Genomic DNA, 144,179 nt, shown 5'->3' with positions numbered 1-144,179 from the left:
GTTAGAAAATAGAGTAGTTAATATATCAGTGGATAGATTAAAACCAGCATTTTTATTAAGTGATCAATCAGATACGGTGGATGGAAACTATGATGCCAACGTTAGCAATAAAATAATTATTCAGGATAAAAAGGAAAGTAAAGAGAGCGATATTGTGATGAATCAAAAAATTACTAGTAGAGGTCGTGTGGTTAAATTGCCAGTAAGATTTAATTGTTAATAATAAAAAAAATTTTTTATTCCGCTTTCCTAAAAGTTTCAATTAGTCTAAGAATAGTAATTTTATAAAGCAGATTAGATTAAGTTATTGCATTAATTTTATTTTTTATGAAATTAGATTAAAATGTAATTAGTAATATAAGTCAAGTAATGTATAATTATTCATGTAGCCGACTGTACTTATAGTATTAAAATATTGATACAGTATTATATATTTAAATGTACTTTGTAATATTTTAATGACGAAGACTGAATTGTTGTAACAACATAAATGATAAAGCTGATGCTTAGTTAAAGGTAATATGGAATTTTCAAACTAGCAAAAGCAAATATCCTAGTTACAAATTCTGTATTGCAAAAATTGGTATTTTTCGGTATCATACAAATTAGTTGTTTAAAGTTTATAATTTTTTAATTATTCATAATGAGTCAATATAATACTAAGGAACAAGTAAATGTCGCCTCAAACAATCGCCAAAAACCTCAAACAAAGAAAATATGAACAAAATGCAAGTGACACTGGTTATTGTTGCGTGTTAATGGGAACTCTGGTTGGATTAATTATTGTGAAATATTGCCATCAGAGGACAAAGAAGTGGCTAAATAAGCAAGTCGTTGGTGCGGTGACTAAGATTACGTCCGTATCACAGACGGTCTTTCGACAGCCACTGGCAGCCAGCCGAGTGCAATTTGACGCCTTAAATTCAGAGTAATGCTATTATGTGTTGCGTTGTATTCAATGGTCATTGTGTTAACATTACATACCAATAGTTACTCATGTTAAAATTGTGAATGATAGAACATTTGTATGCCATTTAATAAAAAAAATTTTTGTAAGTAAAAATTTGGGGGGTGTAGTGTAGGGACACAATGTAAGTGTGACTGTTATGTGTCAGCGATTTTGTATGAGAGCGACGAATGAATGGCGTGTGGTCAGTTACTGCGCACTGGTCCTCACGCGTATACGTATTGTTTAGTTATTGAAAATTAATTCATTAATAAAAGTTAAATTTAATTATATAGAACAATTTATTATTGAAGATCAGTGGCTCCCAGTAGATTAGGACCCTCACACTATAACAAAATAGGCACTCAAGAATATTTTAAATTAAACAAATTATTTAATTTTTACATATTTAGTAGGAGCCTATAATTGGTGACCCCGATTTTCCTAGTGTTTCATTTTAAAAAAATAGTGTGAGAGTTGTTAAGTGTCTACTGGAATAGATATAAGTGCATAGTGTTATTTGCGATAAATAGAGACACTAGTGATAAACAGTTGACAATTTAGTGAAGAGTTTTGGACTAATTAATAATGAACAAGGACTTAAGTGCTGGAGCCCCGCTACAAGGATCGTCAAAAATGGCACAAGGTACGTCTAATACGGATTTAGCTGCTATCGCTCTTCAAGCCCGATTACCGGATTTTTGGGCTGAAATGCCACGTTTATGGTTCGCGCAGATTGAGAGTATCCTTTTGCCTCAAAAGCAAAGTGATGGAGCCAATTTTGATGTAGTGGTAGCAAAGTTGAATCGAGATGCATTGCAACAAGTTAGTGATATTGTATTGTCGCCACCTGAAACTAATAAATTTAAGGCCATTAAAGAACGTTTATTACAAGTTTATGAAGAAAGTGCGGAACGTCAATTTCAAAAATTAGTTGGCGAGATGGAATTGGGAATGCAAAAACCTTCTCAATTATTGCGGCGTATGCGTGAATTAGGACAAAAAGCGCAAGTTTCCGACCATACATTGCATAATTTATGGATTGCTCGTCTGCCATCATCCGTGAGAGCTGTACTCACAGTAAGTCAGGATCAAACATTGGATAATTTAGCGAAGATTGCTGACAAGATAATGGAAAGTGTACGCAGTTCTGATATCGCAGAAATCAACAATACATCTTCAGGGAGTACCCAGTTTCCTGTTAATGATCTTTTGACTCAGATGCATAAATTACACCTGGAAGTAGCATCCTTGCGTGAAGAGGTGAGTCAACATCGCCGATCATCATATCGAGGACGACAAAATTTTAGAAACAGATCGAGGTCAAAGTCCAGGACTCCTAATGATCCTAATTGGTTATGCAAATGGCATTATCGTTTTAGGAATAGAGCGAGGAAATGTGAGCAACCCTGTGCATGGAAAACTCCAACGGAAAAAAATACGGAAAACTAATGGAGGTGCAATCGACGGCGGGAAATATTGTACCTACGAATAATCACCGCCTATGTGTTTATGACAGGGAAAATGGACTTAAATTTTTAGTGGATACTGGTGCGAATATTTCTGTTATTCCGGCAACCTGTAAACAAAAACGTGAAACATGTACGGACTATAAGTTATTTGCGGCTAATAATAGTGAAATTAAGACATTTGGTATAAAACACTTGACATTAAATTTAAATCTTCGACGCCCTTATCATTGGACTTTTGTAATTGCTGATGTTAATCAGGCAATATTAGGTGCCGATTTTTTGACTCATCATAACTTGATTGTCGATTTAAATGCAAAGAAGTTAATTGATAAGGAAACTAGGTTACTAACGTTTGGCAACATAGTTAACAATAATACACCATCAATAGGGACTGTAAATGGTGATCATCCATTCCTAGAATTATTAAATGAATTTCCGGAAATTACTAAACCGATTTCTTTTAATAATCTAGATAGTAAATGTACTAAAAATAATGTTTTCCACTATATAGAGACTACAGGGAAGCCTATTCATGCTCGTGCGAGACCATTGCCGCCCGACAGGTATCATAAGGTGAAAGAAGAATTTAAATTAATGCAGGAACTAGGTATATGCAGACCGTCGAAAAGTGAATGGGCCAGTCCTCTGCATGTTGTGGCAAAGAAGAATGGAGAAATTCGCCCAGTGGGAGACTACCGACGTCTTAATGCGATCACGAAGCCAGATCGCTACCCCGTTCCTCGTCTGCACGACTTCACATATATGTTAGCAGGTAAGAAATATTTTTCAAAAATTGATATTAATAAAGCATATTTTTTTATAAAGGTAGCTCCACAGGATATTGAGAAAACTGCAATTATCACGCCTATAGGTTTGTTTGAATTTTTAAGATTGCCTTTTGGTTTACGTAATGGTAGTCAAACTTTTCAAAGATTTATGTGTAATAATGTATTAAAAGATTTAGATTTTGTATTTGCATTTATTGATGACGTCATGATTTCAAGTTTTACTAAAGAAGACCATGAAAACCATTTACGTCAAGTATTTCAGCGTTTTACGGATTTTGGTATAACTATAAATTTAAATAAATGTGAATTTGGCAAACAGGTAATTGAGTTCTTAGGATATGAAGTTTCCACAGATGGCATTAAACCACTTGAAAATAAGGTTAAGGCCATACTGGAATATCCGAAACCGGAAACAGTTGAACAATTACGACGATTTTTAGGAATGGTAAATTTTTATAGAGCCAATATACCAAACGCTACAAAATATCAATCGATTTTGAACGAATTTTTAAAAAACTCTAAGAAAAAAGATAAAACAAAAATTAATTGGTCAGATAAATCAGTTCAGGCATTTGAACAATGTAAATTAAGCCTTAAAGAAGCTGTAATGTTGTCTCATCCAGTACCAAATGTACCATTGTCAATTATGTCAGACGCGTCGGATAAATTTGCGGGTGCGGTATTGCAGCAATTGGTAAATGGCAAGTGGTTACCGTTAGGATATTTTTCTAAGAAGTTTACTACAGCTCAACAAAAATATTCTACATACGATAGAGAACTGACGGCTATTTACATGGCTATAAAACATTTTAGATATCAATTTGAAGGTAGGGAATTAATAATATTTACAGATCATAAGCCATTAACATTTGCATTTAATAAAGGCGAAACTAGTTGCGAAACACCAAAGCGTACTAGGCAATTATTATTTATTAGTGAATTCACAACGGATATTAGATATATCGAAGGCAAGAATAACAATATAGCGGATGCCTTATCGCGTGTTGAAACAATACACAATCCTACTTATATTGATTACGCGGAGTTAGCCGTAACTCAGAAATGTGATATGGAATTAAAACAATTGTTGAATGAACAAAGTGATAACATTTCTTTGAAAAAAATGTTTATTCCAAGTTGTCAACAAGAAATCTATTGTGAAACTTCATCCAACAGTTGTAGACCATATTTACCACAAAAATTCAGAAAAGTAGCTTTTGAATCAATTCATAATATAAGTCATCCAGGAATAAGGTCGACAAGGAAATTAGTGTAGCAAAGATTTTTTTGGCCGGGATTGAATAAAGATGTAGGTATATGGGCCAAGACATGTATTGACTGTCAAAAATCAAAAATAAATAGGCACACTAAATCTGAATTTCAACAATTTCCTATTACTGAGCGTTTGCAACATGTACATATCGACATCGTAGGAAGTTTAAGTCCTTGTCAGCATGGACATAAGTATGTTATTACCATGATAGATCGTTTTACACGTTGGCCAGAAGCAGTTCCAGTTTCTGAAATAACAGCAGAAATAGTTGCAAAAGTTTTTTATGAAACGTGGATATGTCGATTTGGTACATTTTATAAGTTAACTACGGACCAAGGTAGACAATTTGAGAGTAATTTATTTTGTGAATTGTTAAAATTAATGGGTATTAAACGATCTCGTAGTAGTCCTTACCATCCTCAATGTAATGGGATGATAGAACGTTGGCATAGAAGTATGAAACAGTCATTAATGGCACGTCTTAGTGAAAATAAATCATGGTGTAATGAATTACCTACAGTTCTTTTAGGATTACGTTCAGTATGTAGAAGCGATAATGGCGTGAGTCCCGCAGAATATATGTATGGTCAAGCAATTCGTTTACCTGGTGATTTTTATGATATCACAGATAAACGAATTAGTGATGAGAATACGTTTTTACAACAATTAAGAGATAATATTAGGAATTTGAAACCAGTTTCGAGACAGTTAAGAGACTCACGTACATTATTTGTTCATGAAGAATTAAATACCTGTAATTATGTTTTTATTAGAAATGACGCGGTACGAAAGCCATTGGTTCAACCGTATGATGGTCCTTACCGGGTCATTGATAGAAAAGGTAAGGTATTTACAGTCCAGTTAGAAAATAGAGTAGTTAATATATCAGTGGATAGATTAAAACCAGCATTTTTATTAAGTGATCAATCAGATACGGTGGATGGAAACTATGATGCCAACGTTAGCAATAAAATAATTATTCAGGATAAAAAGGAAAGTAAAGAGAGCGATATTGTGATGAATCAAAAAATTACTAGTAGAGGTCGTGTGGTTAAATTGCCAGTAAGATTTAATTGTTAATAATAAAAAAAATTTTTTATTCCGCTTTCCTAAAAGTTTCAATTAGTCTAAGAATAGTAATTTTATAAAGCAGATTAGATTAAGTTATTGCATTAATTTTATTTTTTATGAAATTAGATTAAAATGTAATTAGTAATATAAGTCAAGTAATGTATAATTATTCATGTAGCCGACTGTACTTATAGTATTAAAATATTGATACAGTATTATATATTTAAATGTACTTTGTAATATTTTAATGACGAAGACTGAATTGTTGTAACAACATAAATGATAAAGCTGATGCTTAGTTAAAGGTAATATGGAATTTTCAAACTAGCAAAAGCAAATATCCTAGTTACAAATTCTGTATTGCAAAAATTGGTATTTTTCGGTATCATACAAATTAGTTGTTTAAAGTTTATAATTTTTTAATTATTCATAATGAGTCAATATAATACTAAGGAACAAGTAAATGTCGCCTCAAACAATCGCCAAAAACCTCAAACAAAGAAAATATGAACAAAATGCAAGTGACACTGGTTATTGTTGCGTGTTAATGGGAACTCTGGTTGGATTAATTATTGTGAAATATTGCCATCAGAGGACAAAGAAGTGGCTAAATAAGCAAGTCGTTGGTGCGGTGACTAAGATTACGTCCGTATCACAGACGGTCTTTCGACAGCCACTGGCAGCCAGCCGAGTGCAATTTGACGCCTTAAATTCAGAGTAATGCTATTATGTGTTGCGTTGTATTCAATGGTCATTGTGTTAACATTACATACCAATAGTTACTCATGTTAAAATTGTGAATGATAGAACATTTGTATGCCATTTAATAAAAAAAATTTTTGTAAGTAAAAATTTGGGGGGTGTAGTGTAGGGACACAATGTAAGTGTGACTGTTATGTGTCAGCGATTTTGTATGAGAGCGACGAATGAATGGCGTGTGGTCAGTTACTGCGCACTGGTCCTCACGCGTATACGTATTGTTTAGTTATTGAAAATTAATTCATTAATAAAAGTTAAATTTAATTATATAGAACAATTTATTATTGAAGATCAGTGGCGGTGCTCCCAGTAGATTAGGACCCTCACACTATAACAAAATAGGCACTCAAGAATATTTTAAATTAAACAAATTATTTAATTTTTACATATTTAGTAGGAGCCTATAGAAGGGTTAACGGTCGAATTGACAAGGTATGCCGGCAAAAATGCGCAAGTAGCGTATTTGGGCACAGATTCAAATCCTACCTCGGCCATGTAAAAATGACTCATCATGAGTTAAGTACATTAGTTTGAGCGCCAACTGATGCTCTTACGGCGAGGGATAACATCGTGAGTAAACCTGTACAGTGAAGTATCTAAATGTGTAAACATTATCCAATGTGAGTTAGATTCCCCTGCAAAGGTTGCGAAGATCAGATGGAAGTCGCTAACTGACTCACCCAGTCCATGGGCAAGGCCAAAACCTGGGTTCATCACCAGAGCGGTGAGGATGTAACCAGGACTAACCCGGCCAAGAGGAAAAATACTACACTTCTTTCAAAACCGTACCTTAATCATGACCTATTATGCGGGTGTTATACACATAATACCAGTAAATTACGACGCCACCTATTATTCTATACGCGTCCGTGGCATGATGGAGTCTTATTTGGCTAATCCAGCTCCCGACGCTATACACGCGCGACGCCGTATTTATCGCGCGAGAAACTATCGTGTCCTGTTGCATGTCATAGAAGCACATACATATGATCACGTCTTTATCCCCAACGGGAAAATAAAGCCAACTATCTTGAATAGATTGAAAAGCCACGTTCAGCTGTATGGCTTAGTGATGGAATTAGCGATCCAAATAGTAACAGGTTGGTAGCACATCGCCTAAAAGGTGAATCTTAAGTTAATAATTAGCCTATCCCTTAGTCGCCTTTTTCTACATCCATGGGAAAGAGACGCAGTATTCCTATCCGTGCAGAGAACCAGACATATACAAACATACATTTGATCACGTCTTTATCGCTTACACGGTAGACAGAGTCAACAGTCTTGAAAAGTCTGAAAGAACCGCACGACACTGGCACAAGCTAGTCTTAAATAAAGGGGCACATTTTTTGCTCTGAATGTAAAAAAATAAGACAAATGTAATTTCTTTCTTCCCACACAAAACATAACGGGATTAAGGAACGCTAGAGTATTCCAGCTTTATTGTAATTCGTGCCATGTCACAGAAATAATTTCATGAATTCCTAAGCCTTGAAAAAGTCTCAAATGCGTTGACTGTAAATATATTAACTTATTTATGTACACACAGAAAACATCGAGAATGATAAACACAAGAAACAAAATTACAAATCTCTTGGCGTGTACTCCACTCACACAACTATATATAGAGATATACATAAACAAATACATAAAATAAAATATTATAAAATTCATACGTAAATACCAAGTAATTACATAAAAGATATACCCATTTAGATAGGCTTGGAGAGGTAATGGTTTTTAATTATTTTTATTTAAATTGGGACAGTGATTAAGAGTCACGTATCTCGGGTGACAATGAGTTCCACAATCTAACAAAAATCGTGACGTGTGGTTCCCTGCACCAAAAAAAATAATAAGACCACTCCATCTCTTTCGTAAAAGGCGACTGAGGGATAGGCTTACAAACTTGGGATTCTTTTTAGGCGATGGGCTAACAACCTGACACTATTTGAATCTCAATTCTATTATTAAGCCAAAAAGCTGAACGTGGCCTTTCAGTCTTTTCAAGACTGTTGGCTTTGTCTACCCCTCAAGGGATATGGACGTGACCATACATATGTATGTATGAAAAGTTCCTAAATTATTGCCAAAAATAACATTGCAAAGTGTAATGATGATATTAAAATTTTATGCGTAGCCAAACCAACCTAACATTGGGAAGGAAATTCTAACGATTCTTTCTGTTCCCTAATAGAGCTATGAAGGCTTAATGTTTTCCTAAAGTGTCGCTTTTACGTTTTAATGGGAGTATTAAGCGTTCAACGACGATTTCTGATAATTGAATCGTATATATTTGACCTATTATCAGGTTAATGATTCTTGCTGTGTGGTTTCCGGCACCAGTACAAAAAAAAAATAGAACCACTCCATCTCTTTCCCATGGATGTCGTAAAAGGCGACTAAGGGATATGCTTACAAACTTGGGATTCTTTTTTAGGCGATGGACTAGCAAACTGTCACTATTTGAATCTCAATTCTATCGTTAAGCTAAATAGCTGAGCGTGGTCATTCAGTCTTTTTCAAGACTGTTGGCTCTGTCTACGCTGCAAGGGAGATAGACATGACCATATGTATGTATGTATGCACATTGATAACGCTTTTCATGTAATCTCTTTTTCAGGACACCTAGTTATGTATAAGTATTCAAGTGTGCATACATCTTAACAAACCTATATTTATTCTTTTATCGTGCGCGCGAATCGAATTGTTCCGCGTTTTAAGCAATAATTTAAGAACGTGACTTTGGTACAGTGAAACGTGTTTTTGAAGTATTTTTCAATAGAAAATACCTACAAAGTTTTACTTATTTTTTTAACAAAACATGTTTAGGAATATTCTTAGAATAACGATGTTTTTCTTTAACACTGAATAATATAATACAATATCTAAATGACTTAATATTACAAACTGAAACTACTTACTAATAAAAAAGATGTCAAACTAATATTAAATCAAGTCAAGAAGGCTGGCAGCATACATACATACATATAATCACGTCTATATCCCTTGCGGGGTAGACAGAGCCAACAATAAAAAAAAACTGATAAACCACGTTCAGCTGTATGGCTTAATGATAGAATTGAGATTCAAATGGTGACAGGTTGCTAGCCTGTAGTAGGTATGTGGTTGTATCTTAGGGAATAATTCATATAAAAAAATCCTAATGGGTCACGAGGAAAACGTGATAATTTCTAGCCTTCCGGTCAGAGGATACCTCAATCAGCTTTTACGACAATTGTCGGAATTGATGAAGATTTGCCGGCAGATAGGCCTCACGAGTCCGAGAGTTTAACTTAATTTTTATTTCCTTTTTTTGTGCGTTTAATTTGTTATTTTATAAATACCTACATATGGTCACGTCTTTACCCTTGTAGGGTAGACAAAGTCAACAGTCTTGAAAATACTAAAAGGCCACGTTCGGCTGTTTGGCTTAATGATAAAGTGACAGGTTGCTAGCCTGTCGCCTAAAAAAAGAATCCCGAGATTATAAACCTTTCCCTTAGTCGCCTTTTACGACATCCGTGGGAAAGAGATGGAGTGGTCCTATTCTTTTTTGTACTGGTGCCGGGAACCACACGGCATCAGATGTAAACTAGTATATAAAACATTTACTCATTCGTATTTCATGAGATTTAAACAAATGCAGTGGATTTTTTGGACACATTATGGATATTCTCATGTCCAAATTCTAAGAAAGTGTTACGTAAATCGATCAACATTTTTGGTTTCCACTTATAAAGATTTTCTTTCCTACGTTATTTAAGAACTAAGTGTATAGCGTGTCTTTTTTATTTTTGATGGTGTTTTGCTTGTTTATTTATATATATAAATATATTTACATACATACATACATAAAATCACGCCTCCTTCCCATAAATTATAATAAATTCCATCATTTACATATATACATTATATTTACAATGTATTTATCACGAACACGTTTCTATTCTAAGTTTGGACTGTTGTGAAGTTGACGTTGTTGAAGAAAATGCTGCAGTGCAGTTTGTTACAGCTTCTTCTGCACTGACGCTTTGGAAGCGGCAGTAAACTTAGTTTTAAGTAATTTATTTGACGTCAACCAATGTTGTGAAACCAAAAGATATGACAATTATTAAGCGATGTGAAGTATCTTATAATAATAAATAAAAAAATAATAATTATAATTTGAATATAAATCTAATTATCTTAATGAAATAAATACTGACAAAAGATGCAGTGACAGACCAAAAACTTTCAGCAATCAGTCTCCTTAATTTAATTAATTGATATCCATCAAGTCAAAGGCATGAAATCTTAAAAACATTTACATTTGCACTTAAGTGTGACCTGAGGGAGGTTTAAACAAATGAATCAATTATCATAATCAAAACATTAAATCGACCAGCCTTAATACTTGTTTTCATTACAGAAAGCACTTATTATAATATTCGCGAAGGCTGGCGTTTGACTTACAACTGAATTTGTTGAGCGGTCTATATGCATACATACATATAATCACGTCTATATCCCTTACGGTGTAGACAGAGCAAACAGCCTTGAAAAGACAGATAGGCCACGTTCATCTGTTTGGCTTAATGATAGAATTGAGATTCAAATAATGACAGGTTGCTAGCCCATCGCCTAAATGGAGAATCCCAAGTTTATAGGCCTATACCTTAGTCGCCTTTTACGACATCCATGGGAAATGAGACGGAGTAGTCCTTTTCTTTTTTTCTATTAGTAGCCACACGTAAAAATTCGCTTAAAATTCGCTATCAACAAAACCGATGCCTAAAGGCGAGAATAAATGACAGTAGCTTTAACTGAGAGGGGGGCTATTTGCAAATCCACCGTTCGTTAGCCGTCGCAAACGATCGCCTTCTAAATTCGTGCGGTGCCAGAATAGGCCCACTTTGTTTGCTTAGCGGTACATTAACATGATTTTTCGTGGAGTTTGTTGGGTAATTCACAAAAATTTGTTGTTATAGATTTTAACAGCTGAACGTGGCCTATCGTTATTTTCAACACTGTTGGCTTTGTCTTCCCCACAAGGATATAGACGTGACGTAAATGTTTGTGTATATATGAGCCACGACGTACTCTTTTAATCATCAACCGTTGATTTCAATGTTATTAGGAAACATAGAAAATAATACACAGGTCAACAAAACTTGACTCGGCCAATTCGTATGACATGCTATTATTATATTCTCGTCCCAAATTAAATATTTCCGTGTCCGAATTTCCTGAAATATCTAAGAAACTGGCACAATCCTATTCAAATTTATAAAGAAATATTATTCGAGACCCGAATTTCAGTCGTAAATAAATATTAAAACAAACGAAACACTCATTCAATGTTCCAATTTGATTTCGCATGAAAAAATCTGTCCATTCAAAGACAAATACAAGGAAAATCTTTATTGAGTTACAGAAAAAAATTGTGTCTTTACGACACGATTTCATCTGAATTACGCCATGTTTAATCATAATAAACATAAAAGTTACAAAGCCTTCTTGGACCGTTTTCTATAATTGAATGACAGCGGTCACATTATTTATGTAAGCGTTAAAACATAGTATATATAATATTTTTAATGCTATTTAAATTTTTTTTATATACGAGACAAAATACATAGATTGAGTTAGCCTCGAAGTAAATTCGAGACTTGTATTACGAGATACTGTATAACTCAACAATACTATATTTTGTAATTAATACTTATATAAATAAACATTCAAGACCCAGACCAATCAGAAAAAGAACTTTTACAGCGAACGAAGTCGCGGACTAAAGCTAGTTTAACTTGAAAATCTTACATTCGTCAGAATGAGTACAAAAAACCGTAATCTACCTTCACTCCGCGTAACAGCAGTTTATTATGTATCGTTACGACCGCCATTGTGGTGTGGAAAGGGCCTTACAAGGGTCACCTCCCTTTTGACCCACGGGTCCTGTCCATTCCTGTATATAACAAACATACTAATAAAGCCTCTTTTCAGGTAGGGTAGGCAGAGAAAACATCTTGCTTGCGGATGCTATGTCTATAGAATAAAACAATCGTGAATGTGTGAGAGCCGTGTGGTTCCCGGCATCAATAGAAAAGAAATAATAGGACCACTCCATCGCTTTCCCATGGATGTGGTAAGACACGAACCAATTATTTTTTCTACTGGTACCGGGAACCACACGGCACAAACATCTCATAACACAAGTCTCGAACTCGAAGTATACAGGTTAACTCAGTCTGTGTAATTTGTCCCGTATATAAATATATTTATTTATTATATCAATGTTGGCAATAAAACTATAAGTATAATTCCTAGTAACTTCCACAGATTTCCTATAATAGATAACATAACTTCAAAATTGCCTCCAGCCGTAAAGGACTTAGTAATCAAAGACAAATGAACGCTTTTAGAGACACTGAGCTGTTATAATAGAGTGCGCATCGTCTAGAGTACATACATACATGTACATACATACATATGGTCACGTCTATATCCCTTGTGGGGTAGACAGAGCCAACAGTCTTGAAAAGACTGATAGGCCACGCTCAGCTATTTGGTGTAATGATAGAATTGAGATTCAAATAGTGACAGGATGCTAGCCCATCGCCTAAAAAAAGAAGAGTGGTCGTATTAATTCCTTGAGTATTATAGAATTACTGACCTACATTTAATAAAGTCCACCTACAAACACACACAACAAATTTAGCGCCACCTACAACAAGTAACGAATTTAGCGAAACCTACTTATATAAGTACAGGTTTTTCGCAAATCCCACGGGAACTTCAGCTTTTACCGAGATGAAAGTGTGCCCTTATATCCTTCTACAGACTCTTAAGTAAATATATTATTCGCAAAATTTCAAGAAGATTAGTTTAATAGATAACGCGTGAAGAGAAAATAAAAAGAATTAAATAGATATATAGATAAAACTCTTTTTTATTGCACCATAAGAGTAAAACATTTAAAATAGCACAAAACAGATAGAGATGGTACAAAGGCGGACTTATCGCTTATGCAATCTCTTCCAGTCAACCTTTGAAAGGAAACCAATCAGGAGATTTATTTTCGCAATTATGATATTAGTTGGGACAATACTGCCGCGCAATTTAAGAACGCAGTAAGTACCACTTACTGCGTTTATGGTTGTCCTATATGTAGGAGATGCTGACATTGCGATCTACAAGAATCAAAGACCCGTTTTCTTCTATCTCGTTTAGAAACGGAAATACGTTATAACATAAATGCAGTAATGAGCAGATTTTAATTTCACTTTCATAATATAACTGCAGTAAAAACACTTACTTATTTAGTATTATGTAGAAACATTTCATAATGGTATTAGCAACACAACAATAGTGCAGTATTTACCAATAACGTCATTTTTTATATGTTGCCATGGTAAAAGCAAATGACTTTCACATAATATTCATGCAGCAACTACAATTATACTGCGTTTATCGAAAAGCTCGTCGGAATTGTTTTTAGGATTAACAAGTCATGAACGCGGCAACTGACAATTACGGCATTTATTGTACGTTCATGTATTTGTTTATCACTAGAACGATATTTAGTTTAATGTCTTAAGATCACTTACTGCATTAATGCTTCAGCAATATACGTCTACTATTAAGTGAAAAGGGCCGTTCGCGCAAGTTACGGTTTAGGACCAAGAGACTCGTTAAGACAACTCTTTAAGAAAAAAACCTACAGACAGTAGCGTCCCAGTACATTTTTGATCTTATAATGTATGTTAGGAAAAATACCTCTTTTTTTCAAAAAGTTAGTGCCACAAGTGATAGAAATTTACGTAATAAACATAAATTAGTCATGCCGTTTCATAGGCTTAGCAAAGTCAGTAAATAATTTATGGGGAACTAACTGTATACGATTTTATAATAGGTTGCCGGAGTCTGTTCTTGATATGCCCAACCGAAAATTCAAAGAGTATGTAAAGAAAGTACTTTGTGAGAAGGCTTATTATAGGACTGATGATTACCTTAATGATAAAAACATCTGGCTTGAGCTTGGCACAGGAACCTCGTAATTAATTGTAGTTTGATTTGAACTTAAATGAAAATTCAGTACACTCTGTACATAAATCTTTTTAAAATTGGCAATCCATAATATATATATATATATATTATATATATTATATATATATTTTCTTTTTTCAATATTAAATCTCATAAATATATAAATCTGAACAATGTATTCTCTCGTCCACATTCTATTCTAAGTTTAATTAATATTGTGAAGTTGACGTTGTTGAAGAAAATGCTGCAGTGCAGTTTGTTACCGCTTCTTCTGCACTGACGCCTTGGAAGCGGCAGTAAACTTAGTTTTTAAGTAATTTATTTGACGTCAACCAATGTTGTTAAACCATACGTTTTGACAATTATTAAGCGATATATAGTATCCTATAGTAATGAATAAAAATTTTGAATTTGAATTGAATTTGAAATAATGCATCGAAAACAAAATGCTCAAAATGTTAAATCATCTCTCTCAAGTACATAAAAAAAAATTACTTATATGAGATTTAATAGATTAAATTAAATATAGATTTATTTTTTTCAATATGATTAGTAATTGTTAAATAAAACTTATAATGAAACATTTACATTATTATTCAAACTTTTGAACCTCAGAGGTTATTATTTCGTACTTATCGAATTATTAATTTTATTTATTAAGCAAATGGACATGTTCCAGGAAGGTTTTTAATTTATTTTATAAGTTTTTGAACTGATTGTTACCTTACGAATCTCAAAATGGGTGCCATTTTATACTTAATTATTAGTTATAATTTTATTCTGTTAAGCAAGTGGAGATATTTTTTTGATGACCAAGAAGGTTTTTTATTTATTTTATAAGTTTTTGAACTGATTGTTACCTTACGAACCTCGAAATGGGTGCCATTTTATACTTTATTATTAGTTATAATTTTATTATGTTACGCAAACGGAGATATCTTTTTGATGACCAAGAAGATCTTTAATTCATTTTATTTTTTATTTTGGTATAATTCAAAATGAAAGCGTTACTGACTTAAGATAAATGCAATGTAAATGCAATATTACTGCGCTATATAATCTGTGATAAGTCATTTCCTTTCATGTTTTTTATTATCATAAATGCAGTATATTATAAAGTTACGGCGCATATATTGTGTTGCAAAATGTAAAATAACATTAATTCACGTAACCTATGTGCTGTAAATAAAAGAATTTTAGCATAAATGCCGTAAGGATCAATTTTACTGCATTCATGAAAATAATGTCTTATGAAAAAATTAATTAAGCCATAACATAAACAGTTTTAATTAAATTTTATGCACTATATAATAATTTAAACACCAAACGCCACTATCAAGATAATCTTCGAGTTATGCTCTTTAAGTCAGTATAGTTATTTTTAAAAAATTTTGCATAACAAAATTTAGGTAGCCTAAAATAAGTTTCAAACTTTGACCGCGTTTTTCTCGAAACTGTTCTCGTGTTCTTTACTGCGTTCTTAAATTGCGCGGCAGAATATGAGTAAAACTTTTTGATGTTTACGTTATTAACTTAAAGTAATTTTGTATAATGGGATGCGGGACATTTGATAACTGTTGTCAATTTTATTTTTAAGAATGGTTTATATTACACGATGGGTAATGCGCGCTTTTAAGGCAAAACAATTCTATACTCTCTCTTTGGACAGAAACTTGTTATCAGCTTTACCAGAAATGATTTCCAATCTTAAGGGTTTTAGTTAATTAGTTTGTGTAATCTATCGAAATGGAATAATTCATCTTTTTTTTAGACAATCGTCAATTTTCATCTAAAAACTATTACAGAAACTGTTTTTTACTTAAAATAAAAGGTGTTTCATAAGGTCACGGAGGTCTGACGAGGTCACAGCAAGCAAGAGGCAGCCGTTAACAAACGACCATTTGCCGTTTATTTGAATCATCAAAAAGGTACCATTATCTCCTTTCTTTTTACTTCTGTAAAATGTGCCTACATATATAAAATTTCATGTCGAAAAAGAAAAACTACGTAAAATACACTTAACAGTAAAGATGAATAATTAATATGTTTGTTTGAGTGAATGAGTATGAGTTTGACGGCCTCTGTGGCGCAGCGGTAGTACGCACTGTCTGTGACACCGGAGGTCCCGGGTTCAAATCCCGGCCAGGGCATGAGGAGAAAAGAACTTTATCTGATTGGCCTGGGTCTTGGATATTTATCTATATAAGTATTTATTATAAAATATAGTATCGTTGAATTAGTATCTCGTAACACAAGTCTCGAACTTACTTCGAGGCTAACTCAATCTGTGTAATTTGTCCCGTATATATGAAGACCAAATAAAAAAAATAAGACCGAATGAGAATAAACTCTCATATCTCCCATTTTTAAGATTTTTACAAAAATATAAATAGAAATATGTACACCACCGCCAACACCGCCCTTAATACATCACACGTAAGACTCAAAACTGTTTGGCAAAAATTGCAGTTAAGATAACTACTCCATTTATTTTAAACCCAAGGGGCTAATACCGCGTGATGCGAGTTGGTATATGGCCTCTGCCAGCGATTTTATTTTCAATAGTCGGTGTAATGTACAGACATACATACATATGATCACGTCTGTACTTATCCTTTGCGGGGTAGACAGAGCCAACAGTCTTCAAAAGACTGAAAGGCCATGTTCATCAGCTTGGCTTAATGAGAGAATTGAGATTCAAATAGTGACGAGTTGCTAGCCCATCGCCTAAAAGAAGAATCTCAGTTAAAAAGCCTATCTCTTAGTCGCCTTTTACGACATCCATGCGAATGAGACGGAGTGGTCCTATCCTTTTTGTTTTATTGGTGTCGGGAACCACACGGCACTGAAAGTGAAATGTATTTTGTAAAAATGTCAATGCCAAGCGCGAGTTGGATTCGCGCAAGAAGGGTAATATAAATATTCACACGGGGTAGACAGAGCCACATTAGTAATCATAGATTACGCTGTTGAAGATTGAATTGAAAGAGTTAAATAGATATTCCTTTTCTTAGGTATCGAGTATTATCTACACGATATTTTAATACATATTTTTGTCATTCAAAACCACTGGAGATCAAACTTGGAACCATTAGATCAACATTAACATAACTCGTTAAAAAAATTATTTACATTTGTATCCTTAACGGGATAGACAAATCCAATAGTAAAATACTTGGGATTGTAATTGAAATACAGTAATGTGTGAGTTACTAACTCAATTCCAAGTTTTCGAAGCTTTCTCTTGACCGACTTTTACGATTAACGCGGGATGAAAACCATCTGACTTACACATATGATAAAATTAACTTTTTTTAAATCAAATGCGCAGATAGCTCAAATAGCATTTAATCAAAATTAACGATAACGCACCTGAAAGGTAATTAATTAATCGGGGAATAAAATTAATTAATCTGTTTGTGAAAATGGAACGACAGAGTGTTTTTGATTGGATAATAAACAGGTTTTTAAATCATTACCTACACGATTAACTGTTTTAAAAAAGTAACTGTTCTACATACATACATACATAAATCACACCTCTTTGCCGGATGAGTAGGTAGAGACCACATCTTTTCACTTGCAACGATCCCTGCACACTTCTTTCGCTTCATCCACATTCATAACTCTCTTCGTGCAAGCTCGTCGGTTTCGGGTACTCTTGACCAGACCTTTTGCTAGAACATCTCCGATTTGATCAAGTTACGTTCGTCTAGGTCTTCCCACTCCAACAGTCCCGTTCACATTTCTTATTGTTTTAATCATCGGGATTCTACTTTAAGGCAACCTGTCACAACTGAACGTGGTCTTTCAGTCTTTTCGAGACTCTCGGCTCTGTCTACCTCGTAAGGGATAAACACGTGACATTATATGAAAACATTTTTAAACATTCGTGTGGAGAGAACACGAATAAAAAGAATATTAAACGGTTCACGAATGAAGTGTAAATGAATTGACATTTTAACGGCGTAGGATTATAATTGATCAAATTAATGCAGTAGCGAGTACCGATCACCCGTTTAACTATAGCGAAATTACAAAATATTCGTTTATTGAATGAATGAATAACTCTTTATTGCGAAATAAAACATTTAAATACACTCATTTGGAGCGCGAAAATCCGGCTTATGATAACTATACATACGTTTAGTTACATATACATAGACGACCCGTCTTTTCGAGATAGCTCTATCTACCCCGTAATAGATAAAGACGTGATTCATATTCTACTAAGTGGGTACAATTGGTTGGGTTATGAGTTATGACTATAATTTTATACATACATATGTATGCTATCAACTCTAAGTAGAAATTAGCAATATAGCTAAACGTAGCCTTCCCGCCTTTTCGAGATTGTTGACTCTGTCTACCACGTAAGGGATAAAGACGTGATTCATATTCCACTAAGCGGGTACAATTTGTCTTAAAATTAGGTATACAGCTTATGGTTATCATTTTATTTATAGAATAGAATAGATTTATTTTCAAAATTGGATACAAGGTATCACTTATTGACGTCACATCACTTAAATCTAATTATAACTACTACTGCTTCCGAAGCGCATGTGTAGAAGAAGCGGCGGAACAAACTACACTGCAGCATTTACATCGGACGTCAATTCACATCGACTATCGACTCTGAATAGTTAATTCTGTAATTAATTGTACTGAATCAGTTCAAGACATTGTTTTGCAAAATGCACCGGCTGATTTGTGAGTTCAAGGCTAGTGTCAGTTGCATTGTATGCACTTGAAATTTGGCCGCGGTTCAACTTAAAAGCCTCGAGTTGGCCTTCCAGAGCAGATCTCGCCTTAGTCAGAATTTACATTTGAAATGTATCCTTTTTTAACTGACTTCAAAAAGAAGCTGGTTCTCTTTTCGACCTGTATCTGTATGTATACATACATACATATGGTCAGGTCTATATCCCTTGCAGGGTAGACAGAGCCACCAGTTATGAAAAGACTGAATGGCCACGTTCAGCTATTTGGCTTAATGATAGAATTGAGATTCAAATAGTGACAGGTTGCTAGCCCATCGCCTTAAATAGAATCCCAAATTTGTAAGCCTATTCCTAAGTCGCCTTTTACGACATCCATGGGAAGAGATGGAGTGGTCCTATTCTTTTTTGTATTCGTGCCGGGAACCACACGGCACTTGTGTATGTATAGCTGTTATTATGTGTATCTAAAACTTTGGTCTGGTCATCGTGACGCACAACGCTGCGGTATGCGTCATGATCACCAGAACAGAGCTTTAGCCAGAATTTACAGTTGTAATGTATCTTTTTTGAGCGACTTCAAAAAGAAGCTGGTTCTCCATTTGACGAAGCATATGTATGTTTCGTCATATGTATGCATACACAATGCATGTCTGGGATTAACTCGCGTTTCGCTGAACCGATTTTGATGCGGTTTTCAGAAAAGTGTTTGTTACACTTAGGAGGCTGTAGAAATTTGACCCACTTTAAAAGGATGTCGATTGGAGGCGATTCCCTTTTTACAAAAGTAATATGGTAACAGGAGGTAAGACTTGAACCCGTACTTCTTTTTCAAATAGTGACAGGTTGCTAGACTATCCCAAGTTTATAGAATTTCCTTTAGTCGCCTTTTACAACATCCATTGGAAGGAGATGGAGTGGTCCTATTCTTACTTTTTCTATTGATGCCGGGAACCACACGGCACCCGGTAACCACATTGCATACATACATATAGTCACGTCTATATCTCTTACGGGGTAGACAGAGCCAATAGTCCTGAAAAGACTGAATGGCCACGTTTAGCTGCTCGGCTTAATGATGGAATTGAGATCCAAATAGTGACAGGTTGCTAGCCCATCGCCTAAAACAAGAATCACAAGTATGTATGCCTATCCCTTGGTCGCCTCTTACGGCATCCATGGGAAAGAAATGGAGTGGTCCCATTCTTTTTTGTATTGGTGCCGGGAACCACACGGCACCCGGTAACCACATTGCAGTACTATATAATATGTATACGTATGTATGTGTAATAAAACCCTACGTTATTTTCGTAACTTTTCTCCTAAATCTCTATATATCCGTCGCTTGCTTGCTCAGTTGCCTGCCTAAGTGATTTACGGCAGGAATTTCCGAAAGATTGTCACAACCGCCTCAATATTACAAGAGGTACAGTCACAAGCACATCAACCTGCCCAAATTTGTTCCTTAGGTACATAGTCCAGCGGTCTATGAAATGGTTTTGAAAATTTCTTACAGTTAGAAGTGATTTGTGAAGTTTTTTTTTTTTGGAAACAATTGATATGACGTGCAGAGCGACGGTGGTTGAATGGATTAGGTGTCCGAAGATTAATGAACATTGCATTAGGAGTTACAGGTTTAAATCTAAAGAGTTGTTAAACAAAGATTCTCACGTACATACATATAATCACGTCTATGTTGCGGAGTAGACAGAGCCAACAGTCTTGAAAATACTGATAGGCCACGTTCAGAATAAATATATACCTAATAGAATTGAGATTCAGATAATGACAGGTTGCCAACCCATTAATTTAAACAATCCCAAGTTTACAAGCCTATCCCTTAGTCGCCTTTTACGACTTCCATGGGAAAGAGACAGAGTGGTCATATTAATTTTGTTGTATTGGTGCCGGGAACCACACGGCAAAATACATAATGTATATCTATTGTCGAAAAGCGCCCTCTCGCGGCGTATAGCTGATATCACATAATTTATTACGTCACTTTCCAAACAAACACTATCTACCTTCGGGTCGGTGATTTTTCAGAGCCCTGCCCCTACATTTTAGATGAGCATACATCTTTTGGGATTGTGGGGGTGAAATTGCCAAATCAGATTATAGATTGGACAATATTGGACATGTCGAGGAATCCATCTTTATGTCAAACTTTCTTTTATTAAAGATTTTCATCTGTAAGATAGAATTCTACTTTAATATTATAAATGCGAAAGTTTGTGAATATGTCATGATGTCAGTATGGATGATTATTAATCTTTCACGCAAAAACTACTGAACCGATTACGATGAAATTTGGTATGTAGGTAGCTAAAGGCCCAGAATAACATATAGGCTACTTTTTATCCCGGAGTTCCCGCGGGATTAGAGGGTTTCCATGCGGACGAAGTCGCGGGCGGCCTCTAGTAGCTTATATAATTTACTTTTTCCCGCGGTTTTGTTTCATCGTTTAATTGATTTTCAATAACATACGTAAACAAAATTTTTCGTTTTAAAACTGTACTTATCCTAACTGTTTATAAAATTTACATACAAAATATATAATCACGTATCCATTTCGGGGTAGACACAGCCAACAAACTCGAAAAGTCTGGAAGGCCACGTTCCAGACATTGACACATGACAGAATTGAGATTCAAATAGTAACAGATTGCTAGACCATCGTCTCAAAAAAAATTAATTGAATCTCAATTCCATCATTAAATCCATACAGCTAAACGTGACCTTTCTGTATTTTTTAACTGATGGGTCTATCTACCCTGCAACCCTCTATGTTCCTTGCGGGGTAGACAGAGCCAACAGTCTTGAAAAGACTGGATGGCCACGTTCAGCTATTTGGCTTAATGATACAATTGAGATTCAAATAGTGACAGGTCGCTAGCCCATCGCCTAGCGACCTGTCACTATTTGAATCGCCGCCGCCTAAAAAAGGATCCCAAGTTTGTAAGCCTATCCCTTAGTCGCCTTTTACGACATCCATGGGGAATTAGATAGAGTGGTCCTGTTCTTTTTTGTATTGGTGCCGGGAACCACACGGACACTTCCTACGCAAATAATAGTTACCTACAACTTAATTCCGCTAACGTTCACAAAACGGCGCGCCAACAAACAACAACGTTCCATTTCACATTTGTTTGCTGTTGAATTGAATACCAAATTGGCTTTTGTGGTTCTAACCAAGGTTTTGAACTCTATACGGAATGAATTTTTATTAAAAAAAAAGAAACATAAACAAAATTCACTCCGTATAGAGGAGTGTTTTTGTTTTTCACAATATATTTTTGTTGAAATTGAGCGGCTTTCTAGAAAAACTTGAAGTAGAAGCAAATAAAAAAATATTTCACATACTAACAAGGCTGATTAAACAATTTTCAAACGGGAGAGAGATTTTTTTTAGTTTTGATTAATGTATTTTTTTTTTTGCTAAACGTTAATAGCATTATGTAGACAAAAATAACACAGTTTTTAAATGTATGTGTAATGTAGAGGAAATCTGCACATTCAGCCATCTGAATGTTGGACTAGCTTAAGTTCTACTGCAAAGATGTATTATAAGAAGGTAAAATAGAACCCTGACTCAATCAATCCAGTGTCCATGGTCAAGGGCTCCAGGCTCCCTTCCAGAGTGGTGAAGATGTAACCGGGACTAAAGGCAGGAGGAAGAAGAGGAAAACTTATGTATTTTTATTATTTTATTAATATACTAGCTGTGCCCGCGACTTCGTCCGCGTGGAATAGTTATTTTGTGCATCATTGAAGCCCTCAAGGAGGAATAATTTTCCCCGTTTTTTTCACATTTTTCATTATTTCTTCGCTCTTAATAGTTGCAGCGTGATAATAAATAGCCTTAAGCCTTCCTCGATAAATGGTCTATTAAACACAAAAAGAATTTTTAAATTCGAACCAGTAATTCCTGAGATAAGCGCGTTCAAACAAACAAACAAATTCTTCAGCTTTATAATATTAGTATAGATTATGCAAAAAAATTGATGTACCTACGTGAGTGCGTGTTTGAGGATGCTATTCAATCACGAAAATTCTACTGGATGGATTTTGATGAAACTTACGTACACGGGAAGAATAATGCCTGGAATAGAACATAGTTTATTTTTCTTACAAAAGCAAAGTCACGGGGGCGCAGCTGTTAAAAAACAAATAAATTCTAAAGACAAAAAAAGGAAATTATAATAATGGAAAGTTAAAGTATCTCTTTGTATACAACATTAGCTGTCTTGCCCATTGGAGACATCACAAAAAAACTGTCACAGCTGGTGACCCGCGGAAAGCGACGTAGAGCTGTCCGTGTGAGAAGCAATTCGTCCTGAGGTCGACTCCGGCTGCTCCAAGCGTTTGACCTTGCAATTTGTTAATTGTCATCGCGAAACATATAGCCACTGGAAACTGAACACGCTTAAATTGAAATGGAAAGTTGTTGGGAATGAGGGGAATGCGCGGTATAAAAACAATTTCACCAGCTGCACAACCAGTAAGAATTTTAGCTTCTATAATATTGTTATGAAGCGAAAATGTATTGTGAGGGCAATGTTAAAATATTAAGGGTTTTGAAAAAATCTCTAAGTGAATCTATTTGTTTTAAGCCGTAGATAGCTCGAATTGCCCCTTTTTTTGTAAACTATAATAATACTTTTAATTCTCATGTGGCGCCATCTCGTATCGGGTAGTCAAAAAATAAATATCTAAACCACGGGAACTAAATCAATGGTGAAACGGTAAGTACTGGCGTTACTACATTGTGTGTTATTCCTGCTAATCTTGAGCGAAGCATTGTCGCCGATGCGGGGCGCGTCAAACTACCTACATAAAAAAAAACTTCTCAAAGATGTGGTGAAACGGTAAGTACAGGCGAAACTAAATCAATGAAAAAAAGAATTTCTAATAAATTGAAAATTTTGCCAGCGGCTACAATCGTGTTATTTCTTAAATTCTCTTGAGGCGCCATCTCGTATCGGGTGGGGAAAAAAATAAATATCTAAACCACGGGAACTTAATCAAAAAACAAAGCATAATGAATTAAATCAATAAAATGCTATTTTTTTAATCATCATTATAAATATGATAATTAATTATTTATAGCTTTTTATATCGATTCAAAAATGACGAAGTTCCATACAAACTTGCAGCCCCTATTTCATCCCCTTGGGATAGAATTTCAGGATAAAAAGTAGCCTATATTCTAATCCAGGTTAATAGCTATATCTGTGCCGAATTTCGTTCAAATTCGTTCGGTAGATTTTGCGTGATGCGCGTACAAACATACAGACAGACAGACGGACAGACAGACAGACAAAAATTCAAAAAAAAATTGTTTTGGCTTCTATTGACCCTAAAAAGACCCCTTATAATTTTTTTTTTAAAATATTTTCAATGTACAGACAAAGTTCAGTTACAGTTTTATTATATGTATGGATATGGATAATATTGTTATGAAGCGAAAATGTATTGTGAGGGCAATGTTAAAATATTAAGGGTTTTGAAAAAATCTCTAAGTGAATCTATTTGTTTTAAGCCGTAGATAGCTCGAATTGCCCTTTTTTTTGTAAACTATAATAATACTTTTAATTCTCATGTGGCGCCATCTCGTATCGGGTAGTCAAAAAATAAATATCTAAACCACGGGAACTAAATCAATGGTGAAACGGTAAGTACTGGCGTTACTACATTGTGTGTTATTCCTGCTAATCTTGAGCGATGCATTGTCGCCGATGCGGGGCGCGTCAAACTACCTACATAAAAAAAAACTTCTCAAAGATGTGGTGAAACGGTAAGTACAGGCGAAACTAAATCAATGAAAAAAAGAATTTCTAATAAATTGAAAATTTTGCCAGCGGCTACAATCGTGTTATTTCTTAAATTCTCTTGAGGCGCCATCTCGTATCGGGTGGGGAAAAAAATAAATATCTAAACCACGGGAACTTAATCAAAAAACAAAGCATAATGAATTAAATCAATAAAATGCTATTTTTTTAATCATCATTATAAATATGATAATTAATTATTTATAGCTTTTTATATCGATTCAAAAATGACGAAGTTCCATACAAACTTGCAGCCCCTATTTCATCCCCTTGGGATAGAATTTCAGGATAAAAAGTAGCCTATATTCTAATCCAGGTTAATAGCTATATCTGTGCCGAATTTCGTTCAAATTCGTTCGGTAGATTTTGCGTGATGCGCGTACAAACATACAGACAGACAGACGGACAGACAGACAGACAAAAATTCTAAAAAAAATTGTTTTGGCTTCTATTGACCCTAAAAAGACCCCTTATAATTTTTTTTTTTTAAATATCTTCAATGTACAGACAAAGTTCAGTTACAGTTTTATTATATGTATGGATATGTATGGATAATATTGTTATGAAGCGAAAATGTATTGTGAGGGCAATGTTAAAATATTAAGGGTTTTGAAAAAATCTCTAAGTGAATCTATTTGTTTTAAGCCGTAGATAGCTCGAATTGCCCTTTTTTTTGTAAACTATAATAATACTTTTAATTCTCATGTGGCGCCATCTCGTATCGGGTAGTCAAAAATAAATATCTAAACCACGGGAACTAAATCAATGGTGAAACGGTAAGTACTGGCGTTACTACATTGTGTGTTATTCCTGCTAACCTTGAGCGATGCATTGTCGCCGATGCGGGGCGCGTCAAACTACCTACACAAAAAAAAATCTTCTCAAAGATGTGGTGAAACGGTAAGTACTGGCGAAACTAAATCAATGAAAAAAAGAATTTCTAATAAATTGAAAATTTTGCCAGCGGCTACAATCGTGTTATTTCTTAAATTCTCTTGAGGCGCCATCTCGTATCGGGTGGGGAAAAAAATAAATATCTAAACCACGGGAACTTAATCAAAAAACAAAGCATAATGAATTAAATCAATAAAATGCTATTTTTTTAATCATCATTATAAATATGATAATTAATTATTTATAGCTTTTTATATCGATTCAAAAATGACGAAGTTCCATATAAACTTGCACCCCCTATTTCATCCCCTTGGGATAGAATTTCAGGATAAAAAGTAGCCTATATTCTAATCCAGGTTAATAGCTATATCTGTGCCGAATTTCGTTCAAATCCGTTCGGTAGATTTTGCGTGATGCGCGTACAAACATACAGACAGACAGACGGACAGACAGACAGACAAAAATTCTAAAAAAAATTGTTTTGGCTTCTATTGACCCTAAAAAGACCCCTTATAATTTTTTTTCTTAAATATCTTCAATGTACAGACAAAGTTCAGTTACAGTTTTATTATATGTATGGATTTGAGTGCTTTTGACCTCAATCAGCTTGGTGGTAAGCAAGATAAGCCCTAAGTTTGTGCACGCTAGCTCAAATAGTGCCTAAACATAACAAATAACCGCGCGGTAGACAGAGCCATCGGTCATCAAAAGACTGAAAAGCCACGCTCAGCTGTTGGGCTTTATGATAGAATTGTGATTCAAATAGTGACAGGTTGCTAGCCCATCGCCTAAAATAGGAATCCTAAGTACATAAGCCTATCCTTTAGTAGCTTTTTACGACATTCATGGGAAAAGATGGAGTGGTCCTATTCTTTTTCCTATTGGCGCCGGGAACCACACGGCACTACAAATAGTGCCTATATAAAAATTGTACCTATTAAACGATGTAATGTAATTTGCGCTTGAAAACTAATTTACAACACAATTAATGAATCGAAACCACAGTCAAATCAATGCCTTACCCTTGTCCAAGAAGATAGTCAGTAATTAATTTAAAACTATAAGGGTCAGTGGTATTCTGTAGAATGATTTGTTTTAAACAGATGGTATGCGGTTTCAAATCTGTCATGTCTTCTTAATTCAATTTTGAGTAACGCACATACATACATAAAATCACGCTTATTTCCCGGTGGGGTAGGCAGAATTACATATTTTCACTTGCCACGATCTCCGCATACTTCCTTCGCTTCATCCACATTCATAACTCCCTTCATGCAAGCTCGGCGGTTTCGGGTAATCTTGACCTGACCTTTTGCCGGGACGTCCTTAATTTGAACAAGGTACGTTCGTCTAGGTCTTCCCACCCCGACCTTTTCCTCCACACTCTCCTTGTATATCTGCTTAGTCAACCTGCTTTCATTCATCCTCTCCACATGACCGAACCATCTTAGCATATCCTTTTTTTATTCTTGTTGCTATATCTTCTTTCACATCACAACATATCACAATGTTTCTGTAACGCAATAAGGATAAAGTAGGCACTGAAGTTTAAAAAGATACATATTTTTCTAAACAATGACTAAAGGGAGTAATATAAATATTGTGTGGATTCATCATTTATTCGACTATTTATTATCTATATCATAACACGATTCGTCAACCTTTATCACAAAAAGTACTACCACAATAAAATTAGGAGTTCTTAACTTTACGGACATTGAGTAAAGGAAAAATATCTACATTATATTATTTAAAATAGTGCCGGGAAACACACGGCAATAGGACCCATCCATATCATTGCTATGGATTTCGTAAAAGGCGACTAATGGATAATCTTATAAACTTGAGATTCCTCTTGAATTGAGATTCAAATTAGTGATGCTCCAAGCTCGTGGACCCAGAAAACTACTAAGGTCAAAGGTCAGGCAATCAATGTCAAATAATGTACAATAGAAGGCACAATATCCGCTAACCATCGGAATGATTACATGCAAATTGGAGGTGGCGTGGATGTCATGACTGCCGCGGATGATGGCGCGAGTTATAAGCAATCAGCGGTTAGGTTATTGCAAGCATTTATATGGCAGTACCTGGGCGACCGAGCAACGAGCGGACGTCCATATAAAGACGTATTTATCACGTAATTACGATATATATCTCACGTAATCTATACTAATATTATAAAGCTGAAGAGTTTGTTTGTTTGTTTGAACGCGCTAATCTACTGGAACTACTGGTTCGAATTGAAAAATTTCTTTTTGTGTTTTATAGACCATTTATCGAGGAAGGCTTTAGGCTATTTATCATTACACTGCAACTATAAGGAGCGAATAAATAATGGAAAATGTGAAAAAAAAACGGGGAAATCATGCCTGATTGAAGGCTTCAATGATGCCCAAAATAACTATTCCACGCGTACGAAGGCGCGGGCACAGCTAGTTACAGTATATATTTCACGTAATAGATAAATAAATTGTACAAGACAAAGTGTAAGACTGCTTTATTCCAAATTTATAACTGGATACATACATACATATCATCACGTCTATATCCCTTGTGGAGTAGACAGAGACAAACGTCTCGAAAAGACTGACAGGCCACGTTCAACTGTTTGGCTTAATGATAGAATGAGATTCAAATAGTGACAGGTTGCTAGCCTATCGCCTAAAAGAAGGATTTCACGTTAGCCTATGCTTTATTTGCCTTATACGACCTCCGTAGGAAAGAGATGGACTGGTCCTTTTCCTTTTTGTGCCGGGAACCACACGGCAAAAAAAAGATCAATAGATATACTAACTTATTTATACAACAAACTTATAAATACGTTAATCTTGCAGCCAAGTCATCGTTCTATGACTTGTGCCAACTCTCACCAAACAGTGTGGGTACCGAAATTCACGAGTTGGTCCGGCAATTTGGGTTCCCCATCAATCATCGGAACCCAATGCGAGGGTGTTCCCGACGGGAAAATAATGACTCCGGCCAAATTAAAACACTGATTGCGGCGTTATGTTGAATTTGCATAGTTTTAATTAGATTTTGAGGCGCGGAATATAGTTAGCTATTCGCTAGCTCGCGAAGTTAGTGTGGGCAGAATTTTGATAACTGAAGTCGTACGAGTATGAAAAGCTTGGTAATAGTTTGATTACAGTTTGAACATACATACCTACATATGGTCACGTCTATATCCCTTGCGGGGTACACAGAGCGAACACTCTTAAAAAGACTGAATAGCCACGTTCAGCTATTTGGCTTAATGGCACATTATTACACGATGATGATGATCAATTACTATAACCTGGCACCAATAAAAAAATGAATAGGACCAATCCACCTCGTTGCCATGGATGTCGTAAAAGGCGACTAAAGGATAGGCTTATTAACTTGGGATTCTTCTTTTAAGCGATGTACTAGCAACCTGTCACTATTTGAATCACAATTCTATAATTTTGCTAAACAGCTGAATTGTTGGCTCTATCCTCCCCGCAATATAGACGTGATTATATATATGTATGTATGTATGTATACTTGTACAAAATAAGTACGAATTTAATATAATAATAGAAAATACGATGTAAGCATTAGGCAGACAAAATATTTAAGTGCTTTGTTATGTTGTAACGTTCCTTTTAATTTATTATCATACATACATACATAAAATCACGCCTCTTTCCCAGAGGTGTAGGCAGAGACTACCTCTTTCCACTTGCCACGATCTCTGCACACTTCCTTCGCCTCATCCACATTCATAACTCTCTTCATGCAAGCTCGGCGGTTTCGGGTACTTTTGACCTGACCCTTTACCAGGACGTCCTAAATTTGATCAAGATATGTTCGTCTTCCCACTCCGACCTTTCCCTCCACACTCTCCTTGTATATCTGCTTAGTCAACCTGCTTTCATTCATCCTCTCCACATGACCAAACCATCTGAACATACCCTTTTCTATTCCTGTAACTAGATCTAAATATAATAAACATTCAATAAAAATACATAATACTGAAAAAAAGCAAAATATTCGACTGAAAATGTGCCTAATTCTTATTTTCAGCGCCGCTTCGCGAAAATCTGAAGAGATTATTATTAAAATGATAAACGGCGCGATCAACAGAGATTAGTTTCAGCAATTTGATAGGTTCCCATTAACAGGCAAAATTAATCCCTAACGATGCTACGAATATTATTTTCTGTTAAATTTCAACATTGAATTAATATTTGCGCACAGAAATAACATTGTGATTCTAAAGGATTGAAATTGCCTCGCCCATTTTCAGCTTTTAAGCATTCAATAGTGCATCTATAGATGTATTTTAATCCTCAAAATATAAGCATTTATCTTCATTCTTTTTTTATGAAAAGTGTGCGTAAAAAGTAACAAATATACTCATAAAAATTTACTTTTGCATGTTTAAAGCATGAATTCTCACTAATCAATTAGGTTCGTCTATGATAAAACGTCTTGCGTTACTGATTGACTGACTGACAGATAACGTACAGCCGAAACACCATAATGTAAGACGCTAGAGTTTGACATAATATCATTATATATGTCACCGCAAAATAACAAGAACCTCGAGTTCATAAATTTCCTGGCAAGTTTATAATCTTTTGTAGGATTCTAACCGAGAGATCAATTGTATTTTACTTTTGATTTATTGTATTAGTTTACGTCCAAATACTATATCTAGTATATATCCTATAGTATATACTATGCTATACTATACTATATAATACATTAAACTGACATATACACATATGTATATATATATTTATAGTATAGCATAGTACTATATATATATATAGCTTAGAGAATGTAGAAAAATTTAATACCTACTTTAAAAAGTAAAAACGTACTCCTTTGAAAGTTTAAGACCACAGTATGGGATAGATTCCCGGAATACCCACAGGAACGGTAATGAAAGAGATTTTTTCATTACACGCTCAACTACTGGCCATCCAGTACTGTAAAAAGTAAATACGGAAATATATTCCCGATAGGATTCTCATGCGAGTTCAAAGCGAATGAAAAAAGACTACAAATCGGACAGTCAGTATCGATTTGCGACTCGAATAAAGAAGCAAAATGTTCCATCCGATTTCACCGAATAACTGCGATTCGGACTCTCAAAATGTAGGGCATTTTTAATTTTTTTTTTTTTTCAAATACAATTTTATTTTTTAAGCTAAAATACCGATCAAAGTTATATTTATTCATTTATTTAGAGATACCAACGGAACATTAAGATTAATTTATTGTTACATATTAAAGTTACTCGTATGAAAAGGTAAATTTTGTATAGATTCGTGCTTTTCAGGACAAGGTTAAAAGAGAAAAGAAATAATTAAAATAACATTTATTAATAAAGACATTAATACCTACTTATTAAGAAGAAACATCAAGGGAAATTACTCTGAAATTCAATTTGCAAGACAGCTATTCAGATTAGAAATAATAAGAAGAAATATTAGTCAGTATGGACGGTTGTAAGTTGTGAATATTCCAACGTCCATGTTTGGTTTCCTTCCACCCGAAGGTTGACTGGAAGAGACTGCATTAGCGACAAGTCCGCCTTTGTACCATCTCTGTCTGTTTTGTGCTGTTTTGTATGTTTTACTCTTATAGTGCAATAAAGAGTTGTAACTATCTTATAATATAACTCCAACTGGTAAAATAACCGCGTGGTTCCTTCCATCTCTTTCCCATGGATGTTGTAAAAGGCGACTAAGGGATAGGCTAACAAACTTGGGATTCTTCTTTTAGGCGATGGACTAGCAACCTGTCACTATTTGAATCTCAATTTTATCATTAAGCCAAACAGCTGAATGTGGCCTTTCAGTCTTTTCAAGATTGTTGGCTCTGTCTACCCTGCAAGGGATATAGACGTGATTACCTATATGTATGTTTGTAGAAAAAGAGACTAATCGTTTTGTACGTGGAAATTGTATACGAAAGTCCTTGGTATTTCATCTTAATTAACTTAAATTAGTACAAGAATATTGTGCCATCAGAATGATTGTCCATCTTCAGGGTGGGGGGTGGGGGGTCCCTCTCTAATAAATACGACCTTAATCTAATGAGACCTGTGCTGGCTATAGAAGAACATACTGCGGCGATGAGTAACCTGAAACATATATACTTAGGTTACTAATGTCCATCGTGGTGAAATGCCTGCGATCCCATGATGCCCTCAAAATGGCAAGACAGTGCACGGAAGGGTTTTAGTGGGTAGGCTGGTACATTAGGTGCCAGGAGTCCCACACTCTCCCGGGTGAAGACCCGGGGGGTTGTCCGTAAAAAGGATTTCCCCTTCGATAACAAAAAAAGTCAAAATGCGTGTGGTGCAAAAAGGCCCAAGTTAGAATGCTAACCCGGCCATGTACTAATGACGATTTTAGAAGTTATGTACATTAGTTTTCATTTGACGGCCTCTGTGGCGCAGCGGTAGTACGCTTGTCTGTGACACCGGAGGTCCCGGGTTCGAATCCCGGCCAAGGCATGGTGAGAAACGAACTTTTTCCGATTGGCCTGGGTTTGGGATGTTTATCTATATATGTAAGTATTTATTATTAAATATAGTATCGTTGAGTTAGTATCTCGTAACACATGTCTCGAACTCACTTCGAGGCTAACCCAATCTGTGTAATTTGTCCCGTACCTATATATTTATTTATTATTATTATAACTAATATCAGTCGAATGTCGGTGGTCGAATTGGTAAGGTGCCTGGTTAAAATGCGTGCGACGCAAAAAGGCACAGGTGCAAATCCCACCCCGGCCATGTAAGAATGACTATTATCAAAGTTGTGCACATTAGTTTTGTGGCGGCATCTTTACGCACCAAGTCACAAAAACAAAATCATGCTACTCTATCATTCAAAAACAGCGGAAAGTCTAAATCGCGCAAGCGAAGATTTCACGGATTAGAGTAAAATGTTTACATCCTCCGTCTCAATCAAGCGCTTCAAACTCTCGCGCGGGTTGGGCTAGAAATTGGACTAATACATACATATAATCACGTCTACATCCCTTTCCGAGTAGACAGGACCAGACAGAACAGTGTCGAAAAGACTGAAAGGCTACGTTCAGCTGTATATAGCTTCATGGTGGAATTGAGATTCAAATAGTGACAGATTGCTAGTCCATCGCCTACAAAATAAATCCCAAGTTTATAAGCCTGTAGTCGACTTTTACGACAACCATGCAGTAAAGCTATGAAGTGGTTCTATTCTAAAGCGCCGAAAACCATACGGCAATCTAATTCCTTTTAAATTATATTAGTAAGTGCCGTGTTGTTCCCGGCATCAACAGAAAAAAGAATACGACCACTCAATTTCTCTCCCATGGATGTCGTAAAAGGCGACTAAGGGGTAGGCTTATAAACTTGGGATTCTTCTTTTAGGCGATGGGCTAGCAACTTGTCACTATTTGAATCTCAATTCTATCTTAAAGCCAAATAGCTAAACGTGGCCTATCAGTCTTTGCAAGACCGTTGGCTCTGTCTACCTCGCAAGGGCTATAGACGTGATTATATGTATGTATGTATGTAAAAACTTACCAGTAAGAGTAACCAAGCGCTGAGAACGGCTCGAAGAAGTCCAGGGCTATGAAGGAGAAAGCCAGGTGGGTGTTTAACCCTGACGACGCCCAGTAGATCCCAAACATCATCAGCACCACGACGCCGAGGATGGCTGTGACCACGTTTGACCACAAACAACCTAGAAAGACGTTCATTTACATTTAAAAAGTAAATCCAAACTCTGCAAAGTTTGCTAAGGTCAGACGAGAGTCGTAACAATAAATAACATTTTAATTACATTAATAAAAGTGCCGTGTGGTTCCCGGCACCAATACAAAAAAGAATAAGACCCATCTCTTTCCCATGGATGTCGTACAAGGCGACTAAGGGATAAGCTTATAAAATTGCGATCCTTTTTTTAGGCGATGGGCTAGCAACCTGTCACTATTTGAATCTCAATTCCATCATTAAGCCGAGCAGCCGAACGTGGCCATTCAGTCTTTTCGGGACTGTTGGCTCTGTCTACCCAGTAAGGGATATAGACGTGACTATATGTATGTATGTATCAAGTTGAAAATGCTCCCACGGTGACGGAAGAACTGTGTGGAAACCTGTAGGGTTAAAATCATTATCCTCCTATCATTAGCTCTTATATAAATATAAATATATAAATAAATATATATGGGACAAATTACACTGTTCCGCCGCTTCTTCTACACATGCGCTTTGGAAGCGATAGTAGTTATAATTAGATTTAAGTTATGTGACGTCAATAAGTGATACCTTGTATCCAATTTTGAAAATAAATCTATTCTATTCTATTCTATTCTACTGATTGAGTTAGCCTCGAAGTAAGTTGGAAACTTGTGTTACGAGATACTAATTCAACGATACTATATTTTATAATAAATACTTATATAGATAAACATCCAAGACCCAGGGCAATCAGAAAAAGTTCTTTTCTCATCATGCCCTGGCCGGGATTCGAACCCGGGACCTCCGGTGTCACAGACAAGCGTACTACCGCTGCGCCACAGAGGCCGACTATATGAGGTGAGGAGAGAGGTGACAACCTCTCTGGAGAGAAATCCGAGGTGCCATTTGTCTACGATCCTGCATTAGGCAAGACAGGTTTTTACACGAAACCTCTCTTGAACTATATTTGAAACATATGGAAATCTAAAACGATACGTGCAAGAGACTTTGAGTAGGAGAGTGTAATGAAAAGGAGTTAAGGTCTGATTGCTAAACGGATATTTCTCAAGGACTCTTCGTTATACATACATACATAAACATCTCGTCTATTTCCTTTGCGGGGTAGACAGGGCGGGATATATAATTAAATGAGAATTTGACGAAATAATTCGTATTGAAATCGTTAGTTTTACATTAATTCATGTTTTTTAATGAAGACAATGTGCATTCGTCCACCATTTAGATTTAAGAGATCTATATTTGTTAATTGAAATCCTGCTGCAGTGTAGTTTGTTCCGCGGCTTTTCTACACATGCGCTTTGAAAGCGTTGGTAGTTACAATTAGATTAAAGTGATGTGACGTCAATAAGTAATACCTTGTACCTATACAATTTTGAAAATAAATGTATTCTATTCTATTCAAGATTTTGTTCACCCGGCAGTCCAAAAATGGGTTCAGTTGGATTCTTGGTCGCGTTGATGATGGCCAGCAGTGCTGATATGGCGGCGAAGAGAAGTTGTAGACATAGCAACATCACGACGAACAGATAGAACACGAACGATATCACCGGCGGAGTTTCAACTGTTATAAATAAGTAAATATAAGTGCCGTGTGGTTCCCAGGCATCAATAGAAAAAAGAATAGGACCATTCCATGGATGACTTAAAAGGCCACTAAGGGATAGGGATTCTTCTTTAGGCGATCGGCTAACATCCTGTCACTATTTGAATCTCAAATCTATCATTAAGCCATCAGCTGAACGAAGCCTATCAGCCTTTTTACTGTTGGCTCTGTCTACTTCGCAAGGGATAAAGGCGTGATTATATGTATGTATGTAAATAAGTAAATATATACGGGACAGATTACACAGATTGAGTCAGCCTCGAAGTAAGTTCGAGACTTGTGTTAGATACAAACCCAACGATACTATATTTTTAAATAAATATTTACCTATATATAAGACCCAGGCCGATCATCAAATCAGAGAAAGTTATATATAAGTAGAGGCCGCCCGCGACTTCGTCCGCATGGAAACCGTATCAATCCGTGACTAAACACCGGGATAAAAAGTAGCCTATATGTTATTCTGGGTCTTCAGCTACCTACATACATTTCAGCGTAATCGGTTCAGTAGTTTTTGCGTGAAAGAGTAACGAACATCCATACTGACATTCTCACAAACTTTCGCATTTATAATTTGTCCAATATATAATTATACGTTTAATGCATGATATAAAGCTACCACCTGTACCAATCTTTCTTGGAATATTTTTTTACATTTAAGGAGACAAGGTTTATCTGCCGCCCGCTGTACTTACGTGGGTTTGTGGTGTCGACTGTCGTTACAGAAATGCATGTAGGCGTTGGTCTAAAACCCTCAGCTAGTGCTTTGACCTTAAAAAATATGAGGTAAAGAAAGGACCATTGGTATAAATTAAAAGGATTGAGTTAAAACATAAATTTTTAACCTTTTAAACCTTTTGCGGCCATTACTTTTATAATAAGTAAGTAGGTAATTTATATGTAATTAAAACGCCGTGTGGTTCCCGGCACTAATAAAAAAAAGAATAAGACCACTCCTCTTTCCCATGGGTGTCGTAAAAGGCGACTATGGGATAGGCTTACAAATTTAGAATTCTTCTTTTAGGCGAAGGGCTAGCAACCTGTCACTATTTGAATCTAAATTCTATCATCAAGCCAAAAAGCTGACCGTGGCATATCAGTCTTTTCAAGACTGTTGGCTCTGTCTATCCCGCAAGGGATATAGACGTAACTATATGTTTATATGTAATTTAAAGTAAGTTATTTATTCCTTTTATAACTAGATGTGTATTATTTCTTGTAACTGTGTAAATTTCTAATCAATAAATATTACATACATTTATACTATCATTAATTCGTTATTAATTATCTAAAAAAAGATATATTAACGTATGTATGGTTGATCTACCAATTGCATTAAATAAAAATAAACCTTGTGTCGTATGGTTCCGACACTTTACAATCGAACCACTCCATATCTTTCCCAAGAATTTTGTAAAAGGCGAGCAAGGGATAACCGTGTTAACCTTGGCGTCTTCTTGGCGATGGGCTAGCAACTAGTCACTTTTTCAATCTCAATTTCATCATAAAGCTTGGCCGTTCAGTCTTTTCAAGACTGTTAGCTCTGTCTTTACCGCAAGCGATATGAACGTGTTTATATGTATGTTTGTATGTACCTCTTCTTCTCTGGCCGCTCTGTTGGTCTTGCAGCTGACAGCACAGGCATTGCTTTGTACCAAACATGTCACTGGAAACATTTTATATTAGAATTTATTGTAAAACCTACTAACAGCTTAAGCGTAGTTTGGTTTTTTTTTTTTTGGTTAATTATTTCAGTGTATCACTTCCTTAAAGTGTTGCCAACTCTAATATTGAGTAAAACTAGCGTGCGAAATGATTAAAAAGAAGAAAGAAAGAAATAAAATCTTCTTACATAATTGTAAGAAGATTATCTTATTAACTGTTAACAATATATTATTGTCTACATACATATATTCACGTCTATATGCCATGCGGGGTAGACAAAGCCATTAGTCTTAAAAAGACTGATTGGCCACGTTCAGCTGTTTGCTAGCAACCCGTCACTATTTGAATCACAATTCTATCATAAAGCCAAATAGCTGAACGTGGCCTAGCATAGACTGATAGCAGTCTTTACAAAACTGTTGGCTCTGTCTACCCCGCAAGGGATATAAACGTGATTATATATATATACATATATATGTGTATACACACATATGTATATATATATATATATGTGTGTATATGTATATAAAATATATAAATATATTCGGGAGAAATTACACAGATTGAGTTAAAAAGTTATTTTCACATCATGTCCTGCCTCATATCAATCAAATCTATTTATTGTGGAGCACAGGTAAAAAGATAATATAATTGTATAGGGTACCACTGAGCCCTGTCTTTACAGACGTACAATATTTACAAAACTAGCTGTCCCGGGAAACGTTGTTAAAAAAAAATTAAGTGTGGACAACCCTTAACACTTAGGGGTATGAAAAATAGATGTTAGCCGATTCTCAGACCTACTGAATATGCATGCAAAATTTGGTTAAAATCGGTAAAGCCGTTTCGGAGGAGTACGGAGACAAACATTGTGACACGAGAATTTTATATCCTACTACTATTATAAAGGCGAAAGTTTGTATGGATGTTTGTTACTCTTTCACGCAAAAACTACTGAACCGATTACCATGAAATTTGGTATGTAGGTAGCTGAAGACCCAGAATAACACATAGGCTACTTTTTATCCCAGAGTTCCCGCGGGATTGATAGGGTTTCCATGCGGACGAAGTCGCGGGCGGCCTCTAGTATAAGATAAAGTCAACATAAAAATTTAAATACAATTATCAAGTATCTCAGACTTACTGTACAAGGTACTGGACACAGTGGTAGCGAATACGCGGTCTTCAAACACTCCTCTGAAGAGTCCATAGCGTATAGTGCTGTCCTGGTTCTGCCCGTCCACTCGTGCGCTTGATCCTACCTGATATAAGTCTTATTAAATCCAAATCCATTCATCCACGGCCTTTGTGGCGCAGCGGTAGTACGCTTGTCTGTGACACGGGAGGTCCCGGGTTCGAATCCCGGTCAGGGCATGATGAGAAAAGTACTTTTTCTGATTGGCCTGGGTCTTTGATGTTTATCTATATAAGTATTTATTATAAAATATAGTATCGTTAAGTTAGTATCTCGTAACACAAGTCTCGAACTTACTTCGAGGCTAACTCAATCAGTGTAATTTGTCCCGTATATATTTATTTATTTATATAACTTTGAAACTATAGTCTATTATCTGCACAGAACACCGTGTGGTTTAAGAAACTAATATAAAAAATAAAAGGACCATCACATCTCTTTCCTATGGATGTCGATGATAAAAGGCGGCTGTGGGATAGGCTTATAGTCTTAGGATTCTTCTGTAGGCGATGGGCTAGCAACCTGTCACTATTTTTAAATCTCAATTCTATCATTAAGCCAGCTGGATTTGAACTGTCAGTCTTTCAAGACTGCTGGCCCTGGCTACTCCGCAAGGGATATAGACGTGATTATAAGAATGAATGAACACATTAATATAATCTGTGTTCTATGGTTATTCATTTGTCTGTCTGTAACAATTTTGTGTGCATAATAAGCTATTTTTTTCTGGAATTTCTTTTTCGAGCTCATGATCCATCCAGAGCATAAGACATCAACTATTTCTTATAGGCCTTGGATGTTTATCTATTTGCCATCGTTTAATATTAGGAGACACTACCTAACTTTGTAATAAAGTGAATTTGTGCCAGGAACCACACGGCACCAATAGAAAGGATTGGTCCTCTTTAATTAAGTGCGAGTAACTAATCAACATAATTACCACTTACCCAACTATCACTAGAAATTGATACAATAGTCAGCAACAAACATAGTACACTCAACAAAAACGCACTGAAAATGTAACCTCGCCGCGTAACCGCCATCTTGATTCCCCAATCATACTGATAGCAATTAACTACAAAAGCATTTATCAATGATAACGGATAGATTATCTATCGATAAATTTAGTCATTACATTGCTAAGATATTATTAAAGTTGAGTCACAAATAATGGTATGGAACTTCTTGAGTGTATCTTTGAAAATGACATCGGAATACACCAATTTATATTTCTTCAGGCTGATTCTTCTTCCTCCTGGCTTTTTGCCCCGGTTGCATCCTCACCACTCTAGAGAAGAGCCTGAAGCATGCCTTTGACCATGCATCTTAGACTGGGTGAGTCAGGTTTTTACACGAAGCGACTCCCATCTGACCTCCGCAACCTTTACCCAAATGTGCAGGTTTCCTCACGATACATACATACATATAGTCACGTCTATACCCCTTGTAGGGTAGACAGAGCCAACAGTATTAACAAGACTGATTGACCGCGTTCAGCTGTGTGGCTTAAGAGTTGAGATTCAAATACCGACAGGTTGCTAGCCCATCGCCTAAAAAAAGAATCCCATGTTTACAAGCATATCCCTTAGTCGCCTTTTACGACAACCATGTGAAAGAGATGGATGCCCACACGATCCCACACCGAATTTTGGGACTCCCATCATACCTATTAACTTCTGAACTAATCTTGCTGAAATTTTGCGAACATAAAATTAAGAGTCTGAAGAAAAACACATGGTACTTTTAGTCCCGGTAAAAGCCGTAGTTCACGTGGAATTTGTAAAAACCTGTACTTTTTGAATACTACTACAAATACGTACTATTATATAAGTACATGTACTTATAAAGTACTACTTAATTGAGGTTCAAATAAAACACAATCAATATTATATTAATGACTATATTTCTTCGCAGAAGCGTAGCTTTAAAATATAACTTCAATGCGTTTCATAAAATATACAATTATACAACATTCTTATAATTAAAATACCATTTTCATATTAAGTGCGTAGATTTTAGATTAATCATATTCTTAACTGAATACTCAAATATAGTACCACATAAAATAGCAAAATAATTTAAAACTATTTAAATTGGTACCTTCACCTTTCAGTCTCAGTTTCAGACAGGTTCTGTTTACCCCGTAAGCGATAAAGAGGAAGAAAGACTCAATCACCGACTTTCTAGCTCGTTGAAATTCAAAAATTATAACAGAAATTCCATATTGTAACTGAAGTTCTAGGGATATGTCGCCGTCTTGTACCGCTCAGTTTAGATAGAATTTGGTTATGATTTCATTAGTATTATGATAGCGATGTCCTGTTTAGCAGTACTTACTTACTTACTACTCTAGCTTTATATTTGAGTATTCAATGTTTACATTATTCAAGACTGTACCACATATTTGAATTCGTTTTACTTGATTCATTTCAATTCTATTAATTATTTTAATCAAATCCCATATCAACCAACTCAGCACCCAGTTTTAATAAATTGAATTCTATGTACAACAAATTATACGTTTTAAAGATAGATTCTCAAATAGGCAGATTTAATTACTATTATTTTAAAGGTTGCCAGCTCCTGCAAAAGGTACGCGCGACGCCATTTTTTTTCATCACGAAAAAAACTAAAGCTGTTTCGCTTTTTATTACGACGTGGAGCGGCATAGCGATAGTTCTTCGCACGATAAAAACGGCGTTAACTCGCTTTTACTAATAAGGTCAACTTTATGTAAATTTGTTGTAATGTGTTTTGGGGGTGTTTATATGGATAAAAACAAAAGTAGTGTCAATGGCGAATTTTTTGCTACTAGGTTACAGTACATTTGTTTTTGGCAGTATTACAATTTATATTTCAGATAACTTTTATTACTGCCTATAGAAAAATCTAGTCATACAAATTGATATCTCCGGTCTGATGCAAACGTGTATTCGTGCCTTAATTAAGCGTGTTTTATTATTTCCTCATTAACTACATTTCAAGCAACATTTAGTTAATTCATTCATAGCACAAAGAAACAATCACTTTATAGATATTCGAATGCAACTCATACCTACCCATCATGATAAATGAAACTGTTAGATTCTCTAGACCTAAGTTAGAGTCTGGGGCGCGCCTTTTTCCAGTCATTCGTAAAAAGTATCACTTTTAAACCAAAAAATTGTTACCACCTCAACTTAATAATTGATGCACGTAGTATAAGCCTTTCAGTCTTTTTTGAGACTTAAGGCTCTGTCTACCCATGAGGTCTACCCCGGATAAAGACGTGATTAAATGCACGTAGAAGACATATTTCGCAGTTGCACCTACAGAGTTAAAAAGTATAGTAACTTTTATTTAAAGCACTTGCTTTATCGTTCATACATTCTTTATCCTACCGGCGAAGCCAAGAATTATATAAATAAATTGCTCCACATATCACTACTTACTAATAAGTCTACAAATTTGTACCATCAAGTGAGGATTGCAACATATTACATTATGCTCAAACTATAAAAAGCTGCCAAATAGTGTTGTCGATCTATCGATAGTTGAGTTAAACAATATTATCGATAAGACTATCGATAGTATCGATAGAGTAGATGATTTTTGAAGTCAACAATAACTGTGAGAAAAAAGGTATAGTTTGTCAAAAAAGATTAACGAAAACTCCTGAGGTGACGTAAATAAGCTATTTTTTTAGTTTCACGCGGACGGAGCCGCGGACATACCGAAGTAGTCAATATTATTCCGAAATCTCTGAACCAAAGCCATGGTGCAATTCACACTAAGAACTCAAACACATCAACAACTCATCCAAACACTCACCACTCTCACACAACTCAACCAACCTATCCAACTGAGATCTGCTAAAACCGGAATGCTTAGCCACCACACACAACAACCTCCTATCCGCAAACGACATTCCATGTGAAACGCTCGAGTAATTACTAAAAACTCCCCAAGACACGTCTTTCTCGGCGTTTCTCAGGCCGTTTCTCAAAATGGCGGTGCACAAAGGCGATATCTTTCGTATGAACTGGTTCGAACTGGCTGAAACTAGTAAGGTTAAGACGCAGTAAGGTAGAAGGTGGGAGGATATTTTTCCACTGAGAAGATGGCATAAAGCTTCGAATATCCAACCGCTCAATACTGGCAGTTGGTCTTGGGATACCGCTGTTTCGAAGACCTGGAAAAGTAATGGTATATTAAATTTGATTGGTACAGCAGTAAAGCTTGCTTGGTCACAAGGATTTGGGCTAATTCTCGTTTAGACATGTCATGACAGAACTTTTTAGGGCTTAATCAGAGATATTTTGTAATTTTCGATAAAAATGTGCTCAGGAATGTAATTTTTATTCTATTTAATGTTAAAATTTTTATCCAAATCCGTTAAAAAAATATTTGCTTGAATGAAATGAAAATTAAATTTTCACACAGTCATATCATTACAATTAAAAAGGTTTATTAATATTACGTAATGCAAGTTTAATCAATATCTTATTGGACTATAAGTATGCGGCCAAGAATTTAACATATTTTTTAGAGCACATACACTATTTATGAAGCGTCGGTGGTGGAGTCGGTAAGGTGCAAGGTTCGAATCCCACTTCGGCTACCTAAAAAGCACAGGTTCGAATCCCACTTCGGCTATGTACCAACGACTATTTTAGAAGTTATGTACATTAGTTTGAATAATAACCGATGCTCTTACTGTGAGGGAAAACATCGTGAGGAAACCTGCACATTCAGGCAACTGGATGTGTAACCATGATCGATCCAATACGGGTTAGGTTCCCCTACAAAGGTTGGGGAGGCCAGACGGGAGTCGCTTCGTGTAAAAACCTCACTCACTCAATCCAGGGTCCGTGGTCAAAGGCATACCCCGGGCTCCTCTCCAGAGTGGTCACGATGCAACCAGGACTTATAGCCAGGAAGAAGAAGAGGAAGGAAACCCTATTTATTAAGCCAAAAGTTAAAAGAAAAATCAGAGATAAAATACCAACCTGATGCACAATCTCCGCGTTGAGGACCGCCCCCTCCCCCACTCTCTCTCTCTCTCCCCCCACCCCATATTTCACTCTCTCCGCCATCTTGCAACTCTCCACAAACTCTATCACGACTCTGCTCAACGTGGCAGCGGGCGGCAGAGTTTCCTTCAAGAAGTATTTCATAGCGGCCGCCAGTATTCTCTTACTCTCCCCTTCTCTTGTCTGTCTGAGAGCTTTGTATAAGAGAGTCAGACGCTCCATAGAACTCATCAACACGTCGGGATCCATGTTTGATACGTCCGTGGTGAGTTTTGGGCTTAGGAGTTTGTTGTCGGCTGAAAAATATGAACAAATCTTTATTCAAACTTGTTTGACGGCCTCTGTGGCGCAGCGGTATTACGCTTGTCTGTGACACCGGGGGTCTCGGGTTCAAATCCCGGCCAGGGCATGATGAGAAAAGAACTTTTTCTGATTGGCCTGGGTCTTGGATGTTTATCTATATAAGTATTTATTGTAAAATATAGTATCGTTAAGTTAGTACCTCGTAACACAAGTCTCGAACTTACTTCGAGGCTAACTCAATCAGTGTAATTTGTCCGGTATATATTTATTTATTTTATTTATTTATTCAAACTTGTTAGAATTTAGTTTATAAATGTAAGCGACCTTATTACTCTTTTTGAGGGGAATACAATTGTAAATTTATTTTTAACAAATAAAGAACAAGAAGCTATTTAAAAAAGGTACCTAAAAACTTATTTTAGAAATTATTTATTTTATTTTTTGTGTAAAAAAAAAACATTGCAACTTGGTTAAAACTCTTTATCTAAATACCTCGAGAAATGGATATCTAGGACCTACAGAAATTAATGGAGGCATGTGTTCAATTCGTTTATATCATTGTGTAAATTCATGTCAAACTAAACTCACTTCGAGTAAAACTGTTAATAGAAGTAAGAAAAAAAACCCATTTTCAATATTATTATGAGTATAATAGTATATACCTGAAAACAGATGTACCATCAATATTTGTACCGCATGCCTCTCTGAATACTTCTTCATATTCTCCAATAACTTCTCCATTATTGAATTCTTCAATTCTTTTGGTAACACTTGCTGACGTATCGTCATTGTTATACCCTGTAATACAATTTTAAATTACTAGAGGCCGCCCGCGACTTCGTCCGCGTGGAATCAATCACGCGGGAACTCCAGGATAAAATAGCCTATAGCGCGATATGAATGATATGGGAACAGGAAATGGGTATTAGTTTGAGTGCTAACCGATGCATTTACGGGGCGGGAAAACATGTGGCAAAAATATTAATAACTAGAGGCCGCCCGCAACTTCGTCCGCTTAGAAACCCCATCAATCCCGCGGGAACTCTGGGATAAAAAGTAGCCTATATGTTATTCTGGGTCGTCAGCTATCCACATACCAAATTTCATCGTAATCAGTTCAGTGGCATTTACAGAGAAGAATTAACCTCCATACATATATACTTACAACATACATACATATAGTCACGTCTATATCTCTTGCCGGGTAGATAAAGCCAACAGTCTTGAAAAATCTGATAGGCCACGTTCAGCTGTTTTGCTTAGTGATGGAATTGAGATTCAAATAGAGGCAGGTTACCAGCCCATCGCCTCAAAGAAGTTTATAAACCTATCCATAGAAGTTTATAATGCTTGTCGAAAAATAAAATTAATTGTAATAACCTGAAATCTTCATAAATCACTGAAAATATGATCGATTTATATAGCGGCATATGTGGCCTTTCAGACATTCCTAAGCTGTAGGCCCCGTCTACCTCGTAAGGGATAAAGACGTGATACAGTTTTTTTATATGGTTTTTGCAAAAGTTTTCTCCGTTTTTCAATAGGAATTTAATTCAAATGTATATTGATAAAAAAGTTTTGATGCTCTTCATAGCTGATGCATTCTATAGCATTATAAATGGCATTCACGATTTTGAAAAAAACGAATAGCTTACCTTAGCGACCAAATCCGCGCAGTAATGTTTAGGCTTTGACAGTAGAAAGTCGACTGCCTTATTTATAAACTCTGGGTGACCTAATTCTATCAATGTGAATAAAACAGTCCAGTACAGACTTTGTTCGTATAGGGATATCCTGAAACAATATTTTGTTGTCAATAAATAGGAGAGTGTGGAGGGAAAGGTCGGAGTGGGAAGACCTAGACGAACGTATCTTGATCAAATTAAGGACGTCCTGGTAAAGGGTCAGGTCATAAATACCCGAAACCGCCAAGCTTGCATGAAGAGAGTTATGAATGTGGATGAAGCGAAGGAAGTATGCAGAGATCGTGGCAAGTGGAAAGAGGTAGTCTCTGGCTACCCCTCCAGGAAAGAGGCGTGATTTTATGTATGTATGTAAATAGTATAGACTAAGGGATAGGTTTACAAACTTGGGATTCTTCTTTAAGGCGACGAGCTAGCAACATGTCACTTTATATGAATCTCAATTCTATCAGTAAGTCAAACAGCTTAATGTGGCCTATCATACATACATACATACATACATATGATCACGTCTATATCCCTTGCGGGGTAGACAGAGCCAACAGTCTTGAAAAGACTGAATGGCCACGTTCAGCTATTTGGCTTAATGATAGAACCGAGATTCAAATAGTGACAGGTTGCTAGCCCATCGCCTAAAAGAGGAATCCTAAGTTTATAAGCCTATCCCTTAGTCGCCTTTTACGACATCCATGGGAAAGAGATGGAGTGGTCCTATTCTTTTTTGTAATAGTGCCGGGAACCACACGGCATCATCATTATCATTATTTCCAAGAATCTCAGAGAAGAAAATCTCTGTTTACCCCGCAAGGGAAATATACTTGATTATATGTATCTATGTATGTGAGTAGAAATAAATTCAAATAAGAAGAAAGTAGCTAATGTCACTCCCGAACATCTATGTGCTAAATTTCGTGGAAATCAGTCTAGTATTTTTTTGAGTTTATTCGTTACAAACGTACAAAAATACCAATCTTTTCTCTTTATTAATATTGTGGATCGGATAAGGCATTCGTCTGCCATCTCAAATAATGACAGGTTGCTAACCCATCGCCTAAAAGAAGAATCCCAAGTTTATAAGCCAATCCCTTAGTCGCATTTTACGACATCCATGATTACGAGATGGAGTGGTCCTATTCTCTTTTTTATTGGTGCCATACGGCACAAGAAGATTGTTAAACATACATACATATTGTCACGTCTATATCCATTGCGGGGTAGACAGAGCCAACAGCCTTGAAAAGACTGAATGGCCACGTTCAGCTATTTGGCTTTATGATAGAATTGAGATTCAAATAGTGACAGGTTGCTAGCCCATCGCCTAAAAGAAGAATCCCAAGTTTATAAGCCAATCCCTTAGTCGCCTTTTACGTCATCCATGGCAACGAGATGGAGTGGTCCTATTCTCTTTTTTATTGGTGCCACACGACACAAGAAGATTGTCAAACATACATACATACATACACACATATTGTCACGTCTATATCCATTGCGGGGTAGACAGAGCCAACAGCCTTGAAAAGACTGAATGGCCACGTTCAGCTATTTGGCTTTATGATAGAATTAAGATTCAAATAGTGACAGGTTGCTAGCCCATCGCCTAAAAAAAAGAATCCCAATTTTGTAAGCCTATCCCTCTCCCATGGGAAAGAGATGGAGTGGTCCTATTCTTTTTTCATTGGTGCCGGCAACCACACAGCATTAAACATATTATCTGGAACTCACTTGCAATCTGGCGTCAAGTACTTCTCCACGGCGGCGGTGAGATGGGTGACCATCTCCTGGCCCGTGTCGTTGCGACAAGCGGCAGACAGTTGCAGCAGGCAGCCGTGCAGTGCGGCGTGACGTAGCGGTGCGTACGATGACGACAAAGACCGTAACAGTTTTTGGTGGACCGATGATAGCTCCTGTGACAATTACAAATATACATACGTAAAAATGGGAACGCCTTTTCCCCGGAGGGGGAGGCAGAGACTACATCTTTCCACTTGCCACGATCTCTGCATACTTCCTTCGCTTCATCCACGTTCATAACTCTCTTCATGCAAGCTTGGCGGTTTCGGGTACTCTTGACCTGACCTTTTGTCAATTAATGATTTAAATTAATCATTCTTCTTCCTCATGGCTTTAGTCCCGGTTGCATCATCACCACTCAGGAGAGGAGCCCGGGGTATGTCTTTGATCCTGGATTGGGTGAGTCAGGTTTGTACACGAAGCGACTCCCGTCTGACCTCCGCAACATTTACAGGTAAACCTTACCCGTATTGTATCTATCATGGTTATACAACCAATTGCCTGAAGGTTTCCTCGCGATATTTTTCCTCACCGTAAGAGCATCGAGTTAGTATTCAAACTAATGTACAAAACTTCGGAAATAGTCATTGGTACATGACCGAGGTGGGATTCAAACCTGTGCCTTTATGCGCGTGACGCAGTTTTTAATGGGGCATCTAATTGATTCAATTGCAATTAATCATTACGAGTAGTACCTGGTGTCTGTTAATTGTTTCAAACGACATCAGAAAAACCAAAAAATTCCCTTAGCCCCTCAAAACATGATCTATAGCCCCTCAAAATATGACCTTGAGAAAAGCCCTTCAAAAAAATTAACTTTTGCTCACCAAAAATGACCATTAGTCTACCAAAAAATTACTTTAACGCCACAAGAACTGACCTTTAGCCTTACAAAAAACAACCTTTAACCCCACAAAAATTAACCTTTGGCCCCCAAAAAACAACCTTTAACCCTACAAAACTGACCTTTATCCTCTAAAGAAATTATCTTTCACCCCAGAAGAACTGACCGCCTTAGCCCCTCAAAATAAAAAACCTAAACACCTCAAGAAAGTCATCTCCCCCATTATCTTTAACCCCACAAAAAGTTACCTTTAGCCCCTAAAATTTACTTTTAACCCCACAAGAAAATTACTTTAAATACCTATCCCCCCCTCCCCCCTCACCTGCAGCCCGTCGAGCCCGCGCACGACGGCCAGGCAGTGCGCCGCGGCCAGCAGCAGCGCGCGCGCGCCCGCGCCGTAGCGCGCGAGCGGCGCGCAGCCCGCCGCCGCCAGCGCCTGCGCCGCGCGCGCGCCGCCGCAGTGCGGCACGCCCGCCACCAGCGCCAGCCGCGCCGCCAGCCCGCTCGGCGCCTGCGCAGGGGGGTTTTTATATAGCTACTAGCTGTCCCGGCAAACGTTGTTTTGCCATTTAATAATAAGTTAATGTTAAGGGTGGTAACCCCTATCACTAAGGGGTAGATGTTGACCGATTCCCAGACCTACTCAATACGCTCACAAAATTTAATGAGAATCGATCAAGCCGTTTCGGAGGAGAACGGAGACAAACATTGTGACACGAAAATTTTATATATAAGAAGATACAGCCGGGTTATAGCCGTGCCGTGTGGTTCCCGGCACCAGTACAAAAAAAGAATAGGACCACTCCATCTCTTTCCCATGGATGTCGTAAAAGGCGACTAAGGGATAGCCTTACCAACTTGGAATTATTTTTTAGGCGATGGGCTAGTAACCTGTCACTATTTGACCAAATAGCTGAACGTGGCCTTTCAGTCTTTTCAAGACTGTTGGCTCTGTCTACCCCGCAAGGGATATAGACGTGACCGTATATATGTATGTATGTATGTTATAGCTGAAAACCAGCGCTTTGCTTATCCCGAGCAAAGAAATCCGCTGAGCTTATGACCTTTTTGAATTGCTGCGGCGCACACCAGCTTAGAATTAAGTTATATTGTGTACGTTGAGTTATTTCAAATAAATCTTTAATTTTAGCGGCTACAGTCACAACAGGGCGACTAAGAGATAAGATTACAAACTTGGGATTCTTTTTTAGGCGATAGGCTACCAACCTAAAACTATTTGAATCTCAATTCTATCATCGAGCCAAACAGCTGAACCCGGCCTTTCAGTCTTTACAAGATTGTTGACTCTGTCAACCTCGCAAGGGATATAGACGTGACTATATGTATGTATGTATCTATGTAGAGCCATAAAAGTATTCAATTTGACAGCAAACAAATGTGAAATGGAACATTTCTGAGTGATCAAAATCCACAAGATTTAAAATATAATCAGTTTCTTTAAATCGCCAGGGTAATAAAATTTCATACATTATTTCATATATTACTAACGGCAGCCCGCGAATTCATCCGCGTGGAAACCCAATCATAACGTAACAATCAATCCCGCGGGAACTCCGGGATAAAAAGTAACCTATATGTCATTCTGGTTCTTCAGCTACCTACATACCACATTTCATCGTAATCGATTCAATATTTTTTGCGTGAAAGACTAACAAACATCCATACTGACATAGCGACATACAAACTTTCGCATTTATAATATAAGCAGGATGTATCTCCCAACTCACCTTCGGCTCCAGCATCTGCGAAGTGACATCCATCAGTATTTGCAAACAGCTGTTCACATCGACGTCCATTTTTTTCGTGCGTTTGTGTTCCTGTCTCACTCTGAATGGGGCGTCGTCAATTATATCTGGAAATAAGGCAAGGCACAGTGCGCAAACGCATTCGTAAGCCGCCTTGGTCAATATTCGACAGTGTAAATCTGCCGCGTGGTTCCCGGCACCAGTACAAAAAAGAATAGGATCACTCCATCTCTTTCCCATGGATGTCGTAAAAGGCGACTAAGGGATAGGCTTACAAACTTTGGATTCTTTTGTTTAGGCGATGGGCTAGCAACCTGTCACTATTTGAATCTCGGTTCTATCATTAAGCCAAATAGCTAAGCGTGGCCTATCAGTCTTTTCAAGACTGTTGGCTTTGTCTACCCCACAAGGGATATAGACGTGACCATGTGTATGTATGTAAATCTGCTCATCTGTCAATGCTATAAAAACCCAATTGGATAATGACCTTATTACAAGTACCTTAAGCTAAAGGTCTGGTGAAGAGTACCCGAAACCGTCGAGCTTGCATGAAGAGAGTTATGAATGTGGATGAAGTGAAAGAAGTATGCAGGTATCGTGACAAGTGGAAATATGTGACCGTTATTTATGTATATATGTATGTACCTTAATCTTAAATCCAAAAACAGAACATCTGCTATTTATCTCCCGTCAGTCCACATTACACTCATAGAAGTCGTAAAAGGCGACAAAGGGAAAGAATAATTAACTCGAGGTCCATCTTGTAGGCGATGGACGAACTACTTATTACTATTTGAATCTCAATTGCATCATTAAGCCAAACGGCTGCAGTGCACGTGACCTATGTGATCTTAAATGATTTTTTTTTTTATTACCTGCTGCCAATTTGAGGTAATCAGTGTTGAACTGAGGATAGTGGTAGCCATCGAACCCGTCTGTTTCCAACGGTATCCTCTCCAGATTGACGTCATCGAATAGTTTAATGTACGACGTGCCCACTAGTAGGTTGCGCAGACGCGCCATTCTTAAAACAATTTTTTTTTTAATTGTCAATTTGCCGTGTGGCAAATTTATATTGGTGCCGGGAAACCAATATAAAAAAGAATAGGACCACTCCGTCTCTTTCAAATGGATGTCATAAAAGGCGACTAAGGGGTAAGCTTACAAACTTGGGATTCTTTTTTAGGCGATGGGTTAGCAACCTGTCACTATTTGAATATCTCAATTCTATCATTACGCCAAATTGCTGAACGTGGCCTATCAGTCTTTTCAAGACATTTGGCTCTGTCTACCCCGCAAGGGATATAGACGTGACCATATGTATGAATGTATTGAAAAAGTGAGTGCAATTGACTATATTATACAAGTTATTTCATGCTGGTCAAAAAATAAATACATAGTGTGCCTGATGCTTCTCGGACAATGCAGATTGTAAAATCAATCAAGGGAATGGCTTAAAAGCTTTGGATTCTTTTTTAAGGCGATGGGCTAGCAACCTGTCTTAATCTTCTTCATGGCTTTGGTGGTGGTTGCATCCTCACCAACCTGGAGAGCAGACCAGGGTAAGCCCATGACCATGGAGCCTGGATTGGGTGAGTCAGGTTCAACGATACTATATTCTATAATAAATACTTATATAGATAAACATCCAAACCCCAAGCCAATCAGAAAAGTTCGTTTCTCATCATGCCTTGGCCGGGATTCGAACCCGGGACCTGCGTCACAGACAAGCGTACTACCGCTGCGCCACAGAGGCCGTCATAATATAAGTGTACCTGTAACAAGTTTTTACGAGTATCACACTTACCCATCAGTGACATTCAGTATTCGTCTCGGAACATGTCTCATGCCTCGCCTCGAAGCCCCAGTGCTGATCAAAACCTGCGTGATGCCTCGTATGGCCCAATGCGGCCCGTTGCCTTGTAGGGCCCCGAGCAGACTTACCCACATTTCTTCGAATTGCTTCTTCGACGACCAACCTATTAGGTTTACCCTGACAAAGTAAAAAATAAAAATCGGTTGTCGTGCCGTGTGGTTCCCGGCACCAATACAAAAAAGAATGACATCACACCATCTCTTTCCCATGGATGTCGTAAAAGTCGACTAAGGGATAGGCTTACATACTTGAGATTCTTTTTTAGGCGATGGGCTAGCAACCTGTCACTATTTGAATCTCAATTCTATCTTAAAGCTGAATAGCTGAACGTGGCCTATCAGTCTTTACAAGACTGTTGGTTCTGTCTACCCCGCAAGGGACATAGACGTGACTGTATGTATGTATGTAAAAATCGGTTGTCTGTAAAGTCGGTTTACTGACGATAGTTAAACGTGACAACGTCCTAAAAAAATACAGATACACCACATTCACTTTTCACTGCACTTGATAGTCGACCAAAACATGTAAATGTACTATTTAGTATAGCAACTGTCCACGCAGACACATCGCTCACTCCAGTATTTTCAGGCGGACTCCAGGCGGATTGTGCCTCTTTGTCGCTCGTTCCGCGCTCTCGCTTGCACTTCAAGCCTTACATGGAACGCCTCAGAGCGAGGTAACGCCTCATGAGTCATGTTTTTCGTGCGTGCAGCCGGCTCACTCGAATTATAAGACGTTGTCACGTCAAAAAAGTTTACCCTCTCTCTCTCTCACTCTCTCTCAAATTTCAGTAACATTTTTTTAAAATGAATATATCCTACACACCTAAGTGAATAGGTATATCCTAGCTCGCCATTTTGATAGTTTTAATTTTACGGAAACAACGCACAATGATAATTTTTTCGGTACAAAAGCTAAACTTAATAGATGTGTTTCAAATTTAAAATATTTGTTAATGCAACGTGGAAGATGCAATCATAATAAGTATATATATATATATATATTTTAAATTTGTTTCGAAAGTTGTAATTCAATAAAAATAATACCTCATTTTTATCATAATATGTCTACTTGCACATTCAACAAAAGTCCGTTCTTTGAATGTGCGAGTAGACTTGCACATTCAAAGAACGGACGTTCCTTTTAAGGTCGAAAAATGTGTGAGCCCGCATAAAACGCGAAAAACTATCACTGTCCCGTTTCACGTCATAATAAAAAGCGAAACAGCGATACTATAAGATGAAAGTTTGTTAATATTAATAATTAACTTTTTAAATTAATTATATTTAGGTACCTAAATAGAAACGCTTCTAATACGTCCATATCGAGCAACGCTTGTAATGGTAGATCAATCTTGAGCGGCTGGTCCTTTTTCGGTGAGACTTCCACTGAAGGCCACGCTATGGGCGGGATCAGCGCTATGTTGCTTACTATGTCTAACCTAGAAAATATATATTACAACATATATAAGGTCCTGGCGGAACGTTAAGTTAAGGAAATCGAAGAGCTTGCGTGAAAAGAGTGATGAATGTGAATGTAGCATAAGAAGTATGCAGGGATCGTGAAAAGTGGAAAGATTAAGACTCGTCATACTTACCACCAGGAAGATTGCGGTCAAACGCACTCAACTCATTTATAAAAGTTTGCAGAGATCAGACGGGAGTCGCTTCGAGTAAAAATCTGACTAAATTAAGGATCATGGTCATTCGGACCCCGGGCTATATCCAAGAAAAAAGACCCATCACTAAAAATATATTGATTTTTCATTTATTCATATAATTACTTCCATATGCGCTGCGGAGTAGACAGAACTAGGAAGCTAAAAATTCTAATAATCCACGTTCAGCTGTTAGGCTTAATGATAGAATTCAGATTCAAATAGCAACCCAAATTAACAAGCCTATCCTTTAGTCGCTTTTTACGACATCCATGGAAAAGAGACTGAGTGGTCCTATTCATTTTTATATCGCTGCCTGGGAACCACACGGCAGAAATATATTGATCAAGCAAACTATGTATGCTTATAACTTTCAGACCTTGTTGTACTCATACCTATTATGCAAATAAAAATTTGAATTAAGTATATTAAATTTAAAAAATATATATTTAATAAAATACCTGGACAAACTGACAATCAAACTCTCAATGGGCTTCCTGTAACATTTTCCTAGCACTCCTTCGTTTGTAACATAGAAATTCCGCTCCCAATAATCAATCAATGTTATCAACTTGTCCCCTATTATCACCATGTCTGGCTTGGGGCCGTCCTGGTGATTCATGTGATGATTCAGGACTAGGGGTTTGGTGTCCTAAAAGTATTACAACAAATACATACAAATAATCACGTTAATATCCCTTACGGGGTAGCCAGAGCCAACAGTCTTAAAAAGGCCACGTTGAGCTGTTTGGCTTAATGATGCACATCGGTTAAAGGAATTGTGGCGACATCTCTACGCCACTCGTCACAACATCAAATCACACAACAACTGTCAATTATCGCGAACAAATTGACGCGCTCAACCAATAGCAAAGAAGAAACTTAATCGCGATTTCAGAGATTTCACGGATTGGAGCTATATATACAACCTCCGACACAACATCGTCGGAGCCGCGGTTCCCCAGGCGTCACACATAGCCTGGCTGAAGATCTTCCCTTTGGTGGCGGTCGAGCCGAATCATCGCTCCCGCTACAGAATAATCCCAAGTTTATAAGCATATCCCTTAGTCGCCTTTTACGACATCCATGGAAACGAGATGGAGTGGTCCTATAATTTTTTTTCTATTGGTGCCGGTATTGTATTTAATCATTTCATAACTATATTCTATTTCTTGTAACTGTGTAAATTTGATGCGAAGGAAGTATGCATAGATCGTGGCAAGTGGAAAGATGTAGACTGCCTATCCCTACGGGAAAGAGGCGTGATTTTATGTGTAAATTTCTGTGCAATAAAGATATAACAAACAAACAAACAAATAAAATAGATAGTCAATCGGATTGATCACCTACATCAAAGATTTAATTAATAATTGATGATTAAACTTTACATCAAATGTTAAAGTTTCTCACCTTCACTAAGTATTTCACAACCGCGTACAAACAGCTCACGGCCGACTGCGTTCTGTTACTATTACTTTCCAAATTCAACTCCAACCAAATCTCTTTAAAACTCAATGCGTTCGCGACATTTTCAATTGTTAACAAAATCACATTATCAATAACCAAATTGTCACTAACTGGCGTATTAGCTCTGAAAGAAACATCCCCGTGAACAGGACTTTCAACTATTTTCCTATTTTTGATCAAAAAAGACAAATATTGCAACGACATGACGGAAAATATCGCTATGTTCCTCGATAAACAACTTGGTAATAGATTCTCGATTATTTTCTCGAGTAAATCGCAATCTGATTCGTCGATCACTGTTGTAATTCGATTGATACAATCGAGATATCCAGTTAGGATAGTTTGTATAGTTATAAATTCTTGATAGAACAATTTTTCTTGAAATACTTGATGACACCTCCTTGTATATCTGTCTATGGACTGTTCTATATTCAAATTGAAGTTCTCTGATTGGCTCAAAGGTCGATTCTGTTTGGGGAACAGTTTTATGATATCGGATAGAGTTTTCTCGAATGATGTTACCGATACTTGGTATATCTGTGACAGATCTGGTAGTACTAGTTCCAATGGATCTTCGGACAGTTCAAGATTGCCAAATTTCTCCTTAATTTCATTCTCACTTATTGGAATGAAGAATTGTGATTTAGATTCTTTGTTATCATTCTTTTTAAACACATGCAGCGTGTTAACTACGTTCAATTTATTGCTGTCGACGGACGCCGTCATCTCTTTCTGTTTCAACTCCATCTCCTCTCTGAGTCTATCTCTTTCTATCTCCCTCGCTTCGTAAGCCGAGAAAACGGTGAGAAACTCCCTGATGTAGTCGTCGCCGGCCACTTTGAAACATGACGATAATATTCTCCTGTCAAACTCTTGACATGATAAGACCGTAGTCAGATCTTCTCTTGTTAAATTTGATAATAGAAGTGCTAATTCGTAGTGACTTGAGGCTTTAGTGGACGAAGAGTCAGTTAGACAACATCTGAAAACAATTGCACTATGAAATCTGTTGACTTGACTTGCCACGTTTAGCTGTTGGGCTCTATGATAGAACTGTGATTCAAATAGTGACAGGTTGCTAGCCCATCGCCCAAAAGAAGAATCCCAAGTTAATAAGTCAATCCCTTAGTCGTCTTTTACGACATCCACGGGAAAGATATAATAATAATAAATATATACGGGACAAATTACACAGATTGAGTTAGCCTCGAAGTAAGTTCGAGACTTGTGTTACGAGATACTAACTCAACGATACTATATTTTTATAATAAATACTTATATAGATAAACATCCAAGACCCAGGCCAATCAGAAAAAGTTCTTTTCTCATTATGCCCTGGCCGGGATTCGAATCCAGGACCTCTGGTGTCACAGACAAGCGTACTACCGCTGCGCCACAGAGGCCGTCATATGGAGTGGTCGTATACTTTTTTTCTGTTAGTTTATTATTATACTAGAGGCCGCCCGCGACTTCGTCCGCATGGAAACCCTATCAATCCCGCGGGAACTCTGGGATAAAAAGTAGCCTATGTGTTATTCTGGGTCTTCAGCTACCTACATACCAAATTTCATGGTAATCGGTTCAGTAGTTTTTGCGTGAAAGAGTAACAAACATCCATACAAACTTTCGCCTTTATAATAGTAGTAGGATTATATAATACAATGTTCACCTGTTCTTAGCCTGATTCAGCAGCCAGTTGCTATCAACGTTAGTAGTGTTGACATACTGAGGGTTGATTGCTCGATCTTGTGACAGGTCCAGTGGCGATAGCGCGAACACAGATGACGCAAGCGAGTTCAACTCCATCACTAATGATGGGTACCTGAAAAAAATATAGACATACATACATACATAAAATCACGCCTCTTTCCCGGAGGGGTAGGCAGAGACTACCTCTTTCCACTTGCCACGATCTCTGCATACTTCCTTCGCTTCATCCACATTCATAACTCTCTTCATGCAAGCTCGGCGGTTTCGGGTACTTTTGACCTGACCCTTTACCAGGACGTCCTAAATATAGACATTTATGACGTCCTGGTAACTTTTCAACTTTCGCGTTGCATTATACTATTTATTCAGGAAGTATAATGAAAATAATTGTATTTTTTTGGAAATCAAATAAAAATATTTAACAACTAGCTGTACCCGTGACTTCGTCCGCGTGGTACAGTTATTTTAGGCATCATTGAAGCCCTCAAGAATGAATAATTTCCCCCGGTTTTTTTTCACATTTTCCATTATTTCTTCGCTCCTAAAAGTTGCAGCGTGATTTTATATAGCCTAAAGCCTTCCTCGATAAATGGTATATTCAAGATTTTTTTTTCATTCGATCGTGTTCGAAAGTTCCTGAGATTAGCGTGTTCAAACAAACAAACAAACTCTTCAGCTTTATAATATTAGTATAGTATTGATAAAAATCTGATATTTTTATTTCAGCGGGTAAAAGCTCGTTTTTATATAAATGGCACTAACAACTATTTTTGTTTTTCGCTAATAAATATTAAAAAGTCCTTTTGTACTTTAATTTTTTAGATATGTCCAGTTACAAACATTAAATACAATTTAATCTACGAAAGTGGAAAATAGAATTCCTCTTAAATAACTGGTTAAACAAACATCGAAATAAAAATCTCCCTTTGTAACCGGTTACGTAAGTTACCAAAGTGGACGAAGGGTGTTTTTGCTTAACAAAAAAAATATATACATATATAAATTCCTTACCGATTATACACTTGATCCCTTTGCAGCATCTCCAAAGCAATCTGAACATCTTCCTTCGTCAGTTGTTCGTTTATCTTGTCTTCAGGCATCTCTTTGAGGAGCCAACATCTCTCCACTGCTAGTTTGGCAAACCTGAAAATCAAAATCAATTTTTTATTCAGAAAATAGACCTTTGCAGGCACTTTTTCACGTCACATCACGTCTATACCCCTTGCGGGGTAGACAGAGCCAACTGTCTCGAAAAGACTGAAAGGCCACGTTCAGCTATTGATTAGTTTACATCATTTTACATTTCATCTTCTTCTTAAATTGAAGAGCTAACTCTTGTCGGTGGAGTTAAGTAGAGTAGCTTGCTCCATTCATCACTTTTCTGTGTTAATTTTCTTGTATGTTTTAACTTTAACTTTTTGCTTTATTTGATTTGAAAATAATCATTCTAAAAAATTAAAAAGTAATTTATATCTAATATCTTAATATCTTTTTGACAAAAAGCTACAAGCTACGAACTAACTAAACACTTATTGAGTAAACATACCTAGCGGAAAGCGACGGTTCCATCTTGCCGATCATTCTGCATATGAAAAATATCAAAGCGCCGCATTCGCTCTCGTGACATAGACTCAATATCTTGTACGCGTTCAATGCGAATTCGTCCTAGAAATGGAAGCAATAAGGTTTAATTTAAGTAGTATCCATCTCATTGTGCTCGCTATCAAGTGAACGTGTTTTCATACTAAATAACTAATAGGTCACTAGCATGATAAGATGGTTAATGCTCAGGGGTTTTGATTATATTAGTTCAATTTGTGTTTGCTTAAGACATTTTTTTCCATTTTCGCTTTGTCCCCAATAATTACATTAACAGAAAGCGCGGGATATTCGATGTTTATTTACATTTATAATTCGGTTCACCGCGGGAATTTACGTTTTGACAGTGACATTTAATTTTTTGTTAATTATTCATACAAAGATAATATTTAGAGACACTACACCAGTCATATTCTTTTTTAAATATCATCTTTACCTTCAAATAGTTCTGACACCTGGCCGCAACGGCTTGCAATAGCAATCCCGAGGCACTGTCCGTCTGTTGGACTTTACACAACAAACTCTGCACCATGTCCTCCCTGTATTGGCTTATTAGTATATGAATACGATTGACTAACAGCCAAGTTAGATGGACCACTTCTGACAGGCCGTTCTCTACCTGTGTACAAGATTATGAATTATAGACGAATAGATTAAACGAGTGATTATTTAATGATGGGTTAGAAATTGGCCCTGAAGCCCAAAATGTATCAAGTGTTCGATTAAGCATAAGATGAACATTCATTTAGTTCGTCGAAATATTTTTGTGTTTTTCAACTTCATAGTATCACTAAAATCCTGCTTGAATGAGTATCTTTAATTGATAAAATGGTCCTTCAAGCCGGATATATTTTTGCTCATAAAAAATTTGGGACAAATCACACAGAAATGAATATAATTACTGCATTGTAAAAAAAATAGGCGAGAAAGTTTAAAAATAATTTATATACTCACAAAATACTCGCAGTAGGCCATAACGCAAGCTATTTGCAGTACATCAACCTTCAACAGCTGTTTATCGATGCTATCATCTCTTAGAGGCAGGTTTCTCGCGAAACCCACCAGTTTCTGCCAGTACTTGTGGGTTAAGAAGTTCAATCTAAAAACCAAATACACATACTTATATAGATGAACATCCAAGAAATATAAATACCTAGATAGACTATCTTTCGCCGTCTTATTGTCTATCTCTCATATGTGAAAAGGTAACTAACAAACTTGCCTATTTTTGCAGTTATTATATAATTTGTAAAATAATATATCAACAATTTACCTGATTAATAAATGAGACCAATGTATAGTCAGCGACAAAGAACTTAGACATAGTACATTTAGTCTGTCTAGAGGTATATTCTCATCTGGACTGTATAATCCTGTGTTCAAACCGCTTTGCTCGTTATGTAAGATGGTTTGTGCTGTTTTTGCTGTGAGAGGGAAGAGGCAGCCAGCTGAAAAAGTAATTGTGATTGATTTTTAAGTGATTATGTTATGAGACCTTAAATACTTAGAAATAAAAATCAAATTATTCTGATTTTTGATCAAATTAAAATAACTAAAAAAACTATAAAGTTTAAAGATTTAAAAATTAAAATTAGTTGATTATTAATTCAAAACCCTTTTTGCGATAGATTTGCAATTGCTTAATTTTAAGGGCACAAGAAATCGGCTTGTGAAATAAATACCAATATTTATATAACTGCATATTTATATATATTTACTACTTTACTATATTACAAGCTATATTTATATTATTAAAATACATACCTTGCTATAAGTATTATATTCTAATGACTATTACTTGCGCTAGAATAGCTTATATTAATCTGCCGCTTTAGTAATTATCTCACTATGCAGCTCTATTTTCTTTAATTAACTTATATTAGTCTGACTAAAGGAATAAATTAGAAATTTGTGGCAGTATTATTTAATTTCTTATTTTATCTCTATCGGCTAAGTAATTCGATTTACAAAATGGCCGCTGGTGGTAGACTAGAAACTTCCATTGAATATCATACTTACGTGTTAAATGCAGCATATGTTTCACTTGCACCACAATATTAACGCATACCGAATACAATAACCTATGACTTTGACCCTTCACGCTACTTTCTAGGTCAAAATTAGAGCAATTTGGTTCCCTACACCCATCCACTTCCAAAATGGCGTACGTCAAAGTTTTAAACAGTAATCTGACTAATATGACATCTGGGGATAAATTCGCGCAGTTTTCATTGACATTTTGTACGTTCAAAGGGTCTATATCTGGTTTTGCGTTGAAGAAAATACTCTGTGGTGATAGACTGGTCGCTTTTAGGTTGTTTACGGTCAGTAGGATTTCGCTCTCCGGTATCAGGATGAGAACTTTGCGGAGTAAGACCATTATGATTGAAAGGTAGCGGAGTTTTAGTTTGTATGGTGTTGTCGCCTGTAAAACAAAGACTATTTATTTTAAGTTGTATGCAGAAGCAATCAAAATCTTATGCAGTGTAGTTGTTCAAAGTTGCTTACAATATAACACCCTTACTTATAATACGGAGATGGTATATTTTTATTATGCAGCTGTATACTTAGTTATATGTTAGGATGCTGAAAAAATATGTCAAATTAATGAACGTTTAATTTGGCATAGAGATGAGAGAGGGCATATGATAATTTGTTTTTTATAAATATACCTCGCGCCAAGTTTTGACACAAACATTACTCATTGATTGTCTCTATGTAAACTAGGGCCATATCGATTCAGGATTTCTTTTATATCACACACACGGTAATTCGAAGAAACATTTAACAATACAAATCACAAAACAGATAGAGCTGTATCTGCTTACTTTAGAACTAATTCTTGTATTTTTATCCTTAATTTTATAAATAAAGCTTTAATCTCACCTGATCCGGTGGGGCCTTAAACAATATCTTCATCAAAGTCTCCGCTCTACTCTGTTCCAGCAATACGTCCTTGTACACAGAATCTAGAAGCTTCTCCAATGAGGCTATAGCTTCAACAGAGTCTATCTCTATGGTCCTCTGAGATAGAAGATTTAGAAGAGTATCGCAAGCGAGTTCTGACCAGCGATAGTAACTCTCCGGATGCTCTTGAGACAGGGATAGAACGCACGAGACCAGTTCTAAGACCTACAATGAGAAGAAGAAATAATATTGTGGTTTAAAAGATTAAATGAACAATAAATCCTGTTTTGGAAAATCAAAAAAGCGTTTGACACTGTGTTTTTTCAATTTTTATACAATAAGCTGGAAATAAGATGGAATTAAAGTAGCCAATAGAAAAAAGAATAGGACCACTCCATCTCTTTCCCATGGATGTCGTAAAAGGCGACTAAGGGGTAGGCTAATAAACTTGGGATTCTTATTTTAGGCGATGGGCTAGCAACCTATCACTATTTGAATCTCAATTCTATCTTAAAGCCAAACAGCTGAACGTGGCCTATTAGTCTTTACAAGACTGTTGGCTCTGTCTACCCCGCAAAGGATATAGACGTGATTATATGTATGTATGTTTAAAATTATTCGGAGACTTTCTCACTGCAAGGAAGCTAATAGTAAAGTTGAATAAATATACCTAGTAAGGTTTCGACTTTTCATCCTACGGCTTTCCTCAAGGCAGTATTTTAGGTCACATTATCCATACATGTAATAAAACTGTAACTCAACTTTGTCTGTACATTGAAGATATTTAAGAAAAAAAAATATAAGGGGTCTTTTTAGGGTCAATAGAAGCCAAGACAATTTTTTTAGAATTTTTGTCTGTCTGCCTGTCTGTCTGTCCGTCTGTCTGTCTGTATGTTTGTACGCACATCACGCAAAATCTACCGAACGGATCTGAACGAAATTCGGCACAGATATAGTTAGTAGCCTGGATTAGAATATAGGCTACTTTTTATCCTGAAATTCTATCCCAAGGGGATGAAATATGTGCAAGTTTGTATGGAACTTCGTCATTTTTGATTTGAATCGATATAAAAAGCTATAAATAATTATACATACATACATACATATGGTCACGTCTATATCCCTTGCGGGGTAGACAGAGCCAACAGTCTTAAAAAGGCTGAATGGCCACGTTCAGCTATTTGGCTTAATGATAGAATTGAGATTGAAATAGTGACAGATTGCTAACCCAACGCCTAAAAAAGAATCCCAAGTTTGTAAGCCTATCCCTTAGTCGCCTTTTACGACATCCATGGAAAAGAGCTGGAGTGGTCCTATTCTTTTTTGTGTTGGTGCCTGGAACCACACGGCACTATAAATAATTAATTCTTATATTTATTATGATGATGATGATTAAAAAAATAGCATTTTATTGATTTAATTCATTATGCTTTGTTTATTGATTTAGTTCCCGTGGTTTAGGTATTTATTTTTTGACCACCCGATACGAGATGGCGCCTCATGAGAATTTAAGAAATAACACGATTGTAGCCGCCGGCAAAATTTTTAATTAATTAAGTTTTAATTAAGTAATTTTAGTTTCGCCAGTACTTACTGTTTCACCACATGTTTAAGAAGATTTTTTTTTATGTATGAGAAGATTTTTTTATGTAGGTAGTTTGACGCACCCCGCATCGGCGACGGTTGCCATGTTCCTCAAGATTAGCAGGAATAACACACATATAGCAACGTCAGTACTTACCGTTTCACCATTGATTTAGTTCCCGTGGTTTAGATATTTATTTTTTGACCACCCGATACGAGATGGCGCCACATGAGAATTTAAGAAATAACGCGATTGTAGCCGCTGGCAAATTTTTAAATTAATTAAAAATTCTTTTTTCATTGATTTAGTTTCCATGGTTAAGACATTTACTTATTTGGAGAAAATAACAGGGAATCGCATTATGGGTGGTACCACTGTATTATTTTGTGGTGATTTCCGCCAGACTCTACCCGTAATAAGCCGAGGTACTAGAGCTGATGAAGTAAGCGCATGTCTCAAACGATCCATACTCTGGCCTCAGGTTAGGAAATTAAGTCTAACAAGTAATACGTTAGGTGGTAACCCTCGAGCGCAAGAATTCTCAAATGTGTTATTAAAAATCGGTAATGGTACGTTGCCTGAATCGAACGGATTGGTGACTCTGCCAGAGAACCTCTGTCAAGTAGTCACTTCGGTGGAGGAACTTATCCATTTCGTTTATGGAGACCTATCTCAAATAATTCATCACGAGGATTCTTGGATATGCGAGCGAGCAATCCTAACACGCAAAAATGAGCAACCAGCTGCTAATAATTTAAGTATTTTGGAAAAAAAATTATATACCAATCCATAAATACAGTTTTAGATAGTAGCGATGCTACAACTTATCCGGTAGAGTTCCTTAATTCACTTTCGGCATCTGGACTGCCCGCGCATACAATTGCACTAAAAGTAGGCATTCCAATTATGTTGCTACGCAACTTAACGCCGCCGAAACGTTGTAATGGGACTCGCCTTAAAGTGGTGTCGCTTCATAACAATATTATAGAAGCTAGAATTCTTACTGGTTGTGCAGCTGGTGAAACTGTTTTTATACCGCGCATTCCCCTCATTCCCAACAACTTTCCATTTCAATTTAAGCGTGTACAGTTTCCAGTGGCTATATGTTTCGCGATGACGATTAACAAATCGCAAGGTCTTGGAGCAGCCGGAGTCGACCTCAGGACGAATTGCTTCTCACACGGACAGCTACGTCGCTTGCTCGCGGGTCACCAGCTATGACAGTTTATCTATATTATATTATGGGCAAGACAGCAAATGTTGTATACAAAGAGATACTTTAACTTTCCATTATTATAATTTCCTTTTTTTTTGTCTTTAGAATTTATTCGTTTTTTAACAGCTGCGCTCCCGGGACTTTGCTTTTGTAAGAAAAATAAACTATGTTCTATTCCAGGCATCATTCTTCCCGTGTACGTAAGTTTCATCAAAATCCATCCAGTAGAATTTGCGTGATTGAATAGCATCCTCAAACACGCACTCACGTAGGTACATCTATTTTTTTTTTGCATAATATTAGTCAATGCATGCATGTCAATGCAAGGCTCTTATTCTAACCAATCTTTTTATGGAAGCGAAATTAACGCAGGCGAAGCCGCGGGCAAATGCTATCGTTTTTTATAAAATCAATCTTATTATTCGTATTATTATCATAATTTCTCAGCAACCGAATTATTGTGTAATTCTTATGAGAACTAAAAAACTGCTTAACCTAAAGCTTACCTTATGTTGGTGCATAGTTTTCTGTAACATATAAAACAGCACCTCTCTAGTAGCTTGGGCCTCTTGTTGTTGCGCCCTGCCCAGTACACTTGTAGCTGTTAAAATATATATCTTTATCAATACAAGTATAAAAGTACAATATATTAAAAAAGATTTCAGATAGCCTAGATACTTAATTTTTCGCACGGGAGAGAAAGTGCCGTGTAGTTCCCGGCACCAATATAAAAGGAATAGGACTACATCTCTTTCACAGGGATGTCGTAAAAGGCGACTAAGGGATAAATTCATAAAAATGACACACAATTCTATCATTAAGCCGCTGAATACTTAAGAGATACCAGCAAATAAACTTGTGAGACGGCTGAGATAAAACAATAATTTTATAAAAGAAAAAAATTCAATATTGGATTAGACACTTGCCTTCCATCTCACCTGATGGTAAGTGACGATGAAGACGAATATGTTACATTTCTGTTTTGCCTTCTGAATGAAATCATAAAATATAAGAAGCCGATATAATTACCTCCCATATTGCTGAACACCTTCACCGCCACAGGTTCCAATCCAGCTATACACTCCAAATGGGCCCCAGAAGCCATCAGTCCATCGCATAGTTGGATAAGCTACAACAAACGATTGAACTCCAATCGAATATACTTGTTTATTTGGAAAAGGCACATCAACAGTATTCATAGAATACATTGCTTCAAAGATTTAATTTAAATAGTTCTCATATATATAATGAGAACTATATATGAGATAGAGCATAGAGATATACGAGATAGAGCAACCGACAAAAGTACAAACTAATTTAAACTCATCTAAACAAAGTGCCGTGTAGTTCCCAGAACTTTTGGAATAGAACCCCTTCATATCTTCCCATGGATGTTGTAAAAGCCGCCTACGGAAAGGCTAACAAACTTGGGATTCTTCTTGTAGGCGATGGGATAGTAACTATTTAAAATCTCAATTCCATCGTTACGCCATACAGCTGAACACGTGGCTTTTCAGTCTTATCAAGACTGTTGGGCTCTATCTTCTCTGCAAGGGATATAGACGTGACTATATGTATGTATGTAGTTTTAACTCACCTTCGGTATCTCAATAATTTGTTTCGTGTGATGTTTTGAAGAGGATAGTTGTACCAAAAACAGCAATATGTTGTAGACTAGATCACAGCAGTTTCTGAAAAGAAAACATCCCAACTAATATTGCTAAATGCGAAAGTAAGTTCATTTGTATATTTGTTACCTCTTCACGGGTTATCTACTGTATTAATCTTCTTGAAATATCACGTATATATATTTTAGAGTCGGGAGAAGGACATAGAGTACCTTTCATCTCGGTAAAAACTAACACTCTCGTGGGTTTTGCGAAAAACCTGTATTTTTCTGTAGGTGGCGCTAAATTCGTCGCTTTTTGTAACTAGCGGTTAATTCATTGCTTATTGTGGTGGTAATTTCGTTGTTTTTTAATGTAGATAACGTTAAACCTGTCGCTTTTTGTAGATGGCGCCAAAGTTTCTCGTGGATGGCAGCTACAAACCTAGTCCTCATATTTTAATTTCCTTGTGTTCTATATTGTAAGTTCCTTTGTGGCGCAGCGGTAGTGCACTTGTCTGTGTCCCGGGTTTGAATCTCGGCGAATCTCGGTTTGTCTTATTAGACCCAGGCTTAGACGTTTATGTATTTATTATAAAATAATACTATCGTTGGTCTCTCGTAATACAAGTTTTGAAATTACGTCGAGGCTAACTCAATCTTTGTAATCTGTCCCGTATATATTTATTTATTTAGAATTTGAAACTAAATTTAACTTAATTTGATATACAAGGAGAGTGTGGAGGGAAAGGTCGGAGTGGGAAGACCTAGACGAACGTATCTTGATCAAATTAAGGACGTCCTGGTAAACAGTCAGGTCAAAAGTACCCGAAACCGCCGAGCTTGTATGAAGAGAGTTATGAATGTGGATGAAGCGAAGGAAGTATGCAGAGATCGTGGCAAGTGGAAAGAGCTAGTCTCTGCCTACCCCTCCGGGAAAGAGGCGATTTTATGTATGTATGTATGTATGTAATTTGAAACTAGATCACTCAACATCGATCTATAAACGCACAATCCGGTAGTTTGAGTTGATAAATCAGTCAGTCAGTCACGCAGGATATTACTCCAGCGTGACTGACTGACTGAACAGATTACTTACGGTATCTCATGCTGCTCCACCCACTCCAGCTGCCTCATCAGAAACCCGATGAACACCTGGTCGCTGTCCAGCATGCAGTAGTTCACTCTTAGTGTTAACAGCTGGTTGAGAAGACAGAGCACTTTGCATTGTAGCGGGATGTCGTTCTGCATTGTGTAACTCTGTCAGCAAAATAGGTTAAATTTATAGTAATTTTATTATGATTGTAGGCTATTGCTTAGCAGTGAGACGTTAATGTATAGGAAAAATTATATGTCACGATTAAAAACAAGTACCTAGTCGACCGAGCGGTGCTCGATTGATGTCGAAAAAACAATAAAAACAAAATATTACTTATCTATTACTCTTTAAATAGTGTAGAATTTCCTACCTTCAAAGCCTGTATAACAACCGGTTCAAACAGCCTTATATACCTCTCCAACTCCTTCTTATTAGTACTCCACTTCCTATCACTCTTATTCTTCGCAAAATTCTCCATCGCGATCAACAACTGCTTCTCTTCCATCATTCTCGGATTTTTCGTATCCAAAGACAATTTCTGACTGGCATTCGAACTCACGCTACTCCTTCTGGACTCTTTGTCTATGGTATTTAACTTATTTACCAACATAACGTCGTTGTAGAAACTGGTTTTAACTTTTGGTGCTGTTTTATCGACTATACTCATGTAATCCGAATACTGGTTAATCATATTCGTTCCGAATAGACATTTTAGCAGTTGAGTTACACAGTAAACTGTGGCGTCTGGTTTTAAAGGCATTATGACTTTGAGGTAGTATAAGATTTCTTCTGTGACCGGTCCAAACTCTCTCTCAGTTGAGAGTTCTAGTTGTATAGCCAAGCAGTTGAGAACAGTTGAGAGAAACTCGTGGAAAATACTGCTTTTTGGGTCTAGCGTTATCTGAAAGAGAAAGAGTTAACTGTAAAAAAAGGTTGCTAACCCACCGCCTAAAAAAGAATACCAAGTTAATAAGCCCATCCCTTAGTTGCCTTTTAGGACTTCGAATGAAAATGAGATGGAGTGGTCCTATTCTTTTTTAATTGGTATCGGGAACCACACAGGACTTTTTCTTAAAAATCTTTTAACAAATAGCAAATAGTTTAAGAACGGTCAATTTAGGATGTTCTTGACCTGACTTTCACCAGAACATCCCGATTTGATCACGGTACGTTTTCCTGGGCCTCCGTCTTCCAATATTCCCACAAATCCTGTCATATCCAATAACTCACCTTATGATTAGAATACGTAGCTCTCAAAGTCTCATAGAACTTCATATAAAACGGGTCCGTGTAGAAGTGGCCGGCGAAGTTAGCTTTGAGACTATTTGCGGGGGAATGCGGTTTTTTTCTGAGCGACCCTTTGTCATCTTCAGACGCGTTACTTGACCTTCTTGGTATTGAATCTTTAAATTAAAAAAAAGATATATAAGTAACCAGTATTGGTTCAAATTCCGTATATAGACGTTATTGTTTAAATGTTTATAGCCAAAAGGCGCACCTTGGGCGACAGTGAGTATGTCTTTTTCCTCCTGCCATTGGTCCCGGTTGCATCCTCACCACTCTGGAGAGAAGCCCGGGGTATGCCTTTGAGCATGGGTCCTGGATTGGTTGAGTCAGGTTTTTACACGAAGCAACTCCCATCTGACCTCCGTTACAGATTCAGGGGAACCTAATAAACCTCTCCGTTTCTATACAAGATTTACGCCGTCAGGAAATAAAAAACATTTCTTAAGAAAAAAATAACTAATTATTTCTCCTCCATTTACCCACTTATACATACCTTGAGTCTTCCTCCTAACCGGACTGCCAGGCAAGGCAATCCCGCCCTTATTTAAATGCACATTAGGATTAACTTCCTCTATCAAATGAACGAGCACATTAAGCATTTTCAACGTTACTTGCAAGAATTTCTCCGCTAAACTGGCAACCCTCACGTTTTCTAAGTGTTGCCATTTCTCTCTGACATTTTGAGAGTCTCGCTCGAAAATGTCTTTATTTGTATTCTTGTGTCGCATTATTTCGTGTATTTCAACTGTAAATAAAAAAGTAATGAAATAAAAGTTGCCATAAAATTGATTTTATGAATATTATTTATTGTAACTTTAAAAATTAGTTTACTACAATAGGCGGACTTAATGCTAATAGCATTATCTAACAGCTATATCTAAGATTTTTAGTCTTAATGCAATTCAATAAAAATAAAAACTAATATTTACACATTTTTTAATGTATGCGTACAACACAAACAAAGCAACTAAACAACAACATAATAAAGTTCAAAATTATTTGTCCTAGTCCTTTTAGACTTAGCCGCCTACTTGTCACTCTATTCAATTTTTTAAAATATTTTTTTTATAGGTTCGTCGATTTGGAGTACTCTTAGATCTGATTTTTCACCATAAAGTCCATGATTTTATAATATTTAAATTGTCCAACAGAACATATGAACAGAAAAATGAACAAATGCAAGCTGTCTATACAGCCTGTTATTCCTCGGTATAAAATAAGAGTAAAATGAAAACATACCTGGGTACAATCGAGCACAAATGTCCAACAAGACACTTCTGTTCGCGACTGTAGCGTTGCAATAATGCAAGCTATCTAAACAACAGCTTATTATTTCTCGGTACAAAATAAGGGTAAAATGAAAACATACCTGGGTACAATCGAGCACAAATGTCCAACAAGACACTTCTGTTCGCGACTGTAGCGTTGCAATAATGCAAGCTATCTAAACAACAGCTTATTATTTCTCGGTACAAAATGAGAGTAAAATGAAAACATACCTGAGTACAATCGAGCACAAATGTCCAACAAGACACTTCTGTTCGCGACTGTAGCGTTGCAATAATGCAAGCTATCTAAACAACAGCCTGTTATTCCTTGGTACAAAATAAGACTAAAATGAAAACATACCTGGGTACAATCGAGCACAAATGTCCAACAAGACACTTCTGTTCGCGACTGTAGCGTTGCAATAATGCAAGCTATCTAAACAATAGCTCAATATCCCTTGCGAGCTGTAAGCTTCTACATGTTTCCATGGCGACCATTTGCGGCATATAGCTTGCAGAGTCTCGAGTAAACCTTGCTGGAATATCAATCAATCAATCAATCTATACTAATATTATAAAACTGAAGAGCTTGTTTGTTTGAACGCGCTAATCTCAGGAGCTACTGGTTCGAATTGAAAAATAATTTTTGCGTTGAATAGACCATCTATCGAGGAAGGCTTTAGGCTATATAACATCACGCTGCAACTATAAGGAGCAAAGAAATAATGGAAAATCCTTGAGGGCTTTAATAATTCCCAAAATAACTATTCCACGCGAACGAAGTTACAGGCACAGCTAGTTTATTATATACTAGCTGTCCCGGCAAACGTTGTTTTGCCATATAAATATTTTTTTAGTAATTTCTAGTTAAAAATCAATGTTAAGGGTGGACAACCCTTATCACTAAAGGGTATGAAAAATAGATGTTGACCGATTCTCAGACCTAATCAATATGCTCACAAAATTTCATGAGAATCGGTGCAAGCCGTTTCGGAGGAGTACAGGAACGAACATTGTGACACGAGAATTTTATACATAAGATAATTAACCTTAACCTACCAATCCAAATCTATACAAATTTTATAAATAGATTCATTTGTAGTTTTATTTGTAACGTAATAAGAAAATATAATTAGATTTGAGTGATGTAACGTCAATAAGTGATACCTTGTATCAAATTTTGAAAATAAATCTATTCTACTCAAAAACGACTGAATCGATTTTGATGAAAATCCAACTGGAGCTAAGCCCTGGCGCTAAATCTATGGATAATGTAAAGAAAGTTTTGTACTCAAAAACTATTCGACCGAGTTTAATAAAATTTTAACCTACTTGCGTGTAGGTATAAAAAACATTCACATTTTTAATACTAGTAATTTTAATTACTAGTATTAAAAAAAGGACCACTCCATCAAGGCGACTAAGGGATAGGCTTATAAACTTGCGATTCTTTTGTTAGGAGATGGACTAGCAACCTGTCACTATTTGAATCTCAATTCTATCATTAAGCCAAATAGCTGAATGTGGCCTATCAGACTTTTCAAGACTGTTGGCTCTGTCTACCCGGCAAAGGAAATAGACGTGACTATATATGTACGTATGTACAGTGTGGAGAGTACGGAAAAGGCCAAAGCGCAAACTATATTGTACTATAAATTCTGTAAATGTTTCATAAAATGTATTTCAACTCACCGAATTCTGTTTACAATCGATCGTAATATTAGCCCTCAAATCAGCTACAACACTTCTCAGCGAATCAATATGCTCCGTCGAATCCCCGCAACGCAATTGGTCCGGCAATTCGCTCACAAAGTACATGTCTCGAACCAAAAAGAGGGATAAATTGCCGCGATCGAAATTCAAATGTTTAGTATGCTCTTTGGCGATGTCGGCGACCATTGTTATAGGTGTGGAACGTTTGGATGGATAAATGTTTGGTATTATGCTGTAAAATAAATAAAAACCTTGTGGTATCAATAGAAAAAAGAATAGGAGCACTCCATCTCTTTCCCGTGGATGTCGTAAAAGGCGACGAAGAGATAGGCTTATAATCTTGTGGTTTATCTTATAGCCGGTGGGCTAGCAACCGGTCACTATTTGAATTTCATGAAGCCATATTTTTTAAGCCATTCACTTGAACGTGGCCTTTCAGTCTTTTCAAGGCTGTTGGCTCTGCCTACCCCGCATGCGATATAGACGTGACTATGTGTATGTATGTATCAAAGGGAGTAAAACACAAATGTTTTAGTAATATTTCCTGAAATTTAAGAAACAACTTATAAAATAACTGAATTAAAATCCAGTTATATTACAGTTAGTTATTTATTTATGTACACAAAATTATATACAGGAGAATTTGATAAAGTAATTCTAGTACAAAGTTACTAATTATTTCAATAAAAATCCCTTTAAGTGGACCGATGAGAGGAGATATATAATTAGCATCTCTCCTCTCATGGGTCACAAAATTATATAGAGGAGTATTTAATAAAATAATTCTAGTACAAAAGTGCTAATTATTTCAATAGAAATCTCTTCCAAAAGACCCATGAGAGGAGACATATAATTATCATAAAACAATAACTCACTTGGTAATAGTTTGTGACGCGGCTTTCCTCACTTTTTGATCTTGATCGTTCAGCAAACGAACCAGTGTATCCATAATGAGTTTGCTTTTATTATTGTAACCAGAGTATAGTGTGAATAATCTGAAATTTAATAATTGTTGTAACAAAAAAATTATTTTCGTATTGGTGCCGTGTGGTTCCCGGCACCAATGCAAAAAAGAATAGGACCACTCCATCTCTTTCCCACGGATGTCGTAAAAGGCGACTAAGGGATAGGCTTACAAACTTGGGATTCTTTTCTAGGCGATGGGCTAGCAAACTGTCACTATTTGAATCTCAATTCTATCATTAAGCCAAATAGCTGAACGTGGCCATTCAGTCTTTTCAAGACTGTCGGCTCTGTCTACCCCGCAAGGGATATAGACGTGACCATATTTATGTATGTATGTAGAATAAAATTAATAAGTCCGTGGGCTGTGGGCATAAAGGGGTCCGTGGACTGTTGACGACTTGATTCCTTGAGTCTTCCCGGATCTCGAAACACTTCTGTGGAGGGTGCGACCGGGAACACGCAGCTATTAGAGAGAGAGAGAGAGAGAGAGAGAGAGAGAGAGAAAGCAAAAGAGTGAGAACGCTATATACATACCTCTGATACGGCAGTTTCTCATACAGCCTGCACAAACTGACTCGACACAACCAATAGCTATTATGTTCCACCGCTACTAAACAGTTCAAAGCGTCTATAAGTAAAGTCCAGTGGGTACTGTGAGCTAAGGGGTAGGCTAAATTAGTTATAGACGATAGCGTGTGATTTACTGTCGAGTGGATTTCGTCCGAGAGGCCCTGTAAGAATAAAATATATATAAATAAATAAATCTACACTAATATTATAAAGAGGAAAACTTTGTTTGTTTGTTTGTTTGGTTGTAATGAATAGGCTCAAAAACTACTGGACCGATTTTAAAACCTCTTTCACCATTCGAAAGCTACATTATCCATGAGTAACATAGACTATATTTTATTTTGGAAAAAAAGTTGGGTTCCGTAATAATATATAAAAATAATTGGCAAAACAGCGTTTGCCGGGTCAGCTAGTATAATATATAGCGGCACACAGACAGTGCCGTGTGGTTCCCGGCACCAGTACAAAAAAGAATAGGATCACTCCATCTCTTTCCCATGGATGTCGTAAAAAGCGACTAAAGGTTAGGCTTACAAACTTGGGATTCTTTTTTTTGGGCGATGGGCTAGCAAACTGTCACTATTTGAATCTCAATTCTATCATTAAGCCAAATAGCTGAACGTGGACATTAAGTATTTTCAAGACTGTTGGCTCTGTCTACCCCGCAAGGGATATAGACGTGACCATATCGTCGGGGATAGTGCAAATCCGCGAATCTACCATACTTAAAAGGTGCGTATCTGCAATAGATCCAGTTTTACGGGGGAAGGTTAAAACTTAATAACTTTATTACTTCAATTAATTTTAAGCTCATTTTTACACAAAAAGTAATTAGTAAAGTGTTCTATCTCTTGGTCCAAATGAACTAGTTCCAAGTCGGTGGCAGTCTATCAAGATTTTGCGTGAATTTCCCGCGAAAACTTAAAATGGCTACATTTGTCATATACGCGGAATTATCCAATGCTAGTTACGCGGCTTTGAACTATCCCCGACGATATGTATAGTATATGTATGTAGAGTGTACATAGTTCTGTACTTAAAAATAGGTAAAGTTAACCTGTTTCTGTCATATCACACAGATTAATTTGATTTTACTCTATTTTTACGGCATGTTAAGCGCAGTAGTCTTTTATGTCTTTAAACAAACCATCTTACCTTCAACAAAATATCCATCAACTTCTCCACGCATAATTCCTCGCTGACGTCATGAGGCAGCACTGCATACTTCCTCCACCGATCATAATCCCCGTGGCACAACTTCAAAGCCGCCCCTAAATAACCCCCTATACACACCCTCACCAACCCCCTGATCTGAGGATCACTATGCTCTCCCAACAAAGAGAAAACATCAGACATATGCTGAAAGACAAACTCTTTCTCAACTTCATCAATTCTAAAACTCTCTTTAACATCACAAGTTCTTACTACAATCTTCTTTTCATCTCTCTTCTCCACTTCGACAGGAGAATCGCCGAAATGATCGAATTTCATGTCCAAATCCGCGCTAGACGATAGGACATCTCCGCTACTTGACATCGGATAAAAAGTACTGCCAGTCATGTTAGAGTTGGTTGTCAAATTACTTGTACTCATAATTTGGTTAGAATCCGCACTTATCGCGCTGGTATTAAGGTTGAGATTCGCGTATTTACTGTCTAGAATCGCGCTCGGTATATCCTTGGAGGATTTTTCCGCGCTCTCTATAGATTTTTCTAGAGATTTACTGTCCTTTTTTGATACGATTTGGGAGTTGGAAGTCTGTTGGCTGTCCACGCTGCGGTTCAGGAAATCTTGACTCATTGAGTCGCTCAAAGAGTCTTGATAGCACACATTTCTCTCTAATATGAACTCGTTTATGTTATCCTGATGCATCTCCATGCCTTCTGACGATCCTGTAAGGGAAAATCAATTATTTTTTAAGATAGGAATGACTCATGATTTTCAGCACATATAAGGATGTGTGGTGTGGTAATAAATAGTTAATGTATTTGAGAAAATCAACGGTTTTGAAATTCAATAACTACTGAATCGATTTTAAGTCCACTCAACAACATACGACCATATAATCACATTTATATCCCTTGCGGGGTAAACAGAGTTAACAGTCTTGACAAGACTGAAAGACCACATTCAGCTGTATGGCTTAATGATGGAATTGAGATTCAAATAGTAACAGGTTGCTAGCCCATCGCCTCAAAGAAGAATCCCAAGTTTATAGGCCTTATCACTCAGTAGCCTTTCATGATATGCATGGATCACGTACAAGAAGAATCGCAAGTTTTTTTAACCATTCCCTTAGTCATCTTTACGACGTTCATGGGAAACGATATAGAGTGGTCCTAAAATATTTTGGTTTGGTACGGCACTTTCGATGCAAAATATTAAAAAAAAAATTGATATTTTCAATATGATCGTATGGCACTTCAAATATTTAACAAAATTGATATTATCAATATGAACTATACGGGATCTCACCAGAATTGTTATGGTTCTTGAAATCTGCATCTTTGTCCAAATACATTGTGGCGGCTTGCGGGTACAACTGTAGTATTTCCGAGAGGCAGTTTAGGGCGGACGCTTTCACTGACACTCTCACAGATCTGAAAAGAAACGTTTATATAATCATTAATTTTTTTTTTGGATATTTAAAAAAAAAATCTTTACCATACACTAAGGCTATGTTCAACTGTTCGTTAGCTCTGTCTACCCCGCAACGGATATAGTCGAACTTTCAAGGATCAAATTTGGAATGTCTTCAAAAAGGTAGATGTTAGGAGTACCCGTAATCGTCGAATATGCATGAAAAGAGTAATGAGTGTGGAGGAAGCGGGAGAGGTATGTGAGGATCGTGGCAAGTGGAAATCCTTAGTCTCTGCCTACCCCAATGGGAAACAGGCGTGATGGTATGTATGTATGTATCGCTACAAACCTGTCATGGATAATCTCGCCTTTGTTGCCAGTCAGCAGAAATTTGGATGCAATTAATCTTGAGCAGTATTTTAAAGGTACATCTTCGTCTGACAAAGCGCCAATGTTTACCTTCAAAACAAAATTTCAATTTCACAATAATATATAGCTTTTAAATAAACTGTTATTGGACTCAAGGTATTTTAAATAAAATAAGCAGATTTTAACTTTGTTAAGTGAGTTAAGGTTAGTGAGCTAATTAATTATAAATAAATATAAATATATACGGGACAAATTACACAGATTGAGTTAGCCTCGAACTCAGTTCGAGACTTGTGTTACGAGATACTAACTCAACGATACTATATTTTATTATAAATACTTACTTAGATAGATAAACATCCAAGACCCAGACCGATCAGAGAAAGTTTGTTTCTCATCATGCCCTGGCCGGGATTCGAACCCGGGACCTCCGGTGTCACAGACAAGCGTATTACCGCTGCGCCACAGAGGCCGTCCAATTCTTTATAAATAGTAATTGTTCGTGTTCAGAGATTGATAATCTTTATATTTATTTACTAATTTATGTACACAGAAAACATCGAGAATGATAAACAAAAGAAACAAAATTTCTTTTGAAATAAGCAGAACCTTATTACAAAAGAAATCTCTTCCAGCAGACCCGAGATAGGAGACATGATGGAAAGGGTGACAGGCGTGTACTCCACTCACACAACTTTTATTTTTGTATCGTATAAGTTTTTTGTATTAGTGATATAAAAAATGGTCTATTAGCCTTTATCTAGCCCGTAATTGACCATTTTTTTATATACGTGACGCTATTTTATTTGTAAACAGTTGTTGGTTTTCCAAATAAATAAAATATTCGGCGCGGCGGCGCAAAATAGCGCAACCTACCGTCGAATTATAACCTAATTAAAACTCAATTAAATAACGACCTTATAACGAGTACATAAAACTGAAAATACAAAAACTTATTAATTGTTAAGAGCAGCAGCTTTACCAGCATTTTGCTTTCGCGATTCTGACTCTTCGCTGCTATTGGCTCAGTGCGCCTTGTATTCTTCGCTGTGATTTGCTAATGGCGTGTGACGTTTAGAGATTTTACTACAGAGGTAACTTAACTGACTAACCTTAAAGCCGATATCCTGAGGACAATCCACCAGATCATGCTCGCATTCCTTCTCGTACATCTCTTCAAACTCCTCCAACTTCTCTGACAGATCTTTGGACAACTCATCAGGGGGTAAATGTGTGTCTGTATCGCTCTCGTGCGAGTCAGGAGTCTGTGGAACAAATGTTTCGTATGCTATACTAAAAAAATATTACTAATATTAAATAATATATTACTAATACTAAATAAAATATTACTAATACTAAATAATATATTACTAATACTAAATATTTCTAAAGTGCCGTGTGGTTCCTGGCACCTTTACATAAAAGAATAGGACCACTCCATCTCTTACCCACGGATGTCGTAAAAGGCGACTAAGGGATAGGCTTATAAACTTGCGGATTCCTCTTTTAGGCGATGGGCTAGCAACCTGTCACTTTTTGAATCTCAATTCTATCACTAAGCCAAACAGCTGAGCGTGGCCTATCAGTCTTTTCAAGACTGGTGGCTCTGTCTACCCCGCATGGGATATGGAAGTAACTATATGTATGTATATGTTATGTTATGTTAAGTTTATTAGTTGTTTCAGTTTTTCAAGACTGTTGGCTCTGTCTACCCCGCTAGGGATATAGACGTGATCATAAGTACGAGTATGTATATTGATAAGAACTTACCTGAATACTCAAATCCTCTACACTCAAACTAGGCGTGTGAAGTTGCAACAAGCTACCGAGTTGGAGCTCCCCGCTGAACGAAAGCTCTGGTCCTTCGCGATTGTACGAAGCCGGACTTGGCACGTAACGTGCTGATATCACGCTTGTAGAACCTGATAACATTAACGAAAACATTTACAAATGACTCATACTCACATACAGTATGTATGTATCTACTTATCTCTTCTATTTTCTTCCTCTCTTTTTTCCTGTTTTAAAATAACCTTAGTTGAAAATGGTAACACCTTGTCCCTTGCTCAATGTGGGATAAAAAAGTGTTATCTTTAAATCGTAAAAAATCTTTTTAAACATTTCATAAAAAGAAGATTCTGTTTTCTATTTTTTTTTGTTCCTCTATAATTCTTGAAGCTACGAAACTGCTAAAGATAAGTTCTAAAACTTAAGTGTCTATAATATTCTTTCGAAAGTCAATATTACTCTAAATTGACGAGCTTGTATTAAGCGAGTTATTGCTGAGAATGAACTCAAAAAAGTGATTGTGGTGAATCGAAAGATGTAGTCTCTACCTACCCTGGTAAAGAGATGTGATTTATTTATTTATAGTGATGTATACTCACTGAGACTCTTTGAGAAAATCACTCCATATGTTTCCCATGTCTGTCGTAAGAGGCGACTAAGGGATAGGATTATAACCTTCGGATTCCTCTTGTAGGTGATGGGCTAGCAACCTGTCACTATTTGAATCTCAATTCCATCATAAAACCATACAGCTGACCGTGGCCTATCAGTCTTTTCGAAACTGTTGGCTCTATCCACCCCGCAAGGGATACAGACGTGTTATTATACAAATTCCATAAATTCAAAATAGAATAATCCAATAGCCACTACAAACAAACACAATATAAAAAAAAATAAACATAACCGCACAACATAAACTCACTTATGTTCCTCCTGTGCCCCATGCGGCTCTGTCTATCCCCCAAGCTCTCGAGCTGGGCGTGTTTGTCCAGCAGAGCCTTCCGATACCCCCCAGTGGCCTGCCCCAGTAGTACGGACAGACATTCCAACACAGCGTTCTGTATGTTATGATCTTTTGTGTTTTCTATGTAGTGAAGGCACAGTTGGTATAGCTGGAATATAAAAATTTAAATAAACACAAATCATACAAATATATGCTGCTTTTAGCCGCAACTTCGCCCGCGTGAATAGGCTATTTGACAAAGTTCTAAAAACTTTATTTGTTTATAAGGAGCCCTACAAAAATACTTTTCTGCCTTTATTACAGCTATTTTATTAAAAAATCGAAAAAGAAAATGAAATATTCAAATATGCCGCCAAAACGCGACTTTTAGCAATATGGCGGCCATGGCATGCAGTGACGTAAATTTCGTGTAAATATCATACAAAGCTTGTTGGTGTTTCGAAAAGTTTTGATTTTCTCTTGTTTTATTTAACTTGTGCCACGTCATATGTGTGAAAATTATTAAAATGAGTTCCTATAAATGTTGTGCCGTGCCTCAATGCACTAATACAACAATAAAATCTCCTACGAAACTGTTTTTTTCTATGCCGATGGATTTGAATATTCGTAAGAAGTGGTTTCAGATCATGATCTCAGATCAGTGGTTACCAAGATATACTTACATTGATGTTTTCACATTCCTCAGTTCGGCAGCATAGAAATCTGGATTGTCTTTGAAGAAGACAATCCAGATTTCTTCTTCCAACCATTATTGCGTCCACTTTTGGTAGGTTTCAACTGTCAGCTTTCGCGGAATTGGTTTCCATTATTAAATACCTATGTTATCTGAGTAAACCTGAGCGATCAAACACTTATAAAATCTTGAAAAATAATAGCGAACACTAAGGAACGGTACGATCCGCAGTCTGTTTATGGATAATTCTGCCGCGCAATTTAAGAACGCAGTAAGTACCACTTACTGCGTTTATGGTTGTCCTATATGTAGGAGATGCTGACATTGCGATCTACAAGAATCAAAGACCCGTTTTCTTCTATCTCGTTTAGAAACGGAAATACGTTATAACATAAATGCAGTAATGAGCAGATTTTAATTTCACTTTCATAATATAACTGCAGTAAAAACACTTACTTATTTAGTATTATGTAGAAACATTTCATAATGGTATTAGCAACACAACAATAGTGCAGTATTTACCAATAACGTCATTTTTTATATGTTGCCATGGTAAAAGCAAATGACTCTCACATAATATTCATGCAGCAACTACAATTATACTGCGTTTATCGAAAAGCTCGTCGGAATTGTTTTTAGGTTTAACAAGTCATGAACGCGGCAACTGACAATTACGGCATTTATTGTACGTTCATGTATTTGTTTATCACTAGAACGATATTTAGTTTAATGTCTTAAGATCACTTACTGCATTAATGCTTCAGCAATATACGTCTACTATTAAGTGAAAAGGGCCGTTCGCGCAAGTTACGGTTTAGGACCAAGAGACTCGTTAAGACAACTCTTTAAGAAAAAAACCTACAGACAGTAGCGTCCCAGTACATTTTTGATCTTATAATGTATGTTAGGAAAAATACCTCTTTTTTTTCAAAAAGTTAGTGCCACAAGTGATAGAAATTTACGTAATAAACATAAATTAGTCATGCCGTTTCATAGGCTTAGCAAAGTCAGTAAATAATTTATGGGGAACTGTATACGATTTTATAATAGGTTGCCGGAGTCTGTTCTTGATATGCCCAACCGAAAATTCAAAGAGTATGTAAAGAAAGTACTTTGTGAGAAGGCTTATTATAGGACTGATGATTACCTTAATGACAAAAACATCTGGCTTGAGCTTGGCACAGGAACCTCGTAATTAATTGTAGTTTGATTTGAACTTAAATGAAAATTCAGTACACTCTGTACATAAATCTTTTTAAAATTGGCAATCCATAATATATATATATATATTTTCTTTTTTCAATATTAAATCTCATAAATATATAAATCTGAACAATGTATTCTCTCGTCCACATTCTATTCTAAGTTTAATTAATATTGTGAAGTGGACGTTGTTGAAGAAAATGCTGCAGTGCAGTTTGTTACCGCTTCTTCTGCACTGACGCCTTGGAAGCGGCAGTAAACTTAGTTTTTAAGTAATTTATTTGACGTCAACCAATGTTGTTAAACCATACGTTTTGACAATTATTAAGCGATATATAGTATCCTATAGTAATGAATAAAAATTTTGAATTTGAATTGAATTTGAAATAATGCATCGAAAACAAAATGCTCAAAATGTTAAATCATCTCTCTCAAGTACATAAAAAAAAATTACTTATATGAGATTTAATAGATTAAATTAAAATAGATTAATTTTTTTCAATATGATTAGTAATCCTACTACTATTATAAAGGCGAAAGTTTGTATGGATGTATGGATGTTTGTTACTCTTTCACGCAAAAACTACTGAACCGATTACCATGAAATTTGGTATGTAGGTAGCTGAAGACCCAGAATAACACATAGGCTACTTTTTATCCCAGAGTTCCCGCGGGATTGATAGGGTTTCCATGCGGACGAAGTCGCGGGCGGCCTCTAGTTGTTAAATAAAACTTATAATGAAACATTTACATTATTATTCAAACTTTTGAACCTCAGAGGTTATTATTTCGTACTTATCGAATTATTAATTTTATTTATTAAGCAAATGGACATGTTCCAGGAAGGTTTTTAATTTATTTTATAAGTTTTTGAACTGATTGTTACCTTACGAATCTCAAAATGGGTGCCATTTTATACTTAATTATTAGTTATAATTTTATTCTGTTAAGCAAGTGGAGATATTTTTTTGATGACCAAGAAGGTTTTTTATTTATTTTATAAGTTTTTGAACTGATTGTTATCTTACGAACCTCGAAATGGGTGCCATTTTATACTTAATTATTAGTTATAATTTTATTATGTTACGCAAACGGAGATATCTTTTTGATGACCAAGAAGATCTTTAATTCATTTTATTTTTTATTTTGGTATAGTTCAAAATGAAAGCGTTACTGACTTAAGATAAATGCAATGTAAATGCAATATTACTGCGCTATATAATCTGTGATAAGTCATTTCCTTTCATGTTTTTTATTATCATAAATGCAGTATATTATAAAGTTACGGCGCATATATTGTGTTGCAATATGTAAAATAACATTAATTCACGTAACCTATGTGCTGTAAATAAAAGAATTTTAGCATAAATGCCGTAAGGATCAATTTTACTGCATTCATGAAAATAATGTCTTATGAAAAAATTAATTAAGCCATAACATAAACAGTTTTAATTAAATTTTATGCACTATATAATAATTTAAACACCAAACGCCACTATCAAGATAATCTTCGAGTTATGCTCTTTAAGTCAGTATAGTTATTTTAAAAAATTTTTGCATAACATATTTTAGGTAGCCTAAAATAAGTTTAAAACTTTGACCGCGTTTTTCTCGAAACTGTTCTCGTGTTCTTTACTGCGTTCTTAAATTGCGCGGCAGAATTGACGTCATAATAGAAATAGCCAATCACGTTCGTTTTTAGTCACGTGACAGCTGCATATAAAAACCTAATTTTCTGAGACGGATTTTGTTTAAATAATGCAATATTTTTATCTCGCGTTATTACAAATCGCTCCACAAAAATAATATTAAGACTGATGACATAAAAGAAATGTATATTTTTAATACAGTCAAATAGCCTATACAAAAATGCGGCGGATTTACGTACGTACATACATATGGTCACGTCTATATACCTTGCGGGGTAGACAGAGCCAACAGTTTGGGAAAGTCTGAATGGCCACGTTCAGCTATTTCGCTAAATGATAGAATTGAGATTCAAATAGTGACAGTTTGCTGGCACATCGCCTTAAAAAAGAATCCCATGTTTGTAAGCCTATCCTTTAGTAGCCTTTTACGACATCCATGGGAAAGAGAATGGGATGTACTGATCAGGTCTTTTCTTTGCGGTGCATAGCCGAAAAGTTTTTGGCCAAGAGTCAAAAAGTCTATTGCACATTCGTGGATTTGGAAAAGGCCTATGACAGAGTTGAGAGGAATGAATTGTGGTCAGCACTTTCTATGCATGGGGTAAGCAGTCTCTTAATACGAGCACTGAAATCCTTATATGAAGATTCGAGTGCTTGTGTCAGGATAAAAGGAGCGCACACTGAGTGGTTTAAGATTGAGAAAGGCGTTAAGCAAGGATGTGTTGCGTCACCGTGGCTGTTCAACCTATTTATTGATAGTTGTTTGACAGATTTGAAAGAGTCTGAAAGTGGATTAAGGATGAATGAGTTACTCGTCAAATTTCTGATCTAGGTATGCCGACGATCAGGTTATACTGGCGTCATCAGCGGAGGAGTTACAGGAGATGGTAAACTGTATGCATGAAGCTTTAAAAGAGAAAGGAATGAAAGTGAACGTAAGTAAAACTAAAACACTGGTTTTTGAAATGGAGAAAGAAATGACAGCATGTAATATTTTGATTGGAGGAGAAAAAGTTGAGCAAGTGAAAGAGTTTGTATATCTAGGATCAAAGTTTACATCAGATGGCAAGTGTGATAGTGATATTGAAAGGAGAGTGAACGCGGGGAACATGGTGAATGGAGCTTTGCATGCCTTTATGAGCAGTCAGAAACTATCCAAAAAGGCTCGACTGGCTGTGCACAGGGGCGTGTTGGTCCCGACATTAATGTATGGGAGTGAAAGTTGGGTATGGCAAAAGAAGCATGAAAGCAGAATAAATGCAGTGGAAATGAGAGCGTTAAGGAGTATGATGGGTGTGAAATTGAGTGACAGGATAAGGAACAGCGTGATAAGGGAATGTTGTGATGTGAAAGAAGATGTAGTTACAGGAATAGAAAAGGGTATGTTAAGATGGTTCGGTCATGTGGAGAGGATGAATGAAAGCAGGTTGACTAAGCAGATATACAAGGAGAGTGTGGAGGGAAAGGTCTGAGTGGGAAGACCTAGACGAACATATCTTGATCAAATTAAGGACATCCTGGTGTAGGGTCAGGTCAAAAGTACCCGAAACCGCCGAGCTTGCATGGAGAGAGTTATGAATGTGGATGAAGCGAAGGAAATATGCAGAGATCGTGGCAAGTGGAAAGAGGTAGTCTCTGCCTACCCCTCCGGGAAAGAGGCGTGATTTTATGTATGTAATCTTTTTTTTAAAAAGGCATTCAACGCTGCCCGCGTAACAGCTTCATCCACATTCATAACTCTCTATACTATATTACCTCCAAATAATCCTGAACGCAGAACAGTTCGTTGTCATGGAACTTCCATACGTCGTTAATTTGAAACACGGCTTTGAGTACGCAAAACCAGCCCATAACCGTACCACTGTCTGTTGTGACCGGCCACAGTTTCTCTGAAACCATTAAATTTACATAATCACAATCGGGTTTTCGAAAAATTAAAAAATTTCAAAATTTTTATTCATTACTATAGGATACTATATATCGCTTAATAATTTTCAAAACGTATGGTTTAACAACATTGGTTGACGTCAAATAAAAAAAAATAGATATATATTTTTTTATAATATTGACACATCTACGCCCCTTTGTAATCGCACACGAATCTAGTATTTTTTTTTAATATCATTAAAAATTATTATAAATATAAATAAATACGGGACAAATTACACAAAAACACAGATTGAGTTAGCCTCGAAATAAGTTCGAAACTTGTGTTACGAGATACTAACCCAACGATACTATATTTTATAATAAATACTTACATAGATAAACATCCAAGACCCAGACCAATCAGAGAAAGTTCATTTCTCATTATGCCCTGACCAGGATTCAAACCCGGGACCTCCGGTGTCGCAGACAAGCGTATTACCGCTGCGCCACAGAGGCCGTCATGCAGTAAATAAATAAATAAATATTATGCTCACCAAAAACCATCCCCAGTACATTAGTGAGCAACGGTTCCCGATGTGAACAAAGGTGCGCCACGCAACACGACACACCGCGCCGCACGCCCGGCGACGGCGACTCCGCGTGCGCCAGCAACGCTTTGGACAGTTCTGAAAAAAAAAACAAGCAAATGAACAAACATTCACATACAATTTTATAAATGCATGGGTACTGTTACGGTGTGGGTCAGGGAGATCATTGAAAAAAAAAAAATCAATTTTTTTTTTAAGAAGAGTTGAGACTTAAATTTTTGAAAAAAAAATTATTAATATAAGTAAAAGACAGACTGCAACGAATTCCGATACTGCTCTGAAATTTAAACCTCCAAACGTGAGAACGCTTGTGGTGCAGTTTTATTTTGATACTAGAGGCCGCCCGCGACTTCGTCCGCATGGAAACCCTATCAATCCCGCGGGAACTCTGGGATAAAAAGTAGCCTATGTGTTATTCTGGGTCTTCAGCTACCTACATACCAAATTTCATGGTAATCGGTTCAGTAGTTTTTGCGTGAAAGAGTAACAAACATCCATACATCCATACAAACTTTCGCCTTTATAATAGTAGTAGGATTGAGATTCAAATAGTGACGGGTTGCTTACTCGTCGCCTAAAAGAAGAATCCCAAGTCTATAAGCCTATCCCTTAGTCGCCTTTTACGACATCCATGGGAACGAGATGGAGTGGCCCTATTCTTTTTTTTTTGTGCCGGGAACCACACGGAATGAATAATATTCCCCGTTTTTTTTTCACATTTTCTATTATTGCTTCAGTCCTAATATTAAAATATATATATTAAATGTTAATGTGCGTGAGCAGAGCCATGGACAACAGCTAGTGCATATATAAATTTAAACACATTTATATATCTTGCAGGGCCAACAGTCTTGAAAATACTAAAAGATAATATTCAGCTCTATATGGCTAATAGAAAGATTGAGATTCAAATAGTGACAGGTTGCTTGCCCATGAAGTATGCAGAGATCATGGCTAGTGGAAAGAGGTAGTCTCTGCCTACCCCTCCGGGAAAAAGGCGTGATTTTATGTTATGTTTATGCTTGCCCATCGCCTAATGAATGAATCCCAAGTTTTTAACCTTACATACTGACCAGAAATCTCTTCATCCGTGGTATACTCAGCCAAGGCCGTCAATATCCTCGGCAAATTGGTCTCTAATGCCTCCACAATGAGTTGTATTTCGTCTGTCTGCTGCACAATCTGACTCAGCTTCGGGAATAGAGTCTGGGCTTGTGACCGGATCTTCCCAGTGCCGGGGCGAAGCCAGCAGTCGCCCAGGCAGATACGGGAGAGAGCTGCTCGGATCCATCTGCAAATAAATGTTTGTGAAAAAAATTACTTCAATAATTAACCGTTCAAATAGGCCTCTAATACATACATACATACGTATGGTCACGTCTATATTCCTTGTGCGGTAGACAGAGCCAACAGTCCTGAAGAGACTGACACACAAATGGGCCACGTTCCACTGTTTGGCTTTATGATAGAATTGAGATTCAAGTAGTGACAGGTTGCTAGCGCCCATCGCCTAAGAGAAGAATCCCAAATTTATAATCCCGTAGTCGCATTTTACGACAACCATGGTAAAGAGATGGAGTGGTGCTATTCCTTTTTATTTTGGTGCTGGGAGCAACCACACGTAAAATATAACACAAACATATATAAAATATATATAGATTCACACCTAGCTTGAGCAATTTTTTAAGTCTTAGATTTATACAAAAATGGCCAAAAAAACAGCATGTTCAAATTTATTTATCTAAGGACATTTCATTGCATAAAATATTGACAGTATTAATTATTCACCTTGCATTTCTAGAAGAATCAATCAAATTCTGCAAAATGATGTTGGTTTTGTGAGAATGGAACGCAAATCCTCCCACCACAGCCCGATTCAGGGCCTCATCGCCAACAAGACGGACCTCAGCCTGGAATATAATTTGATTTTTATTACATTAATACATTTTAACCATTACCAGTATGAGTACTTTGATGAGCAACATAGCTTTATAAAATGAGGTATGTATTGCTTTTTTGACTGTCTTTCTCATATGGACTGAAGATAAAGAGGGATATTTGTAATTCTTACTTGGCTTCCTTATGGAGTTAATAAATAGAGGTAAGATACTGCTTCAAAAAGAATGGGCCATCAGCACATCGATGTCAAAGAATTATCAGTGGTAGCAAGAATTCAGTTAGATACATCAAAAATAACCAAATATTTGTCAATGTTATTTTTTTAAACAATAGTAATTAGTAGTAATAGGTGTACCCCACTCTCACACGAAACACAATAAATGAATAGGAATTATTGTAAAACCTTAGAATTCTAAAGTAAATACTTTTTGTAGAAAATAGAAGTGAAGTGTCTAATTTTTATCTATGTACGGAATTATTATTACTCCTTAAATAGCTTAAGAGATTGACGCATCATGTTTTCAAGGATAGTGTAGTAGACCATAACATAAAACCTCATTACTATTTTAAAACTTTACAGCAGGAATAATACTTTGTGACCAATTTACATCAGTCTCACACGAAATATTCTTATGAAGAATTTATTAAGTATAAAGTTAATAAGAATAGATGGTAGTACTTACACTATCATTGCTAGCCAAGGATAGTAAAGTTGGCAGCGCACTATGTAATAAATTAGCATAATGCCTAGCATAAGTTGAGCGGCTCCCTAGCGTTCCCAAACATCTACCAAGTGTCCCTGCAGCCGTCTGCAACTCATGACTCCTGAAAAAACAACCAAGTCAGAGGAAAATCCATAAAAACAAAACAAACAATAGCTAAGGTACGAACTTAGTAGATCCTTCATTGTGTTTTAGGTACTCCAACGCTTTCTCTGCCTTCTCTAGTATACTCATGGCTATCTTCTTATCAACCGGTAGTTAATGTTAATATTTTATGCATATTTCATACGATTCCACAATAGAATTTATAATTTTCCGTCGCAGAAAGAAACGAAAACGAAATCAATTTTTTATACATGACGTTTTCGTTCAGAAAGCAGAAATGACATAAGACCGTGTGTGTTGCCATATTCCGAAAGTCTACTTATAGCTTGAGCCCCCTGTTTGTTTTTCATTCCCCCCAATTCAAAGCTTCGCCTGAAGGAAATTAAATGTAAATAAAAATTATTTTATTAATTTTTACAGTCGTTTGGAATTTGAAATTATGTGAATAATTTTTCGTTCTAAAACCAAGGCTGACATTGACATAAAAAAATGACTGAAAACATTCTGCCATTGATTGTTTTCTGTTGATTGTTGGGTTTTGTAAAAAAAATGTTATCAGTGGAAGACGTAATCTGATAAGGGATTTCATAATTTCCTAGCATTATCACTAGACCGCAGTGTCGAATGTTTATATAAATAATAATTAATAATGTCTTCTGAGATTAGCGAAGAAATTGACGTAATGCAAGGATTGAAAAATGTTTTAACTCAAATTGAAGCTGCTGTTACCAGAAGAAGCAAGGTAAATACCTACTTATTTAATTTTATTATAAGAAATTCTTAACACTATATTAATTTAACAATGGTCAACTCAAGAAAAGCAATACATACTAATCATGTAAGTGATAACCTTGTTGCTTATTCCATACTTGCTTACTGTTTTTTTTTTTTTGCATAACTAAGCTTTTAGGTTTACCTAATATTTTGGTACTTCAAATATTTTAGAACATGAGTAGGTTTATTTATGTTTTTGCAGTAGCCTTCTGTAAATTCCATAACTCTTAATAATTATTGTAGATGTTAAAGATGTTATTCACTGATGAGATTTTGATTTACATTTAAATGTAAATAAAAATATTAAATCACCAAAAAGCATCTGTGCCTGTGTTATTTTGATATATTGGCAAGAAGACAAACAACATTCTCACAATCTTTTGCATTTCTATAAATACAGTAGTAGATGAATTCTTTGGGATCAGAACAATTAGTTTATATATATTTTGTAACTTCAAGATAATTTTGGAATTCAATCTCTCAAAATAATATAAAACAGTTAATTAACATACATACATATTATCACGTCTATATCCCTTGCGGGGTAGACAGAGCCAACAGTCTTGAAAAGACTGATAGGCCATGTTCAGCTGTTTGGCTTCATGATGGAATTGAGATTCAAATAGTGACAGGTTGCTAGCCCATCGCCTAAAAGAAGAATCCCAAGTTTATAAGCCTATCCCTTATTTGCCTTTAACAACATCCATGAGAACGAAATGGAGTGGACCTAATCAAACAATTAATTAAACTTTTATATTATTTTTACAGGACTTACCACAAGTCACTCCAAGATTGGTTGCTGTATCCAAGATCAAGCCGGCGTCTTTAGTAATACAAGCGTACGAAGCTGGTCAAGTACATTTTGGGGAAAATTATGTCAACGAGCTGAATGAAAAATCAAATAATCCTGAACTCCTAGAGAAATGTAAAGATATTAAATGGCACTTCATAGGTCACCTGCAGACCAATAAAATAAACTTATTATTGAAGTCACCGGGATTATTCATGGTACAAACAATTCATTCAGAAAAGTTGGCCGAAAATTTGAATAAACAATGGGCTAAGTTCAGGAAAGAAGAGGAGAAGCTTAAAGTTATGGTCCAGATCAATACGAGCAACGAGGAAGGTATGATTTGAAGTAACTAAAACTTATATTATTTCATGTTATGGGAATAATGTTTTCATGTACACTTTGTCTGCTGTAACTTTGAACACCTACTTATATTTATTAATTTCGAACATCCAAATAATTACAATAAATTGGAATATATTTTTAGTGATATCTAGGTCTTGTTTATGAGATGTATGTGTTAGGTATAATTTATTTAGTTTGTGTATATGTGCCTACAATATCATCAAAGTAAGTACTATAAAAAACCACAAAACTCAAAAGACAAATTAAAATATTGCCATTAAAAATTCCTTGGGTCTGTAGTAAATAGAGAAAAAGAGTTGTCAATTTCTACATAAAATATTTATTAATTTTAATTCCAGCAAAAAGTGGTGTAGAGCCATCCGAAGCTACGAGCCTTGTGGAGTATGTCCTAAAGAACTGCCCCAATCTTAACTTCCAAGGGTTGATGACTATAGGACAGTATGACTATGACATTTCTAAAGGTCCCAACCCAGACTTCCTATGCCTAGTCAAATGTAGACAAGAAGTTTGTGAGAAGTTAAATCTGGACATAAACAATGTAGAGTTGTCTATGGGAATGTCTACTGATTTCGCTCATGCCGTAAGTACCTAATTATTTTCACCAATTAATGTTTGTAGATAGTAATAATATGTATAAAGTGTGTGCCCTTGGGTTTCTTCATTTAAGCAAAGGGTTCACAATCTAACAATAATTTATTCATTCATTTTTACTTATTCATTTTTACATCATCATTTTACAACTCTTTTAGTTCTACTTATAAATCGACGTCTGATGAAAATGCTGCAGTGTAGTTTGTTCCGGCGCTCGTTCTACAAATTCAAATTTTTTATTCATTATAATAGGATACTATCATATCGCTTAATAATTTTCAAATCTTTTGGTTTCACAACATTGGTTGACGTCTAATAAATTACTTAAAACTAAGTTTACTGCCGCTTCCAAGGCTACACATGAACTTTGATTCCATCTGCCAAACATGGGCTTTAAATTACAGTGACTTATGGTTGTGTTTACCCAATAAGGAATAGACATGTTTTGAATGAAATATTGTAAAGAGAACAAAAACAGGTAACAACTCTTTTAAAAAAAAATTTAATAAACCAATCATGCAACCTTAAAATCATTTTTTTTTTTCAGATCGAGTTGGGAGCAACAACTGTACGAGTTGGATCCGTTATTTTTGGTGCGCGACCGCAAAAAAATAAGTAAATAAATAAATAAAATAATTACAATATACCATCGTTATCGGTACCATATATATATATACAATGCCAGATAAAATAACTACCTACACTCCAAAAGAACCAATCTTTATTTATTTTAAGTATCCTATTGCTGCATTAGATGGATTACAATTCATATGAATTTAATCAAAATCGTCCGAGCAAAGGGTCAGGTCAAGAGTACCGGAAACAAATGAAGTATGCAGAGATCGTGGCAAGTGGAAAGATGCCTCTGCCTACCCCTCCGGGAAAAAGGCGCGATTTTATGTGTGTATATATGAATTTAAATTATAATGTCTACATACCTACTAATACTATTAAGAGAGAAGTTTTGTATATTTTTTTTTTAAATAAAACTACTAAACAGCACAGACAACCTTCAGAAGTAACAAAGGCTACATCTTTTCTGGATTATATCTAACACGGGTACTAAGCCCTGCGCAAAAGTTAAAACTATTAACCAATTAAAAAATAGGTAAAATGTAAGCATTACTTATTTTAAATAGTAACTACTACCTCTTGCATTGGATCCCGTTGTTAAATATATATAGTATAGTAAAATATATAGTGTAAACATGAGTAAATCATGTAACAAGTTTAATGTCTTCCATGCTTTTTTTTTTGTTAAATATATATAAAATGTTTTCGTTTATTGTTTTTTTTTTTTTAATATTGATTCCTCTCATTTCTGCACTTATTAATTGTCCTTGCTTTGGGTTATTACTATACTCGTTAATTGGCCTTCTTATCAAATGATTATATACAATAGACATCTACCACAGATATTAATAAATAATGGCTAAGAGCATCTTCTATGAGAGATTTTTAGGCTCAAGCTTTCTCACTCTACATCATACAATGCCAAGCTCCTCTCTGCTTCATCACGGAATAAATAATGTTCCTGTAGGACTTGTGATAAAAAACAATGAGTGTGAGAATGTGTGAGCGAAGCTGCGGGCAACTTTTAGTTATAAATTTAGATAGATACTAAAAAGTATTCATACATACATAATCACGTCTATATATTCCTTCCGGGGTAAACAGAGCCAACAGTCTTGAAAAGACTAAAAGCCTGTTTGGCTTAATGATAGAATTGTAATTCCAATAGTGACAGGTTATTCACCCATTGCCTTAAAAAAGAATCCTAAGTTTATAAGCCTATATCCTAGTCGCCTTTTACGACATTCATGAAAAAGATATTGAGTGGTCTTATTCAATTTTATTTCATCCATGTGAAATAAACCCATTTTAATAGTGCCTACCCGTAGTTCCCGTCACCAATAGAATTAAGCTATTGGTGCCGGGAACTACGGGTAGGTACTACTAAAACGGGTTTATTTCACATGGATGAAATAAAATTGAATTATAGAAAAAAAGTCTCCTACAGGCTGGCTCTGGAAAGAATAAGAAGGTAAGAAGTATACCTAACTAGGTACCTATATACATCAACGTGGCTTTCAGTCTTTTTAAGACTGTCGGCTCTGTCTACCCCGCAAGGGAATAGACGGGATAATAATGCTTAAAAAGAAAAATGAATATACCACGGTAGAAAAATAATTATGCACTTGTAAAATGTTAATTATATAATTACAGGTTAATGATCTTAAATTTCTTTGGAAATATGGGTTCTTTCAAGACAAAAAAATACTATTTAACATCGGTGTTGCTATTATAAAAAAGATTTTTCATGACAACTGTCAATTTTATAGATGTCACTTGCGTACGTAAAGCTTCAGTCAATTTCTGAACGCGAAAGTTAACGCATGCGTCGTGGAAGGAAAAGTGTTTGTTTGCTTGGATTTTTGGACCAATAATATTTGTAAAATAACTTTATTTTACACAATTCATTCACGTTATAATGCAAAACTAAGTGATTAAGTGAATTCCTATTAGTTACTACGAGAAAACCAAAGTATATTGTGTCACTCGCAAACAAGTTTTTGTTGTTGATCCCGACTTCCAAACTTTCGAAGACCGTGAACAGGTAGGTGGTTAAGGATAACTTCTTTTCCCCTGAATAATGAACTAGGTAAATAATTAGTATCCTTCTAGTTGTTTTCAGTAACATTTTTGTATAAAGTATTATTTCGTTGAGAAAGTATCTCATTATAATCTCAACTTATTTCAGTGCTAAGATAGACGTACTATCTTAGCTCTAGTAGCGTTTCTATATTTTTGATATTTATTTGCCTGTTTTGTTTTTTTTTTTAATTGTATTTATTAGCATATATCTTGTGTGCTTTTAAGCTTTTAACTATCACATTTGTAATGTGAATGAAATAAAATGATATAAAAATTTACCCAATAAATCATATTTTTAGATGAAAGTTAAGTTCCAGCTTGGCTTTGGAATGGACATGAAGACAACTAAGAATTTCAATGTGCCATGAAATTCCCGGCACCAATAGTAAAAGAATAGGAACACTCCATTCCTTCCCATGGATGTAGGAAAAGGCGACTAAGGGATAGACTAATTAACTTGGGATTCAATATAATACAAACTTGCGAGACAAGATTTTAAGTAAATAATCATAACAATGTATTTTCTTGTCCACATTTATATTTTAATTCCATGTTTGGATAATTGAGAAGTTGTTATTGAAGTTAATGCTTCAGTGTATTTTGTTACTGCTTCTTCGGCTACGCTTTGGAAGAGACAGTAAAGTTAGTTTTAAGTATTTTAGTTTTTTTACTATTATACAATTATTAAGTGATGTCTGAAATGTGCATTAATGAAATTATATAAAATGAAATTCAACTTCTTTTAGGCGATAGCCTAGAAACATGTCACTATTTGAATCTCAATTCTATCATTAAGCCAAACAGCTTAATATGGCCTATCGGTCGTTTGGAGTCTATTGGCTCCGTCAACCCCGCATGGGATATAGACTTAATTATACAGTATATGTATGTATAAGAATCTCAATTCCATCATCATTGAGCTCTGCTGAATTTGGCTGTTCGGTATTTTCGAGACTGTTGGCTCTGTCTACCTGGTAAGTGATTAAGTCACACGGTGATTTGGTGCTATGCCATGTTCCAATTTCATGCCTTCCATTCAATTCCAATGCTGAACACCTGACATTCTTGTGCCATAGGGTTTTATAAAATTTGAAAATGCTCTTTTCATTCAGTCAGTTCCACAAAAAGCGTCACAATGTTAAAAACAGCGCACTCTTTTTACATGGAATGACTTCTTAGTCATGACTTCTTACTTAACCTTCTTATAAAATGGTGGTTGAAGAAGTCTCTATCCTCATACATACATAAAATCACGCCTTTTTACCGGAGAGGTAGACTACATCTTTCCACCGAGCGATAGATTTTCGCGCGAAAAAAAACGGCATTGCGCATGCCATGCTACGAAGGCTGATTACGAAATTAAAAAAAAACATACAGGTACCTATCTACTTAACTTATTTATCTTTGCCGGGGACAGGGAATGCCAGTTGCTTCGGACCCTGGATACCGCATTCCTAAATTCATCATTCCACTTTGTCCGTTCAGCGGCGTCTTCAGTTTTCAGACCTTTGGCGCGCATACCATCTTTGACGATGTCAAGACAAGTTATAGGGTCAAAGAGCTATTCAATTTGTTCATAACTGACAATTACCGTTATTTAGAACTATAGAAATGAACCGTTTACATAACCGAAGACCAATAAAATTTACTTACGTAAAACGCTCAACAATGCATTTTGTCCCTACTACCAGAACCTAAACTTTCCACTGTGACCGTCACCATTGAACGGTCATAACTAAGTAAACAATTACGTCTAAGACAAAAACGCGCAATGGATTCCACGGCATCTATAATGATGGTATTATGGCATAGGAAATTTGGCAGTTTTTGTAGCAGGTGTGTCTAATTTGGGTCTTTGAGGGACAATGCTGACTTTATTTTGGGTCCAATTGATTTCCGATTGGTTTTGTAAGCTGTTTGTGTAAAGCAACTGGATCGGAACTTGCTTTGAGAGCTCTGATGAAAATGAAGGGGTGTTATACTTAGGTAAGTTTTATTTACTTTTGCGTGTAACGGAACACATAAAATCTCAATGACAAGTTCGAATGGCAGAGACTGTTATAAGGCATCAAGTCCATCTAAGTATGACCTGTAATGGATTTTTTGACACTGCAGTCTTTCTCCTGGTGTTGGTTTGGGTCCCATTCTGTGCATTCAGGCAACTTAACAAACCTGAATGTACAGGTTACCTCACGATGATTTCCCTCTATCTCTAAGAATAGAACTCTAATAATAATTATGCCAGAAGAAAAAAATATTTTAAGGCAATTTTCTCACACCTCCGGTTCACCCAAGTATTACCTATATAGTATACTAGAGGCCACCCGCGACTTCGTCCGCTTGGAATCAATCCCGCGGGGACTCCGGGATAAAAAGTAGTATCTGGGTCTTCAGCTACCTACATACCAAATTTCATCGTAATCGGTTCAGTAGTCTTTTTGAGTGAAAGAGTAACAAACATCCATACTGACATAAACCCAAACTTTCGCATTTATAATATTAGTAGATAGTGATGAAACGATAAACAAAGGTATACCTACTTCTACGGTGAAGGAAAACATCGTGAGGAAACCTGCACACTCAGGCAACTGGATGTGTAACCGTGGATCCAATACAGATTAGGTTTACATGCAAAGGTTACGGAGGTCGGATGGGAGTCGCTTCGTGTAAAAACGTGAAGCACCCAATCTAGAATCCATGGTCAAAGGCACCCCGGGCTCCTCTCAAGAAAGGTGAGGATGCAACCGGGACTAAAGCCAGGAGTAAGAATATAGACAGAGGTATCATCTAACACGCACGCCATCTTTGTCGGAATACAACCCTACACCTCGATCTGATAAGAGTCACGGACATATAAGAGTTAGAAAGTGGAAAGCAGCCGACGTCATTAAACAAAACGCATTACAGAAATTACATATAACGCTCAGAACAGAACTGCTCAATTGCGTTTTGTTAATAGTTTTTGGACACGCAAATTTTAAGATAATTTGAAAATGTATTTCCGGTATTTTTATTTTTCTTAGCGCATGCATCATTGTTCTTGTACATTGAACTGGCTGAATGAATCTGTCTTACATTATTATAAAAAAAAAAATACAAATTAATGCATATATGCATATATATAATACATACATAAAATCACGCCTCCTTCCCGGAGGGGTAGGCAGAGACTACCTCTTTCCACTTGCCACGATCTCTGCATACTTCCTTCGCTTCATCCACATTCATAACTCCTCATGCAAGTTCGGCGGTTTCAGGTACTTTTGACCTGACCCTTTACCAGGACGTCCTTAATTTGATGAAGATACGTTCGTCTAAGTCTTCCCACTCCGACCTTTCCCTCCACACTCTCCTTGTATATAGTCTACTTAGTCAACCATAATGCATATAAGTAACATTATATTAAGAAAAAATAGAGATAGCTTCATTTTTTTCATATATTTACAGAACCAAGCAAGAGTTAACTGTTAAATAAAATTAGTTCCTACACCACACAGACAAGGAGAAAGCAGGTAAATTCAGGGTTCCCAAAAAAATGGAAATTAAGACACAGTTATTTAAAATACCATGATTAACAACTACAGTGCAAGTTCATCTCCGCTAATAGATTCAGAACACTTCTTTCTACACATTTTAGGTTAGGTAACGTTCGTTAGGCTTAATTAGATACATTTCGTATGAAATAACGCCTTCAAACAAATGTATTGTAACACCACTTTCCATTGTTAGCACCGTGGAAATAACGCATTATTAAAAAAAAAATGTTTGTTGTTCACGTAGTAGGTAGGTATTTCATTTTATTACACTGTGGTACAATTTACCTTTTTCTTTTTATTTTTGTTAAAGGCTGAGTCAAATTCAGTTACCTACCATGATCCCAAATATTTTTAAACTTTCGCGTCGTATGATAATTAAATTAAATGCGGCGGTTCCTATAAACGCCTTTTTTTCTATAATGATAGTACGGAACCATTCGTGCGCGAGTCCGACTCGCATTTAGCCGGTTTTTTAGGTATTTTATTTGTTTCACTAATACATTTTACTTGCCGTAAGAGCATCGGTTAGTATTCAAACTAATGTACCTACATAACTTCGTAAACAGTCATTGGTGAACCCGTGCCTTTTTATGCGCAAACGCATTTTATATATAAAAGGTAAAATGTAATACTTTGTAAAAAAAAAACCAAACGTGGTCAGATTTTAAATATTTTTCGCAATGTATTTTAAATGCGGTTTCTACAATGCGTGGTTACGGTTTGACCTTACCCTTTTCGTGTTTACCGCGTCATAAAATTATATGTGAAAGTTAAGTGTTAAGTTAGTCATTACCATTTTAAGTCATTTACCATCGTAATCGTAACATTAACTTAGAAACTCTTGGGAATGCAACTTGTGTTATTTAACTTGCAAAAAAAAAACGAGAAAAAGTTTTTTTTTTCTGTATAAAATGGAAAAGTGTCAAAACGTAAAATATTTTATATTTCTACCAATTTTTTTTTGTGTTTGTTTTTAAACTATTTTATATTAAAAAAGCGTATACATACATAGCCGTGCACAGCACACAAGCCGTGTGGTTCCCGGCACCATTACAAAAGAATAGGACCACTCCATCTCTTTCCCACGGATGTCGTAAGAGCCGACTAAGGGATAGACTTGGGATTCCTCTTTAATGTAAATCCCTGCCAATCTAAGGTCTGCCGCGCCGATGGATGCATGGCTAGGGGCGAGCCTAGTCTCGAGCGTGCCACTTCCGCCATGGGGTTGGGCGACCCCCAGGTAATGGCTAGCCTTACCCTGGCATGCGGGGCTCTGCTGGGGCGGACAAAATTTTTCCCTAGCGTCTCGTGGGAATCGCATGGATGCAAATTTTTTGAAAGAGCACCTAGATGGCGGCGATGGTGTCCGCACCCCATCACGTCTCGTTCCCGGCGGGAGCGGTATGCGGTCTGCTGAAAGCCGCTTTGCGACGATGAATGTAAGAGGAGGAATGAAGGATAAGATTGAGGAAGTATGCCAGATGATGGATGAAAGACGTTTGGATGTGTTGTGCGTGAATGAAACGAAGCGGAAAGGATGCGACGCGACGCAGCACGGCCCTTACACGGCGTATTGGTCTGGAATTTCCAGTACCAGCCGAGGCTGTCAAGGGGTCGGTCTAATTCTTTCTGCACGAATGGCTGAGTGCGTGAATGAGTATGAGTGTGTCAGCCCTCGTCTTCTATGGATTAGGCTGAAAGTTGGAATCACTCGGATCTTCGTTCTAGGTGTTTATGCACCTTGGGATGTGGGTTCGAGGGGTACAACATCAGCAAAAAGCGAAAACGAGGAGTTCTGGAATAGTGTAAGAGAAGTATTGAAAGTTACCAAGCCAAATGAGAAGATTATTATGTTAGGTGATTTTAATGGATGGGTGGGTGTAAAGCGTGATGGATATGAAAAGGTGCTTGGTGCGTTTGGTGACGAAAAGGTGAATGATAATGGAAGAAGTGTATTAGAAATTTGTCTAGAGTGGGATCTTTTTGTGTCGAACTCAATGTTTCAACATAAAGAGATCCACACCTACACAAGAGTGGAAGGTATTTTAAAAAGTATGATAGACTTTGTGATTGTAGATGAAAGATTGAAGAACAAAGTGCTGGATACCCGTGCATATCGCGGTGCTGGCATTGACTCGGACCATTTACTGGTGATATCCCGGATAAGGGGTATCTTCAATCGCTGGCGGCACAGGGTAAGGGAGCAAACCAGCGCTTTGGAAAGAGTAAAAGTAGAAAATTTGCAAGATATGGATGTAGGTAAGAAGTATATTAATAGACTGAAGGATGAATTTGAAGATTTAGAGGAAATGAGCGATATTGAAGATGGATGGAAGGAATTTAAAGAAAGAATTGTGAAAGTAGCTGTTGAAGTGTGTGGTGTAAGTAGAAGAAGGAAAGGAAAAAATCACAAAAATGCGTGGATGAGTAAAGATGTGCAAGAACTTGTGCGATTAAAGAAGAAAGCATGGCTGGATTTGTTAGCAGCAAAAGCTAACTTAAGAATGCAAGAGGTTATAGATGAAGATGTGAATGAAGCACGTAAGGAATATAAGAAAATGAAAGATTTGGTTAAGAAAGCTGTGATTAGAAAGAAAGAAGAGTATAAAGAGGATTTTGATAAAAGGCTATCAGAAGACTTTCAGTCAAATCTGAAAGTATTCTGGAAATCCGTAAGGTCAGCCCGAGGAAATACTATAACCAGAGAGCTGACTAGGATCAGATGCCAGGATGGTAGCGTTGTGAAAGGAGAAGAATGTGTACTAAAGATATGGAAGGACTATTTTGAAAGTTTATTTGAAAAAAAGGAAGGAAATAAGAAAGATTTCTGCTATAGCGAAGAAAAAGAGAATGAGATGGAAGGCGAAATTGAAATGTTCGAAATTGTGGAAGCACTTAAGAGTATGAAAGCGGGAAAGGCTGCTGGGTGTGATAGAGTGTCGGTCGAGATGCTTAAAGCAGGAAAAGGCGTAGTAGCTAGTCAGTTGTACTGCCTTTTCAATTTGTGTTGGAGAAGCGGCCGAGTACCAAAAGATTGGTGTAAGGCTGTTATCGTGCCACTTTACAAAGGAAAAGGGTCACAGCTGGACTGCAAAAATTATCGTGGTATAAGCCTGCTTAGCGTCGTCGGCAAATTGTATGCTAAGGTATTGATTAATAGAGTCAGGAATGAAACTGATGACAAAATATGGGATGCTCAAGCGGGATTTCGAAAGGGAATGGGATGTACTGATCAGGTCTTTTCCTTGCGGTGCATAGCCGAAAAGTTTTTGGCCAAGAGTCAAAAAGTCTATTGCACATTCGTAGATCTGGAAAAGGCCTATGACAGAGTTGAGAGGAATGAATTGTGGTCAGCACTTTCTATGCATGGGGTGAGCAGTCTCTTAATACGAGCACTGAAATCCTTATATGAGGATTCGAGTGCTTGTGTCAGGATAAACGGAGCGCACACTGAGTGGTTTAAGATTGAGAAAGGCGTTAGGCAAGGATGTGTTGCGTCACCGTGGCTGTTCAACCTATTTATGGATAGCTGTTTGACAGATTTGAAAGAGTCTAAAAGTGGATTAAGGATGAATGAGTTACTCGTCAAATGTCTGCTCTATGCCGACGATCAGGTTATACTGGCGTCATCAGCGGAGGAGTTACAGGAGATGGTAAACTGTATGCATGAAGCTTTAAAAGAGAAAGGAATGAAAGTGAACGTAAGTAAAACTAAAACACTGGTTTTTGAAATGGAGAAAGAAATGACAGCATGTAATATTTTGATTGGAGGAGAAAAAGTGGAGCAAGTGAAAGAGTTTGTATATCTAGGATCAAAGTTTACATCAGATGGCAAGTATGATAGTGATATTGAAAGGAGAGTGAACGCGGGGAACATGGTGAATGGAGCTTTGCATGCCTTTATGAGCAGTCAGAAACTATCCAAAAAGGCTCGACTGGCTGTGCACAGGGGCGTGTTGGTCCCGACATTAATGTATGGGAGTGAAAGTTGGGTATGGCAAAAGAAGCATGAAAGCAGAATAAATGCAGTGGAAATGAGAGCGTTAAGGAGTATGATGGGTGTGAAATTGAGTGACAGGATAAGGAACAGCGTGATAAGGGAATGTTGTGATGTGAAAGAAGATGTAGTTACAGGAATAGAAAAGGGTATGTTAAGATGGTTCGGTCATGTGGAGAGGATGAATGAAAGCAGGTTGACTAAGCAGATATACAAGGAGAGTGTGGAGGGAAAGGTCGGAGTGGGAAGACCTAGACGAACGTATCTTGATCAAATTAAGGACGTCCTGGTAAAGGGTCAGGTCAAAAGTACCCGAAACCGCCGAGCTTGTATGAAGAGAGTTATGAATGTGGACGAAGCGAAAGAAGTATGCAGAGATCGTGGCAAGTGGAAAGAGGTAGTCTCTGCCTACCCCTCCGGGAAAGAGGCGTGATTGTATGTATGTATGTAATGTATACATACATATAGACACGTCTATATCTCTTGTGGGGTAGACAGAACACTGAAGGGCTGACGTTCAGCTGTATATATAGGTATTATATATTTTTTAATATTTTAAGTATTTTTTTTTTAATAATTTGTAAAAAATTCAGCTTTCCAACTACCACGGTTTATGAGAGACAGCCTGGTGACAGACGGACAAACTTTTGTACATCACCATACAAAATAATCTTTATTTGCTTTTGATAATATGATCTTTGCTTAGAATAATAAATGGAAAAAAAACTAGTCGAACAATTGGTCAGTCAGTAAATCGCAATACTGTTAGACATTTGAGTAATTATTCACGGCAGTAAAACGACGATGAAACCGACGTACAGTTAAAACTAACAGTTAATTGTGTATATCGAATGTTACATAGAAAATTGATCGTGGTGCCGTGTGGTTCCCGGCACCAATTGATGTCGTAAAAGGCGACTAAGGAAAAGGCTTATAAACTTGGGATGATTTTAGGCGATGGGCTACCTAGCTCTTTGAATCTCAATTCTGTATTTGAGTCAAGCGGCTAAACGTGGCCTTTCAGACTTTTGGTGACTGTTGACTCTGCCTACCCTCTGTCTGCAAGAAGGGTGTATATATACCCGCATAGACGTGATTATATGGTATGTTATTTTACTTACATGTATGTGTAATGTGAGCAAGAAATAAATAAATATATACGGGACAGTTTACACAGATTGAGTAAGTCTTGAAGTAGCTCTGCGATTTTACAGAAAAAGTAACCTTATTATGTACATCAAAGGAAAAAACAAGAATAGAACTTAAACTATAGAGAGAAATTCAGTACAAGAGCAGTACTTATTTCTAAAGAAAGTTCTCTCTTTCTTTTTTCTCCTTTGTTTTAACTAATGGTGTATTCTATCTGTGTACAAAATTTTTATCGAAACAGGTTTAGTAGTTTTTGGGTTTATTCGTTACAAACATACAAATCTTTTCTCTTTATTATTAGCGTGAATGTGGATGGAATTGAGATTTAGACAAACTAACCTCACCCATATTAAGGCGTGGGTTACACACATAAAAAAACTGATCTTATCCTGATTTCTGTGTACTCGTAACATACACTTCGTATAAAGCCGAACAAAAGTAGGCTTATTGATTGCGTGTCCGGCCAAAAAAACTGTGTCCGGCTATTGTAAGGCCTTTCGCAAACTCCAGCTTCTTATTTCATAAAATTTCCATTTTTTGGCCTAGCAGTGCCGACGAGAGTCGACTATCTGTCGCTCATACACGCTGACGGGGCAGTCTTTTTTATTTTACAAGAATTGATTTGATTGACTTGATTTTACATACAATTTCTTTTGTCGTAAGTACCTCCTTATACCTATTATAATATATACGTACCTATTATAACTGAGACAAAATCCTCAATTAAGTAGGGTGTCCGGCCTTTTAACCGGACAAACTGACTGGTGTGTCCGGCTATTAGGTTTGCAACCCTATGCCTGAATATGTGCAAGAGTTACCTCATAATAATATGTTTTCTCTTATCGTTACGTCTGCTAATATTTATTTATTCTCATATATTTGTTAGTTTGTATTGTTGTGCAATCATCGAAGATGCGGTATGTATGTCATGTCGGAAAATTAAACGAACGCATATCATGCGGTAGGTATGAGATGAAAATTGCAAGTGAAATTGTAATTGTGATACGGAATTTAATGATCGGCATTTACGTTTATTCGAAAGCGGATTTCTAGTTTGCCATTTTCTTTTATTTCAATTTATTTTTCACGTGTGAATTCGCTTGAGTGTAAGTCTCCATAACATAACATAAACATAACATATAATCACGTCTATATCCCTTGCGGAGTAGACAGAGCCAACAGTCATCAAAAGACTGAAAAGTTCAGCTGTTTGGCTTAATGATAGAATTGAGATTAAAATAGTGACAGGTTGCCAGCCCATCGCTTAAAAGAGGAATCCCAAGTCTATTAATCCATTCCTTAGTTGCATTTTACGATATATATAGGAAAGAAATGGAGTAGTCCTATTCTTTTCCATTGGTACCGGGAACCACACGGCACTAAAACGACCAAGTGGTTCCATGTGGCGTGTTCAAATCTAATTACGTAAAAACTGGACCATCGCCACACATAAAGCGACCTTCATATCACCATCAGGCATGGTGATGAGTGGGTGGTCAGCCATGCTTAACGTACCGTATCGAATGGCCGTTAGTACTTACTATCACTGTCAAGGTTTTATCCAGAGAGGCATAAGGTTGAGAGGGCTCAGAGTGTTTACGACAAAATGGCGTGAGTGGAAACAAAATGGCGGCGATTTGGGTTAGGTCTTAGTTGCCATTTGTCACTTTGAGTTTTGTCAGTATAGAATAGAATAGTTATATTTTTAAAATTGTATACAAGGTATCACTTATTGATGTCACGTAACTTAAATTTAATATACTACCGCTTTCAAAGCGCATGTGTAGAAGAAGCGGCGGAACAAACTACATTGCAGCGTTTTACATAAATAAATCCCTTAAATCTTAATTGTGGAATGTACATTGAGCATAGGTCTAGTCGTGTCCCCTCACTGTAGGTACAGTGGGTCACATAGAATATCATACCAACTTCGAAACATTCATTAATTCATTCATTTAATCACGTCTTTATCCCATATAGGGTAGACAGAGCCAACAGTTTTGAAAATACTGATAGGACACGTTCAGCTGTTTGGCTTAATGATAGAGATATTAAAATCGTGGCTAGCCCGTCGCCTAAAAGCAGAATCCCAAGTTTATAAGCCTATCCATTAGTCGCCTTTTAGGACATCCATGGGAACGAGATTTAGCGGTCCTATTCTTTCTTTTATAAATTAAGAATTGTGTGGAAAGAAAACCTTATACTTTTGCTTCGCACCAGACCAATATATGTACATATGTACCTTTTCAATTATAACTCACCATATAAGTACCTCATGATAAATTCTCAAAAACAACTTTCACACCATCGCGTTTCGCATCACGTACTGGCGAAATACTATAGAAATCGTGGTCAAGACACTTGGATAGAATATGAATTGAAATTGCAACTCTTACATACATACATACACACATAAAAATCACGCCTACAATTCAAAAAATCCAAGGAAGCCATTTCATTTAGCCATTCATTTAGAACGCAGCCTTGGTCTTGTTGTTTCTAGTCTTGTGTGTAGTCGTTGTCTCAGTCTACCCCGTTGCGGATTAAACGTGATATATGTGCAATTATATCTGTTAAAAGTTTCTATACGTTAGAGATATTGTAGGCGAAAAGTGGACTCCTAGACCATTGTGACGAAGGATGCTACTAGGAACTACACGCATTGATGAAAGAGGTTCTAGTTTCCTCTGGTATTGGTCGATTCAATCGTTGAACTAATGATTAATTTTCCGTCTGAAAACCCAGAAATCGTGCAAATTCCCGTTCCCGCGAGAATATAGGGTAATCCTTTCTTAATGCTCATCTTCACTCCCCAAAGAACCCACATGCCAAATTTCAGCTTCTTATGCTTGGTAGTTTCGGCTGTAAGCCTTCCTGTCAGTCACTCAGTAATGCAAGATCTTTTGAAGTCTATATAATGTATATAAATAAACTACACAGATTGAGTTAGCCTCTAAGTTCAAGACTTGTGTTACTAGATACTAACTCAACGATACTATATTATAAATACTTATATAGATAAACATCCAAGACCCAGGCCAATCAGAAAAAGTTCTTTCCTCATAATGCCCTGGCCGGGATTCGAACCCGGGACCTCTTGACAGACAAACGTACTACAGCTGCGCCACAGAGGCCGTTAAAAATAAAAACATTATATACTTTAATAGATTATTTTTATATTTTGACAACCCTACCAAGAGATGCCTTGACAATAATTAAATGCATTGAATGAAATGCATTTCCTGTGTTCGCTCGTCCGTTGTATTTTTTGTGACATACTCGTACCAACCTGTTGAAGGAAGTTTTTCAAACGACATGTGAATGTGAAAATTATTAGGTGTTTTTTTTTGCTGTATTGTAAGTGGAATATTCCTTATTTCTAACGGGCAATGTAAAACTTACTTACTAACTTTATATCAATAACTAATCAAATTTTATACAACGAAGGATTACCTCAGGGAACAATATTAGGTCCTCTCCGATTTTACAGACTTTTTTTTCGAATCTCAAACATATATAAAGCTTTGGTGGTAGCATTAGAAATAGCTGATTCCTATTACTGATGAATTCCTGCGACGCAACAAAGTATCAAATGGGCGATCAGGAAAAAGATCAGACCAAGAGTACTCCGATCCGATAAGCTTGCAAGAGATTATACATGTTAAAACGAAATCCACAAGAATCGTGGTAATTGAAAAGATGAAGTTTCTACCTACTCCAGGAAAGATTCCTTAATTTCTGTTACAAAGTAAATCCACTGTTAAACCTTATCCTACTACTATTATAAAGGCGAAAGTTTGTATGGATGTATGGATGTTTGTTACTCTTTCACGCAAAAACTACTGAACCGATTACCATGAAATTTGGTATGTAGGTAGCTGAAGACCCAGAATAACACATAGGCTACTTTTTATCCCAGAGTTCCCGCGGGATTGATAGGGTTTCCATGCGGACGAAGTCGCGGGCGGCCTCTAGTCTTATATCTTATAGTTAAGATTTATGTATATTCATTCTCTTTGATACACGCGTTCTGGAAATCGAAACCGGACTTTAAGGTGATTCACCGAGGCACAATGTTAGCCGACTTTAAAAGTAGGTTTATTATGTGTATTGACAGGTTTCCTGTTTGATTTCAACACGTTCGAGTAGTTCTGTGTACATTTCTAATTTTAATATGGTCTATAATGCAAAGGGTATCACTAAATTCTAAGATCTCTTTGAATTATTGTTTATTTGTATCCGAAATTTCCATAAAATTAGATACAGTTTTAAAATTACCTCATTATTTTCTAACCTGTAACTGTAGGTATGTTTTTTTCCAGCACACACGGAATTCTACTACTTAGGTGCCCATTTTTTTTAATTACTGAAGTTACAGTAAAATATATATAAGATGATAAATATAACCTTTTTCTGATTAGGTTTTGGATGTTAATCTACTAAAGTTTGGAGGTATTATAAAAATGGTATCGTTGTGATAGTATCCCATAACACAAGTCTAGAAATTACTTAGTGACTCGCTCAATCTAAGTTGTCCTAATTATAACAATACCATCGATAAGATTTACACGGCTTGGTTCTGTTGCGTGAAAGTATTCTGTCAGTGCGTGACAAAAGTGTCGCGGAAAGTCACGACTGTGATCGGAACTGGTAGAGATTATAGTCATCATAAATCTAAATCATGATCTGCTTCATTTCGCATTAGATTTGGACTTCTAGGAACCACATGGCCAGTAAGATTAACAGCAGTAGTACATGTACAAAACATTCGTTACGTACACACACGTAAATATATATAAAATCATTTCATACATTTATCCGAATCGGTGAATTTGAATTTAATAAATATGTGTGTGTTGAACTTAAGAATCATGGCTCAAGATGATTGCGGTTGACATAAATACATGCAAATTATCACGTATATATCCCCTGCGGGGTAGACAGAGCCAACAGTCTTGAAAATACTGATAAGCCAAGCTCAGCAATTTGGCTTTAGGATAGAATTCTTTTGGGCGATGGGCTGGCAACCTGTAACTATTTGGATCTCAATTCTATCATTAAGCCAAATAGCTGAACGTGGCCATTCAGTCTTTTCAAGACTGTTGGCTCTGTCTACCCCGCAAGGGATATAGACGTGTTTATATGTATGTATGTAGGCGTATGAAGATTATAAGTAGTAAGTAAGTTTCGGAACATTTGGTTATTGATATCACGTCCATCTGTCTTATATTTCAATGTCGAAGATCCAGTCCGCAATGTATTAGTCAATTCTGCAATCAGATCCGTTTGCCAACTCATTAATCCACAAGTCAAGATTCCTCCGACAATACACTTACGATTTCCAACTCTATTACTGTAGAATATACAATATAAAATGGACTGTCAGTAAACAGTAGCTCTTATGTGCCAATGGGTCAGATAAGACAGGTTTGATTCAATCGCGTGCAATGTATATAGGAACTGTCGTTTCTTCAGCAATTATTATTCGTCGTTCTAAAATTTCTATTGTTAGAAGTTAGTTATATAACGAACGACAATACCTGTTTTGACCGCAAAAATCAGTAGCTATGTTAGTAATTGACTACAAATCATAGTCACGTTTAGTTAATTATTAATAACTAGCTGTGCCCGCGACTTCGTCCGCGTGTTATTTATTTTGGGCATCATTGAAGCCCTCAGAGATAAATAATTTTCCCCGTTTTTTCACATATTCCATTATTTATTTACTTATAGCTGCAGCGTGTTGTTATATAGCCTAAAGCCTTCCTAGATAAATGGTCTATTCAAAGCAAAATGAATTTTTCAATACGAAACAAGTTCCTGAGATAAGCGCGTTCAAACAAACAAACAAACTTCTTCAATGATGCCCAAAATAACTATTCCACGCGGACGAACTTGCGGGCACAGCTAGCTAGATATAATTATTTTCTTCTAAAGCTTCTTGTGAACCTTTCTTACATACTGTATCATAATCTCTTAAGTCATCTCTTCATCCTGTCTATCTTCATTTCCATCATTCAAATAAATTTTTCAATATCGAAATTGACGCATTTTTCATTTTCATCAAGATGTTTTCAGTAATTTCATATTGTTCTTATTTGTGGCACATGATGTTGAAGTGTCATAATCATAATCTACGTATTATCATAACATTATGATATTAATTTAACGCAATTTTTCGATAATAAACTTTCGAATTAATCCCTTGATAATGGAAAGTCTGTTGAGCAATTGAAAGTTATTAGCAATCGAAAGTGTAAAAAATTCATTAAATAGATTTAGATATCTAATTATTAACGCATTATTATTTAACTTTAGTGCCCCGTGAACGGTGTAGTTATTTTTTGGCGTGAAATATTCGATAAAAAGTTTGAAAAACTTTTCATAACAAGTATAAAAAATAATAATTCTTAATTGTACCTAATCTACGTACTACGCAACAAAGTAAACTAAAAAAAGAAAAGTAACTAAGCAACAAAACTGAAATTGTCCCAGAAAGGGGTCCTAAATGCAATAAAAAGTCTTCAAAAGAAGTACGTGCAAAAACATAGACCTAAAAAATTTTAAGACACTCATTTGACTAATTTATAAATCTTAAATTTATCTTACGTTTAGGCCATAAGAGTAGTTTAGGTCTGCTACTTAAGTTAATGGTTTAGATCCTAAATCTTTTTCATCAAGAATTTTCGAAACAATATCTAACAGTTTGACAGCACTAATAATAATTAGAAGATAACGGACCATCATTCATGATATGTATTCATTGTTTCAGATTTTCTTTCGTCGTGAGAAAAAAGGCGAAAGAAAACATCGAGTGTTATGATCTACACGAGAAAACCAACAATGGATGTATCACACGATCGATCCCACAAAATGAATAGCTAGAAAATCTTGTAAAAACCACAAATTGACATTAAATCGAGCGTTTCGTACGATGTGACATAACGCCATCTAGCGGTTACATCTTGGACTTTTAAGTGAAAGTGCTTCGAGTCTGCGGTTAGCGTTCGATTTTCAAAATGAAGCTCAATTTGTTTAAACGGTCGATGATTTTCGCGACTTTCTTCGGTTCGTGCTTGTGTATAGCTTTAATTGTTGCGTCTTTGGGAACTACACATTGGATTGATGCACGTGCTAAGAGGACTTCGAACCCTCTGGAATCAGAGGGTAGGATCAGTTTTGGATTATTCGAAGGCCAGAAAGAGCTGAACTTTGGGTACGGATGGAGGAATCATAATTTTAGTGGTGAGAATTTTTTAATTTTAATTATTTTTACGATGCATTTAGTGGGAACTTTAAAAAAATCGATTTGTCAAACTGATGGAACACTAAAAGAGCGACAAAAAGACGTAAACAAACACAAAACTTTACTTTCCCGCAGAGACTACATCTAACCACTTATCACGATCTCTGCATAGTTCATTCTCTTCATCTACATTCTTAACTCTCTCATACTCTTGACCAAATCTCTTGCTTTTTTTCGCTCTTAAATTTTAACCCTAATACCAGGAACTATTAATTATATCTAATACAGTTTCAATGTCAGACATACTCGTATAATCGCACTCATTACACAATACCGTTGCATGACATTAAATGCCCCAATAGCGGTCTTCCTTTCTTTTAGCCGTCATGACCAGTGATCCAGACTCAAATCTGTATAACTGCATGTTTGTAATTGCCTGCCATTTGTACATGGTTTACTCATAACATAACATAAAATCACGCCTCTTTCCCGGAGGGGTAGGCAGAGACTACCTCTTTCCACTTGCCACGATCTCTGCATATTTCCTTCGCTTCATCCACATTCATAACTCTCTTCATGCAAGCTCGGCAGTTTCGGGTACTTTTGACCTTTTGGTTTGCTCATTTTATTAAAAGTTTCAATTCATCAATTTCAAATCACTGAGTCTTTATGACAGTTGTGATAGTTTATAAGAAAAAAAAAGCCCTTATCCCTTAGTCGCCTTTTACAACATCCACGAGAAAGAGATCGTGTGGTCCTATTCATTTTTCAATTAGTGCCGGTCACCACACGGCACTGAAAAGCTAAAAAAGTAATAGAATAGAATAGATTTTTTTTCAAAATTGGATACAAGGTATCACTTATTGACGTCACATAACTTAAATCTAATTACAACTACTACCGCTTCCAAAGCGCATGTGTAGAAGAAGCGGATACTAACTCAACGATACTATATTTTATAATAAATACCAGGGCAATCAGAAAAAGTTCTTTTCTCATCATGCCCTGGCCGGGATTCGAACCCGGGACCTCCGCTGTCACAGACAAGCGTACTACCGCTGCGCCACAGAGGCCGACGAATGTAGAACTGATTATGTCAATACGAATAAATAATCTACTTATTTCTGAACCGAACTTCTTTTCTATCATTCTAGTGAAGGCAGGCACACACCCAGCAAGGCGCTGGGCTTGGTGCGGCACAGCCGCTCAGCTAGGAGCAGCATTGGTCTCCGCTGGTGGAGCTTGCGTACTCGCCGCGCTCGGCTCGGCGGCCCGCGAGCGTTGCGAGCCGCGCTCGCTCCTCATTGGGAACTCTTTGGCAGGTATATTGTGTTTATTTATTCTTTACTAGCGACCCGCCCCGGCTTCGCACGGGTGCAAAATTCGGAAAAAATTATACATAAAAACCTTCCTCTTGAATCACTCTACCTGTTACAAAAAACCGCATCAAAATCCGTTGCGTAATTTTAAAGATTTAAGCATACAGACAGACAGACTAAAATAGCGACTTTGTTTTATACTATGTAGTGATTACGTATATAACACACATTGTGCCGTGTGGTTCCCGGCGCCAATACAAAAAATAATAGGACCACTCCATCTCTTTCCTATGGACGTCGTAATAGACGAAGGGATATAGGCTTATATACTTGGATTCTTTTTTAGGCGATGGGCTAGCAACCTGTCACTATTTGAATCTCAATTCTATCATTAAGCCAAATAGCTGAATGTGGCGATTCAGTCATTTCAAGACTGTTGGCTCTGTCTACCCCGCAAGGGATATAGACGTGACCATATGTATGTATGTATGTATTTATTGTAACAATTTGTTAAGTACAATAGGCGTACCTACTTGTAATTGTTCTTACTTTTTTCTTAAATATTTGGCGTGCCGTGTGGTTCACGGCACCAGTAGGTACATAGAATAGGACCACTCCATCTCTTTCGCATGGATGTCGTAAAAGGCTACTAAGGGATAGGCTTAAATACTTGGGATTCTTCTTTAAGGCGATGGACGCTAGCAATCTGTCACTACTTGAATCTCAATTCTATCATTAAACTAAACAGCTGAAGTCTCTTGAAGACTGTTGGCTCTGACTACCCCGTAAGGGATATAGACGTGATTATACGATAAGACAGGGCCTTGGTAACTCTTCACTTATTACGTCATCAACTTCTCATTCCAGTTGTGTTCAGCTTAGGAGCTGTGTCAGTTTGGATGACAGAGTACTTTCTCAGGCTACAGCATAACGTGATGTCAGCTGAAGACCTCGCCAACACCTGGGCATCCGACGGCATGGCGGATTTGGGGCTCTCGTTTTGGTAAGCGACGTCATTATTCAAAATTCAAAATTCAAAAAATTCAAATTCAAAAAAAAAAATTCTTGGAGATTATCCATGTAGAATTCTGCCGAACAAAACCGACTTAGTCTATCTGTTTATATCTGGTAGAGAATGCTAAATGGAATTCCGCCTTTTGTACATTTTTTTGTTCAATAAAGTTTAAGATAGATAGATAAAAGGACTGGGAATACCTAGACGAACGTATCTTGATAAAATTAAGGACGTCCTGGTAAAGGGTCAGGTCAAGAGTGCCCGTAACCGCCGAGTTTGCATGGAGAGAGTTATGAATGTGGATGAAGCGAAGGAAGTGTGCAGAGATCGTGGCAAGTGGAAAGAGGTAGTCTCTGCTTACCCCTCCGGGAAAGAGGCGTGATTTTATGTATGTAGGTATGTATGTAGGTATGTATGACGGCCTCTGTGGCTCAGCGGTAGTACGCTTGTCTGTGACACCGGAGGTCCCGGGTTCGAATCCCGGTCAAGGCATGATGAGAAAAGAACTTTTTCTGATTGTCCTGGGTCTTGGATGTTTATCTATATAAGTATTTATTATAAAATATAGTATCGTTGAGTTAGTATCTCGTAACACAAGTTTCGAACTTACTTCGAGGCTAACTCAATCAGTGTAATTTGTCCCGTATATATTTATTTATTTATTATTATGTAGAAAGATAAAAGCTTTATTCACTATCGCAATACATTTGTTGGACACATACATAATTAACAGTAATAAAAAATGTGAATGTGCAATGTGCATGTATGTACCACAAACAATTTAAATAAATAAATAAACTTCGATCTATTCGAGATGAAATATTCTTTATTAACTTGAAACATGGTACAAATGGGTGTTAGATATATATGTACCTATGTATACAATTTATTTAATGTATTTTCTCTATATATTTTCAGGTTAGTAGTAGGTGCGTCAATAACAGCATTCATAAACAACATATGTATATTAATCGCTATGGCGGACGGCCGTGATATGGACACTATTGCACCAGCTTTGGAGGAGAAGGTAAACGGAGCTATAATGCTTTATTAGAATGTATTGTAGCTCTTGTCGGCGGCTTCGTCCGCGTGAGTTTAGCGAACAAAGTTTTGTCAACCTATTTTTGGAAATTTCGTGTGATAAGAATCGAGATATCAAAATTTTAGATCATAACCACTTTATTTTTGTTTTTAAAGTATTCTATATTCTTACGCGGAGTTTCACATATATCAGGCTTTATTAGCTCGTATTGTAGCTGTTGTCCGCGGCCTCGTCCGCGTGAGATTCGCGAACAATGTTTTGCCACACATTGGAAATAAAGATAATATCATCCATATACATACCTGATGAAAATCCAAGATGTTAAACAATTTATTTTTGGTTTTATAGTATCCTATGTTCTCATCAATGTCTCTATTAAAAATTTACGAAAATCATATTAATTTCGAAATAAAAATATCTTATAATTTTGTTTATATATAAATCATGTTTATAATTTTGTTCTTATTACCCATATATTAACATCCGATATTCAGACTTAATCAAGTAAAGATAATTTCTGATCAAATCTGCGAGAATCTCACCTGACAAATTATTATCAGTTTTTGAGTCTGAAAATAATCAAATTAATTCTACAATAATTTTGTAAGTATAAAATTTTTCGAAATTTAGGTGACAAAAGTTGAAAAATATTTTTATTTTTAGTATAATATTCGGTTTATATAACGAAGGCTGAAATTTAGATTAGTATTTAATTATAGAATAAATAACATATAACTCGGACTCGAAATCAAAAAATATTCGTTAAAACGACTTCATTATTTGGTGTAGCTATACGAAATGCAGATTTTTTTTTGTATAATCCTTTAAAACGTTCTAGATTATTTGTATTAAACCGTATAATTAATGTTTATCTCTAGTACATTCCGTCCATTTAGTATTTAAAAATAATTATAATTATTAATTTTACTTATAGATAATTAATTTTAATTATTATTAAGTGTATAAATGTGTATTAATATGTTTTTAATGCGTTACATTTACTTTTAAATTCCGTCCATATTCTCTTTAGAAATTGAAAGCAACACAGGCCTCCGCTAATGTGGAAATCTGTGCTGCATTAATAATAGAAATTACCTCAGTTAAGACAATAATATGTATGTATGTATGTATGTTTGTCCGTCCAAACTAAACAGCACTTATTTTTACATAGTCGTGCCATTAGATTAAGTTTTGTATGACTTTTTGTATGTTTCTTTTGTGATATATTTCTCACGAATAAATACATTTTTTTTTATTTGTTCACGTTTTTCTCCTCTCCCTCTGAATTGTTTATTACCGATTGCATTTACTAAGGTCGTGGACAGCATGTATGTAAGTGATATTGTACATGCCGTCTTTTTAAATTTAAGAGCTAATTCTTGTCGGTGGAGTTCAGTGGAGCGTACTCCATTCATCTTTTTTTCTGCAATTTTTTTTTTGTTAGTATGTTGATACGTCGTATACTTATTTCTTTATTGGATCAAAATATTATATTCTTGGTCTTCCTTTTCCTCTCTTTCCATTAATTTTTACTTCTATTATAGTTTTGAATAATACCTACATGCTGTAATAAGATGTCTATAAATAAAACGTTTGACATTATTATCACTCTCAAATTCTATCATCTAGCCAACCAGTTGAACGTGGCCTATCAGTCTTTTCAAGACAGTTTGCTCTGTCTACCCCGCAAGGGATATAGACGTGATTATATGTATGTATAAAGTAACTTAATTGTTGTTGTATAATATACATTCAGTCAGAAAAGTATCGGGAATGGATTATTTATTTATGGTTCCAAATTCAAATTTTTGTTTTTTTTGTTGTTGTTAGATTGGCACAACTGTTTTCCATTTTGGCGCGGAATTTGAGTTGCATCTGTTGTTTACATTAAATACAGTGCTATTTTTAGTTATATCATATCTAGTGTGTATTGCTAATTTCATAATGGATAAAAACATCGAACAAAGAGTTTGTCTTAAATTTTGCATTGCCAATGGAATATCGTGTTCGGAGTCACTGAAAATGTTACAGAAGGCTTACGGTGAATCGACTTTATCAAAAACTCGTGCTTATGAGTGGTACAAAGCGTTCAAAAGCGGTCGAGATGTGATGGAAGATTTGCCTCGCTCTGGTAGGCCATCAACGTCTGCAACTGAAGTTAACATCGCAAAAGTTAAGGAAATAGTGACTGAAAATCCTCATTCAACTTTGAGAGAGATAGCCACCGAACTTTCTGTATCTCACGAGTCGATCCGTACCATTTTAACTAATAATTTGGGTATGAAACATGTTGCCGCTCGGCTAGTCCCAAAAGACCTGAATTTTTTTCAAAAACTCAATCGCATGAGAGTCGCTGAGGACATGCTAGAACGAGTCAATTCCGACCCAACATTCATGAAACGCATTGTTACTGGTGACGAGACGTGGGTTTACGAGTTTGACATGCAAACTAGTCAACAAGCTTCGGAGTGGCGCCTTCCAACTGAACCGAAACCGAAAAAACCACGCCAAAGTCGTTCAAAAGTCAAAGTCATGTTGACTGTTTTCTTTGACTATCGCGGTGTTGTGCACTCGGAATTCTTGCCGGAAGGTCAAACGGTAAATAAAGAATATTATTTGAGTGTAATGCGGCGTTTAAGAGAGCAAATCCGACGAAAAAGGCCAGATTTGTGGAAAGAAAATTCTTGGATTTTGCACCATGATAATGCACCTTCGCACAAGGCCATCATTGTGAACGAATTTTTAACCAAACACTCAACAAATACCATCGAGCAACCACCATATTCACCAGATATGGCTCCAGCCGACTTTTTTCTTTTTCCTAAACTCAAATTACCACTTCGTGGCACCCGTTTTCAATCGGTAGAAGACATAAAAGAGAATTCGCGGCGAGAACTGACCTCAATTCCGGAAACAGCGTTTAAAAAATGTTTTGATGATTGGATTATTCGTTGGCGTAAGTGTATCGTTTCTAAAGGAGCATATTTTGAAGGTGATAAAATAAATTTGGATGAATAACAAACAGTTTGTGTATTATTGATCTTTTCCTGCTACTTTCTTGACAGAGTAGTATGATACAATATCTAAATAAACTAATGAACACCAACTAAAAATACTTATAAAAAAAAATAGTATTTCAAACTTATATTGTTTGTTGAAATAGTTCATCTCTATAGTGAACAAAGAAACTATTTCCTACCATTCATTGGTCCATCACTCACATGTCGACTTTTATATCCAAATAGAAATTGGATCCGTAAGTTATTTATACCTATTGTCAATAAGCTATTAACACAATTCAACAAAGCACTATTAAGCACACACGCACTTATGAAGCACTATTCAACATATTTCTTCTGATGCAGTGGGAAACGACTTAGTATGCTCCAAGATGATCAGTTTACTTTTACCCATACTACTACCAGTACTAACTCACATCTTTAATTATTCATTTTCATCGGGTACGTTTCCTTTGGCTTGGAAGCGGGCTAATGTTATACCATTGCCAAAAACTTCTAATCCTTCATCCTTCTCTGACCTTCGTCCTATATCTATTTTACCATACCTCTCTAAAGTTCTTGAACATCTTTCACACAACCAGTTTTCTTCATTTCTCTATAAAAATAATCTTATTAGCCCATTTCAATCTGGTTTCAGACCTGGACATAGCACAACCACCGCTCTAATTAATGTAACGGACGACATCCGTTGGGCAATGGAAAATAAGTCACTCACTTTGATTGTGTTACTGGATTTCACTAGTGCATTTAATTCTATTGACTTTGACGTTTTGTTGGGCGTGCTGCGGTCAAGTAATATCTCTCCCTCTTCCCTATCATGGTTTGATTCATATCTTCGCGATCGATCACAGCTTGTCCGTGTTGGTGAGTCGGTTTCTGATTGGTGTAAACTTAGTGCTGGTGTGCCTCAGGGCGGTATACTCTCGCCGTTGCTATTTTCGGTATTTATAACATCAGTCTCTAAACTACTGACATGCAATTATCATCTTTTCGCTGATGATTTACAAATATATTGTCATTTTAAAGAGAAAGACTCCTTGACAGCCATTGCGGAGATGAATGCGGAACTTGATCGGGTTTCTGAATGGGCGAAGTGTTATGGTCTCTTGGTTAATCCTGTCAAATCTAAGGCTATGATAATTGGTAGTTATTATATGTGCAATCAAATCAACATTGATATACTGCCAAGCCTTTACTATAATGGTTCTCCAATTGAATTCACCAAATCTGCAAGGAACCTTGGTCTTACTATAGATTCAAACCTTAACTGGTCGGCCCATATTAAGGAGGTTAGTCGTAAGATCTACTACTCTTTTCATACTCTAAGATGCCTTCAATATTTCCTACCTTTTCAAACAAGGGTCTCTCTCATGCAGAGTTTGATTCTTCCTATTCTGGACTATGCTGATGCGTGCTATCTTGATGCCACAGAGGAGCAACTGGATAAATTGGAACGGTTACAAAATCTCTGTATCCGTTTCATTTTTGGCTTAAGAAAATACGATCATGTTTCCATTTACCGTACTAAGCTGAAATGGCTTCCCATTCGCTTTCGTAGAAATACTCGCATTCTCTGTCTTCTTTTTAATATTTTATTTAATCCCGCCTTTCCTTCCTATCTTAAAGATCGTTTCTCTTTCCGTCATTCGTCTAATTCTCCTTGCAGATCCCATTTGCGCACCATTCTTACTATTCCTACCCACAAGACTTCCTTCTACTCTTTCTCCTTCTCTACTCATGCTGTACGACTGTGGAATTCCTTACCGCATGATATTCGCGATTCCCAAACTCTCTCTTCATTCAAACGACGAGTTAAAGACTATTATCTCTCCAAATAGACTTATATATATTATATTTATATTGGTATGTTTATGTAGTTTATTACTGTCATTTATTTAAGTACTAGCATGTATGTTTAGTTAAATATGTTAAACGTTATTTATGCACACGCCATACCGCTCTAAAATTCATCTTTCCTCTCATGGGTCTACTGGAAGAGATTTCTTGTGAAATAAGTAGCACCTTTGTACTAGAATTATTGTAATAAATGCTCCTGTATATAATTTTGTGTACATAAATAAATAAATAAATAAATAAATAAATAAGCCGCCGATTCTCAAAGGAAAACCAACAATAGTGGTCCTAAGGCATCGATCTATTTTCAGTATCAACATCTTATAAATGGCTTGGTGTAATTCAATATAGGTACTGTCCAGCTTAATGTATATACATACATACATAAAGTAACGCTTCTTTCTCGGAGGGGTAGGCAGAGCCTACCTCTTTGCCACTTGCCACGATCTCTGCATACTTCCTTCGCTTCATCCACATTCATAACTCTCTCCATGCAAGCTCGGCGGTTTCGGGTACTCTTGACCTGACCCTTTACCAGGACGTCCTTAATTTGATCAAGATACGTTCGTCTAGGTCTTCCCACTCCGACCTTTCTCCAAACTCTCCTTTTATATCTGCTTAGTCAACCAGCTTTCATTCATCCTCTCCACATGACCGAACGAGATGTTATGGTATCATACCCTTTTCTATTCCTGTAACTAAATCTTCTTTCACATCACAACATTCCCTTATCACGCTGAATGTATATAAGCAGATCTATAAAGTGCCATGAGGCTGCCGGCACTGAAATAGAGTAGGAACATTTCATCTCTCCATTGATGGCCTCTGTGGCGCAGGGGTAGTACGCTTGTCTGACACCGAAGGTCCCGGGTTCGAGTCCTGGCCAGGGCATGGTGAGAAAAGAACTTTTTCTGATTGGCCTGGGTCTTGGATGTTTATCTATATAAGTGTTTATTATAAAACAGTTTCGTTGAGTTAGTATCTCGTAACACAAGTCTCGAACTTACTTCGAGGCTAACTCAATCAGTGTAATTTGTCCCGTATATACATACATACATACATATAACATACATACATATGGTCACGTCTATATCCCTTCCGGGGTAGACAGAGCCAATAGTCCCGAAAAGACTGAATGGCCACGTTCAGCTACTCGGCTTAATGATGGTATTGAGATCCAAATGGTGACAGGTTGCTAGCCCATCGCCTCAAAAACGATCGCAATTTTAAAGGCATATCCCTTAGTCGCCTTTTACGACATCCATGAGAAAGAGATGGAGTGGTCCTATTCTTTTTTCTATTGGTGCCGGGAATCACACGGCACATATTGATACATTTTTTGTTTACAATTCCGAATATCCGTGGTAGGTATAATATTATTCTTCTTTAGATTATCTATCAGCCTATTTATTGTATTGTTTGTAGTACTGAAAGTTCGCATTGACAAAGAGAGAAGAGACGCTAATATATTTAACCTTCCTGTACCCGCGCTAAATAGTGTAACACCTGTACCCGCGCACGGTGTAACGGACCGAAACTTTAAAATCCATAACTTTGATTTTTTTGGGAAAACCTATTGGAAACTTATATTATATTTAAAGTTAGGGATATGTTTAATAAATTAAACCATTTTTTTTACAATTATTTGCATTTATTGTTGTTGTACAGTCTTCAGAAACAGCCATTGAAAAACATTAGTTATTCTTACAAACTAAGATAAAATGAACCAAAATTAAAATTCTTCAACATAACATAAAGATCTGTGTAAATCTTCTAGGTAACAGAACTAGGAATAATAAAATAAAATCTAATACTCTTGAGATTCATTACTGTAGCAATAAGAGCAAACCGTAACCGCGTGTTCCAAACAAAAATATTTTTTGCAAGTAAGGCTGTTGTAACGCGTTTTACGGTTTTATTTCTTATTACAAAAGCTACAACGACCTTGGCCTAAGTTGTTAGTGGTACCTGATGATTCTGGACCGTCTAGTTTGCAGATTTCAGCACACCTTTGTCGTATCATTCTCGGTAAAGAAGTAGTTCCCGCCCGTCTCCTCAACTGCGCGTCAATGAGTTCATACGACAGCTTTTCCAGAAAAATTCTTCTTTCAATTTTTTTGTTAGGATTATTTTGTGAAAATATAATATATGTATTAATTCATGCAACATTCATCAAGCTATAAAAACCACCATAGGCCACCTATTAGTACCTTTAGCGACATTATAGGTTTCACACATTTTGTCAATGGTATCAACGCCTCCCTTTGTTTTGTAATTTCAGGCTTACCAGTTACTTCGTTGATTTTTTCATCATCATGCATACATGATAAATATTCAATACATACATGGACAAGAGTAAAACGTTTTTATTCTTTTTTGGGACGTACGAAACCAAAGCACAGTTGCCTCTATGACCATATATATAGCGGACTATATATAGCTAAATTACTCTGAAATATCATAATAAAATTAAAATAAAAATGTATACGAGTAAACTTCTTTACAAAAAATATGCAAACTATAAAATAAATCTTAGAAAATCATGAAAAATAAAAAATATTACTCACCAAAAATAATAACACGTGTACCCGCGCCGGTCTCTGGCACCGAATGATGCTCAGTTCACTCAAATGTGACTCCCACTCAAGGTCACACATCACGTCAATTTCAAGATCGTATCAAATAAGGCAAGTACTAGAAAGTTCATTAAACTAGCATTATTCGTTCTTTATTTAAAATCGAAAAATCATTCTGTCGGTCTCTCAGACAACCGCGCGCGGGTATAGGAAGGTTAAGAAAATTGTTTAGCATTAGGTACACGTATTAATAAGGTTCAAGACACATAAATTACTTCTACAAAATGGAACTGTAAAGATTTTAAAATACAAATGTATTTTTGTACCTACATCGTACATACATACATATAATCACGACTATATCCCTTGCGGGGTAGACAGAGCCAACAGTCTTGTAAAGACTGATAGGCCACGTTCAGCTATTTGGCTTTAAGATACAATTGAGATTCAAATAGTGACAGGTTGCTAGCCCATCGCCTAAAAAAGAATCTCAAGTATGAAAGCCTATCCCTTAGTCGCCATCCATGGGAAAGAGATGGAGTGGTCCCATTCTTTTTTGTATTGGTGCCGGGAACCACACGGCACCTACATCGTAAACACTGTAAAAGCGTAACAAAGGCATTGCCTTCACTAGAGGCGGAAGTGTTTGTTCCCCACTCATCTCAGCGGGATGTAAACGTATACCGTTTAATGTGTCCATTTATTTTTAGCACACATACATATCGTCACGTCTATATCCCTTGCGGGGTAGACAGAACGGGGGTGTCAAATCGGAGTGTCAAACGACCGACAAAGTGATAATTAAGCGAAACATTATTTTTTTGTGGAGTGCCTTTCCGTGACACGTGACCGAATAGGGCTGCCCCATGTTTGTACATATAATCACGTCTATATCATTTGTGGGGTAGACAGAACCAACAGTCTTGAAAAGAGTGATAGGCCGTACGTTCAGGTTTTTGGCTTGATGATAGAATTGAGATTCAAACAGGTTGCTAGCCCATCGCCCAAAAGAAGAATCCCAAGTTTATAAGCCTATCCCTTAGTCGCGTTTTACGACATTCATGGGAAAGATAAGGAGTGGTCGTATTCTTATTTTTATTGGTGCCGGGACATAAATAAATGATTACATTAACATATTAATTTATTTGAGTAACCTGTAGGTATTTAAGTTAGTAAGTAAGTAAATTTCAGTTGTATGACTTCTATAAATAGAAATAGGCGTGGCCTGTCAAATACCCCTGAACTCGATGGCATAAAATATCGATATTATTATGTAAATGTAAGACAAGGAAAGGAAATTAATATAAGGAGACGAGCGGGGGGCCATTTAAATTCACATCAATACGAGTATCACCCACATGTTTTCAAAGCTCGTAACTTTCGGGGGTCTATTCTTGGATACTTCAGAAATAAATTTTCAGCAATGTTTTACACGAATACTTAATTTGAGTTTTAACTAATTTTATAAAGAGAGATGTGATTTTGAAAATAATAAGAGTTTTTTGTGTAATTTGCTTTTTAGGGTTGATTGTGTTACTAGGAAATAGGTCCACGTTTTTTTTTAAAATAAATATTTATAATTTGCGTGAGCATGACGTCATTTATTGAACATAAAAAAACTTAGATAAAAGAAAATCTTAATTAATAGTTTGCTAGAATGAAACACGTGTGTGGCAAGTGGAAAGAGGTAGTCTCTGCCTACCCCTCCGGGAAAGGGGCGTGATTTTATGTATGTAATAAACACATAACATAATGATCTGGTAAGTGCCTAGATGACGTCACAAATTTAACAACTAAATCTTTATTAATCACTGAAAATATGAAAGGCCGTGCGCAAATAATGTTTCACATATAAATTGGCAGATACGTATGTTAGGAAATCTTTACATGCTTTAAAGGACAAGGGATAAATAGTTGCCGTGTGGTTCTCGGCACCAATAAAAAATAGGACAACTCCGTCTCATTCCCATAGATGTCGTAAAATGCGACTAATAGATAGGCTTAAAAATTTGAAATTCTTCCTAGACCATGGGCTAGCAACCTGTCATTATTTAAATCTCAATTCCATCATTTCGCCAAATAGCTAAACGTGGCCTATCAGTCTTTATAAGACTGTTGGCTATGTATGTAACATATATATTATGTATGTAACTTATAATCACGGCTATTTCCCTTGCGGAGTAGACAGAACTAACAGTCTTATAAAGACTAATAGGCCATGTATGATAAATAAAAGCTTTTAAGCAAACAAAACGTGTTTGTTTGAACAACATTGTAATAAACCTCTACGAGTATTTCCTCTAACATAGACCTGTCTTTGTGCCCGCTTGGTCCCAGCCCACGCCGCCAGGTGACTCCAATATCCGGAGGTGAAGACTTCTTCAGAACTACCGATCACGACACGATTTTAGTAGATATCTTTTTACGGTGTGTGGTTCCCGGCACCTGTACAATAAAGAAAGAATAGGACCACTCCATCTCTCTCCCGTGGATGTCGTAAAAGTCGACTAATGGATAGGCTTATAAAATTGCGATCCTTTTTTTAGGCGATGGGCTAGCGATCTGTCATTGTTTGGATCTCAATTCCATCATTAAGCCGAACAGCTGAACGTCCCCATTCAGTTTTTTCGGGACTATTGGCTCTGTCTACCCCGTAAGGGATATAGACGTGACTATATGTATGTATGTTTGTTTGTTTGTAAACTCTTTATTTATGTATGTATGTATCTTTTTACTGGGACATAGGTACGAGTAATTACGTTTGCTGCACAAAAGCGTCGGTTGACGAATCGGTAAGCTGCCTGGTCAAAACGCGTGGTGCGCATAAAGGCACCGGTTCGAATCCCACTGCGGCTATGTAGCAATGATTATTTTCGAAGTTGTGTACATTAGTTTGATAGCTAACCAATGCTCTTACGGCGAGGGAAAACATCGTGACGAAATCTGCACATTCAGGCAACTGGATGTGTAACCATGATACCAATTTGGGTAAGTAGTTAGATAGTACTTGTTCAAACTAATGTACATAACTGATGAAGAGATCATAATAGTCTTTTCAAGACTGTTGGCACTCTATACCTCCGTAAGGGATTTAGACGTGGCTATATGTACGTATATATGTATGTTCATATCTTTCAAAATCGACATTGGTACATGGCCGAGGAGGGATTTGAACCTGTGCCTTTCTGCTCATCACGCACCTTAACTTACCAAATCGACCACCGACGCCATTAGTTATGGTATCTTTCATCCCGGTATAAAATATACCTCCCGTGGTAATTGCGACAAATCTGCATTTTTTTATGGGTGGCGCTAAATTCGTCACTTTAAATAGATGGCGCTAAATAAACGCGGGCGAAACTGCGGGTAAAAGTTACTATCAATTAATCGTCCTTCAATCTCTAAATACCCATTTTTTTACGAGAAACAAGAGAGAACGAGAGAAGAGCAAAGCAGGCTATTTTTTAAGCGGGAAAAGGCATAAGTTAGATAATTATCTCTACTAATATTATAAAGCTGAAGAGTTTGTTTGTTTGAATGCGCTTATCTCAGGAACAACTGGTTCGAATTGAAAAATTTTTGCGTTGAATAGACGTTTTATCGAGGAACGCTTTAGGCTATATAACAACACGCTGCAACTTTTAAGAGGGAAGAAATAATGGAAAATGTGAAAAAAAAAACGGGGAAAATTATTCATCCTTAAGGGCTTCCGTTGCGTGCGCTGCGAAAACGGTTCAAGATACCAAAAATATATGTATGAAAGAATTATTTCTTTAGAAATAATCTAAAAAAATATCCACGACAGTATATGTCTATCTTTTAAGATTAAGTCACTAGAACTGTTTTATGGTAATCAAAATTTATAAAACTGAGGAGGCTGTTCGCAATAATAAATGATGCCCAAAATAACTATTCCACGCGGACGAAGTCACGGGTACAGCTAGTAAATACTGTAGTAGACTATTAGCTCTGTCTACCCCACAAGTGATATAAACATCATCGTGATCATATGTATGTATGCCAAATGAAAAGTAGTCTTTGATTGTAAAGTAGCTCTATGTATTGAAAGTCAGTTACGCATTTTCCAAACTTTGTTATTCTGTCACAAACACTTTGTTAGTCGGTTCCCACTGTATCTGTCCATTGGGATTTTAGAATATTCATCAAGATGTACATAATTGGATTATTAATAATTTTAAGTGCCTTATCCCTCGTGAAAATCCCGAGGGAAAGCTTATTGTTGAAGAGCAAGGCTATAGAATTGTTAATGTTATCTGTGACAAACATTTTTAAGTACATAAAATCACGCCTCTTTCCCGGAGGGGTAGGCAGAGACTTCATCTTTCCATTTGCCACGATCTCTGCATACTTCGCTTCATCCACATTCATAACTCTCTTCATACATACAATATATATGTAGTTACGTCTATATCTTTTTCGGGGTAAACAGAGCCAACTTTATGCTGGAATTGAGATTCAAATAGTGACAGGTTGCTAGCCACCACCAAAAAGAGTCCCAAGTTTATTTGCCTTTCCCTTAGTCGCCTTTTACGACATCCTTGTATGGTATCCTTGTATGATATGGAGTAGTCCTATTCTTAAATGCTGGGAGCCACACGGCACCTACTTACATACTTAATACTACACAAATATATTCAGAGGAAAGAGATGAAGTGATTATAAATTGCCCCAACAAACCACACCACACCATTTATTTCCCCTAGACATTTTAATCCGTACAATTATCTTTCAGAACGTTTAGAGACTCGTGAACTTTTGGCAAATATACGAGCTGTCACGGGTAACAGGAAGTTTTTGGGATAATATAACGAGTGAGTCGGGAAATCGGGAGGCGGCCGGGGGCTTCACGACAATTGTGTTTGTTGCGCTTTGTTACTTACATTAGTTTACATACCGTTCATACAAGTAATTTGATACATACATACATACATATGGTCACGTCTATATCCCTCGCGGGGTAGACAGAGCCAACATATATACCCGCAATGCTCATTTAGACGTAAAATTACCTACCTATAGGTACACAATCCTGACCTACTTACTCCTAGATCGCGGTCAGAGACGCAACCTGTAAAATGATGATGAACGGTAGGAATCATTTATGAAGTCTAGATAATTTTATACATACATACATATGGTCACGTCTATGTCCCTCGCGGGGTAGGCAGAGCCAACAGTCTTGAAAAGACTGAATGGCCACGTTCAGCTATTTGGCTTTATGATAGAATTGAGATTCAAATAGTGACAGGTTGCTAGCCCATCGCCTAAAAAAAAGAATCCCAATTTTGTAAGCCTATCCCTTAGTCGCCTTTTACGACATCCATGGGAAAGAGATGGAGTGGTCCTATTCTTTTTTCATTGGTGCCGGGAACCACACGGCACTTGTTACTTATATTAGACTTTACATACTGTTCATACAAGTAATTTGATCCTTTTCAATATAAACCACACGGCACCGCTGGGCTCTGCCCGAGTAAAATCCCGATAATTTCCGTTCCCGCGGGAATTCGGGAAGAAAAGGAAGGAAAAAGGAAGAGAGGTTTTCTTAGAGCACCTAGAAAACATATTTAATTATGTTTTATACTTTGGATGTATGATGTCAGTAAGTCGGTAATTCGCTCAGTAAAAGAAAGAGTTTTTAATATTGATTTATTTAACTAGCTTTTGCCCGCGGCTTCGCCTACGTTAATTTCGCTTCCATAAAAAGATTGCTTAGATTAAGAGCCTTGCATTGACATAAACTAATATTATGCAAAAAAATAGATGTGCCTACGTGAGTGCGTGTTTGAGGATGCTATTCAATCATGCAAATTCAACTGGATAGATTTTGATGAAACTTACGTACACGGGAAGAATAATGCCTGGAATAGAACATAACTTATTTTTCCTACAAAAGCAAAGTCCCGGGGGCGCAGCTGTTAAAAAACGAATAAATTCTAAAGACAAAAAAAGGTAAGTATAATAATGGAAGTAAGTACTGGCGAAACTAAAATTACTTAATTAAAACTTAATTAATTAAAAATTTTGCCGGCGGCTACAATCGTGTTATTTCTTAAATTCTCATGAGGCGCCATCTCGTATCGGGTGGTCAAAAAATAAATACCTAAACCACTGGAACTAAATCAATAAACAAAGCATAATGAATTAAATCAATAAAATGCTATTTTTTTAATCATTATCATCATTTTTCATTATAATAAACATAAGAATTAATTATTTATGGTGCCGTGTGGTTCCCGGCACCAACACAAAAAAGAATAGGACCACTCCAGCTCTTTTCCATGGATGTCGTAAAAGGCGACTAAGGGATAGGCTTACAAACTTGGGATTCTTTTTTAGGCGTTGGGTTAGCAACCTGTCACTATTTGAATGTCAATTCTATCATTAAGCCAAATAGCTGAATGTGGCCATTCAGCCTTTTTAAGACTGTTGGCTCTGTCTACCCCGCAAGGGATATAGACGTGACCATATGTATGTATGTATGTATAATTATTTATAGATTTTTATATCGATTCAAATCAAAAATGACGAAGTTCCATACAAACTTGCACCCCCTATTTCATCCCCTTGGGTTAGAATTTCAGGATAAAAAGTAGCCTATATTCTAATCCAGGTTACTAACTATATCTGTGCCGAATTTCGTTCAGATCCGTTCGGTAGATTTTGCGTGATGCGCGTACAAACATACAGACAGACAGACGGACAGACAGACAGACAGACAGACAGACAAAAATTCTAAAAAAAATTGTTTTGGCTTCTATTGACCCTAAAAAGACCCCTTATAATTTTTTTTCTTAAATATCTTCAATGTACAGACAAAGTTGAGTTACAGTTTTGTTGTATGTATGGATATGGATATGGATATGGATATGGATATGGATATGGATATGGATATGGATATGGATATGGATATGGATATGGATATGGATATGGATATGGATATGGATATGGATATGGATATGGATATGGATATGGATATGGATATGGATATGGATATGGATATGGATATGGATATGGATATGGATATGGATATGGATATGGATATGGATATGGATATGGATATGGATATGGATATGGATATGGATATGGATATGGATATGGATATGGATTAAATATCTTCAATGTACAGACAAAGTTGAGTTACAGTTTTATTATATGTATGGATGGATTCCATGGATGTCGTAAAAGGCGACTAAGGGATAGGCTTACAAACTTGGGATTCTTTTTTAGGCGTTGGGTTAGCAACCTGTCACTATTTGAATCTCAATTCTATCATTAAGCCAAATAGCTGAACGTGGCCATTCAGCCTTTTTAAGACTGTTGGCTCTGTCTACCCCGCAAGGGATATAGACGTGATCATATGTATGTATGTATGTATAATTATTTATAGCTTTTATATCGATTCAAATCAAAAATGACGAAGTTCCATACAAACTTGCACCCCCTATTTCATCCCCTTGGGATAGAATTTCAGGATAAAAAGTAGCCTATATTCTAATCCAGGTTACTAACTATATCTGTGCCGAATTTCGTTCAGATCCGTTCGGTAGATTTTGCGTGATGCGCGTACAAACATACAGACAGACAGACGGACAGACAGACAGACAAAAATTCTAAAAAAATTTGTTTTGGCTTCTATTGACCCTAAAAAGACCCCTTATAATTTTTTTTCTTAAATATCTTCAATGTACAGACTAAGTTGAGTTACAGTTTTATTATATGTATGGAATATGGAATATGGAATGGAATATGGAATATGGAAAAATGACGAAGTTCCATACAAACTTGCACCCCCTATTTCATCCCCTTGGGATAGAATTTCAGGATAAAAAGTAGCCTATATTCTAATCCAGGTTACTAACTATATCTGTGCCGAATTTCGTTCAGATCCGTTCGGTAGATTTTGCGTGATGCGCGTACAAACATACAGACAGACAGACGGACAGACAGACAGACAAAAATTCTAAAAAATTTGTTTTGGCTTCTATTGACCCTAAAAAGACCCCTTATAATTTTTTTTCTTAAATATCTTCAATGTACAGACTAAGTTGAGTTACAGTTTTATTATATGTATGGATGGAAAATATCTTCAATGTACAGACAAAGTTGAGTTACAGTTTTATTATATGTATGGATTCCATGGATGTCGTAAAAGGCGACTAAGGGATAGGCTTACAAACTTGGGATTCTTTTTTAGGCGTTGGGTTAGCAACCTGTCACTATTTGAATCTCAATTCTATCATTAAGCCAAATAGCTGAACGTGGCCATTCAGCCTTTTTAAGACTGTTGGCTCTGTCTACCCCGCAAGGGATATAGACGTGACCATATGTATGTATGTATGTATAATTATTTATAGCTTTTTATATCGATTCAAATCAAAAATGACGAAGTTCCATACAAACTTGCAACCCCTATTTCATCCCCTTGGGATAGAATTTCGGGATAAAAAGTAGCCTATATTCTAATCCAGGTTACTAACTATATCTGTGCCGAATTTCGTTCAGATCCGTTCGGTAGATTTTGCGTGATGCGCGTACAAACATACAGACAGACAGACGGACAGACAGACAGACAAAAATTCTAAAAAAATTTGTTTTGGCTTCTATTGACCCTAAAAAGACCCCTTATAATTTTTTTTCTTAAATATCTTCAATGTACAGACAAAGTTGAGTTACAGTTTTATTGTATGTATGGATATGGATATGGATTTAATTGACTGGGTATCAAACCCAGGACAGGACCAGCTCAGAGACAAGAAAGTCTTTTAAACCATTAACAGGGAAACGTACATACATATAATCACGTCTATATCGCTTGCGGGGTAGACAGAGTCAACAGTCTTGATAATATTGATAGGCCACGTTCAGCTGTTTAACTTACCGACTGATAGGATTGAGATTCATATAGTGACAGGTTGCTAGCCTGTCGTCTAAAATAAGAATCCCAAGTTTATAAGCCTATCCCTTAATCACCTTTTACGATGGGAAAGAGATGGAGTAGTCCTAGTCTTTTTTTTTATTAGTGCCGGGAACCACAAGGCACAGGGAAACACACCAAGAACATTAAACCTTTTACACCCGTTTTTTTTTCACAGTTAAAAATGATCACACTACACTCGTACATAGGTAAATTTAATCCGCCATCAGAAACTTCGTCACGTAAAATAAACCTATTAAAGCGGAAAGGTTCCGAATGGGTCCTAACTTGAAGAACCCCTGCTATGACCGGGTTCCATTGATCCACGTATGCTTGAAAAGTTCACATTTTACGGCGAGGTTAAAAGGGTGCGCAGTAAAGGTAAAGTAGATTCGGGAAAATTGATTTCGGTAATGCAATCCATACTTCCAATACTTATATTTTGAACGGGCAGTGTTTGTTTATCAATTTAAAAAAAGGTAAAGTGTCAAACTTTACTAAAGATTTGAGTACCAAATTAACATTATACACTCTTAATGAGTAGGTACAGACATAAATCCACCATAGTGCAAAAAATTAACAAGAAAATGAAGGTCGTTACCGCCCAATGTAATTCTTATTTCTATGGTTCCGAATCATAGAGTTGGTATCGAAGCTTAAAACAAATGATTTTTTTGTAAACTCTTTATTGCATTAATAAATTTTATATCATACCTACAGTTTACTTGGAATTAAAAAATATGAACAATGGCGTACTTATCCCAATTAACCAAATTAATCCAGTCGACCAAATAAAAATAGGAATATCCCAAATCAAAAAGCAGCGCATATAAAAATTATTGAAGATGGGATAAAATTATAAATTAATTACTGTTATTAATAACTTAATTATTTATTTACGATAACATATGTAAAATCAACGAATATTAGCTAAATCAAAGAAGAAGTGAAGATTACCCAAAACCAGTGAGCTGTGGAGCTGGCAAGAAGAGAGTAATGAATATAGATTACGCAAAAGAAGTATGCGGAAATAGGGGCGTGATTTTATGTATTTATGTGTTGAGGCGATTAAGGGATAAGCTTACAAACTTGGGTTTATTTTTTAGGCGATGGGCTAGCAACCTGTCACTATTTGAATCTCAATTCTATACATACATAAAATCACGCCTCTTTCCCGGATTCCTCAATTCTATCATTACGCCAAATAGCTTAACGTGGCCATTCAGTCTTTTCAAGACTAGCTCGCGACTTAGCTCTGTCTGCCCCACAAGGGATATAGATGTGACCATATGTATGTATGTATAATGTTGACGCGGTGAACGCTACACCCTCCCTAAAAATCCTAGCTACGCCCAACTACTCGTACGATAGTTCCACACCGAAAACACGCGTCATTTACCGTCGCAGATGTAAAAACAAACTTCGCTCAGCCCTAGAAAAGCACGTGTACAATTGTATAAACATTTCAAATCGTGCGAATGCTCAAGTTTAGCAAGCGAACCTGGCATTATTGTTGCCAAATTGAAATTTCCAATTGAGCGCCCTAAATCATACATTAAAAATTCTACCAACGAGTAACCCAAAATTAAGATAAAAATTGGATCTTTGAATTGGATCGGATCCCCGGCCAGGTATGGTAAAATAACTTTTTCAGATGAACTTGGGTCTTGGAGGTTTATAACATTATAGAAAATATACTGAAAATCTATACATATAAAAAAACAGTAAAAATATTTTGTCTGTACATTTAATATTTTGACTGAAGCGGAAGAGAATTATTTTCTTTTTAATTTTTTGTCTGTTTCTGTATCTGACTGTATGATCAAGATTCAACTCGAAATTAACGCGGACAAAGCCGCGGGCAACAGCTAGTAGGAAATATGCTGAAAATAATAAAATATTTGCGCTGACAAAGAAAAGATGATGCACGCTCAAAAAAAAACTGTCATTTATTCTTGTTCTTATTTTAAATTACAATATGTTAGTTCTTTGGAAAAGAGTTCGGAACACTCTAAAGGAGTTCGCAACAAACATTTAGTCACGTCTAAATCCATTGCAGAATTTTATACGCGACTCTTTTTGTTCTTATTCTTCTTCTTTGTCCAACCCTTTTCCCTTTATTTGGGGTCAATTCTCCTCACTAATTTGCACCTCACTAATTTCCTCACATTGCACGCGAACTTCTTTGTTATTTTATTGTACTAGTTAAAGAAATAAAAGAACACTGAACTACTCATCTACATCCTCGATATTTTCAAGTAGGTATCGAGACAACATCTCGATTTAGAAAATACGATTTTGGAGAGGCATTGTTGTTACCGATTCTCGATAAACGTTGCGATATTAATATTGTTTGAAAGGATTATTATTTCTACTGGGAAAACTTATCAGTTTATGTTTCATTAGATAACGTTTCTTTAACATTTTATTCTAAAAGAAATATAATGAAAGCGGTGTTACTTTGAATTTATTAACTAATCCCTCGTCGCGAACTTAAACCTTGCAAACACAATTTTTTTACAAATAAATAAATGAGTAATTTAGTGAGTGAGTGTGTGAGTTAATGAGTGAGTTCGTGAGTAAGTGAGAGATTGAGTGAGCAAGTGAGTAATTAATAAATATGTATGTATAAATCTTTGAAACTACACGACGGAATTTAATGCAGTTTTTTTTAATACATGCATTCAATAGAACGATTCAAGAGGAATGTTTATATGATTATATACCCGTGCGAAGCTGGGCAGGGTCGCTAGTAAAACAAAGATTTATCGACAAACAACACTAAATAATAAGCTGATTACAAACTAAGCAAGAAATGTAATAAATATTATTTACTTCTGAAACAAAGTGAGATTTATTTGTAGCAATAAAAATTACGAAGCCTCTCACGTACACAAAATTTGGCCGTAGTAATAGACGTGTTAGAACACAATACAAATACTATTTGGTTCAGAAGTAAATATTGATTAAGGGATGCCATTGTCCATCATTATTACAGAATTGAGACTGTTATCCATCTTATGCTGAGTATGGTCGAGTGAATTAGGTGTACGGCTCATAAGTATACCCGTTCAAGGGTAAACAGCCCCCCACGGTATGACACGCTGTTTTTGTTTATTCTTATTATAAAAACTATTTCTTTCTGGAGTCCTGAATTGGTTAATATAAGTATCTTCAATCTAGTAATTTATCGGTCTTCACAACTTTCACTGTATAATTTCCATAATACAGTTAAAATAGTTTGGGAATAACGATATAATTGAAACTGTTATACAATAGTGTGTAAGTAAGTAAATGCTTTATTGTTTACTAAACGAGTACATTACAACTATAAAACAGTAGTACAGTACAAAAGCGGATCTCTTCCAGCCAACCTGACAATGAGAGGATAGCATAAAAAAAATTTATACGGGACAAATTACACAGATTGATTTAGCCTCGAAGTTCGAGACTTGTGTTACGAGATACTAACTCAACGGTACTATACTCGTATTTTATAATAAATACTTATATAGATAAACTTCCAAGACCCAGGCCAATCAGAAAAAGTTCTTTTCTCATCATGCCCTGGCCGGGTTTCGAACCCGGGACCTCCGATGTCACAGACAAGCGTGCGTCCCGCTGCGCCAGAGGCCGACAAATTAAGTGTACCCGTTCAAGAACAGAATAGATTTAATTTTCAAAATTATATACAAGGTTTCACTTATTGAGGTCACATCACTGAAATCTAATTATAAACACTACCGTTTCCAAAGCGCATGTATAGAAGAAGCGGCGGAACAAACTACACAGCAGCATTTTCACCGGACTATAGACCGAAATATAGATCTCTAAAATCGAAATCATGGACGAATGCACATTGTCTACATTAAAAAACGTGAATGAAAACAAGGTAGTTTTTATCTATTGTTATTATAAAAACTAGTTTATAACAGTTTGAATTCTGCCGTTGTACCCAAACTATTTGAACTGTTTTATGAAAATTATACGGTAAAAGACCAATAAAATGAATAGACCAATAAATTTATATACTTATATCTATGTATTACATAAACAATTACTGCAAATATTCTCATTATAGTATCAATTTATAAGCCTATCCCTTAATCGCCTTTTACGACATCCATGGTAAAGAGATGTAGTGGTCCTATTCTATTTTTTATTGGTGCCGGGAACCACACGGCACACACAGGTTCACAGGAAACGCCAATATAAACAACTCCAGATATATTATAAGTCAACATTAACAGCCGCGCTGAAGTTTGTTAGGAAGAAGCTACTCAAATATCAGCAACTGACGCTAAACATACCTGTGTACCGGGTAGGGTGACCATTATAATAGATCGATAAAAATATATATACATACATATAGTCACGTGTATATCCCTTACGGGGTAGACAGAGCCAACAGTCCTGAAAAGACTGAATGGCCACGTTTAGCTGCTCGGCTTAATGATGGAATTGAGATCCAAATAGTGACAGGTTGCTAGCCCATCGCCTCAAAAAAAGGATCGCAATTTTATAAGCCTATCCCTTAGTCGCCTTTTACGACATCCATGGGAAAGAGATGGAGTGGTCCTATTCTTTTTTGTTTTGGTGCCGGGAACCACACGGAACATAAAAATATATACAAACATATATAATCACGTTTATGTCATTTGCAAGGTAGACAGAGTTGTGACGTAAGGGTAAAACGTCGCAGGTAAGAGTGAAGAGAGATAATTTAAAAATAAATAGAATTACTACAACTTTCGTTAGGGACTAGTTTTACAATTTTTAAAAGCTAAAGAAACGAGATCCAGTAAGTAGCCGCCAGAAGATGGCGAGCTTCTTACCCTGGTGAGCGTTGAAGTAGACCAGGGGCGAAGGTCTGGGGCGCACGCGTGAGCTTTTATATAGGGTCTCCAAGTAGTGAAGACAAGCATAGGCGAGACCACGTCGCGACAACGGCACAGAGTTTTGAAAAGACTGAAAGGTCCAGTTGTATGGCTTAGTGATAGAATTGTAATTCAAATAATGACAGGTTGCTAGCCAATCATCTACGAGAAGAATCCTTAGTTTATTAGCCCTTAGTCGCCTTTTACGACAACAATGAGAAAGATATGAAGTAGTCCTATTCTTAAGTGCTGGGTATCACTTAGCATGTAATATTCTAGATTGTGTCAAATACTTCTTCTTCTTGTTTATCTATTAATTTTCATGTAAGTATGAATAATACAAAATATAGTTTACAAGAATATTTGCAAAGCGTCGTAAGAAATCTTAGATCTATCTTATAATTTGCACGAATATTTTCTCTCAAAACTTTATCTAACTCATGGTAACCCTACCGGGTGTAAAAGTTACGAAAATGTGATATCATTACGACGCGAAACTTCGTAAGTTGGCAGCAAAGACGAACTTGCAAACAGACAAATTTTATTTTTAGAATTTTTTTTTACCTTATTTCTTGTTAGTGAAGTAAATTGAGTAGAGACAGGTTTATTTTTAAACTAAGTTTCTAAGTGACTTTATTATCCGCATGCAAAAAAAAATTAACGTTTCTAAAATAAAATGGCCAGTGCCGTGTGGTTCCAGGCACTGTAGAATAGGACCACTTCCTTTCTTTCGCATGGATGTCGTGAAAGGCGAGTAAGGGATATGCTAATTAACTTCAGATTCTTCTTTTAGTTGATGGGCTAGCAACTGTCACTATTTGTCTGTCTACCCCGCAAAGCATATCCATGGGAAAGAGATGGAGTGGTCCTATTCTTTTTTGTATTGGTGCCGGGAATCACACGGCACTTTATTCATTATTATGGGACATTTTGACAAAACATACATATAATCACATTATAGTATATACCCACAGGGTAGACAGAGCCAATAGTTATTAAAGATTCAAAGGCCACGTTCAACTGTTTGGCTTAATGATAGACTGATATATGTAATTGAAACTCAAAGGATTAGGCGTGATTATTTGTATCTACATATATAATGGCTAAACGTAGTGAGAAAGATAATAATTTAGCGAATCTAGACTCAAAACAAAGGGTGGTAAGGTCAATTATCTTCTTTTATCTGCTACTGCCAAGACTGTGTCTGGCGAAAAACTGCCCGTGCAGTAAAAATAACATAGAATGTAGGTCTCATTACCAATTTGACCAGCGGTCCAAAAGTTCAAAAATGCCGTGTGGTTTCCGGCAACATTACAAAAAAGAATAGCACCACTCCACGGATGTCGTAAAAGGCGACTAAGGGATAGGCTTATAAACTTGGGATTCCTCTTTTAGGCGATGGGCTAGCAACCTGTCACTATTTGAATCTCAATTCTATCATTAAGCCAAATAGTTGAACGTGGCCTTTGAGTCTTTAATGACTATTGGCTCTTATTCTATGTTGGGGAACCACACGGAACGGCATCTTAAAAGACATTCATTCATTTATTGATTATCAAAAGTGGTCATTCTGTCATGATTTTATTTTCTAGATGTTCACAGAAATAGTCCATCAGAAGTCGAAAAACTAAATCCAATAAAACTCCTGCTTAGTGCCCTTTGTCAGAAGCTTTTGGGATTATCACAATGATGTTTTGTTGGGAAGATACGCAACAATAAACAATAAAGAGTTTACATACATGTTACCACGTCTTTATCCCTTGCGGGGTAAACAAAGCCAATAGTTTTCAAAAAGACTTATCGTCCATGTTTAGCTGTTTGGCTAAATATAGAGGCACTTTTTCTTTTTCTACAAACGTACATATAATCACGTTTTTATTTCTAAGGGCCAACAGTCTTGAATAGACTGATAGGCCACGTTCAGCTGTTTGACTTGATGATAGAATTGAGATTAAAATAGTGACAGGTTGCTAGCCTATCGTCAAAAAGAAGAATACCAAGTTTATAAGCCTTTTTTCTAGAGTTTTTTAATTTGGCGTGTTGGTTCCCCATGAAAGCACTAGGAGGGAATTTCCTAAAATTCTTCATTTTCGTAAATTTTTCGTTTAACACCGCTTAGCCGTGAGCGAATTCCAACCATACTTTTAAATTTAACAAAAATACCGTAGATTTCAATGTATCAACAGCTACATACTTCCAAACCCAGTGTTCACACACCGACTTTCATTCACCACTATCGGAGCGGTCTATAAATTTCACATCAATGGTACCTAAATCAAGTGTTAGGTACCTACTGCCGAAGCCGCCATGGAACGGATCGTATCTGATTCCGCCCGAATATCTCCGAATCCGCAAAGGAAACGCTAAAGAAGCAATTAACTGAACATTTCGCGGCGTTTGTCTTTTGTTTTCTTTGGCTTCAATGCCTGTGACGTCACAATCAGGTTAGAATAGTAATCTCCAATGGTGAGTGGTTTTTGTCCTTTGTGCAAATAGATTTTTTAAGATACTAGCTGTGCCCGCGATTTCGTCCGCGTGAAATAGTTATTTTGTGCATCGTTGAAGCCCTCAAGGATGATTTTTTTCCCCGTTTTTTTTTTTCACATTTTCCATTATTTCTTTGCTTCTTACAGTTGCAGCTTGATGTTATATAGCCTAAAGCCTTCCTCGATAAATGGTCTATTTATTCAACGTTTCAATTCGAACACACTTTATATTCACGTTTATATCCCTTGCGGGGTAGACAGAGCCAACAGACTTGAAAAGACCGAAAGGCCACGTTTTATACAAGAAGAATCCCAAGTTTATTACATGGGATTCCTCATTTAGGCGATGGGCTAACAACCTGTCACTATTTGAATCTCAATTCTATCATTAAGCCAAACAGCTGAACGGGGCCAATCAGTCTTTTCAAGATTGTTGGCTCTGTCTATCCCGCAAGGAATATAGACGTGAATATATGTATCTATGTATGCTAACAACAGTTAATTAAAATATATGTTTTCTTTTAAATTCCACACGATACAAACAGTAAGAAAACACAATAAACTATCTTTTTAAAGAATAAAGCACTTTCATTATCTACTTCCGCGCATTACTTTAAGTGCACACAAGTTTTAAGACGACAAAGACTTTAAATAGCTTTTCTGATGAAGTGCACACTTACCAGGGATTTTTTTTTCATTATACGCCACCTGGTGGAGTTCGTTAGAACTACATCGAGTTAAGGCGAAGAATATGAATAACTGGAGGCCGCCGGGGACTTCGTTCGCGTGGAATCAATCCCGCGGGAACTCCGGGATAATAAGCTTATGTGTTATTCTGGGTCTTCAGCTAACTACATACGAAATTTCATCGTAATCGGTTCAGTAGTTTTTGCGTGAAAGAGTAACAAACATCCATACTGATATCCTGACATACTCACAAACTTTCGCATTTATGATATTAGTAGGATAGGATATTCATCCTTGAGGGCTTTAATGATGGCCAAAATAACTATTCCACGAGGACGTAGTCCCGGGCACAGCTAGTTTAAAAATATATATTTAAACGCATACTTTTTTAAATGGACTTTTGCTTACCATTGGATTATCATAATAAAAAAAACAATATATTTAATTATAACCTTAAATAGGTGCTATTGACAAATATCGCTGTGTAATTTCAAATAAACATCCATTCAAAATTACCTCGAATTGCTTTGGCCTTCGTCCAAGAATTTCCGATTTTTCTCATTCATGTTCGCTGCAGTAAACATCAGAGTTGGAATAAAATTCTATAAAGTATTTTGATCTTTAACGTGTACGTGTACTGTGCCGTGTGGTTCCAGCAACCTGTCACTTTTTGAATCTCAATTCTATCATTAAGCCAAATTTTTAATCGATACTTTCTTATGTATAATAATAATATATAACTAATATAAATGCAAAAGTTACTGTGGTGTCACAAACAGTAACTCTTTTACGCTGAAGCACTAAACCCGTTTAAGCAAAATTACACAAAACCTTAGTTAAAAACGAGTTTAGACAAAATTTAACAATATACTATCCCCTACATAGACAGTTCTTTCCTAGTTGCATCCCTCATAGGGATAAGTCCGCCATTGTGCATTTTTAATGTCATATTATGTACCACCATTTTTTTTTATGCACAAAAAAAATTACAAATAAACAATACATATAATATCATACAGGCTAGAATTAACAGTCAAAACCGTTGTGAGAACTAAGTATAACCACAAAATAGCCCAAGGAAGTGTAACCAAATAGAGTTATCACATAATATTCGCGTATGACTTGCAAGCTCTGGCCTTCCAAAACTTATGATTAATGGAGTTAGTGTGACGTCGGGATATTAACTCGAATATCTAATGCGGGATGAGAAAATATAAATAAACACCTTTTGCATGCGGATTTGTCCTTGTTTTTACCAACTTTATAAGAAAGGGGTTTATGTTTCATACATACATAGGTACATAAAATCACGCCTCTTTCCCGGAGGGGTAGGCAGAGACTACCTCTTTCCACTTGCCACGATCTCTGCATACTTCCTTCGCTTCATCCACATTCATAACTCTCTTCATTTATGTTTCATTTATACTAATATTATAAAGCTGAAGAGTTTGTTTGTTTGTTTGAATGCGCTAATCTCAGGAACTACTGGTTCGATTTGAAAAAATCTTTTTGTGTTTTATAGACCATTTACTTTTATCGAGGAAGGCTTAAGGCTTTAAAACATCACACTCAAAATATGAGCAGCGAAGAAATAATGGAATATGTGAAAAAAAACGGGGAAAATTATTCATCCTTGAGGGCTTCAATGATGCCACTGATGATGAAAATAACTATTCCACGCGGATGAAATCGCGGGCACAGCTAGTTGTTGATAAAACTTCGATTGGTAGATGGAATTTTGAGCTATTTGTTTCACTTATTTGCATATAATAAAAATGATTTGTTTAATTGTTTATTGCGATCTATAACCTCGCGAACACTTAATTTAAAAAAAATTGTAACTTAATAGATATCTTAAAAACTAATCAACGGATTTTTATAAGCCACGAGCTTAAAAAATCTAATGGCAGATGCTAGACACATTTGAAATTGCAACAAAATTAGACCAACGGTTCGAAAGTTATCACGTTACAAACATATGTAGTATTTTGTTTTCAGTTTTTTTTTAATAAAATACTCAAACAACACAAAAAAAATATTTTTTATAAAAATAATATCATACAAACATACATACAAAAAATGTATATTCGCCCCGAGTTCATTGTTAGACCCCAATCGCTTCGTTCGCTCGGTGAACTACTAAAATTCTTAAGTACAATGATTAATTCTTTAAGACGGTAATAAATTTGAAATTTATTACAGTTAACTTCATATATAAATAAAGGCAAATATAAACCTATAAATATGTTAGCGACGGCCACGCTGCTAACCTTTTTGGTTCGGCGCCATAGTTTTATATTTTTACGAGAAAAGAAAAATAAATGACATTGATCCAGCCTCCACCAGTGCCTCTGTCGGTTACAATATATATATATATATAATTTTCCTCCGTGATAACTCCAGTAATAAGCGATGTGGAGCGTCTTTGAGGAAACCCTGGGGCGCTCATTTCCTGCTCGGGACGCGATTTAGTACATCAGAACGATTTCCACCGAGCGCTCGCATTGGTACGGATTAAAATGAAATTAAATTGTGTGCACATACATACGTACATACATATAATCACGTCTATATCCCTTGCGGGGTGGACAGAGCCAACAGTCTCGAAAAGACTGATAGGCCACGTTCAGCTGTTTGGCTTTATGATGGAATTGAGATTCAAATAGTGACAGGTTGCTAGCCCATCGCGTAAAAGAAGAATCCCATGTTTATAAGCCTATCCCTTATGGTCGCCTTTTACGACATCCATGGGAACGAGATGGAGTGGTCCTATTCTTTTTTTTATTGGTGCCGGGAACCACACAGCACATACATACATACATACATATAATCACGCTTTCATGTACGAGGTAGACAGAGCCAACAGCTTGAAATAGACTGAAAGGCCACGTTAAGTAGCTTGGCTTAAGGATTCAGATTCAAATAGTGACAGGTTGCTAGCCTGTCATTCCCGGTATCAATAGAAAAAGAATAGGAACGCTCCATATCTTTCCCACGGATGTCGTAAAAGCCGATTAAGGGATAGGTTTATAAACTTGGGATTCTTCTTTTAGGCGATGGGCGAGCAACCTGTCACTATTTGAATCGCAATTCTTTCTTTACATAAGTCAAATAGCTGAACGTGGTTTATCAGTCTTTACAAGACTATTGGCTCTGTCTACCCCGCAAGGGATATAGACGTGATATGTATGTATGTATGTAAAAAATACTATTATGACAGAGCGAGTCATATATGTACATACTGTTACGTGAACTTAACGTCTTTAAACCAAAACACATCTTATCGCAACCCTTATCAAATTCTGGACCCTCTAGATGAGGGTGAAACCGTGAAACTAATGAGACACAAAAATATGGAGAGATTAGAAGTATAGCACAATTACAATACAATACAAATTAGGTATGTGTAGTAGAAACATTCATTATGAATATGTTGAGCGAAGGCGGACTCATCGCTAAGCAATCTCTTCCAGCTAACCTTTGGGTAGTGAAAGGTAAAATCCTGGAACCGGTGATATATTCTAAGCAATCATTTTATTAGATAAGAGAGATTAGATTAGTACCTACAAAGGTGAAACTTAATTCAATAGAAATCTGTAACAGTCGACTCGCGAGAAGTAAACATTTTCTTTTCGGTTATAAAATTACTACAAGTATGATACGAGTACTTCATTATTTTACAAGGCATGGTGTGATGAAGCGGTTAATTTTTTGAATTTGTAATATACCTACAAACATACATACATATGGGTACGTCTATATATGTGGGTTAGACAGAGCCAACAGTCTTGAAAAGACTGATAGGCCACGTTCAGCTTAATGATAGAATTGAGATTAAAAAAGTGACAGTTGCTAGCCCATCGCCTAAATGAAGAATCCCAAGTTTGTAAGCCTATCCCTTCGTCGCTTTTTAAGACATCCATAGAAAGAGATGGAGTTGTCCTATTCCTTTTTGTGCTGGTGCCGGGAACCACACGGATAATTATATTGTCATTAATTTGTTACATCTACTCAAAGTTACTATTTTGGGAGCTCGACGTCCATTTTGACATGTGAAGTGATAATTCTGAAAATTTTATATTTTTGTGTACGCAGCACTAACGTAGAAGCATATTGTTTATTAGTTTCATAAGGTTGTATACTTAGTCATTTGGGTCAAAGATATCAGATTGACCCACTACAAAAAGGCGGTTATGCAGTGCGTATCATTAAGCGTATACACACATATAACTAACTAGATAGGTACGCCTAATTTTCCGGAGAGGTAGAGATTTTTGTCACTTCGCTTCATAATTTTTTTGATTCATCCATATTTATCAATGTTTTCATGCAAGCTCTTTGATAAGTAAGTCAATATTATACATACATGCATACAATCACGTCTATATCCCTTGCGGGGTAGACAGAGCCAACAGTCTTGAAAAGGCTGATAGGCCACGTTCAGCTGTTTGGCTTTATGATGGAATTGCTAGCCCATCACTTAAAAGAAGAATCCCAAGTCTATCCCTTAGTCGCCTTTTACGACATCCATGGGAACGAGATGGAGAGGTCCTATTCTTTTTTTTTTATTGGTGCCGGGAACCACACGGCACTAATTACATATAGTTTAAGTTAAAAATGTTGACGTGTAAGTAAATATAAAAACCTCTTTTACTAATAATGAATCAATATGGATTAGGTTCTCCTGTTAAGGTTACGGAGGTCAGACAGGAGTCGCTTCGTGTAAAAACCTGACTCATCTCAAACCAGGATCTTAGCCAAACGGAACCTGGGTTCCTGTTCTTTAAAAGAAAAAATCACTTTTTTTCAACAATGTCTTAGTACCTTACGACTGAATTGATTTCCCCACAAATACTCATACATATATTCTTACTAGACGACACACGCGCCCGCCCGAATTTTCGGACATAAATTATGTTTATATACATTCAGTCAGAAAAGTATCGGGAATGGATTATTTATTTATGGTTCCAAATTCAAATTTTTGTTTTTTTTGTTGTTGTTAGATTGGCACAACTGTTTTCCATTTTGGCGCGGAGTTTGAGTTGCATCTGTTGTTTACATTAAATACAGTGCTATTTTTAGTTATATCATATCTAGTGTGTATTGCTAATTTCATAATGGATAAAAACATCGAACAAAGAGTTTGTCTTAAATTTTGCATTGCCAATGGAATATCGTGTTCGGAGTCACTGAAAATGTTACAGAAGGCTTACGGTGAATCGACTTTATCAAAAACTCGTGCTTATGAGTGGTACAAAGCGTTCAAAAGCGGTCGAGATGTGATGGAAGATTTGCCTCGCTCTGGTAGGCCATCAACGTCTGCAACTGAAGTTAACATCGCAAAAGTGAAGGAAATAGTGACTGAAAATCCTCATTCAACTTTGAGAGAGATAGCCACCGAACTTTCTGTATCTCACGAGTCGATCCGTACCATTTTAACTAATAATTTGGGTATGAAACATGTTGCCGCTCGGCTAGTCCCAAAAGACCTGATTTTTTTTCAAAAACTCAATCGCATGAGAGTCGCTGAGGACATGCTAGAACGAGTCAATTCCGACCCAACATTCATGAAACGCATTGTTACTGGTGACGAGACGTGGGTTTACGAGTTTGACATGCAAACTAGTCAACAAGCTTCGGAGTGGCGCCTTCCAACTGAACCGAAACCGAAAAAACCACGCCAAAGTCGTTCAAAAGTCAAAGTCATGTTGACTGTTTTCTTTGACTATCGCGGTGTTGTGCACTCGGAATTCTTGCCGGAAGGTCAAACGGTAAATAAGGAATATTATTTGAGTGTTATGCGGCGTTTAAGAGAGCAAATCCGACGAAAAAGGCCAGATTTGTGGAAAGAAAATTCTTGGATTTTGCACCATGATAATGCACCTTCGCACAAGGCCATCATTGTGAACGAATTTTTAACCAAACACTCAACAAATACCATCGAGCAACCACCATATTCACCAGATATGGCTCCAGCCGACTTTTTTCTTTTTCCTAAACTCAAATTACCACTTCGTGGCACCCGTTTTCAATCGGTAGAAGACATAAAAGAGAATTCGCGGCGAGAACTGACCTCAATTCCGGAAACAGCGTTTAAAAAATGTTTTGATGATTGGATTATTCGTTGGCGTAAGTGTATCGTTTCTAAAGGAGCATATTTTGAAGGTGATAAAATAAATTTGGATGAATAACAAACAGTTTGTGTATTATTGATCTTTTCCTGCTACTTTCTTGACAGAGTAGTATATAAACATAATTGATGCCGTGTGGTTCCCGGCACCAATACAAAAAGTGCCGTGTGGTTCCCGGCACCAATACAAAAAAGAATAGGACCACTCCATCTCTTTCCCATGGATGTCGTTAAAAGCGACTAACGGATAGGCTTACAAACTTGGGATTATTTTTTAGGCGACAGGCTAGCAACCACTATTTGAATCTCAATTCTATCATTAAGCCATATAGCTGAATGTGGCCTTTCAGTCTTTTCAAGACTGTTGGCTCTGTCTACCCCGTAAGGGATATAGACGTGATGATATGTATGTATGTATGTATATCTATATATATATAATTTTTTATTATTGTATGAAAGATCTTCTTCTCCTTCCGTCCGAGATCGCTTCGAAGGTGGACGTGTCACAAGTTAAAATAAAATTATTATTTAAGTGCTCAAACAAAAAACGGTTCTAACAGTGTATACAGTGTGTTCATACTTTCCGGCCGATAATAGAAGTGCACTTACGTCGTTTTTGCAAGAAGTATCCATTGAACGTCATATTGCAAGGTCACGGCGCTGCACAGCGAGCGCGGCACTCGCTCCCCACCTTGAGGACAAAAGACAACTAATATTTCTGTTCTGCTCCGACGCAGCACGAAGCGACGGAAGATCTCACAGCGGTATACATATCTAAGCCTGCAAGACAAAGACGCACTACCGGGCTATTTGACATGTCGACTCAGCGTACACCACCGCACAGCAGTATGCTACCTGCTACAAACTTATTGAATATGAGCGGAGGATCCGATACACAACTAAACGTCATAACAAAACAACGAGATCGCGACTCCGCGAATATTACTCGCAGATTTAAAAGAAAGCTGGATGTAGACCAAGACGATATATATTCGGAGCTTATGCCTCAAATCACAGCCTTATTTCTCTCTTTCGAAAACAAACAAAATGCAAAAATGGATTCTTTTTTGACCACAATTACGGAACAAAATTTAGAGATACAAAAAAGTATTGAATTCCTATCTTTAAAATATGATGATGTTATCTTGAAAATGGAACGTCTCGAAAGAGAAAATGACTCATACAAAAATCGGATTGAAACTTTAGAATCAAAAATAGAACTTTTGGAATCGGGTTCCTGCATGTCCCGCGTAGAAATTAAAAATATTCCTAAGCAAAGTACTGAAAACAAGAATGTACTCATGGATATTGTCAAGAACATCGGGCATACGATAAAAAAACCCATAATGGACCCAGACATACGAGATATTTATCGTCTTAAATCAAAAAATGTGAAAAATAACCACATAGTAGTCGATTTTACCACTTTGAACTTAAAAACATCTGTGATTAAAAACTTCAGAATCTATAACAGAGAAAATCAAAATAACAGATTAAACACTTCACATATTGGATTACCAGGTGAGCCCTGCACTATCTACATTGATGAAGTATTGACGAAACACACAAGTGAGCTGTATTACCGGACAAGGGAATTCGTTAAGAAACACAATAAATATATGTGCTGGACCTCATATGGGAAAATATATGTCAAACAGAAAAATCAGCAAGATGCTAAGGTAATAAGAATAGTATCCGAAGATAATCTGCGTGAGTTACTATCAGGTTGACTATTACAGACTTTCTTTTTTAATGGAAATGTGTTATTTTTAAGGCCCTTTGTTATAAACATGTTTATAACTCCTAGGTGCAAATGTTTTTTCTATACAATATACAAACCTCGTGATACACACTTAAATTCCCATTATATACTTGAAATATTATTGATTCGTTTTTTCAGTTCCCACTTAAATTATATCAACTATATACTTGGTGGTAAATTTGCAGATAGATTTGAGCATAGGTCTTTGTGGAATGTGAATATTGTGCTACGTAACATTAAAATGTTGGTAAGTACTTGTAAGAAAATAGAACTGAGTTTCCATATTAGAACTATTTATACATATGTAAATAATATACAACAGAAAATTTTCTACTTTAATATTTTCTATTTACATGTACTTTAGAAACAATATTACTCAAATAATAATTGAGTCATATTACCCAATAATTGCAGACATTTATTTACAGATAATTGATTTTATTGCAACAAAAATGAACTTTGTGTGGAAGATAAGCTTTTGTTGGACTTTGTTTTTTTGTACATCTCGATTGATTACTAGATATAGAAATGTATATTACATGTATGATGATATGATTTTCTGTCCATACATTCTTAGAAACCTAAAAAAACAGAAATCCATACATATAATAAAACTGTAACTGAACTTTGTCTGTACATTGAAGATATTTAAGAAAAAAAAATATAAGGGGTCTTTTTAGGGTCAATAGAAGCCAAACCAATTTTTTTTAGAATTTTTGTCTGTCTGTCTGTCCGTCTGTCTGTCTGTATGTTTGTACGCGCATCACGCAAAATCTACCGAACGGATTTGAACGAAATTCGGCACAGATATAGCTATTAACCTGGATTAGAATATAGGCTACTTTTTATCCTGAAATTCTATCCCAAGGGGATGAAATAGGGGGTGCAAGTTTGTATGGAACTTCGTCATTTTTGAATCGATATAAAAAGCTATAAATAATTAATTATCATATTTATAATAATGATTAAAAAAATAGCATTTTATTTATTTAATTCATTATGCTTTGTTTTTTGATT

General features: G+C 36.4%; 4 protein-coding genes across 5 annotated transcripts; 2 read left to right on the top strand and 2 right to left on the bottom strand.

The window, feature by feature from the left end:
• Nucleotides 1-31,118: 31,118 nt before the first annotated feature.
• LOC106134604 (uncharacterized) lies at nucleotides 31,119-39,045 on the bottom strand. Of its 2 annotated transcripts, XM_013334699.2 has the most exons (7): nucleotides 38,923-39,045; nucleotides 37,925-38,042; nucleotides 36,711-36,781; nucleotides 35,811-35,886; nucleotides 34,927-35,073; nucleotides 33,336-33,495; nucleotides 31,119-31,901 (listed from the first exon to the last, which is right to left on the bottom strand). In XM_013334699.2, exons 1-7 carry the CDS (start codon nucleotides 39,016-39,018, stop codon nucleotides 31,763-31,765), a joined length of 807 nt encoding a protein of 268 aa, XP_013190153.1. In that variant the 5' UTR covers nucleotides 39,019-39,045; the 3' UTR covers nucleotides 31,119-31,762. The 2 variants fall into 2 exon arrangements, with proteins under 2 accessions (XP_013190153.1, XP_060806958.1); XM_060950975.1 differs by lacking the exon at nucleotides 34,927-35,073.
• An 814-nt stretch (nucleotides 39,046-39,859) lies between these two features.
• Nucleotides 39,860-86,599, bottom strand: LOC106134601 (uncharacterized). Its single transcript, XM_060950940.1, has 43 exons — nucleotides 86,414-86,599; nucleotides 86,206-86,347; nucleotides 85,412-85,533; nucleotides 84,697-84,914; nucleotides 83,570-83,701; nucleotides 82,902-83,035; nucleotides 77,580-77,769; nucleotides 76,640-76,791; nucleotides 75,982-76,134; nucleotides 74,850-74,959; nucleotides 74,396-74,520; nucleotides 73,076-73,812; nucleotides 71,885-72,081; nucleotides 71,260-71,379; nucleotides 70,364-70,616; nucleotides 69,033-69,207; nucleotides 67,897-68,148; nucleotides 67,347-67,519; nucleotides 66,487-67,017; nucleotides 66,117-66,277; nucleotides 65,009-65,102; nucleotides 64,441-64,540; nucleotides 63,918-64,012; nucleotides 60,590-60,835; nucleotides 59,723-60,128; nucleotides 58,977-59,151; nucleotides 58,658-58,802; nucleotides 58,140-58,322; nucleotides 57,651-57,769; nucleotides 57,116-57,247; nucleotides 56,064-56,216; nucleotides 54,338-55,376; nucleotides 53,389-53,579; nucleotides 52,565-52,711; nucleotides 51,202-51,387; nucleotides 50,270-50,418; nucleotides 49,377-49,501; nucleotides 47,951-48,139; nucleotides 46,716-46,897; nucleotides 44,946-45,084; nucleotides 43,953-44,088; nucleotides 42,964-43,283; nucleotides 39,860-42,146 (listed from the first exon to the last, which is right to left on the bottom strand). Exons 1-43 carry the CDS (start codon nucleotides 86,476-86,478, stop codon nucleotides 41,745-41,747), a joined length of 9,195 nt encoding a protein of 3,064 aa, XP_060806923.1. The 5' UTR covers nucleotides 86,479-86,599; the 3' UTR covers nucleotides 39,860-41,744.
• Nucleotides 86,600-86,872: 273 nt separating this feature from the next.
• LOC106134605 (pyridoxal phosphate homeostasis protein) lies at nucleotides 86,873-90,158 on the top strand. Its single transcript, XM_013334700.2, has 4 exons — nucleotides 86,873-87,091; nucleotides 87,892-88,249; nucleotides 88,618-88,859; nucleotides 89,418-90,158. The coding sequence occupies exons 1-4, from the start codon at nucleotides 86,999-87,001 to the stop codon at nucleotides 89,487-89,489; spliced, it is 765 nt and encodes a 254-aa protein (XP_013190154.1). The 5' UTR covers nucleotides 86,873-86,998; the 3' UTR covers nucleotides 89,490-90,158.
• An 823-nt stretch (nucleotides 90,159-90,981) lies between these two features.
• On the top strand, nucleotides 90,982-112,053 carry LOC106134603 (uncharacterized). Its single transcript, XM_013334697.2, has 5 exons — nucleotides 90,982-91,487; nucleotides 106,980-107,452; nucleotides 108,608-108,775; nucleotides 109,640-109,775; nucleotides 110,706-112,053. Exons 2-5 carry the CDS (start codon nucleotides 107,227-107,229, stop codon nucleotides 110,839-110,841), a joined length of 666 nt encoding a protein of 221 aa, XP_013190151.1. The 5' UTR covers nucleotides 90,982-91,487; nucleotides 106,980-107,226; the 3' UTR covers nucleotides 110,842-112,053.
• Nucleotides 112,054-144,179: the final 32,126 nt, after the last annotated feature.

This window comes from Amyelois transitella, chromosome 23 (genome assembly GCF_032362555.1).
Source record: "Amyelois transitella isolate CPQ chromosome 23, ilAmyTran1.1, whole genome shotgun sequence".
Classification (NCBI taxonomy): Eukaryota; Metazoa; Arthropoda; class Insecta; order Lepidoptera; family Pyralidae; genus Amyelois; species Amyelois transitella.
The sequence above is the reverse complement of the archived record's forward strand: the minus strand, read 5'-3'. Positions and strand labels throughout refer to the sequence as shown.

Coding starts and splice junctions, on each gene's coding strand:
- LOC106134604 (XM_013334699.2), bottom strand. CDS start 39,018: ATGGCGGTTACGCGGCGAGGTTACATTTTCAGTGCGTTTTTGTTGAGT. Junction 38,043..38,922: donor CAATTTCTAGTGATAGTTGG/GTAAGTGGTAAT, acceptor GACTTATATCAG/GTAGGATCAAGCGCACGAGT. Junction 35,887..36,710: donor GAGCGGCCAGAGAAGAAGAG/GTACATACAAAC, acceptor ATATTTTTTAAG/GTCAAAGCACTAGCTGAGGG.
- LOC106134601 (XM_060950940.1), bottom strand. CDS start 86,478: ATGAGTATACTAGAGAAGGCAGAGAAAGCGTTGGAGTACCTAAAACAC. Junction 77,770..82,901: donor GCGTTCAGGATTATTTGGAG/GTAATATAGTAT, acceptor TTTATATTCCAG/CTATACCAACTGTGCCTTCA. Junction 65,103..66,116: donor GTGGAGCAGCATGAGATACC/GTAAGTAATCTG, acceptor TTTTCTTTTCAG/AAACTGCTGTGATCTAGTCT.
- LOC106134605 (XM_013334700.2), top strand. CDS start 86,999: ATGTCTTCTGAGATTAGCGAAGAAATTGACGTAATGCAAGGATTGAAA. Junction 87,092..87,891: donor CTGTTACCAGAAGAAGCAAG/GTAAATACCTAC, acceptor TTATTTTTACAG/GACTTACCACAAGTCACTCC. Junction 88,860..89,417: donor CTACTGATTTCGCTCATGCC/GTAAGTACCTAA, acceptor TTTTTTTTTCAG/ATCGAGTTGGGAGCAACAAC.
- LOC106134603 (XM_013334697.2), top strand. CDS start 107,227: ATGAAGCTCAATTTGTTTAAACGGTCGATGATTTTCGCGACTTTCTTC. Junction 107,453..108,607: donor GAGGAATCATAATTTTAGTG/GTGAGAATTTTT, acceptor CTATCATTCTAG/TGAAGGCAGGCACACACCCA. Junction 109,776..110,705: donor GATTTGGGGCTCTCGTTTTG/GTAAGCGACGTC, acceptor ATATATTTTCAG/GTTAGTAGTAGGTGCGTCAA.